The sequence below is a fragment of the Pocillopora verrucosa genome, chromosome 4 (genome assembly GCF_036669915.1).
Source record: "Pocillopora verrucosa isolate sample1 chromosome 4, ASM3666991v2, whole genome shotgun sequence".
NCBI classification, from domain to species: Eukaryota; Metazoa; Cnidaria; class Anthozoa; order Scleractinia; family Pocilloporidae; genus Pocillopora; species Pocillopora verrucosa.
The window spans coordinates 26,839,763-26,983,941 of NC_089315.1; the positions used below are offsets into that span (position 1 = coordinate 26,839,763).

The following is a 144,179-nucleotide window of genomic DNA, read 5'->3' on the forward strand; positions in this document are numbered from 1 at the left end:
AGCCTGCACAATTTCCAGACTCGAAATGGCATTCTTTTAATACTACAGCAGCTGTGAGAGTTTAAATCATCATTTAAGCAGTTATTATACTCGTTTGCTAAATTGCTTTTTCTCTTAGGGATGTTAACCAAAAACGGAGACAAGAATCAGCAGATAAATCCAAGAAAATATGGTTTTCATGAAAGTGCCTTTGCCTCGTATATATACACTTTTTCGCTGTTCCTGGTTTTGAAAGGAATCTCAATGATATTCTGAGTTATCTCCATTTTAACTTCACGGCCCAGCAAACTAATTTACAACCCAATCATTTGGTTGATTGATCGCCAAAATTTGGTTTTGTTCGAAAAAAGACAGAAAGTCTATAGATAATCGTTTTGCACCAACTCTTTTCAAGTTTGAATTCAGTTCTTATTTATTGTGAAGTCTTCTGAATCTCGTACAAGCTGACCCATCTACGTAATGCTTAACTGGTATAAAAGAGTGTAAGAATAATAAATCGTCAAACTCATAAAACGCAGTTACCTTTGAGATATACATTTCCCAGCACTCTCTCTTCAAGAATTTTTCCTGAATGGTCCACAAATGAATAGCTGATCTGATGCGAAATTTGAGTCTCGCATTATGAACATTTTGAAGTTTTTCAAGGTTATCAACTTCTTTTAAGAACATTTTAGGGAAAATTTAAAAGGGAAAAATTGAAAAAGGAAAAGAAATTTGATTCTAAGGTTATTAAGCGTTCGTTTTAGTTCTTGGTTCAATAGCTACATAAAAGCAAGAGCAAATTGTCCATAATCACATAGTGGCTATTAAACTGTCTATATTCTGGTGATAGGTAATCCTGAAATGGACTAACCTTCACTGTATAATTTCCAGGTTGTCTGTCTGTGTCAAAAAAAGTCTTGAATGGTGTATTTAAACAAGACATGTTTACCGCTGAGTTTATTGTTACATTTTGTCTTAGGGTTGAGAGGTTCAGTTGCAGTGGACAATCGGGGCAATATATGCCCTGACAACAGAAGCTGTAGGCACCTGTGGGTTTAAAAAAAAATTAGCATTTCGAATTTAAATTTGACGATGTAAGCCTTCAAGTGATATTTCACACCAATTCTCTGTCAAATGAAATAAGAAAGTTTGACGTGTTAAACTTCTTGTGTCAATACCAACCTGAAATGTGTAGATTTGACCCAACGATAGCAGTTATCGGCGTTCCAAGATCGTTGAGTGTAACCGCCAATTTCCTTGTCCCTGTTTAAGATTCAAGAATTTAAGCTTTTCCTTGAATTATCCTAGCTGACGCTGATCCAGTATTTTTTAAGATTTAAACCACGGCTTGAATTCAGCAAATACTCTAAGTTAACGCAATGAAGTTCATGAAATCAGTCTTCTTCGGAGAAAAAGAGTAGAGTGCGCACGCCAACTATTGCAATTCCTTTCTTATGTAGACTTTCTTTCCTCGCTGGTAACTGTTCACTTGCAAACTAGCTTTTTTAGTTTCTAGCTTTTTTCTAGTTGTCTGCATTATCCTTCCCCTATATATTTTTCTAGACACAAGTTTTCAAGAAAGGTGATGACGTTCCGAAGCCTCTTCGATAAAGAAAAAAACGGAACAAACAAAAACTCTACAAAAATACGAAAAGTAAAAAATATATATATATATATATACAATAATCGAAAACAAAATGAAATACAAAAAAAATTTGAAACAAAACAAACAAAAACAAATTACAAACAAAAAAAAAACCAAATCGAAATACCTGGTTTTGTCCAAAATAGTCCTTTCCCAAGAATGGGCCTTTCAAAATCTCCATTCGGCCTACGCATGCCCACTGATATATGGTCATTACTCTCTAAATCTTTTCCATACGCCTCCATACGATAAATACGACATTTTTCAAGGAAGATAGGCTGCGATGATTGCTCTTCGTACCTTCAAACGACAGGTTACGAAAAATTTAAGCATAAATCTGGTTGTCTTAAAATTCAAGAGAATTGGCCTTTTATCCTTCGAATGAATCGCTTACCTGTCCCATTGAAGATATCTGGTGCCTTTTTTAACAGATATGATTGGACTTCGGTTCTTTGCACTCTCGTCTGATTCGGCGTTATCTTTTGCAAATCCAAATTCTATGACATTATACTTCCACAACTCGCATGAATCGTCACATGCAGCGTAAAAGACGTAGCTACCGCTCTGAGGAACCTAAAATGGTGAGTAGGCGATTATAGTTTGTCTTAGGAGCTTGAAAATGAAAACCGATTGGGTGAGGCTAACAAATAACGACTACTTTTTCATTTTCTCTAAATAAAGACGAAACAAGGTTTAAATGAGCAGGAAGAACTCCACTTCAAATAGGGATATTTCATGTTTACCTGCAAGTAAGCTGTCAATCTTTGCGCGTATCTGTCTTCCAAATCGATAGGAGCATCAAAATCTGGCAAAACTATCCGGCTTCCAGGCGGACCTTGAATGAGTGGATGTTCGCGCATGGTTGATTTGCTCCTAGCTTCGTAATTTTTCATTCTATACCATGTCTCACGAAGCACTCCTTTTGCCTCCGTAAGCGACTCTATTGGGGATAGACACATTGCAACGCGTTAACTGCTACTTCCGGTAAGAGGGGAGGGGAAGGCATATAAGACCGCGCATGGGTATGAAAACTGAAAAAAAAACATGGGCTTTTCTTCCTATGCTTGTAAAGATTTATTAAAGGATGGGATAAGAATTTAATTTATGAAATCTGAGCTGTTTGCACTAATTCTATTAAAATGAACATGAATTTCTCGACCCAAATGCATAGAGTCGATGACCGCAGGAGTAGACAATGGTTCCTGAAAGGCTTCGGTAGCGCGGCCTTAGTTACGTGACCCCATGGAAGGCTCCAGGTACTTAAGGAACAAGGAATTTTTATATTAAAAGGAAACTACCAAAAACTAACCAATAGTTTCCACGACAACTTGGCACAGGACAAGAGTGACGTTATTGCCCGTCAACGTTATTTTCAGGTAATTTCCAAGCGCTGGTGGTGAGCAGTAAAATTTAAATTGCTGGGTTACTCCATCATATTCCATCGATTTGGAGCAGGTTGAGTCTGTATCGTGTGGACTGTTTAATACTCTTACGCTGATCATTCCGTTATCCCGTGGGCAGCAATCAACTTTATCGGTGATCACCACAGAGATTACGTACAAATGATTATCAAGGTCAACTTGCCACCAAGGGTTCGACTCCTAAATAAATGAACAAAACGAAGTAAATGTTATGTTAAAACTTTACGGAAAGCAAGCAAACAACACACCAAACATTAAGACACTGAAATAAGTATCACAATTAGTTTACCCAATCGTTACATACACAATTAATGTTTGGCCTCTTATTATGTGAAAGGAAATCCAGTGCATCTACAGTAGCGTTTTCCATTTGTTATGACAATTTCTTACCCTTCCCGAACGAAAGCAGGTGGTATAAGATTTATCAATGGCTAGAGAGGACTCATACGGCAGCAAAACACTGGAACAAGTGGTTTGACTTCGATTTGACAAAGAAGCTTCTGCATGACAAAAAAAAAAAAATTAAAGAACATCGCCATCACAGTTTGGAAGATGTTTGAATCATATTTAGCTTAAGCAGAGTAAAAAGCTTTGTAAATAGTTAAAATTAATGTATCATACCACGAATAATAATTGAAATTTGCTACGGTGGACATTTTTGGAACACTTGAAATTAGTAGAAGAGGGGAAAAGGGGAAGTAGTCATAACGAGGAAAAAAGAATGCTTCGAAAGAAGAAACCAAACCCAAACAAAATGGTACAACGTACTCTATGAAATAATAAAAATTACAACAAGAACCTTCTTAAGCCTAAATTCAACAGTGGCTCAATTTAATTGTAACTATTCAAATAGAAGAGAAAAATGGTTTAAAAAAGCGTTTTAAATTGAAAACATGTGTTACAACGAAAGCTTTCAGCTTTCAGTTTAAGTCCTCTTAAAGCTGAGATATCTGCGCGAGACAGAAATAAAGCAGTGTGCAGTGAAAGTAAAGCAAACTGCACCCATCTGAATAGAAGGGAAAACGTGGTTGATCATTATCTTGACATGATAAAAAGGTATTCTCCATTCAAAACATTGATTAGAACGCAAACGTTCAGTTTTAGGTCTAAAGCCTTTGAAAACTCTGATGTCATTGCCCGAAAAAGAAATTTAAATATGCCAAAAGAGAGTGTTGAAAAGTTGTTTTCCTTTAATTTCCCGTTATTGATTATGATACTGTTTTTTTCGTGTTTCTCAGAAGGTTTTAGACTTGACCAGAGAACGCCCGTCTCCTAGATCTGCTTATAACTTCTAAGCATAATGCAATTACCCGATCGTTTCTGGCACAAAGGGTATCTATGTGACTTGCAGACACCATTCTTTATTTTGGATGAACCAGCCGAAAGATAAGCACAGCCTAGATTGTCAACGTCCCTCGTTGGATATCCTGATACCCACAACGATTCGTTCAAAGAAGTGCCATCAAACCACATCCAGTCATCATAGTGGCCCCTCATACCAATGAAATAGTTATAAAGACTCGGTCGCTGGGATCTGAATCCTTCTAAAACAACGGAGAGAGCACGTCTCAACCCTTCCCTTGAAATCTTTGCCAGGGTACCTCCTTTAAAATTGCACCTTTCCAAGGCTTGCTTCCAGTTTACTCTGGTGAAGGTATCTAAGGAAAAGCAACCTCCATGAAATGGAAAAAAGCTGGGACTGCACCAAGAAGTAGACGCTACGAGAAAAAATAAAATTATCTGATTCATTTTGTTTCTTCGTTTTGCCTTTTTTGTTAATTCAAATATCAACGGCAACCTAGAGCTAGTAAAGTGAGAGTAACTGTACTATTATCATTCAATGATATCTTCAACCCTTTTGTAAAAACATTAGAGATCCCAGCGTCAAACAGGGAACCAAAGATTAAATGGTATCAGTATTGACATAAAACGTCAAAATACCTGATTATATCTCAACTAAGAAACTGAATGAAAATAAGTAAATAAATTCAGTGACAAACCTTGAAAAGCATAGACACGATTCGCCCAAGTTCCTCCTTTTCCATCACCTTCGCATTTATCGCTCTTGCCATATCTATCAAAAGTCTTTTCTGCTGTTGCACTGCCGTAACACTCCCCACCATACTGAACTGAAAACATGCGGAAGCCCCTTTTGCGAGCCACTATAGCGCATTTTTCGATAGAGTTCTTGCGTATTTTGTGCCATCCTGTCAATAGCGGATCTTTTCGTTCGAGTGATGCAATTGCACGCGAGTGGCGATCCTCGTAGCATCCAACATCAATATAATCTATTTAAAGTTTAAGCAATTTAACTATCACGCAAAGCCGTTAAAAAAAGGACATTTCTAAACGTGCACTCTATGGCAAATATGAGCTACAACTAACTAGTAATCGATCATAGGGGAAAAATCCAGCTGCATATCCAATACACCCAAAATGTTCAAACAAATGGAAAATGACTGAAGAGTTTCTATTCGACTACTCGAGAAAAATAAAAACATAACAAAAGCAAAAACAAACAATCCCTGCTCAGGCTAGACTGTACTTTTGAAATGAAATTTGATAAACCATAAATTCTATAATCATTTCAGGAGAAGTTGTTCTCTGAAAATTAATAACTACCGTGTTTTATGACTCACAAATTCCAAGCCAGTAAAAGTGTAAGTTCCAGCCACTAAAATATATATTACGCAAACGAACTCATGGAATTTTACCGTTACATCATTGAATCTCATTTCAATGTAAAATATGGTATCATTACAAACCTCGAATGATGTAAACATTGTTTGCCCATGATCCTCCTTTCCCATTTGCATTGCATTGATTACTCTCGCCATATCTATTAAAAGTTTGTTCTGCCGTTGCGCTGGTCATGCACTCCCCGCCATATTGTACAGCAAACATAGTGAATCCTCTTTTTCGAGCTGCAAGGGCGCACTTTTCAATCGATCTCGTACGCACGCGGAAGTTCTCGGCAGCGATAGGGTCTACTCCTTCAAGTGTTGGAATTGCTCGATGAGGCTTGTCTGCGTAGCATCCGACACTTCTGTATTCCACTGAAGGTGCAGATACTTCCATGCGTTGAAAAAAGAATGGAATTATCGAAACAAAAATTACGGATGAACCTTATAAAATAATGTAACGGCTAAAAAAGTTCTTAGATGAGGTTTACCGATGTTATAAGTGAGATACATTGTTGTCTTATCATTTATTTCTATTGAGAATCTTACGCTGCTGCGCTTTTCGATTTTAACTTTATTTTCTACAGGTCTGCGGGCATTGTGACTGACAAGTAAATTAAACCCACTTACCAGTTTTATTACATCGTATTTTAACCTTCATGATTTGATCCTCAGATAATGCTTGTTCATAAAACTGCAAGCAAGAAATCCTGCCACGGAATTGCATTTTTCTATTTTTGGAGGCTCCAACAATAATATTCCCATGAGTCGCTAACTCCATTTTAGCAAACAAAAGTTTTCGCATTACGATGTTCTCGTTAACCCACATAGTTGCAATACCGCTGAAGTAGTCATACGTAACGCCGATGAAATTCCAAGAGTTTGCTTTTAGAACGCCCCTCTTATGCAGGAGATAACTGTTAGAACTGTCCCGTTCCTTAAAAAGTGCTTCAACTCCGAGCGTTGAATGGAAGACCGTCATCGAGCAACCGTAATCTATTATTTGACCAGTGCTAGAATTACTGAGATGCACCCAAGCAAATACACTTATAGAAAACCTTGTATCAATTTCTCCGCGATTTTCCAATTCCATATGGCTATTGCTAGTTCCTAAAAACAAGGAACCATTTGGATTTCCAAAAGGACCCGGTGCCAAGGTGATGTCACTGAACACAGCATTGCTAGCTCCACCAGGGCTCAGGTCCACACTTTTGTTAATACCACCCATGAAGAAGAGAGCTACAGGGAGAGGAACATCTTGAACCAGAAGAAAAAAAATCACTTGGACACACTCTAAATACTGCGATAAACGACATAATTTAACACCCTTAAAGCTCAATCAAACGCATCTGAAACAAGATAAACTGCAGAGTAATCGCTTGAGTTCATCAATTGGATTTGTCGTCAGACAATGTCTGAGCAAAGCTTACCTGCAACGTCAACATAACAACTTGACTTGAAACAGAACCAATTACATCTAAAGCTTTAAAAAAAAGTTTAAAGGAAACGCAGTGGGGTTATGTTGAAGGTTTAATCTGTATGGCTGTTTTTGTCTTCGAAAATATCCTCAATTCAGGTACAATTCAAGTAAATTTAACTATTAGAAAATATCATCATAAGTTGTTGAGAAAAGTACCTAGTGGCTCCTCACAAATATATCTCCTGGGATCGGTGCAGGGCTCGTCATTCAAGCCCCATCCATACCCACGCCAAGTTGAATCCCAACTAACAAAACTCAGGAGAGATCCACAGTAACCATCACCACTCGGTTCGGTAGGCCTCCACAAAGCTTTTTGCGAATCTGACACCTTTTCGCCGTCTACCCAAGTCCAGCGTAACTTGCTCTTTAGCCCGAGAAAAAGATCGAGATCTTGGGATTGTAGATGTTTCCTCTGATTGGCAAGGACTTCCAGTACATCAACTCTTTTGGCAGTGGCCATTTCGCTATTTTGTTCGTGGCACAAAGTTCGCGCCAGGCGCCACTCCCGAGGTGATTCAAAATAAAACATGAAACAAGATTTTCCTACTCCGTACCAACCAGGCTGACATCCAGAAGTCAAACGATTATCTGCAAATGAACAAAACCCTCTTTTAAAGTTGCTCATCTACTTTACCAGCTATTATTTTTTTGGGTCTGTGCTTTTTGTTAAAATGAAGGTAGCATCAACGGGTCGAAACGATTTCCAAATTGCTTGCAACGCTTGGAGGCGAGAGAATTCAAGCAGTACTTTTACTGATAGATATACATAGTAATACAGAGTTGGGTTAGAAATGTTTTTTTTGACATATCAACCATTATCACCCACCATTAATTCTGCGCAGTTTTATCGGTCATGTTACGTCACGTGGTGCAAAATCACCGGACAGTTATCGCGTAATAACCGCCATTTTGCGTTGACTCAAAAGTTTCACCTGTTCATGTACATTACTCCATACGGAAGAGCAATTTTCTTTTGTAGAGTCGATGATGGTGATATTAAAAACCTAGTCGCAAATACTTATCGACAATTCGATCAACACTGGCCTTTTTACTAGTGTCTTAAAAACAGTTTGAAATATAAAAGGTGGGTTATAAAATAAATTGACCTCTATCCGCTAATATAACAGCCATATCCTTGGCTGTGAGATATTCTTCAAATATTTCTTTGAAAGATTCGCTTCTCGGCCAAATATTCATTTATCCGACAATCTCTTAGCTGTAAACGTTGTTAGACGACATTTATTATTTTATTAAATTATAAAATATTATATTGTTACCTCACTAATAACTAGAACTTTTACCATTTTCAGAACATGAGAAAATTAAAAATTGTTATAAACTTTTGTGTAATTTTTTATTTCTTTCTTTCTTAGTTACTTTCCTATTATTATCATTATTTCTTTTTTTTATAAGCCAAGTGAATGGAACCATCCAAGTGAAAGCCCTGCAAATCCTTGACTTACCTTAAAGGGACGCAAATTAATGCCAAAGAGTGCCCAGTATCAGCAGAGCGGTCAATAACGCGGGCGAAAATTTAAAAAATTCAGCGAAATTTGCGGGAAAAGAAGGAGCTGGCATTTAAAACCGAGGCATTTTGTCGCGTTGAATGTATTTTCCAATCTCCGGTTTTTTTTAAAGGAGAAATTGCATTTTCGAAAATGTTAAGGGGAGAACAATATTTTGGAGGTTGTTCTGAAAAAATAAAACGCCAAGGTTAAAAAACACCTCGAAGCAATAGTAGGAAAACCAAACATGCAAACGACTCAAAATCAGGTTTCCGCGCCAAAGCTTAACGCATGCGCAGACGTTACTCAGCTCTGCCCCTAGTAGACGTTACTCAGCTCTGCCCCTAGTATCTATTTTCATGCTACACATTATTTCAAGTTTTATAGAAAAAAAACTTGAGGAACAACATGGAACCTCACGCTGACGAGACGAGGTAGTCTTAAGCTTAAGCTTAGTGAATTACCCAGGCAAGCCTCTTTTGAGTCCCCATCACCGAAGGTAAAAAATGTATATGTAAAATCGTTTACAATGTACAACGCGCGGTTAATTTTCCTACCTGGTTGAGTAACATTGAAAGCACAAAGAGAGAATTTATTTTTTCCTTTGCAACAATCCACGGCGCTGTAATCGTCCAGGCTTATCATTGGTCCCATGTTATCCCTGTTGATGAAATAAATCGTCTTGCATTTTTGAGACGGTCCGTTGTCACCAAGGACAACCACGTCCAAGGGATAGTTATCATGGTCAGACAAATCTAGTTTCTCCCCAACGAAACCGTGTCTCCTGGATGCTTCAGAGTAGATAAAATACGAGGTTTCTGTTAGAAGTCCTCTTGGATGTTTGAGAGTAAAACGGAATTCTTCGGAGTAGAGACTGTGTTCAGAAGGTCGAGAGGATATTTTAAAATCTTTACCCATATACGACGAAACGTAATACGTAGTTTCATCTTAAATGAAAGATAAAAGCAGAACAGATCGTTAGATAGGTATCATCATTATCAACGTAGAGGTTTGTAGTTCAACATCTCATACTCATCTGACATTGGCAGAGTAATCATCTTGAGCCTCTTTAATTTTGACGGACGTTATCATTATTTCTTATGGATATTCAAAAAAACTTTAAAATTCGTTTGAAGAATAAGAGTAAGGGTCACTATTCTTGAAATAGGTTAACAGTCAGATTGAAATCATCATGTGGTAAAGGTTTGTCATCGAAGATACAAATATACTCTCTCTGCAGAACGTAATAGGAGGTCCCAATAAGATTAGGGATGTTATAAACGTCGTGTGATTCATCTTTGTATAAAAAAAATTTACAGCTATGGCGGAGCTCTTGGTAGTAACCCATCAAGCCGAAAAAATTTGAACTTGCGACCGTACGACCGACCGTACAAGGTACCACTTTTAGCATGCGTGGCCAACTGCATTGTGTGCACTATCTTAGCCATTACGTAATGGAAGGGCGAAGGAAAAGGTAATGCGCAGGCGCGATTGCGTGCGTAACTAGAATAATCCATTAGTGTGCGCCAGGAGACACCGGCAGATGACAATGAAGTACGCAGACTCGAGTGCCGAGCTTTCGTGCAGCGTACCGACTACACGGTTGTAGTTAAACAATAATTCTCAGAATCTCGCAATTTTTAATCAACTTGCAAAGCAACATTACCGATAAAGCTATAGCTTTGTCAACCGGAGGAAATTGTTGTAATTAAAGTTCGTGGAGAAAGGGTTTTGAGCGAATATAGGCTGGAAAGAAAGAGACAGAGCGACCGAAGAAAGCAAGAAGTAAAGGCATGAAGAGAGTCGAGAAAAACGCTCAAGAAAGTTCGAAGGAACGCTAAAATAGGCAGAATACGGCGAGAGGAACGAGAAAGAGAACAAGAAAAGGAATAAATAAAAGGAGAATATCTAGCGAAGAGCAACTTGAGAAGGAAATACAAAGAGCTCCAGAAAACAGACTGAAAAGAGCTCATCAACAAAGAGAAGCGAACCACAAAAGATCCGAGAAAGAAGAGGAGGTAAGTCGTGTTATCTGGGCTTTCTCTTACGCTAAGGCCCGGAACAATTCAAACATTTCTTTCCCAATCCTCGTTTGATTCAGGTGAGAACATTAGTATGCTAGTTTATGTCATATGCCTCTCCTGAATCTTTAATTTTATGCCCTGGTTTTCTTTTACAAAGCCTGTTATATATCTCTGTGTGTCAGTTGATGATTAAAATCTCATTGAATATATACGCCATATTTTAGTTTTTTTTTTTTTGTTAAATTTAATCTTTTTAATTTTTTTGGCATTTACAATTTTAAAACTCATAAACGGCATTCCTTTTTCATCCTTATAAAGAGATATTACACATTTCTTTGACTAAAATCTGAATCATGAAGTCATCTTAACTTCAATGAGCTTAAAACCTAATTCTCAATTTCATAGAACTATTTTTTTAGGTGACTGTTAAGAAAACGCGCAAGGAAATAAAATCGCCAAAAAAAAAAAAAACCTACTCATGGAGACCATTTCAGTGCTCGTGTCCCCAACTTTCTTTCCGGGTTTCTTTCCTACGTCTACTTCTATATTTGATTGCATTTGAATGTAACACATGCATCAGTGGTTGCGGTTTTTGTCAAAAGTTTTCATTGCGTTATATAATATGCGAAGCAATGCTTTCGCAGTATTTTTTATCGGGTAAACGTTTTTAGGTATTTGTTCTACAAGGCCTGTCCACAAAACGAATCAATTTTACTTTGCAGAAAGATTTTTTAAAAGCCCAAAAGCAATAATGATAGCGGAAAATTGATTGGTTTCTGATTGCCACTTTAAAATGATTGCAGAAAACCACGTCTGAAAAAATGTTTGGAATTGAACTTGTGTGTTCGATCAGGCTGCGGCAATTCACCGTATTCATAGGCCATTGCAAACGAAAAACATAAGAGAATATGGTGTCCAGCAACCGTAACATTACAGTTTTTTTTTTCCGTCCTGTTGGAGCGAGAAATTTGGATACCCAGGGCGATTCGGCAGACGCTGGGCAAACTGCGACAGTTTCTCATGTAGGCCAAGTTGAGAACGAGGAAGCAAACACACCACTCGCCTCAATATAATACAATATTCTTTATTTAGCGAAGGTAAAGTAATTAACCTAATGAGTTATCGCTTTGTCTCGTCCACACGGAGTGTTTAGCTTGTCATCATTTCAGACATTGGAGCGCTAAGTGATGATGAATTGAAGAATGAAAACATAAGAATTAAGTTGCTTCAAGAGGCATGGCCATATTGCCAACGGTTCCAGTTTGCAGCCAGATGCATTTGCAACATAGAAAGAAAGCTGCTGGATCACCAATGGCTTTTAAACAATGAATTATGCGGTACTCCATCTCTAATTACTCGGTAATGTGCGTTTATTGTGTGTTTGGCAAGCAGGAGAAAGTGTCTCAACAGGAAGGATCATTTGTTTCGACTGAGGGTGTGTCAGATTGGTCTAACATTGGGAGGCTAGTTAAGTTACACATCTACGAGTCGCCCCCCACATGACGCTGTTATTACGGGTGATCAAAAAGATATTTGTAGTTATCTCTCCTCACAAATGAATAAAACTGTTGAAAGAAGTTGGAACATCCTTCAAGCAATCGTTGATGTAATGGTGCTGTGTGGCAAACAAAATTTTGCGCTAAGAGGACGCAGGGAAAAAAACAGCAATGTTCTTATCTTCTTTCAGCTTAGACCCAAGACTGATCCTGTGCTTGCAGGCCCCTTGAATAGCAATGAAAGCAGAGCAATTCCAAAGTACACTCCACGGGATGTCCAGAATGAGCTCATTGAACTTTGTGGCGACTACATCTGTAACTTATTGTTACAAGACTGCAACAGTGTCCCCTCTTTTGCTCTCTTGGCAGGTTAAGCTACAGATTCTGGGACAAAGGAGCAGATCTCAATATGTGTACGATTCGTGCTCAGAAAGGAAGGACAAAACAAGGTAGAGGTGAGAGAGGACTTTCTATGGTTCGTAGAGGCAGAAAGCACGAAGGGAGTAGCACTTACTGAAACGTTCATGACACCCATACTGAGTTTGGAATTGACATCCATAAAATGCGAGCACAAGGATAAGACAGTGTTGTAAATATTTCAGGAGTACACAGGGGAGTACAGGTCGTCATACAGCAACAGGTACCAGAGGCAGTATACTGTCATTGTAAGGCGCACTCACAATTCAAGCACTCACAACTTCACATTGGAATTGGTTATATTTGTGGGGAGCCCTTGATACGCAATATGTTAAGCACTGTACAAACCATCGCGTTTGCGTTTGACTATTCAGCAAAGCGACCGCTGGCCTTTAAGGAGTCTCTTAATCAGAACGCCTGAGTCCGAGAAGAAATGGATAGGTGTGCAAAGCTACGAACTCTGTGTTAGACAAGATGGGCGAGTAGGACTGATGCTTTATACACCTTCCGTGCAGCGTTCCCAGTCGTCGTTCTAGATGCAGCTGAGCACGTCCTTTCCAACACAGTTGCCTTGTCAACTATGTTGCAAGACAATAGCGTATATCTCATCGAAGCAGCCCAAGAAGCGAGAATCGGGATAAATATCATGAAAGCTGAGAGAGGCGATCCGTCGATGTGGAAGGAAGTTATGAGCGGGGGAAACAGCTGAGTTTGACATTAGGCTATGCATGCCAAGAGCAACCGGAAGACAGCAACACAGAGTGAACGTCCCACCACAAAACCAGAATCCTACTGGTAAAGAGCTGTGTACCTCCCTCCTAATGATCATTTCATTCAAGAAATGAACGTCAGGCCCTTATCACATGAGGATCGCTTCCTATCCCAGTATCTTCTCCCGACAAAAGTGCAGAGATTAGGCAACGATGTCTAAGGTAAGACGAATGACGCGTATTCAAGCGGTCTGACTGACAAGAGAGAGTACGAGAACGAGATGTTGCGGAGGAAAACAAAGTAGCTGCATTCAACTGGAGAGCGACTAACAACTCTGGCTGACACTCTCGACTGCCTAAATCCAATTCTTTATCGAAACGTTAACACCATCCTCACGATCCTTCTCACGATGCCCGTGTAAACTGCAACTCTTGAGCGCAGTCCTAGCCTGATCCGTAGAGTCAAGACGTATCTAGGGGCAACCACAAGGACATAGCGACTCTCACCCCTTGCTGTAATGCACGTGTTCAAGAACATAGCCATCGACGGGGAGGCCGTGGCTCGTGTGTTTTGCGACGAGAAAAATAGGATGCTAAACCTTCCATAAAGCTTAACTAGAGATACTTAGTTAGGCATTCAGATCAGTAGTCCTGGGTTTTACATTACAATTCGTTATAGCTTCAAGTCAAATTTCGTTTAGTTTCTAAGAATTAAATAACAAAGTGCTTTATCTTATATATCAGCCACCTTTAGCGGAAATAAAGCATGAGTTGCATAAATCATAGGCCTACTTGACTCCCCCCACCTTCCACGGCTGCACTATACTTACGAGGCATGGAACAGGCTTACAAGCCAAAGTAGACTTGTTACGCCCTTGGCCATACAATTTATGAGACGTTAGTTTGGAGAATTTGGAACTGGATGAAACAATAATCCCCTAAATTATATTTTTCTCTATTCTCATTACACTCGGCGAAAAATTGTTTACTTGATATCATATTGATGGTGTAAGGAGAAATTCTGTCTAGGTCACTAGTGAGACTTAAAGGACTAAAATGGAAGATTTCATTATATTTGCATGATTAAAATATTCTTATGCTTTCAAACGTAACAAAAAATGTGATGCAAATCTGATGTTATTAAACACTTACAACGGAAAAACCTGTTGCCGGTAGCTTATGTCTTTAATGTTTTAATTTTCATGGGAAATGCTTTTCTTTGAAAGCTGAAATACAGAAGTTTTCAAAGCTGTTTGCGAGTAATGAAAGGCAAATTGACATCATACCTTAATGTTTGACATGCTTCATTCATATATGTCAGTTGTGTGTACCTACCATTGGAGAGGTGTCTTTTAAAATATGTTTTGGTGTGGCTGTTGTTCCTTGTCGATCTTTGTAACCAAAAAGCTACTAAAGGCACTGAAATTCAATTTTTTATGTGCGCAAGGCATCCTCCAAGGTGGAAGAGTAGAAGACCATAGAATGATGTTAACTAGGCACTTGCACTTACCGCAATCATATATTCAAGCAATACTCTATACATATAAAACTGATTAAATGATGTCTTAAACCCTTTACACCCTAACATCAGTATGCATATTCTCCAAACTGTTCTTTATACATTTCCTAATATGCTGGCAAGGAGTATTTGTTTAACAATCAAGAGTTTCTTCAACTGATTATCATTTCCTTAATTCTCATGACCTTAATGTTTGATTCAGAGGTAATATTGAAGGAGAAATTGTAAGCTAGTCACTCTTAGGGATTAAAGGGTTAATAACTAGAAACATTCTATATGCTTTTCGCAATAGTTGGCAACAATAGTTAAGATTGTCAGTAAAGCAGACAAACCAATGAACAGAAGACAATAAAATGAGGGAAACTGTAAAATTGATAAAAAAAAAAACAACAAAGAATATTTAGAAGGGAAATTGAATTGTGCTAGCTAATTTCCTCTATTGCCCCGGCTTCATGTTTTTGATCAATTAAAGTTTAATCAATTGTTAGGTTTGCCTACAAATGTGTCAAATTACCAGTGTGGACTTGATTCTTATCAGATGTCAGCTGGTAAAAGGTAGATACAAGAAATTACATATCCATAAGCCACAAAAGTACACATCATCAAAAAAATCACACTTAAGTGGTGTAGTGATTGATTTGTGATATTTAGAATGACAGAAGCAGGAAAAACACTTTGAGCCTTTTCCTATTCACCAGTGAATTAATTAGATTTTGGATTCTACATTCAAACTGAGTGAGATTCAATTTATTCATATCATGCTTCATTTTTGGGTTGTCTACGTGGAAAGGTAATTGTTATTATAGCTTCACGGATGTTTCGTTGCTGTCACATTTAACACTCATTATAAAGTTTCCTTCAACATAGAGTGTTTCAAGAAAGGGAAAAACGGCGGGGAAAGCACTCATACCTGGCAACTTCAAGAGAAGATATAAGAGAAGCCCATACGATTCTGGCGTATTGTTTTACTGATTTAACGCGAAGTAGTTTACCGTCGTTTCTTTCAATTTTGGCTCAATTTCCCAAACCGAAATTATAAATCACGCTCAATAGAATAAAATGTCAACTGATGCTGACACTGTACACTTTATCTGGAGAAGCAAACATTCCTTGTCTTCGAAAATTTGCTCAAGTCATTAGGAACAACAACGAAGGTCCTAAGCTGTTTGAAGATACCGCTGACTAGCATGCGTGTTGATCGCTTTGCAAGTTGTGAGAACATCTTCCCCAGGTTTCAGACCTCGTCAATTCTTCCCACCCTCCCCATCCCCCCGACTGGTCCTTGAAGAAAATCTTCTACAGCCAGCGCTGGGGAGTTTATTACAGTTTTTATTCAGAGTAATGAAGGGTTAGAAAATAAACTAACAAGAGCTCCGCTTTTAGGCTTGGCCAAATCTATATGTGAACTCAGTGTATATGGAACACACCAAAATTTGATAATGACACAAATAAATGTCTATTTTCAGGAATAATTTCTCTTTTGTACCTATTTGCCGGCAAGGTCCTCTTTGAAAGGTGAAGTCGTCCAGGGCTGCATCCCCTGAGTCACCACCTCCTCTGATGCCATCAATGATTATCTTTTAGAGCAAGGCACAAAATAGAGACTGATGATTCAAAACGTTGCAAAAAAAGGCACTTACCATTTTGACTACCAGATGATACATAAGCTGCCTTTTTTTGCGAATCAGTTTTGAATATGAGCTGCTGGGTTGTCGTGTGCTCAGCCTCTTTTATTCCTTAATTCAACCTGAATATGACATCACGGCTTCTTTACTAAAATAACATGTGGAATCGGGTTCATGAACCTGCCACTTTGTTATGGTTGGCCTAACGCGATACAGGAAAGGACAACAGAACAGAGAGCTAGAATGAAATGTCGAGACATTCATGTTACCTGATACGTTAGGTTGTTTTTAATGTTTAATTTCCCTTGTGTCCAACGGTCTCCTTGATCCTTCGACCGCAACCATATTGGTTGTAACTTCTCTGCAGCCTGGATTCTTATGTACAGAACAACACAACCCATGTTTGAACCAAACATATGGTAGAAGAAGGTCATACACTGTGGTCCCCGCATCCATGGACTTGTCAACCTCGCGGTGTCTCCAGGCTGGCGAGGACTTGAAGCATCAATATAAATGTACAAGCCAGTGCCTAGATAGAAAGGAAAGTAAACAGTCGCGCCTGAATCAAGCAACTCCAAATTATTATAATAATAAAATGTCATTATAATTATCATTATAATCATTATATATATATATATATATATATATATATATATATCATTATCATGATAAAATCATAATGCAAAATGAGTCCAAACATCAAAATCAAACCTAGAAGGTAACCGATGAGCCTGGACAACTCTTAAATAACTTTCCCCCCTTGTTTCATCTGATTTTTCCTCATTTAATTCCACTTTTGTCTACTAAAGCCATCTTAAAGGGTTGCAATTGAAAAATGCACTTTCAATAAGTTTCCACTAATGATACGTTCTATCCATTATGTATTCTCTACAAACAAGGCATCCTACTCTAATTTTTGTTGTTAAAAATAGCAAAAAAACTGATCCATACCTAGCTGGTCTGGCAAACAAAGTATCACTAATTGACAACTGAAGATTGGTTAATTCTTCAACTAAAAAAAACAATAAGTAAAATGCTAATGAATCGATGGTACCTGAAGTATGATCACCGCTGGGTCCGGTCTGATACTTGGGTGCTCTGTCTCCTCGAAGAGTCCATTTAAAAATGGAATTCAAATCATTCTTCCAAAAGCAAAAATTCTGGTCAAAGTTGCAGTTTCCTGCGGTATAAAGATATAACCAATGTTGTGAGCGTTGTCTGAAAAAAAAAAAGTACTCATGGAAAGCGGCCTAACGAGAAAAATTATGCTGAAAGATACCTAGAAAAGTAACGGTTAGGTTTCAAATACGAAAAAGGCCTAAAAACGGTGATCTGCATTTAGAACATCACATAGATATCAGAAGCTACAATTAATGTAGTTGAGATGTGTAAGCAGTAATGATCATATACGATAGATACGAGTTGAAAACCTTGTTGACTTCTGTCAAGTTCATTCTCATCGTCACACAGTCCATCAGCTAATATGAAGCTATCCAACGCTATACGGCTTGTGTAATTTTTGCCAGGAGTTGCTTTAAACACAATCTGTAACAATAGACATTGTTTCAGTCGAAACGGCAAACATATAGGCAGGGTTTAATTTAGTTTAGCGCCAAATTTATCATGGGTGAAAATTTTTGTCCATGGTTCGAGGTCTAGTCGACTCAATTACTCCTATGACGAACTATTCTGAGGATATTTCTTGTTAGCCATAGGTACAAATGCGTACCAATTAAATTTTTTTACCTGCAATGGACTTGCAAAGGAGTAAAAATAGATTCCTTCGTGTGTACCACAATGAAAGTTTAATGATTCCGGTAAAGAATAATTCTATGGCTGTGCAGGACTAAATCTCTTTTTTTCTGGCAATTTTCTTCCAGGTTTTTATTTTCTACCTGAAATTCTCCGGTGTAGCCGATACCAATGCCACCTTGTATCCACCCATTTCCCTGATCTCCTGTTTTCTTCCACATCAAGTAATCCCCTCGCTGCCTCCGGACTTGAAGCAAGATATCAAGTCTTCCAACATTCCACCCAGACATGTGATATGAGAAGCGAAAACACTTTGGTCCCAGCATAAGAGGACTCAATAAATGGGTGGACTGATTTTCTTTGAAAGGTCGAGAAGTGTAAATGAAGTTTCCTTTGAGTGAAATTGTAAACGAATGTTAAGAAAGTGTTATCACAGAGTTCAAGTTAAAAAGATGTTCACTTGCACCTTTCAAAATTTATCTCGAGCACTAACTGAATGGGAGGGGAATTGGTTACCTCGTGAACTCCGTTCAGCTCCAAAATCTCTTTGAGTTCAATAAGAAAATAGCTCCCTCCGAGAGGTTTTTCTTACCACCAAAATCTCCACTCTGTCCAGTTTTGTTGCCCGCTCTCTTCCAGCTGGCCTGATCCGATGACAACGACAAGCTACGCCACCCACAAAAGCCTCCATTGAAGGTGCAGTTCACTAGAGTAACCAAATTGAAACAAAGTTTAAGAAGTCCTGAATGAACTTAAGACTCGTCTTTCTACTTGTCAATTCTTCGATGCGAAAAACTCTTATGCTGTTAATCTGTGCACAGAAAATCTCATTACAAAATTATATTAGCGGTAAAACTTTCTTTAACATATGTTGTATTGCCTGTTAATTATTGCAGATTGTCATGGATTACCACGTTCTTTGCACAAAGGAGGCAAAAAAAACCTGTAGTACTCGTAGCTGTTTTCGACACTTTTGCTAGGTAAATTTCATACATTATTCATGCGATAGACTGGGTCTTTACCTTCAAATGTTTCTTCAGGTGTGATTTTGCCATCGGAAACGCAACTTAGGTTTTTGCTGAAGCTGACGTCATCAACGGCAATGTTTGAGGCATTCGATATACCTGCTACTCCTTCAATTATAACCTGAGAAAAATAAACATATGCAAATAATCAATATGGAATTAGTCTTCCGTACTATAATAAAAACAAAAGCTATATTTTTCGGGAGAAAATTTTCCGTTTCCATGCATGCCTTGTAATATTGACATCAAACATTTATTGGGTGCCTAGTTTTGCCACACTACTCGATAGTTTCATTAATCAAGCTTATCGACAAGTTTGAAAGTCAAGAAGATGACAATTAGTTTTATTAAAAGGAAAAAAAGTATATCGCATTCGGACTTGAATAACTATATTTGGCGATATACTTTCTACTGTTCGAAAATGCTCTTGCAAGCCAACTAAGATAACACAGATAACTTATCTTAATGAACCACCCCCCACCCCCCCCCCCAAAAAAAAAAAAAAAAAAAAAAAAAAGCAGCCACAGACAAAAAAAAACAAACACACAAACAAACCAACCAAAAAGAACAAAGAAGGGAAAAATGTTTTTACCTGATAATTTCCTCGGTAGTTTAAAGTCACACAGCCTTTGATCCAGTCGCTTGATAACTGGCTTCCATAGCGACTCCATACCCTATATTCGCTGCCGTTAATTTTTACATACACAGACAGGGTCTCGATAGTACTGCCATTCATAGAGTAGAAAAACTCCATCCTCTGGGGTCCTGTCTTCCAGGGACTGCTCAGCCTGGCTTTTTCACTATACATACGTGGAGATGACGTTTCGATGTAGATATATGCTTCTTTATCTTTGAAAAAAAATGGTACATTTTCTCATCGGCAAGTAAATACTTATATTCTAAATCAAAGGGTATTTCGACTTCACGTTGGAGAGTAGTCATTTAAATAGTTCATTCGATCACAGATTTAGCCAAAATGACTCGCGTTCCGGTGGTCTCGACCGATTATTATCGCAGATTTTTATACATCATATCGCACTCTTAATCGATATCAATCACTCCGCTGCGGGAATGAGACTTTTTTTGATGAGAAAACAAAATTTCTAGATATTTCTTAGGGCCTGGGTTAGAGTAACCTTTTTTTAAAATTGCAACGCTTTTGAAAACGGGAATATATATGTATATATATTTATTCATATTCTTCATGCGATCACAGTATATGAAAGGATTTATCCATCTACCTGTTCGACTTTTGGGAGAACTTCCTTGGCGGAAAGACCAATCAAAATGGTCGGTGTATCTTTCGTTATACCAGCTACAGAACGTATTCTCGTCGAAGGTACATTTTCCTGGAATGAAAATAGAGACGCAGGATTTAGAAACTAATTCTGGATTTTACGTAAAGGAAACACACCTACACAACACATCCCAACCAGTCACTTTTGGAAAAATTGGCTTTTTAATTTCCTTTTAAAATTTGTAAATGTTGGTATGTCTTGCTTTCATAATAGCTTGTTGCCCCGAAAGCTGGTTGAAAAGGAGGAGGGTCGAATGAACCTCGAGAAACTGAAGAAAATAGTACCCAAATAGAGACTGAAAATTAATGTACAGTGCAAGGTTAATTCTGGTTAATTGAGTGTTAGGGTGTCCGTCGTTCGGTGACTTTGAGTTAAGAGATGTTAGATGGAATGGCCAGGTGTTTAAAGTTCAAATCGGAAAAGAAGACAGCTGCACAAGCTAACTTATCTCAAAATGACTTGCTGCAAATTGGTGAAAAGGAGCCAAATTTAAATGTACATTAAGTCTAGCAGAAATCTGCTGATTTTGAAAATTTTCTCATCTTGATTTGTAAATATTCCTGAATTTATGTAGTCGAAGATCTCCAAAAAATACCTAAAATTAATTCTACAAATCTATCAAGTCGAAGTGGCAAATAGAGAAACCTAGGAAAATTAAGTTTGTTTTCCATATTACATTTGTGAAGTAGAAAAGCATAGAAACTCTCGATACTATAGATAAAATTAAATAACTTTTGCCCTTGTTTCTTTAAGCTGACAGTAAAAGACTCCAAGTTCAAATTATCTTGAAAATACATAAACCTGCTCGTTTAAAGAAACGGTGGGGATATTTTTTTCACGCTAATTTTGAGAAATATACTATTGGTCAAAGTATATGTCAAATATTTTATGTCCGTGCGAAAGTTCGAACATCAGATACACGGACTTAAAAAGAGAAATGAATAAAAACGGACACAGATACCTAAGAATTATTAGGAAATTCACAATAAAATATTTCAAAACTGAATCATTTTTGAGGAGGAAAAATCATTGTAGGTCATCTTACCTCTAAGGTATTGAGAAGCGCAGCCTTCTACGACAAGAAAGATAATTGCAAGCCGAAGAAGGCACTCCGACCTATGAAATAGCTCCATTTCTGGGCAGTTAATGCACTCGCTGAAAGAGAAATAGAGAGAAACTTTATACCCTCTGAAGTCTAGACCCAATGAAGTATTCTCACCACTTGTATGGCATTAATGGCCAACAATTTCCGATAACGTCTGGGAAGCAGAAAGTTTCGATAAATGTTACGGTTAAAGAGACCCAATGGCCCAACTAAGCAAAATGCAGTAAAAATATGAGTCGGCAGAGAAGTGGAGAAACAGAGATAAGATGCTGCGAATGATATGCAGGGGCGAGGTCTGAGCTGAGAATCAGCCTGTCAAAGTCTTAATGGAAATTAACCGCAGTATCTTTTGTTTAATTGAATGTGGGTGGATAATCACGCACTTTGGAGTCATGAAGCAGCAAGTATAGAAAAAAATTAAAATAGGGTGCTTAATGGCTTCAACAACTAGAACACCATCGATTTGCCCAGGATGTCTTCTGACCCTTGACTAGGTATTGACTACTACAATATTTAGGATAAGTTGTAAGAGGGGCGAATGATTGACGCTTCATGCACTAAAAGTTAAGTTGGAGGGCTAAGAGCACTTGAAGACGCATCAAAGGATACATCAGAATTGTGAAATTAAAAATAAAAATCAATTCGGCTTGACTGATAATAATTTGAATGTTTGCAGCTGCTCTTTCAAGTGACAAACTAGTCACGTTTGATCTTTTGCGCATTTGCATGAGAAAAATATCCTGAATTGCTTTTTGCACAAGCGAGAATCGTACCTTACGTAACATTTGCGAGCATCAATTGGAGTCTCAGAAAGCATCGATTGATAACATTTTAGTATTTGAATGTATCCTTTCATTTTATAAACTTAATTCTTCCACTCAATACTTCTTCGCTTCTCTTCGTCTTCTTTCTTATCCATGTGGGTTTTTTTATGCCAATTTTCCCCCAAATTTCTCAATTTAGCAGAATTGTTTAGCAGAAAACGTGCATATCGTAGGAAATAATTCCAAATTTGTCAGGCTCTTCATCTTGCAATATATTTTACTTTAACCGTACTGGGGTACCTCCTTCCTTTCAAGGCGATTCCATGCTTTTTCTGAGTTCTCCTACTTTAGGAGCTAACGTAGTTCCATATAAATGAAAAAGCGTCTAAAAATATCGCTACGAAGCTCTTCTGTAAGCACTAGGTATTTAAACAACGAGTAAGACTTCAAAAAACGGACGAGCGAGAAACTGGAAAGTTAACAGTATTTGGCGAGTATAAATAAAAAACAAAAACCGAAAAAAACAATAAGCATACCCACCGAAAAAAAAAAAAACACAAAAAAAAAATCGAAAAAGATAAGAAAGAAAAAAAAGTAATGGATAAGTCCAACAAAAAGCAATTGTCGTCCCGCAAAACGTAAAGCGGTACTTTCTGTCTTAAAGTAGCAAATTGGTAAAGCAATATTGTAGTTCTCTCAAAAATGCTTTCGAAAAGAAAGAAAGGGTCAAATTTTATAATTTTTCTTCATTCTGATACAATTGCAACCAAAAAATAATTTGCTTCATCGTGAGTCAAATGTTTTGCGCCTCTTTCTTCCTCTTGAGCCACAAGACGGCGAATTGTTGGAATTAAGTGTTGATACAACCGTGGTCTGAGACAGTATATGCCCATTTCGCGTATTGTAGTTTTTATTTTAACAGGCCTCATCTTCAAATCAGGCTCTTTCCATATTAAGAAAATGGTTTAACGACTGACTAGGGCCTGTAATCCTAGAATTCACATTTGAAAAAAGTCGAAAGGAAAAAATGAAAACCGAAGCAAAAAATCATGAATTTTCCATGAAATACAGGTTTTTAAGTTACAAAAAGGGTAAGTTTTAGTAGCTTCTACACGAAACAGCCAAGTTTCAGTCATGAAAAAAGCAGAGTGACCAACAACAACATCCGAAAAGAGCATCGTTTCAGCTTAGTTAAACATGAAGCTCGCTTGCATAAATTGTTCGACGACAAAAGCTCGATTTCACAACCTTTTGGCCTATAAACCTAGATGTGGATCGCTTCTGTTAGTGCTTACCTGGAACAGGTTCCGCTTATTAGAGATCAATTGCTCGTTCAAGCATTATGTGCAGCTCTAATTCTAGATCGTTCGCCGTAAAGCCATTTTCTAAACTAAGTATAATTAACCCACGACTGCCTTATGAATACCGCATAAGTTCCGTGCATTAAGGAGAGGCGTATTTCTAAAATATCTTTTCCGGTTTGGCCCAAGAAAGGCCAATTTACGGCAAAGATAAAGAATAACAAATTCCGAATAGTTCGGAAAGGTGAGACATATGATACTGTACCCCGTTTAATGAATCAAAGAGTCCTTAAATCGGTCACCTGTGAAACTAAGCTGGTCGTGCAAACAGTCATTATACTTTGAAGTCCCCTTTGGGAGCGCGATCGTATTCTATTCGATGCAATCTAGGCCAATATAACCTATTTGGAGATGCTGACTTTTTTTTCAATATTTTCATCAAGTAAAGTAAGTGTTTTCTATAAACTCCTGCAAAGCCATAGTTACCTTAGAAGTACATTTTTTCTTTCCTTTTCAATCCTCCTCAATATTTCATTCTGAAATTCAGTGCAGTGTCGGTTTAGTACCTAGAGCTTTGATCCAAATACCTTTTTGCACATGCTCAGCATTAGTCAAGGTTAAGTGTAGCTGAAAAGCACTCACCTGTCTTTATTAATGGTATTGGGCTGGGTGCGAATGTTTTATTTTTCATTTAATTTGCAGAGGTTAATTTTCTTGCCAGAGCTAAAAGTTTTTCATGTTTGATAGAAGTCTAATTTATCAAGAAGCTAAATATCTTTATGTGAATAAAAAATATATGTGAGTGTGTGTGTGTGTGAATGGAAAGAGAGAATATATTCTAAGAGACGTGATTTGAAAATAAAGTCAAACAAAAAAGTAGAAGTGAATAATTGATATGTTCAAAGTTTTTGGGGTTACTCCGGTAATGAACTTTGCAGGCAGCATAATTTTCAAGAGATGTAATTTCGAGTTAACAATGTCGAAAAGGACAGATAACTGTTTGCATGAGGCATTACTTACAAATTGAACATGATTACGGACTTTACTATTGGCAACTTATTTGTGAGTATTGTTAAGCAGAAGTGGTTCATAGCCTAACTGTATTGGTCCTGCTGTATTTAATTACACTAAGAAAATACAATCGAACTACCAGAATTTCTCCCGCCTCGAAAATATAATGTCTTTGCTACATGCTGTATACACTATTAATAATAACTTTTCACAAGGGCTGCTAACAAAATCGTCAAGGTAACCGTGTTTACCATCGAGATGAAAAGCGATATTACTTTTACTTGATGAATTTTAATGAGGTCAAATTGATCATCGTTATTGTATTAAATGACAGGAAAGGACCCTTTCAAGAGACATTTTCAGTCATTGTGTTCACAATATAGGCGCTCATCAAGATCGGTTCTTTTTTAACTTGTTTTACAATCGTATCCGACAACTATATTTTATGGAGATCGAGAAAAAAGAACGATTCGCACGAGGATACTAATTTTATGTTCGTGCCTTTGAGACATCAACACGAAGATTACCATTATTAATACTATCATATTTTTATCATTATCACTATGGTTATCATTATCATCATTGGTTTTACTATTTTCATTTTGACTCAAATTAATCATAGTTTATTTTTGTCAACTAATTGATTTATCGAAACTAATGAAGCTGAAACATAAGGGGGATCGACAATCCTCTTTGGAGGTCTTGGGTGTTTCACCTCTGAATTAATACTTACGAACTTCACATATACTGTCCAGCTTTTGTATAGATTATACTAAAATGAACCTCTGACCTTCTATCCGTTTACCGGTATTATAAACCACGCAGTAATGCGATGGTTGTATGATTCTGCAGCGATCTAAACATAATAGAAAACCCCAATGCAGCAAAGTTTTTCGATGTTATGCAAATCGTCGAAACTGTTTATTTTTAAATGCAAGTTAGAAAGAGAAAAAAAAAAAGCTGATTGAATACTCAGAAAAGTCGAAGATGCCATTTCAACCTCAGTACCAAATACGATTGAATAGGTAATTTCAATCTTTTCTTTAGTTTCCTCATAGGCATGTATCCCAAAACCCCTCGTTGCACCAGGTTTCTTCCAATATTTCGCGGATGTAAGAGGCTGTAGGCCTCTTCTTGTATCCTCGAAAACAGGATCATAATCTCTCTCAATGTGTGCAAAATCATCTAAGATAAAAATATTGTCCAGTAAATTCCACAGCATGAAACTTTTTTTGGCAGTTTTTTTTATAAGTAGCGACGTTTGACCAGAAAGATTCTGAATTTAGGATCATAGTCTTTACCGATTTAATTAAGATCTCTTTAATTTCAGCTCTATTATTAAACCACTATTTCCTTTGCGGAGTGGTTTGTTGCGTAATAATTTATTCCAAGGATTATTCTTTGTTAGCAGGAGAAGCAAGTCAAGTATAAAAAAAGATAATAATAACTGTTGTTCGCAGTACCACTCTTCTTTTTTATGAATGATTCTGGTTACTTAGGTATTTTGTAGATTTCTTATCAGGAAAGATCTTCCACTTGGAATTTTCACCCGAGGCTAGTTCAGTTTGACTTTGGACCGTCGAAAATTTCAGAACACAGGGAAGAAAGAGTAATCCTTTTTAAAATCTGACCGAGTGACTTCTCATGGAAAAAGGTAAAGATTCACACTAGAGCTATAGCCGGTATGGTTTACGAACGCGGCGTGACACTTACGCGTTGGCGGTCGTGTTACTCGTTGGTGGCGCTTTAGTGGCCTGCAGTATATATTCACCTACCCACAAGTACACTTTAACAGTCCGCTCTACCACATTTTCATTTACGCCAGCATTGGCGTTGTACCACAGAGTGGCTGAATGATGGTGAAGTACGAATAGGGCTTCCGGGAGCGTGTAGTTGCTAGAGAACGCAGAAATGCTATTCGTTTCAAATACATCCTGCCTGCGTTATTCAGACCGTGAGAGTCTCAAAACCGGTGACAATTAGTAGAGTTAACACAGTATGTTATGCTTTTTGACAAGGTTCGTTGAATTAGTTTAGCTGCGTGACGAAATAGATCGAACTATCTGATAAGCAGACAAGTCAGTTTATGTCATTAGCCTTAAAATCTGCACACCAACCTCTGCTCTTGGGTAAAATCCACCTCAACGTTTGAAAGGGTCAAAGGAAGAAGAAATATAGACCTGCCTTACAGAAATTTGAAGATCCCTGAGGAGCTATGGCATCTCACAAGACCACACAACTTCTGAATTTTATGGAATGTCTGATTTGATTTTAGTCAGCCTTCAAGTAGTATATAGCGGTGAAGTTTTCATAAGCTGGCTTTATTTTCATAGGTTCAAGCAAAGAGAAATTGAGAGCTAGAACTACTGGGACTTGAAGATCCTAGCTTCATGGTACGGTTGTCTAGAGGTGATGATATTGCGATCGACTCCGTTTGCATGACAACCGTTCGCTTATGGCGCGAGCGAGGAACGCTCTCCATACGAACAAAAATTGAATTTTATAGCTTTTAAAGTATTCCTGCGCTTACTGGAAAAAGCCATCAGAAAAAAAGAATTTCATGCCACAGTCACAATGAACTCAAAAATTCCTTCCACTTCTTAACTGAAATATTTTTCAAGTAAAGAAACCGAATTCAGCTATGAACGCCAAAATAGTTGCCATACGAGTTGAAATTACCTAAAAAATATTTTTTTCCAGGAGTTTCCGATTAAACTGTAAAGCAATAACTGTAAACAAGCAAGCAATTTGTACCGGATCCCTTCTCGTGGAGTAAAATTAGCATCATCCGAAACAATAACAGCCGAGTAGTGCATTCGATTAATTACGCTTCTCATAACTGCTACACCTTGTGGTTAAATTTGCCTTTTTGACCATTTACTTAGGGATCTGCCGTTAAACCACTGCAATTGTGGTAAATAAAGTTTGGTTTTATTCGCTGGGGAAAGGGAGAAAAATTTTGAATCGGATTACAGAGTGACATCAAAGGGGCAGAACAAGGGCATAATGTATTCCTTTGTTCTCGACGTGTGAAGAAAATCTAAAGAATAATTGTGGACATTAAAGGCATTGAAGGCTTTTACTAAATATCTTTTTAACTTTGCCTCAATGGAAACATTATAACAGCTGAAAATTGGACATTGTGGGTCTTGTTCATCTGTATTGAAGTTAAGGAATATTCAGGAGAAGCCCTGAGAATACACAGACGCCACGTGAAAGTAACGATCTGGGGTGTAAATACGTCTAAGGGAATTATTCTGCTCTCAAAATAAGAAATTATTACGTGCTGTCCAGTTCACCTTATTTCTGTGAGTCATAAAGAAGTGTTACCGTAGTTTCAGCAGTCTTTTACACCACTTGAAGATTTATGTTATAATCAAAAGTTGAATACATTTAGGTGTTATATTCACTTGGAGGAATGTAGAAGGCAATGTGGTTTCTTTGAACTGAATCAGCTGTGCAAGAGCTACTTTTATCTACCAATCTGATTCCACAAGAACGATGAAAAGTAACGCTACGGAGCAATGCCAATAATAGTAATAATAACAATTATTATGGTTAAAACCAATATCACCATACGAAATGGCTCTTCGCCTGATACAACAATTTAATGTAAAATAAAATCACATAATTATCTACAAAGGTATGTAATATGTATTTATTTGAACTAAAGACTGAGTCTAAAAGATTATTGCGCGCCGGTCTGGCAGCGCTCTCCAAGAGTAGCTAACGTTCGCCTGCTTAAAGACTTAAAATTACAACAAGATTTAACATTTGCTAGTAAAGAGTTGAAAAGAACTGACGCGCTATCCTGGAAAGTATTAGAGGCCAACAGAATGACTAAATTGATGGAAATGGATGAGCGCAAGTTCTTGTTATGCCTTACTTGCTCAAGCTGGAGCTTTCTTGGCTAATTTTGGCAGTATTTAGCTATGTGCGTGACCTTAAAACGTGCAGTTGCCCACGTTCTTCCATAGGTAACAGCCTAATTTGAGAACAGTGTCAATACTGTTTACATACTGTCCGCAGACAAAACTAGCTGCCGCAAACTGAATGCGTTGTAGTCTTTTAAAAGACAGTCGGTAATTGGATAAAATATGGCTCTTAGGCAAATTACATTATGGCTTTTAAGCAAATGAGTATTTTCAGACTTCCTTTTTTTTCACTGACAGATGTCAGTGATACATCTCGTACCAATATACTCTACACAAGGTTTAACAACTTACAAAGCATAATTGCTAATGCACTTTGTTGTAGTGCATTCTTCCGTTATTGACAAGATAGACATGGCTTTTCTTTATGGATTGTACCCTACGTACTGCAGGGATGGACAAACATTTTTGGATTATTTTAAAAGCTCAACCAATATATGTATTTTACACTTGTGAAGTGTTTTACTCCGTATGTTAGATCAAACAAATGAATCACCCTTTGTGCTCCAGACTTCTTCCAAGAGTTGTCGGAGGCAAGACGCCGTAGGCCTCTTCTCTGGTGTTTCCTCAACGCACAGGTTCATCATTTCATGTAGCTATTTGAGAAAAGAAGATGTATGTACCAAGGTCACTATGTATCTTTTTCACTATCCAAGCAGAAATATTTTACTAAAGTTAATGGAACATTTGTTTACCTTGAACTGTTTACTAGAGCCGTGACAGTGTCCTAGTAGTGTGATCAACAACTGTCCAAACTGCTCAACATGGCTGCCAAAACAAATCTGTTCATCAATAGCTTGGTTTGTGAAAGCGCTTTCTCCATTCACCTTGGATGCACGGGAGAATTCCGAGGGCTCTCCCTCGATTAAGGTACATGTTGCTAAACTCCCACGGAGGGTGTTTGCCAACTAGCGAAAAATATGCAGCATGAGATCGGTTCTTGCAATGGCCTCTCCGAAAGTGGGCGGGATCTAAAGATAGCTTGAGTGGAACTAGGGCCTACTGAAGATTAAGACTCTTAACTTGACAAAGCGCCATTTTATTTGACAAGGAAATACTTACTATGGATTGTTTTCCAGCAGTATCATCTTTGAAGATATTTACTTCTTCAATCAGCTTCAGATTAGCGTGCAGGACAACAACCTCCAGCTGCGGCTTTTTCAATACCCTTGCTTTTGGCTGGGGGCTGGAAATGGAAAGGACTTTGGAGAGCAACGTTTTTCCAGAGATGTTCGAGGAACAGGACATTCGATCTTTTCATGATAGAGGTACGTTTCAAGAAGGAAAAGAAAAGGAGGGTTTTTTGAAGGCGACTGGAACACTGAACACTAAGAATAAACTTTCATATAAATTTAATCTATGTTTATCTCCCGAAATCAACGTTAGTAGTATTTGTGTGCGAGTCGTTGTAGGCTAAATGATCAGTTATGTCATAATATGACGCGTATCGTTTCACAATACTCCTGATCTGTGGAACCTGTAATAGGTCGACCTGTATAAAGCGCCATTCACCCAAGATGACCGCTAAATACAGGTTCGACTGTAATTGACTAACTCCAATACTGTAGTAATATCAATAATGGATGAAAAAACCCGAAAGTGATGAAACGAACACAATTGAGGGGTTCAATAAAATCGATTTTGTGTCTAGTGAGGGATTCATTTAAATCGTTTCTGTGTCTACTACTTTAGAAAGCAATAGATACTGTAGTCATCGAAAAGAACCGAGCACGATTTAATGTCACCAGTATTAAACTTAAGGGAAATCTGCGCTGAGTTTTTATTGTTACCTGTTTATGTTTCTTTGTCTCGGCTTTCTTCCAGCCTAGCAAGTTTTTAATAAATTTTCATCTTTATTTCTCTCAAGATACACTCAACTTGACTTGTAAGTTGTTAATGTTGCCTAACGTAATATTTATTAAACCAGAAAAAAAAAACTTATTTTCAGTGCAACGTTTTTGTGGTCAACTAAGGTTAAACCGCTAAGATAAGATTGTCTGCATGTCCTTCAGTGTCAATGATGTTAGACTGCAGAGACAATGTGCAGCTGAATAAAAGAGTCTTACAAATAAATCACTAATTAGAATTAAAGAAAAATCCAATTCATCATTGATAAGACAACTTGCTGCGACCTGACCAATTCAAGATACCGTTTTAAATTTGGTTTTTAAAACTCCCTTAAACATTCCAACTGATCACGCAATTATCACAGGCACAAGCAGGCAATTTGTACCGAACCACTTCTCGTGGAGTAAAATTAGCATAATCCCAATCAATAACAGACAAGTAATGCATACGCTCAATAACGGTGAAACAAGTGGGCCTTCTTCCCTAAAACTGCTTCATCTTGTGGTTGAATCTGCTTCTATTTTTACTTGGGAATCTACTGTAAAACCACCGAAATTGTGGTGAATAAAGTTCGGTTATATTCGCTGGGGAAAGGGAGAAAACTTTTGAATCGGACCACAAAGCAACTTCAAAGGGGCAGAACAAGGCCATAATTAAGCAACCACGAGTAATGTGTTCCTTTGTTCTTGGTGTGTGAACAAACTGTTAAGAATGGTTGCGTACATTAAAAGCATTCAAAGCTTCCGCTGGATGTTTTTGTTAACTAAGTGTCGATGGGAGCATTACGAGAGCTGAAAATTGGACATTGTGGGTCTTTTTCGTTTGTATTGGAGTTGACGAATGTTCAGTAGAGGCCCTGAGAATACTCAGACGCCACGTGAAAGTAACAATCTTGGTTGTAAATATGTCTAAGGGAATTATTTTGCTCTCAAAATATGAAAGTATTACGTACCGTCCAATTAACCTAAATTAGAAACGCATTACCATAGTTTCAGCAATCTTTCAAACTTTTTTAAGGTTCACTGCATAATCAAAAGTTAATACATAGAGGTGTTAAATTCATTTGGAGGAATGTAGAAGGCAGTGTGTTTTCTTTGAACTAAATCAGGTGTGCAAGTGCTAGTTTTATTCACCAATCTTATTCAACAAGAACAATTAAAAGTAACACCGTGGGTGCAGATTACAATATGGTTCTTGAGAAAATGAGCATTTTCAGAATACTTTTTTTTTCACTAACAGAATATACATTCCGTACCAATATGCTCTACAAAGGTTTAACTATTTACAAAGCAGAATTACTAATGCGCTTTATTGTAGTGCATTCTACCGTTATTGACGAGATAAACATGCCTTTTGGATAAGGCTTGTACCCTTCATGCTGCAGGGATGGGCAAAAATTGTTTGATTTTTCAAAAGCTCAGCCAATATATGTATTATATAGCTATTTAGTGTTTTTGTCCGTATGGTAGATCAAACAAATGAATCACTGAAACCCTTTGTGCACCAGACCTCTTCCAAGAGTTCTCGCAGGCTAGACGCTGTAGGCCTCTTCTCTGGTGTTTCCTCAAAGCAGAGATTCATAATTTCATGTAGCTATTGGAAAAAAGATAATATATATGCCAGAGTCACTGTGTATCTTTATCACTGTCCAAGGAGTAAAAATTTAACTTAATAAAACTTATCGATGTTCACCTTTAACTGTTCACAAGAGCCGTGACAGTGTCCTAGTAGCGTGGCCAACAACTGTCCAAACTGCTCAAGATGGCTACCAAAACAACTCTGTTCATCAAGAGCTTGGTTTGTGAACGCGCTTTCTCCATTCACCTTGGATGCACGAGAGAATCCACCTAAGACTGCTTTGATTGGAGGAATCTATGAAAAGAAAATGCATGGAGGTAATAACCATAACTTATCTCCAACTCAAAACAACAACAATAAATGGGCGTAGAAGGGTGGCAGAGTTATGACTGACTCAGTGGTTTTCTTTACGTCTCTGTAATTAAACATGCGTTCAAATATCAAAAAACTTATAATAGACATCACAAGGAATTTGATGGAAAACCTCAACGGGCAGAAGGCAAATCAGTTGGCAATTTACAACCCTGGTCTAAGTGTAGAACAAGGGACTATCCGGAAACACGAAACCCATTTACTGATCAGGGAAGGACTCGACCTAGGAACAACGCACGCTCCATTGTATTATTCTAACTCTTTGTTAAAACCAAAAACATATTCCGCACTGGACCATTTCAGGTCGATTTCTATTCAATCAGAGATATGCCATATAGTACTGCGAAAAAGCAATGCAAGTGAAATGTGCTTTGTTCTCACGAAATATCCCCAAAAGCTCGAAGAAACGTTTGTGTTAAACTATGAGGACTTTCAAAGTGAAGCAACCTTTGAATAAGGAACAATATAATTGTCGACTTTTCGATGAAGGACAAAGTCTGCAGTAGCAAACATATAAGAGGATATATGTACATATGCGAACTGCCGGTCACGCAACACGCTAGTAGGTTATTTTTTTTAACTGATTCCTTAACTAAGAGATTGAGAGTAGTGAATAATTTAACCACTTCACTTACCCTAGGGCACTGGCTGATCAGAATGTTGCGTGTTGTGATGTTATTATGAAGTATTCCAAGTCCCTGTAGTCCTTCTATTGCACCTAAGATGTCACAAGCTACCGCACAAATTGACTCGAAGTCGATGACAGTTTCTTTCTTACAAATCAAATCTTCCAGAGTTGAACTCGACACATAGTCGAAACATATCAGGCTTTTAGAAAAAATGGAAACGCAGGATTCAAAATCCGTAATTTTACTTGTTATCAAATGTATGGTGATTTCAATATGTTTGGTAATAAAGCTCTAATTCATTAACAACTTACAAACTTTTTCCTCGTAAAGCATTGATCTTCGTCTTGCCTTGCTCGATATTTAGGTCGCTAGCTAAAGAAATAAACGAAAAAATAGCTTCAGAGGCTCAGCACAGCACCTATGAAATCGATAAAAAAGGTCCCTACTGTGGCATTGTGAATGTCACAGATCCTGATTTTCCAACAACAACAAATTTAAAGTGAAAAACTACTTCTATGGAATATAGAGCAGTAAGTAACCTAGGATTTAAAAATGGTACAACGAATTTATGGCAATTCTAAAAACTGATGGTTAAATTGAAAAAACTGATTAGGGTCACTTACTTTTGTTGTGCCATCGATAGTGTAACACATTGGACAGAGGCTGCTCGTCACAGGAGAGGCTCTGCACTACACTCACTTCCCGATTCCAGTCCTCCTTCATTTCTTTTCCAAAGTACTTTAGCAACACCACATTGAGAACACCTCCTTCCTCGCACCAAGCTGTAACATAACCCTGTAACAGCGAGAGGTGACGTGAAGCTTATACTCATTTGTACATGTCATACATTGCAATTGTAAGTCCAAGGTAAGTGACACAGGGTGTACTACTTGCCAATTTTTGTAAGACATTCAAAATCCTTGCGCAAGATTGGTTGATAGAAAAAGTAATCAGAACAAGATTAATTTCACACTTTAAGAAAAGTTCAAGAAATAAGCATGAGAAAGGTCTTTATGTAGAGCATCCTGTAATATATGAAGGGAGAAATAATGTATTCGTCAAATAAGCCTCACTCCAAGGGCTCTCCCTTGATCGAGGTAAATGTTCCTAAACGCCCACGGAGAGTGATTGCTAGCTATTAATAAATATATAGCACATGATTATTTCTTGCAATTGCCTCTCTGAAAATGGATGCGATCTTAAGATAGCTTGAGCGGAACAAAGACCTACATGAGGGATCAAGTCTCGTAACTTTATCTTCACTGGTCGGTAGCCACGAAAGCGCCATTTTGGTTTTCACAAAGAAGTACTTACCATGGATTTTCTTGCAGCAGTATCATCTTTGAAGATATTTACTCTTTCAATCAGCTTTAGATTAGCGTGAACGACAACACGCCCGACCTCCGGCTTTTTCAATACCCTTGCTTTTGGCTTGGGGCTGGAAATTGAAAGGACTTTAGAGAGCAACGTTTTTCCAGATATGTTCGAGGAACAGGACAATCGATCTTCAGAAGAAAAGATAAAAGGATACTGATCATGAACAAAGGTACGTTTCAAGGTGGAAAAGAAAAAGGGGATTTTTGAAGGTGATTGGAACACACCATATAAATTGACAGTTTAGAATAATTTTTGAACAATCACTAAAAAATTTAGTTAGGTTGGCTCTGATGTGTCGTGTAACGTTGTGTGAGAAGGCTTCAATTGAAAATGCTTCCAGATGGTTTGTCCCACACTTATTTTTGCTTTCGCTGTTTTTGGAGCAGTCTTTTGAGAGTGAATACGATGAAATAGTAGCACACTTAAATTACGGCTGAATAAGATAATTTCTACGGCTTCAAATCTTTAAGATGAAGACAGCATTCAGAATAGGATCACCAAACTATTCCTTAACAGAAATACCCACCTTCTGTAGGTCTGTTCAAGGTCTTCATAACGAAACCAGTGACATTTTTCCCCTTCTGGCCAAAGCTACGTTTTACTCTATCGGTGGAAAACGTGTAAAGGATTGGATTGAGGGAAGAGTTGAGGGGAAGAACAAACACTGCAATCCACACGTAAGCAATTTTGTCTGGATCATTAAAATTTTTTGTCAGAGACAAAATGCTGATGATTATTATGGGCATCCAGCAGCAGAAGTCTGTCATGACTATGAAAACAAGTCTCTTGGCCATAGCGGATTCTCTGTTTAAATTCGTCGATCGAATAGAATGGGTTACCCGTTTCACCGTCAAAAACATTGAGATATAAGCCACCAGGATAAAGGTAAAAGAAACAGAATTCATCCCAATGAAGAAGGAGGCAGAGTATTGCCAAGCGGCCGGAGTTCCCTCAGACAGTTGAAGAGGAAGGCAAACTGCTGAACGACTGTAAAAACCGAAATCACCGTTTTGATCGTAAAAATAGTTTATTCCGGTTATGGGAATCACTGAGATAACTATTCCAAATATCCACGCTCCTGTGCAGGTGAATACAGCGGATCTGATGGTCAGGCGTTTGAATTTGAAAGGGAAGACGATTGCAATAAATCTTTCCGTGGTGATGATTGTTAGAATTAGTACAGATACCTCACTGGAAAGCATCGATAAAACTCCAATGATTCGACAACCCCAACCAGATCTCCATTCATGGTCATGCTTGAAATATTCACCTTGCCACCTTGCGTCCATTATGGCAATTGCCAGCAAGTAGACACCCATGAACATGTCGGCAAATGCTAGATTTGTCAATAAGAACGAGTGGACTCTGTTCTCCTCTTTATCGATGATTCGCCATATTATGACAAACAGGTTACCAAAGAAGGCGAAGATTCCCAGAATCCAGATACAAGTTTGAAGAGTTTTGTTTTTCATGAGGTCATCGCAGCTCGAGAATTCATTGACTGGGGAATCGCATACAACTCCTTCAATTGACTTCTTGGCGTAACAACAGAGTATGAAGTGATCTAGTCTCCTGTTGAAATTGCAAAATAGGGAAACCTCACCTTTATTTCTTTAATAATTTAATCTTGCTTTCTTATACGGACAATTAACAAAATTCTGAATGCGTCATTTTACAACGGGGGAACGGTCGAACGTCTGGATATTAAAAAGGGCCTTAAAAATGAATTAATTTCAAAAGAGCAGTGACTTTAACCCATAATCCTAAAGTGGGAAATATATAGTTGATTCAGAAAATTTTCCTTTATTAAGTAAAAAAAATCATGATCAAGTTTTTGTTTGTTGGTACAATGAGCTGCCTTTAGATTTTACGCAACTTAGACTGATGAAGATTGAAAAGCAAATCACTCACAAATATCTGAGCTTCTTGAGGTCATTGAATACGTCTGGAGGTACTCTGGTAAGTTTGTTGCCACCCAGGTACCTGAATTAATGCACAACAAAGTAAACAAGAATAACTGATTCACTTTCCGTTGTGTCCCAATATCGACTCAACTGATGCATAAGAAATTCACATCAAACTGAATTATGCGTTTAATTATTCAATCACAACATGAAAATAACGAATTTCGCTGATCTCAAATTTTTATAAAATAATACTCTCTCTCTTTTCTCTCTTAAATCATTGTGCAACTTGATTGATGGTGGAAAAAATCATTTCGCGCAGTGTATCATTGATCTTCCTTTATGACTGAGTTGAAAAGTGATCAACCATTCATCAACTGCAGTAAATACTTGAATAGTTGTGGTAGAAGGGTTTTCAATATAATTTAACTTTAAATTTTCATTACTATTTTGCTGAAAATCAAATCATTAAGTAACTAACAAAATGTGAATACAGCTCTCCTGTAAGGTACAAACGAAAGGGAAATGGATAATTTACTTTTTCTCAGCAACATTGTACACTTACAAATACTCGAGTGACTTCAACCCTTGAAAGGTTTCCTTCGAAACAGTTGTTAATTTGTTCCTGCTAAGATTTCTGGAGATTTCAAACAGATCATGGTAAGAAAAAGCACATAATTAAGAAAATTAAGGAAATGTCTCGCCAGTGATTAATAAAAACAACAATAATAACGACAACAACAAAAGATTAGCTATGTCAGCTGAAAGATAATATCATCATGTCTCGAGGTCTGATAAAAAAATATATATATTATATATGTATAATTATTATTATTATATTTTTTCTATGGAAACCTGACTTAAATTTGATATCCTTCGAAAATGAGGGATAAAAGCAATTTATAATTCATTAAGATAAAAAATTCAAAACATGTAATTTACGACGTCCTTGTGTTTTAAATAGAACAACCATATAACAAATACAGCAATATACTCATACTATTGTCTCTTTCCATAGGATTTGTGCTGACTATGATATCAAAATTCACTCACAATACTTTCAAATTCATAAGGTCTTTGAACATCCCATTTGACACTTCTTTGAGCTTGTTATGTTGTAGGTACCTAAATGTACACAAGAATAATATTGTTTGAAAATGAAAAATTAAAAAAAAAATTAAAAGAAAGAAACATGTATCTGCTGATTGGCAGAAACAATAGAGCCTAGCTTTTCAAAGGGCGGATAACGCTATCCAATAGATAAATAGCTGTCCAGCGTATAAGCGTTGACAAAACATACTGTGCTATCCACCAGATATAAATTTATCAATTGTATAGAGCTACCCACTCTTAAGGAAATCAGGCCCATGGTTCTATTGGCCGGTCACATGTTTTCCATTGATTTTTTTCCGATGACATTCAAAATCAACTGGTGTTAGTAAATACTGAGTGATCAAGTGTGACCTGAGTGAGCTGGAGACCATTTTAGTGCACTTACAGATGAGTTATATTGCTTTTGTTCTTAAAAGCACCGTATTCCAGCAGCTCGATCTGGTTAGAGCGAAAACTCCTGCAAACAAAACAGAGAAGTGAGGTGATTAAGCTAATTATCATAGACTTAAAACTATCAGAATAGTGAAAATAAGTACATACAAAACTTCCAAATTCGAAAGTCCATCGAGCATCTCGCCGAATACAACCCGTAGAAGGTTCCGTCCTAAGTCACTGAAATAAAACAATCAATCTCTTTTATTCACTTTAAAAGAGGTCATAACATAAAACCCCTTTCCCCGTACTCTCGCTCTTTCTTTCCAAAGTGCAAAGTTCGACCTAAGCACATTTATGTCCCAAGGAGAACACATAGGACAATAATAACATTGTTCACATGAAACTCACAGTACGCGTAAATTGGGTAGTCCCTTCAAGGCCCCAACAGGAAGAGCTCGAAGAAAGTTAAAATCAAGTCTCCTGCGACAAAAGGAAAAGAAATATCGATTGCTAAGACAAATGTGATCATCGACTTTGCACCAGACTACGTGACAGAAAAGTTGCTCTGCCACTATGAAATAAATGACTATTAATTGATACTTACAGTGTCTTGACGGATGTCACATTTTGAAAGCTGTCTTCATCCACGTGAAGCAGGGAATTGAAGCTTAAATCGCTGAGGAAGAGGAAGAGAGAGATGAGAACTGTTACAAATCGGTGACACAACAGCTTTAAGCTCAAATTAAGGACATTGAGTTTTAAACTGAGAAATTTGTTTTCATCTCAGTCCAGAAGGTACTGGGAAAACTTCTTTCGCCCAAAATTTGTCAATCAAGGCGTTGGTTAAGGAAATCGAGTGGTTTTCTCAACCATAATCCTCATTAGCTACAGAAAAATGTTTAAGATTAATACAGTCGCTGCAATAAAGTAATGAACAATCTTAAACAAAAGTAATAGGTTTACTTACATATATTCTAATTTCAAGAGGTTTATGAAGTCCTCCTCGCGCAATTGGGAGATCCGATTTTGGCCAAAAAACCTTTTTGAACATATAGAAATAATATCAGTTATTTAGCAAAACAGGAGGAAAGAACTAGCAATCTCGTTGTTCGGAAAGAAAAGACGATAAAACAAAGAGGCCATTAAATATAAAAAGGACCCCAAATATCACATACACTGCTCCAACGTTTGTTGGAAGGTGATTCGGTACATTAAGTAAGTCTTCTCCGGTCACCAGTATCTTCTTATCTTCTTGTCCACCAAACTCTTCACATTTGCAGCTTGCTGGGCATTCTGGGACGCATTGTAAGACGCAGGTCATTGGCATTGATTGATAGGCGAGTAAGTTAAGATCATCATTTGCAAGTTGAAGTAAAACAGAAGCACCGAAATACTTTTAGTTTTGGAACAAAAGGCTGAAGAAAGACTAAAGTAGTTAGCTCCTTTTCATTAATTTTTATACAGCTAACAAAACTTGACTTAAATAGGAGTTATTAGCGACCGTGAGGTATATGAGATAATAATTCATACAGTCTCACAAAACGTAGGTACAAATTCAAAGGGAGAAAAAAGGGAACGGAAATTAGCTGAAGATTCTTTGTATACCTTGTTGTAGTGAGCAGGACGACTCTAAACTCTTGTGAGCTAAAGAATTGAAAAGTAAACAATAACATGAAGTTATGACGTGACATGTGCATGCCATTACTTTATCTCATTTTTCATAAGAGCTCTGAAAGTGGAAGGTCAAAAAAAATGCTTGGTTGCAATAAAAAGTCAAAGAGATGTAGCGTTTCATACCAGCCGTGGAGTTATACAAAATCTTGAATCTTGCTGTGTAGGGATTGGCAGCACAACGCAGAACAATCCTGAGATTATTTGATGAAGAAATGAAAATAGGAGGATACATATATCCACAGAATCGACCTATCGCAGGAGCAGACGTTTCACTTCCATCGAAAATTTGAAGATCACAGCCCTTACATGTGGGATGGTCTGGAAGACGGAACTCTCGGAATTCCAAGCGAATATTGTTATTGCGTGGAACGGTAATGTACCACGTGCAGGCGATATCATCAAGAACATCACCGGAATAGGCCGGTGAAAAGAGATATCCTGATGGATCAGTTAAATCCTCATTACAAGCTGTGAATAGAAATATATAGGAAGATGATATATGCACAAACGAATGGTCAACCTAGTTCCGATGGAATTATAAAGAAAAGATCCTTGGAAAGCGGGCTAAAAGTAATGCAGTCTTTCCTCCGTTGAAATTTTAAGCCAATTTTATCAGCTACTATAAAAAGATCATATAACATAAGGTAATAATGCAAGGCAGGGTACATGTAAACGAGTTACCTTGTTTTGCCGACAGCGGCCTAAGTTTGCAATCGAGTCCCTCTTTGACATATATCCCTGTTAAAGCAATCAAGTCTTTCTCCCTACTTTTTTGAGCTTTGATCAAAATCTAAAAAAAGGAAAAAGAAGTTTGTTAATTTACCTTTAGGTATTGTGGAAGACGTTTTTCACCTTCACAGTAATACCATTAAATGACCAGAGTAAATTAATGGTTTGCATTGATCATGGTAGTGCGAGGACACCAAAAGGCTCTGTGGTAGCCATGGTAAATTAAAGTAAGTTCCGCAGTTTTGATATTACCTTAAACTTCGTAGTAGAGGTCAGCGGAACTTCACCATAAATCCAGTCCCAGCCAGAGTCGCCTTTCCAAGTCCAGATGGGTATTTCACGATAAATTCCTGTTTTCTGGAAAATTGTCAACGTTTTATCTCCAGATCCCCGCAGCATATAGCGAAACCTCAAGCATCTGCTTTTCCCGTCACTTGATCTATTGTATGTCTGGCTCACAAGAACTGCGGTCCCATTTGGCTCCAAATCGACGGTATCTACCACAAGCCTGGCACCTGTTGGTCATACAATCACAATGTTTGTGATCCTGATTATAAATTTTGAGTGTGGCAAATGATACACGCATGTGATAAAAAGGATCGCGCATTCCTTCAAATTTCATTTAAAAGACCAAAGCAACGCTGATGAAAAACTTTTGACCCACAACATATTAGAGACTTGTAGTATTCTGCGCTGATCATGCTGCAATTTCATTAGAGCCCAGAATCACCTCCTGCCAGCCGAAGATTGAGGCAATCCTGTCTTAAAAGAACTCCTTGTCGTCATTAGTTTGAATAGGTCATGACAGAGAACTAGACTAACTGAATAGAGATGATTTTTGTTCGACTACTGGTTGACACTAGTGATTTACCTTCGAGGAGATATCACCATTAAAGAGAATAAAGAACGGAAAGGGAAATAATGTCAATAACCACAAGGAAAACAAAATAAGAAAAGACAAATCATAAAATTAAGCAACAGACATGAAGATGGCTCTTGTATCAAACTATCCTTTTATATTGATGGAATGAAACACGTTTATAAAGAGATTATTATTAAAACCAAAACCAAAACAACAACAAAAGTGATCTTAGTGTTTGGCTTACAACGATGACAATGATGAAGTTATTAAAGTATGCCTTACGTTTTCCATCGTTGCAAGTTGGACGTGATTTCATCTCCACTTCCCCAATCAGCCCATTTCTAACTTTTCCCCAGGACATCGCATTGCCAGCTTCCGTGCCACATCCGTATGACATGCGCAGTATCTCCTCTGTTGTGACCAAGGTACTCCAAATATTGAAGCCACTCAGTTTACCAAGAACAGTAGAAGCAGTTCCATTTATATTCCTAAAACCAATCGTCACGATTCCTGTATTTGCAAATTAAAACACATTTTTCTCTGGGTAAATTCGTTTAAGCGGATCAAAAGATGCAAAGCATGTTGTTCACGGGTCGATAGGAGCAAAGGGTGAAAGTGACTGAGTTATTTGATTTAATAGCTCCTCTTTTATCATGGGCCTCTCATGTTTTAACCGCAAACAATAAGTTAACTTCGCAAAATGATTGCCATTATCAAACCTAACTCAAACTAAGCCTTTCGGCTGAATTTGTCAACTAAAATTAAATATCATCCAGCATTAATTCCCTCGTTGAACCCGTTCATATCCGGAAAAAAAAAAAAGATTGCACCAAAGGTCCCTCACCCATAGCCCCGAAGAAAAATAGAATATGTCTTCTACTTACCTTCATTCGGCTTCTGAAGTAGGGGCCCCATAAAGTCATTTAACTTGAAATTTATATGACCATCCTTGAAAACTGCAAGTAGCCCAACTCTCCCATCCCAGGAGACACAAACGTGGTGCCAGGTGGAGTCCATAACGTCCATTGACTGCTCGCTGTGCAGGAAGATGGAAGGACACTGTTCATATTCACCCAAAGAAAACTCCCCATTTCTTCCCTATTCGATTTGTTTGAAGACTTATTTGATTATGTTTTAAGTTTTGTTTGATTCAAATGAAAATTTTTAGTTGAGTGGAAAATGTTTAGCTTTTGCTTATTTATAATTTCTCTTCATTTTTTTTTTTGCAACATTCGGTAAATGGTAATTACAGATAGCATATCACACTCAATACTGACTGACACCATTTCATAAGCTTTGAATGAAGAAACAGAGAGAACGAGGTTCTGCGGTTCTAGGCAGTTAACTTGCCAACGAGTTATAATTTTCAGGCTTCATCTCTGTTAGGGTAATTGCAATGGTTGTGAATCAAATGTAAGACAAGAAGCAACCCTGCACTGATTCCACTTTGATACCTTCTCTTGCTCCCGCTTTGAAGGGAAAATGTGTTGTTTCCACAATAGATTCCAAAAACTAGAGTCTTGTTCTCTTTGGCCGATCCTGCATTATTGTATTCTATATAGAAGCCGCTGCTAGCGGTTTTCAACCAGAAGCAAATGGTAAAACAGCATTGATCCAGTATCACATCAGATAATGATATGTAACCATATTCGCTGTCAGGGAGAAGGACCTCGAAGTTGTTGTTGTCACTAAAACCTTGGACGGAAAAAGCATAGCGGAAGCAAAATAATACATAATGTAGCGCTATCGTTATCTCTTTTTCGATGTCTTTTACAAATACTAAAATATTTTGTTATCAAAACAAAAGACATCTAATTCTTATAAAGCTTCTGAAGAAGTAATCACGAACCTTTACCACCGCCACCTTCATTCTGATAGACCTGATCAAGATCTTTATGTTTGATACTTTTCCAGCCACGTTCGTTTTTCCATCCACACCAGTCTACTGATGTGTCACAGGGACGGTCATCTAAAGGGTGGAAAAGACACTTTGAGATGCTATATCCTTATACTACCAAGCAAGTACCAAAATACATATGCTTCCTTGCAATGCCTCGATATCAAGACTTACTCGGCAAAAAGACAATCTCGGATTTACTTCGCACCCTTTGCTATAGGTGGAGGTATCATAGACATCCTGAACCAAACCTAACAAGTCTGAATTCGATTATTTGGTCGCTTGATAAATTGAATGAGAGTCTTTAGGAAGGAAACACATCATAAATTACCTTGACATCCATAAAGTTCTACTCTCATTGATATATGACCATACCAGTCAACGGGCCAAAAACGGATGAAACGTGCTTTGATAGGCGGGACAAGTTCATTATAAACAACGGCGTGTTGCTCAACGTTTCCATCAAAAATCTACAGATTGAAAATAGTATGGAGTGCCGTCTCAGCTAAAAATTGTACTCTTGATAATCTCGATAATCGTGATATTTAGGGTTAAAGTATACATTTTTAAGAAAAAAGCGTACTACTTTGTTACCGAACTCACGTGGAATCCTAATTTTACCACAATTAGCAGTAACATCGCAATCTCATCAGCCAATTTGCCGTTGTCGATAAGAGTACAGAGCTCAGCATTACAGAAGCTCGTGTCAAAGTGTCACGCAATGGTCACGCACTGAAAGAATCGTTTTGTTTGACGTCGATATGTGGTAAGAAAACAAATCAACAGTCAAGCATCGACAATCAGCATTTTGACCCCTGGGATGACGAATATCGTCGTCGATGAGAGTACACACCACGCTAAACCACTGTCCATATATTAAATGTGAAGTAGTCTCACCTCTTTCCTTATAACAAAGTGTAACTTGTTTCTTTCTACCTATCTAATAGACAATTCATCTTTGTAATCAGTATGCTAAGGTGTTACGAAACTTAGCATTGACTGTAGGGCATCATAACTACAGGTTAAAAGCGAAAAAATACACTAATGCGACGGAAATTCGGTGTTTGGCAAATAAAGACGATTAAAGGGAATTTGAAAAGGAAACTGAAGTAAACTTGTCTGTGAACAAATAAGTGCCACCTTATGCGCAGTTTCCATTGGCTCTTTGTAATATTGGAAGTTTACACCATCTTTACTGTACTGCAGCTTGTACTTCGTCACCCACTGACTGGAATCATGTCTTCCTTGAGTGGCTACACGGGTCACATTGATGTTCTGACTGACCAGATCAATCTCAAGCCATTGGTTGCGGTTGTTCGAAGCAGCGGACCAGGATCCTCCTTTGTCCTCAGTTGGCCTGGAGTTGAGTCTTCCTTGCACAGCGGCATGAGCATCGTCCAGTTGGGAGGAAGAACTCATTTGCCTTTCAAATATTGCACCACTACCCACGCCGAGAGGTTTCGTACATTCTGAGGGTTTCAAGAAATCTATGAAAATTCTTGGTACTAACATTTATCCTCAAATTCCATGGTAAAAAAAAACCAAACAAACAATCAAAAACAGACTAAAAAGCAACAACAACAACAAACAAGCACAGATTGTTGTTAAATCACAACTGGTGAGGCAATCCTGACCCGGAGTTACAAACATTGACAGCAATCGAGCACATGCAAAAAATGCTAGTGCACTGCAGGAGGTGTGGTAGGAGGAATTAAAGAACAATATAGGGGACTAAATAAAAGTTGAAAGATTATGAAAATAATGCGTAAAGTCGTATGTTTTTTGCATTTTTTTCATTATTCAGAACATTAATACTTCCTCACCTTGACATCCATAGACCTCTACCCTCATAGCTATGTGGCCAAACCAATGTTGTGGTCGAAAGCGGATAAAACGTGCATAGATTGGCGGGTTTAGTTCATTAAAAACGACAGTGTCTCGATCAGAGTTTCCAATAAAATCCTAGGTTAAAAAAAGTATAGGAACCGTTAATGGTTTATCAGTGTTCATCGTTGCAATTGCTTAAATAAATTTATATCTCTCATTTGAAGCATTCTGCGAGAAGTTTGCAGTTTCTGAAGGCAAGTGACCCACCTTCTTCTTCCTCTCGCGACTTTTGATTCTTTCGAACGGAAATAATCATTAATTATAAAAGTGGTATGTTCTGAATTCGTATTTTTTAGACATATTATTTTGCATTTAACATACGGTTAGATAAGTTATTGTGATATCCATGGGGAAAGGACCATTATTATTTAATGAAAAATATTAAACAAATCGAGAGTTATGACCTATGGAATTTGTTCTCGTACCTTAAAAGTATTAAAGTTTTGGGTCTCTAGATCGGAATTAAGGCTGAAAGTTAAGGATTGAAGAATGAAATACCAGTGAGTACAGTAGATCCATTAATTACATTACCTTGACTGAAATTTCTCCGGATCCCCTATAGTAATGAAATTTTTCTCCGTCATTGCCATACTGTAGCTTATACCTTGTCACCCAGTTGCTATCATCATGCCTTCCTTGCGTTGCGACTCGCATTACTCTCGTGTACTGACTTCCTAGATCCACTTGCAACCATTGATTTAAATCATTTCTCCCTGCTGACCAAGACCCAGCCTTGTCTGCGGTTATTGGTGCATGGTGTAGCCTAGCTAGGATTGCAGCATGTTCGATACTATATTCCGAAGAGGCACTGATTTGTCCATCTGATATCATACCGTCTTGCATACCAAGGGCTTGTCGACATTTGGATACATTCATGGAAACTATATGGAGTAAATGCGAGTAAAGACCATGTCAAACATTTTATTTGCAAGAATAGCTACTATACCTAACTGCGTCAGGTGGTACTCGTGGGCGGCGTATCAGGCAAGTTCGGTCAAGCCGTAACTCGTATCTTGGAGAAAGGCAGTCAAGGCCAGAATATCCGAGGTAAGACCTAACAAATCCAATGTGCCGGCAGAATTCACTGATAAAGTAGGATTATGTGTTAACCAAGCCCAAAATTAGCTCAAACCCTATGTTATAACTTGTCGTACTGACACTGTCCGCTAGTCAATCAGCTACTCTGTCGGGTAACTAGTCTGTTGATCCGTCAGTTTATTAGTCAGTTAGCCATTCAGTCAATAAGTGAGCTTTTATATGAATAACTAAAGAAGAAATAGAGCTGACACTTGACGTTGTCTACATAAAACTACTTTGTGATGAGAAGCTGCACTGTGCTATTGATACATTTACAGGACTCGTCGAATAATTTTCGTTCGCTGTTTTCATAAAGAGATGTTCCTATTTTAAGTCCAACCTGCATTCCTCACCTTTATTATTATATTCCAGACATCCATAGAGCTCCACCCTCATCGATATATAGCCATACCAAGCTTGTGGGATAAAGCGGATGTAACGAGCTCTGATCGGTGGGTTTAAGTCATTATGAAAAACGGTATTGCTGTCGCTGTTGCCACTAAAATCCTAAATTGAGAGAACAGCAATTTGCTTGTCTAAATATCTATCATTGTAACAGAACACGCCGCTAACATTTCCGTAAAAAAATTGTATTACCTTTGCCGTTGATTTCCCTTGTTCCTTGAAGAAAATAAAGCTTTCTCCGTCATCACTGAACTGCAGCATGTAATGTGTTACCCACTGCCAGTACTTGTCCCAGCCGGTTCGACCCTGCGTCGCCACTCGGGTTACTTTGATGTAGATACTTCGAAGATCAATTTGGAGCCATTGACTTTTATCGATGCTGCGCGATGACCAGGCTGACGATCTCCACCTTTCACCCTCATAGTCCAGTCTTCCTTGAGATGCGGCATGGTTATGATCCAGCTGCGATGAAGCACTTAACTGTGCATCAGGAATAGTTCTCTTTCTTAAGCCAAGATCCGTTTGACATTCTGTTTGTTTCATTGAAATCGAATCAGGTAAATGAATATCCCAAATCACAATCTATACCGAAACTTTCTTGAGTTATACTGGCTTATGATATCTTCCAAGTTTAAATACCCTCTAAACAATTCTTCCCTCGTAGGTGTCCTCAGTCATATAACAAATAAATTTGAAAAGAAAAAGGAAAGAGTATGCAACTGTATGCAATAGGGTTAGAACCTTTTTTTTAAGGTAGTGGACCTGTATCGGGTAAAGATATCGTAGAAAAATGAAACTCCTTTTCACTTAGAAGCTGATACTTCGACTACCTTCTGAACAGCCATACAATTCCATCCTCATAGATATCCAGTTATGCCAAGAAAGAGGTTGAAGGCGGATGTAACGGGTTTTGATGGCTGGGTAAAGTTCATAACGAACAATGCTGTCACGGTCCACATTTCCAGTAAATTCCTATATAAGACGAATGTAAAATAAGACTTGTTGATTAGTTACAATAGAGGGCTTCTTTAAAACGCAGATAACTTCAGTAGATATGGGATATCCGCATAGGATGTGGTAACAAGTGCGCGGCTAAGAAGGTCCCGACACGAGAACTGGTGAATAAGACTTCATAGAATATCAAAATATTAGACTCGTCTAACTTTTCAACTCATTAATGAGAAAAACAAAAGACGATGAGCACCGGCGATATTAACTGACCGGGGATTTTTCTGACAAACTGGTTATCGATTGCCTCTTAACTGATTAGCTTAGAGAGTTTTAACGCTTGACCTCTAAGATGGATGATAACATTATCAGAAGTTGAAATTAACAATTTCATGACATTGATTATTTTTTTGCTAAAACATATCTGCATGATAAACATTTAATTGGCTATTTTTATACTCACTTTGTCCTCGAGATCCCTTTCTTCCTTGAAGCTCTGGAAGCTCTCTCCGTCATTCCCGTACCGCAGTTTGTAACTGGTTACCCACTCATCGTGGTCTTGCCTGCCTTGTGTTGCTACACCTGTGACTTTAACATACTGACCTCCCAGATCAACTTGAAACCATTGCTTTGCATTCTTTTTGCCAGCTGACCATCCTCCCTGTTTCCTCTCTGTCGCTTGAAAGAATAATCTTCCCTGGCTTGCAGCGGAATATCCATCCCATTGTGAAGAGGCAAGAATTTGTCCACTCGAGATTTCGCTGTTTTCCATTCCCAGAGCTTTATTACACTCTAACGGTAATGAAGCAGATCATTGTAAGGAAAAATACCTCATCGATGTTACTGATCATTGTCAATCCTTATTAATGAATTACCAACTTTTGGGGTAAGTTATTGACTTCAAGCACTGTTCAAGCTAACAAACCGAGATCTCATATCTGTGCGCGATGGTCTTGAAAACAGCTATCTTTATGAGAATTAAAACATTTCCATAGACTTGTAAATAACATTCTTCTAGACAGCGATTATTATGAAAGCTCCCTTGGAAATACATACATCATTATTCTAGCCAACGGTGTCTATAATTTGTACACACAAAAAGACACTGACACTAGTTTGCATTTTTTTTGCGAAGTGATACCAAATATTTTATCTTATTCCAAGCGTTTTCGCAGAAAAGAAAAGATAGAAGAACTAAACGTCTATAAGTAATTGACTTGCCTTCCACACCCTGATACAGTTCAACTCTCATTGAAGCTGCTTTGTTCCAAGCCACAGGTCGAAAGCGGATGTAACGTGCTCTGATTGGTGGATTAAGTTCATGAAAAACAACAGCATCCTGGTCAGCGTTTCCAGCAAAGTGCTGTATCGACAAAAGATCGCATTATGTTAATTTTGTGTTGTAAATACCAAAAATTAGTTCTACGATGCTAATCAACACACATTTTAGCCCCTTAACAAGCGCTCGGAAAGATATGACTTATCTGTGCTAAGCCTTGTTCATGTACAAAATTCTTACGGGATAATGTTCGTTAGATAAATGGCCTTATTTGGGAATTGTCATGTGAGGATAATTGATGTAAAAAAATCATGTGTGCAAATAAGCGCTTGGTCATGAAGAAAGACATCATCTACTTTTCGCGAGCGTGTGGAACTGTTCCCAAGAAACACACATTTGACAAATGAATTGCATGTTCTCCATCTGACAACCGAACCTTATATCAACAGCGGTCTTTCTCGCCTCTTTAAACCAGCTTCGTCAATGCTCAGAATTTTACATACTGCAAAGATTTTGAATTTTCCTGGACATCCATTTGTGATGAACGTCTTATTAAATCTCGTACATACCTTTTCTGAGGTTTTTCCGGGTTCCCTGTAGTATTTGAAGCTTACCCCATCATTGCTATACTGGAGCTTATATTCCGTAACCCACTGAGCGAAGGGTCCGTTTCTCCCTTGCGTCGCAACGCCAGTAACTCTTGTGTTCCGAATATTCAGATCAACTTGAAGCCATGGTGTTAAGTCCTCTGAACCAGCCGACCAAGACCCTGCTTTGCCTGGGGTTGCTTGGAAGTGAAGTCTTCCTTGGATGGCGGCATGAACCCCATCAACTTGTGAAGATGAGGTGATCTTCTTATCGAGGATTTCATTGTTTTCCATTCCAAGAGGTTTATGCTGATGCAAATCTAAAGATCACATGATGATAAAATACGAAAAAAATCGGTTTCAAGCAGGCCCTTCCAGGGCGTATTTAGCAATTATGTCTTTCGACTCTATTAATGCAAATTCAATAACTTATACGCCGTGTAAATTGATATTGTATTATTCGACATTGAATATTTGAGTCTTTTTATACGAAAGTGGTTATCCTTTAAGCTCTGTTTATAGCTGTTAGTGTCTTTATAAAGATAATAGTCATGATATACTTTCAATAAAGTGGTACAGAGGGGGTGAGCCAAACAATTAGGAAACCTTCGTTGTTATTGACATTTAGAGCTACATAGTCGTTATTCGAAACGCAACAATCGGAACAATATGCGCGTGAATAGACGCCATCAATCGTGATGGAGACTTACCATTTCTTGGCCTAGGAATATGCTCACAAGAATCTTTGGAAAAGGATACTTGTCTGATAGCCAGAAGTTTCAATTCATTCGTTCCCACTATTTCGATCTACGGAATGATATGAGATGATGTCATTGTCAATAGCAGACTAGCACCACTTGAGTGTGAAACATTAGTTTTAAGCTAAAAGCTTCTCCAATTCAATATCAAATTCATCTAAAATAAATCTAATTCATAAGAAACTTGTAAAGCTTATGAAAGATCTACGGCTACAACACGACTGTATTTTGTAAATACCTGAGCATCTGTGAAATTTTGTGGTAACGGTGTTTGTGTGTATGTTGCCTCAGATGTGGCCTTGTCCGCGAAGAAAAGTAAACTCGTTAGGTTTGATTTTAACATATTTAATAGCACTGTTATCGACCCTTCATAACCGTAGTTGCCTCCGATGAAATACCAAAGATGAAAACACTTCCATTCGTTGGTATTTATGTTCGGTGGCGAAAATAGAGAATGACGCACCGCGTATGCTTCAGGGCGAAGAAAAATAGAGGAACCATCTGATAAGAGATAATTATAGAGAATAATTATCAGAGTCCGGAAATTGTTAAAGACATGCAATAACCGTTCAAATCGACTCCCAAATAAAGAGTGCTCCACGGTAAATCATGGCACACCTTTTGAAAGGGTCCACCTTCCTTGAGCCTCCCAGTCGCATGTGTCTCCTTTGAAGTCACAGTCCAAACTCTCTAAAAGTGCAAAGAGGTCGTAAGACCTCATTATCGTTACATGCCAACCAAGAAAAAAAACTGCCCTGTAAATCATTTATATTCACTGTGCTATAACCAAGGCGTATGTTTATCTCCTGCAACTCTCTCTTTGCGTTTGGCCTTTCTATTGCGCTGGTACAACGAAATTTCCAACAAGTTAACGGAAAAACTTGAGTCGTAATTTTTAGTCGAAAGATTGTTTGTTGCAAGGAATTATCTAGCAACATATAAATTTACAATTACGGATCATGAGAAACATCAATTTGCAATATTTCTAATTCACTCTTCCTACAGCAACAACAAAAAGAAAACAAAAATCATAAATAACCACTAGCTTCTAGACATCTTACTTTGCAGAAGATCACTTACTCTGTGTAATAATTGTCTTACAGTTACCATCAAGCAATGTCAGATCATCCAGAGCTATATCACCGCTGCTTCCATAGCCAACTGTTCCTTCAATGATAAACTTGTGAAAAACAATAATGACGATGGAAAAAAGGATGACCATAGCATTAACGATATGAGTAGTGATAACAGCGATAACGATAGTTATGTACCTCAAAAGTACCTTCATACATTTGATTTCATGAACTATAGATGTCGATAAACAAAACTTAAAGTTTGCAGTCGTAAGTACTCGGTAACGATAAATACAGGGAGACGTACCTTATAGGCATCTCGACTGTTTAAAGCTGTTTGTCCGAACTTCCACTGGTCCCCCTGATTTCCCGAAAGTGTCCAAAAAACTGTTTCTGACTGGTTAGTTTTTAAGTAGATGCTCAGATTACCAATGTCTGACCCGTGCATGTGATACCAAAACTGAATACAAACTACTTCATTGGGTTCCATCCAGTCACTAAACAGCCTTGCTGCGTCTCCAGGTATTTGTGGAGAGGCTTCGATGTAGATATACGACCCTGTTATAGAATAAGAACTATATATGCTTATGTTTCTTTTAAAGTTTAGGCTATGCAAAAAAAAAATAGTAGGAAGACGAAAACATTAATAGCAAATTCTGCTTTTTTCAGAGTTATAATGTTATTATAGAACTTCGAGGAGGCTGACCCTAGAAAATTTTAATCAACTAATTTGCCTTGGTAACATTGCAAAATTGTTTTCATAACTACATTTTTTGCAATGACGGAGTTACAAATATTGCATCTATGAAACTATAAATCCTTAAGAAAAGACTAATTAGAAACGTAAAATCAAAAACAAGAAAACAAAATCAGAAGCTTAATAAATCAGAGTGACGGGTAGAAATCGTTCTGCCAATAAATAGACGAAATTTTCAGGATTCTTTCCTTATTTAGTCGAGTATGTCCTCCAAATAGTTCTTGGATAGATTACAATCATTGCTTGGTGTATTTCATAACTTTATATTTCACTGGGATTTCCAACTCGACATTTTTGTAAAAAATAGTTTGAACGAGGGGAGAAAAAATGATCTCAAGAAGTGTAAGTCCTGAAGGCACTCCTTACCATCCTTACTAAACGTGGTGTGATCATATGTTGGACCAGTATTTTCCGTTGGTGTCTTTCCTGACGTTTTAGTCCACTGGAACGTGGCATTCCAGTCATATTTCAATGTGCAAAAATCATCGTCGAAACTGCAATGGCCTGTTTGAATGGAAAAATTAGCTAGTTACCGAAACCCGAAAGGATAACAATGCTTTGGATATTCATTCCCTCCATGCATACGGAGTCGCTTTCCAATATTGAATTGCAAGGGTACACGAGGTTATTGTTCACGAACAACAACGGCATTTTGGTACGATTATTTGCAACGTGTCAAATGAACCAGAGATATTTCACCATTGAGACTGACTGTTCCAATTTTCCATAATGAAGACTGCAAATGACCTGGTATTTTTTTCATAGAGTGGAATTACTGTGGGTATCTTAGTCTTCGTAATTATAATTAGTAATTCGCGAGTATCAAAATTAACTACGTTTGTTTCATCTGAACCCTTTTTTTTATCAAACAAGCCTACCAAATCAGTCCTCAAATGAACCAGACGCTCTGACACCGTATTGTAAACATAGAGGCAGGAGAGGATGAAGACAAAGATAATTGACCGGAAAAAGAGTGGTCTTTTAAGGTATAGTAGCATCTCAGTAATTTGACATAAATGTTACCTCTGAAAGATGATTTACACTGCAAGAGATCTTCCGACGTGACTGATAAACACGATAAATCACTGAGAAGGCAGTCTCCCGACCCTGAAATGCAGACATTTTGAGGGAAAAGCACTGTTTCTTAAATTGCAATTTCTAGAGTATAGCAGGATATTTTCGATATCATAATGATTGGTTTCATGAGTTATAGGTCACGAAAAGGAATGGTGGAGAGTTTTTGTGAATTAACACGAATTACGCTGAATTAGAACTAGGTATACATTAGGCCGCTATGTCCTACTTACCACATACAGACGGTGTGTTAGTCCCGTCCCCACAGAACGGTATTTCCCTACAGGTATCAGACCAGGAAATGCACGATCCATCAAGACAATGAAATTTTAAGGGACATGGAACACCTGAAAAGCAAATCTTTGAATTAAGTGATGCGAATACAAATACTGCGGAAAAACAGACTAAAGAAAAACATTTATCATCGCTGGCCAGACTTAACGACTTTCTTAGCTAAACCGATCAGAAAAAAAATCACTCTTTAGCCTGAGATGACCATAAAAGCTAAGAGAAAACTACCGTGATGTCCTTATCATTGTGCAGTCATGAACTTACGACAATTATTTTCATCATCTCCGTCTGAGCAATCGTTGCTACCGTCGCACACAGCTGCAGCAGGAATACATTTTCCATCCTGGCAAGCAAACTTATTGGAGGGACAGCCACAGTTCTCCTCGTCCGATTCATCTTTACACGCGAGATCACCATCACATGTTAAATCGTTTTTGACACATTCCCCATTGTAACAATGAAACTCTTTTTCGCCACATTGAAAGCCTAAAAAAACTCGGCAAAATAAGTTTCTATTTCATTTTCCTGTCTTTAAAAGTGAAAAGCCATAGAGAGAAAGAACTAATGGCGGAAACTTTGTTACACTTCTATGAGAGAATCTGACAAACAATGCATTATTATCCAACACTAATGACTTAAAAAATGGTCGGAACTGAACCTTGCATGAAATTAGGAGATCCTCGCAGCTAAGAACACTGCTGAAACGGGTAGTTGTAAATAGCACCTGAAAAAAATTCAGGCCCGTACGGGATTTGAACCAATGACCTCTGCGATACCGGTGCAGCGCTTTACCAATTGAGCCAACAAGCCAACTGGGAGCTGGTAAATGAATTGGGTCCAAATAAACATCCAAGTGAATGATGATTTTAGATGTACGAAAATTCATATATTTGCACTGCGGCGGAGAGATGAAATTAAGAGATCCTCGCAGCTTAGAACACTACTGAAACGAGTAGTTGTAAATAGGACCTGAAAAGCTCCCAGCTCCCAGTTGGCTTGTTAGCTCAATTGGTAGAGCGCTGCACCGGTATCGCATAGGTCATGGGTTCAAATCCCGTACGGGCCTGAATTTTTTTCAGGTCCTATTTACAACTACTTGTTTCAGTAGTGTTCTTAGTTGCGAGGATCTCCTAATTTCATCTCTCCACCGCAGTGCAAATATATGAATTTTCATATACAGCTATTTCAATTTACGTTCTCGGATCAAAGCTTCAAGGGTACGGGACAAGACCGAAAGGCGGTATGGGTAGATTAGAATTAATTTTAGGCTTTCAAGCACTGCCTCCATAATCAAAAATTCCACGTGCTGATGCATTACCACACTGTTTGCTGGTCTTCCAATAATTCTTGCTTTGACGTCTCCAGAATTTAAAACTTTTGAAACATAACGTTCGATAGTTCTTGGTGACATCCATAAAGCAGCTGCAACCTCATCCACTTGAAACCCCAACATTTCTTTCATCCAAATGGCTCGCTATCGGAGATCTTCGCTGTATGGACGAGCCATTGTTAATTTTGCTGATAATTATTCATTAAGATCCCATATTCCCCTTCGGTCTTGTCTTGTAGGCTTGAGGCTTTGATCCGACAACGTAAATTGAAATAGCTGTATCTAAAATCGTGAACCTTACATGTTTGCTTTGGTAACTATTGTCATAACCAGCCTACCAATAATTTTGGAAAATTCAAATGATCGGTAAGCTCCTTATTCATAAGTATAGAGACGAAAAGGGAGAGCGGAAAGAAAAAGTCACCTGGCTTCGCAAAGTAAGGTAGTAAAATACAGTTCTCAGTCGTTACGCTGATGTCATCAATTGCCACATTCACTGGGTCATCAACAAAGCCTTCTCCCTCAAATATAACCTGTCACAAAACATGAACATGATGTTATCAACCACTAAATAAAACGACGATTAAGGCTAACACATGCATAGATATAAACCTCACCAACAAATGCAAGTAAAAAGAGATTTCCCTCAAGTGAATTGGAAGCTTCACTTACTTGAATAGCCACAGAGCTTGGCAAAACCACCTGAGCAACTGACCATCCTGAACCGTGGTATCCAAGCAGCTGCCAAACTAATATCTCCCTTTCTTCTATTGCTTCCCAAAGCAGAACTTTTAAGTATGACTTTGATTTAGTTGGCATGAGGTATTTAAACCGTAAGCACAAACTAACTATCACATTAGCTGGTTTCCATGATAACAAAGGACTTTTAAGCCGTCCCCTGGAAGATCTCCCGATGTGGGCAAAATGACCTGAGACATGTAATATTGAGTCAGTAATAATAAATTTATATAGAAAAGGACCAACCTACTTTAGGTCAATCCTTTCCATAAGTATGGAGATTGACCGGGACAGTTGTAAAAAAGATTAAGACGAAGAGATCTTTACAACGCACATTTTCTTTACAAAAACTAGGGAGGCAGAAACATCCTTCTTCCTACCTGGGGAAAACTTCCACTTTTCCTGGCTTTCAAGGTTAGTCCAGCCTGCACAATTTCCAGACTCGAAATGGCATTCTTTTAATACTACAGCAGCTGCGAGAGTTTAAATCATCATTTAAGCAGTTATTATACTTGTTTGCTAACTTGCTTTTTCTCTTAGGGATGTTAACCAAAAACGGAGACAAGAATCAGCGGATAAATCCAAGAAAATATGGTTTTCATGAAAGTGCTTTTGCCTCGTATATATACACTTTTTTGCTGTTCCTGGTTTTGAAAGGAATCTCAATGATATTCTGAGTTATCTCCATTTCAACTTCACGGCCCAGCAAACTAATTTACAACCCATTCATTTGGTTGATTGATCGCCAAAATTTGCCAAAATTTGGTTTTGTTCGTAAAAAGACAGAAAGTCTATAGATAATCGTTTTACACCAACTCTTTTCAAGTTTGAATTCAGTTCGTATTTATTGTGAAGTCTTCTGAATCTCATACAAGCTGACCCATCTACGTAATACTTAACTGGTGTAAAAGAGTGTAAGAATAATAAATCGTCAAACTCATAAAACGCAGTTACCTTTGAGATAAACATTTCCCAGCACTCTCTCTTCAAGAATTTTTCTTGAATGGTCCACAAATGAATAGCTGATCTGATGCGAAATTTGAGTCTCGCATTATGAACATTTTGAAGTTTTTCAAGGTTATCAACTTCTTTTAAGAAAATTTTAGGGAAAATTAAAAAAGGGAAAAATTGAAAAAGGAGAAGAAATTTGATTCTAAGGTTATTAAGCGTTCGTTTTAGTTCTTGGTGCAATAGCGGCATAAAAGCAAGAGCAAATTGTCCATAATCACATAATGGCTATTAAACTGTCTATATTCTGGTGATAGGTAATCCTAAAATGGACTTACCTTCACTGTATAATTTCCCGGCTGTCTGTCTGTGTCAAAAAAAGTCTCGAATGGTGTATTTAAACAAGACATGTTTACCGCTGAGTTTATTGTTACATTTTGTCTTAGGGTTGAGAGGTTCAGTTGCAGTGGACAATCAGGGCAATATATGCCCTGACAACAGAAGCTGTAGGCACCTGTGGGTTTTAAAAAAAATTAGCATTTCGAATTTAAATTTGACGATGTAAGCCTTCAAGTGATATTTTACACCAATTCTCTGTCAAATGAAATAAGAAAGTTTGACGTGTTAAACTTCTTATGTCAATACCAACCTGAAATGTGTAGATTTGACCCAACGATAGCAGTTATCGGCGTTCCAAGATCGTTGAGTGTAACCGCCAATTTTCGAGTCCCTGTTTAAGATTCAAGAATTTAAGCTTTTCCTTGAATTATCCTAGCTGACGCTGATCCACTATTTTTTAAGATTTAAACCACGGTTTGAATTCAGCAAATACTCTAAGTTAATGAAATGAAGTTCATGAAATCAGTCTTCTTCGGAGAAAAAGAGTAGAGTGCACACGCCAACTATAGCAAGTCCTTTCTTATCTAGACTTTCTTTCCCCGCTGGTAACCGTTCACTTGCAAACAAGCTTTTTTAGTTTCTAGCTGTCTGCATTATCCTTCCCCTACATATTTTTCTAGACACAAGTTATTTTTCAAGAAAAGTGATGACGTTCCGAAGCCTCTTCGATAAAGAAAAAAACGGAACAAACAAAAACTCTACAAAAATGCAAAAAGTAAAAATATATATATATATATATATATACAATAATCGAAAACAAAATGAAATACAAAAAAAATTGAAACAAAACAAACAAAAACAAAAACAAATTACAAACAAAAAAAAACCAAATCGAAATACCTGGTTTTGTCCAGAATAGTCCTTTCCCAAGAATGGGCCTTTCAAAATCTCCATTCGGCCTACGCATGCCCACTGATATATGGTCATTGTTCTCTAAATCTTTTCCATACGCCTCCATACGATAAATACGGCATTTTTCAAGGAAGATAGGCTGCGATGATTGCTCTTCGTACCTTCAAACGACAGGTTACGAAAAATTTAAGCATAAATCTGGTTGTCTTAAAATTCAAGAGAATTGGCCTTTTATCCTTCGAATGAATCGCCTACCTGTCCCATTGAAGATATCTGATGACTTTTTTAACAGATATGATTGGACTTCGGTTCTTTGCACTCTCGTCTGATTCGGCGTTATCTTTTGCAAATCCAAATTCTATGACATTATACTTCCACAACTCGCATGAATCGTCACATGCAGCGTAAAAGACGTAGCTACCGCTCTGAGGAACCTAAAATGGTGAGTAGGCGATTATAGTTTGTCTTAGGAACTTGAAAATGAAAACCGATTGGGTGAGACTAACAAATAACGACTAATTTTTCATTTTCTCCAAATAAAGACGAAGCAAGGTTTAAATGAGCAGGAAGAACTCCACTTCAAATAGGAATATTTGATGTTTACCTGCAAGTAAGCTGTCAATCTTTGCGCGTATCTGTCTTCCAAATCGATAGGAGCATCAAAATCTGGCAAAACTATCCGGCTTCCAGGCGGACCTTGAATGAGTGGATGTTCGCGCATGGTTGATTTGCTCCTAGCTTCGTAGTTTTTTATTCTATACCATGTCTCACGAAGCACTCCCTTTGCCTCCGTAAGCGACTCTATTGGGAATAGACACATTGCAACGTGTTAACTGCTACTTCCGGTAAGAGGGGAGGGGAAGGCATATAAGACCGCGCATGGGTATGAAAACTGAAAAAAAAACATGGGCTTTTCTTCCTATGCTCGTAAAGATTTGTTAAAGGATGGGATAAGAATTTGGCATAGCTTTGCACTAATTCTGATGAATTTCTCGACCCAAATGCATCGAGTCGATGACCGCCGGAGTAGACAAAGGTTCCTGAAAGGCTTCGGTAACGCGGCCTTAGTTACGTGACCCTCTAGGTACTTAAAGGCTCCAACAACTGAAGGAGTTTTTATATTAAAAGGAAACTACCAAAAACTTACCAATAGTTTCCACGACAACTTGGCACAGGACAAGAGTGACGTTATTGCCCGTCAACGTTATTTTCAGGTAATTTCCTAGCGCTGGTGGTGAGCAGTAAAATTTAAATTGCTGGGTTACTCCATCATATTCCATCGATTTGGAGCAGGTTGAGTCTGTGTCGTGTGGACTGTTTAATACTCTTACGTTGATCATTCCGTTATCCCGTGGGCAGCAATCAACTTTATCGGTGATTACCACAGAGATTACGTACAAATGTTTATCAAGGTCAACTTGCCACCAAGGGTTCGACTCCTAAATAAATGAAGAAATGAAATAAGTGTTATGTTAAAACTTTACGGAAAGCAAGCAAGCAACATACCTAACAGCAAGACACTGAAATAAGTATCACAATTAGTTTACCCAATCGTTACATACACATTTAATGTTTGGCCTCTTATTGTATGAAAGGAAATCCAGTGCATCTACAGTAGAATTTTCCATTTGTAATGACAATTTCTTACCCTTCCCGAACGAAAGCAGGTTGTATATGATTTATCAATGGCTAGAGAGGACTCATACGGCAGCAAAACACTGGAACAAGTGGTTTGACTTCGAATTGACAAAGAAGCTTCTGCATGACAAAAAACAATTAAAGAACATCTGGAACAGTTTGGAAGATGTTTGAATCATATTTAGCTTAAGCAGAGTAAAAAGCTTTGTAAATAGTTAAACTTAATGTATCATATCACGAATAATAATTGAAATTTGCTACGTGGACAACGTGTTTGAATTTTACCTTAACATTTTTGGAACACTTGAAATTAGTAGAAGAGGGGAAAAAGGGGAAGTAGTCATAACGAGGAAAAAAGAATGCGTCGAAAGAGGAAACCAAACCCAAACAAAATGGTACAACGTACTCTATGAAATAGTAAAAATAACAACAAGAACCTTCTTAAGCCTGAATTCAACAATGGCTCAATTTAATTGAAACTATTCAAATAGAAGAGGAAAATGGTTTAAAAAGGCGTTCTATATTGAAAACATGTGTTACAACGAAAGCTTTCAGCTTTCAGTTTAAGTCCTTTTAAAGCTGAGATATCTGCGCGAGACAGAAATAAAGCAGTGTGCTGTGAAAGTAAAGCAAACTGCACCCATCTGAACAGAAGGGAAAACATGGTTGAACATTATCTTGACATGATAAAAAGGTATTATCCATTCAAAACATTGATTAGAACGCAAGCGTTCAGTTTTAGGTCTAAAACCTTTGAAAACTCTGATGTCATTGCCCGAAAAAGAAATTTAAATATACCAAAAGAGAGTGTTGAAAAGTTGTTTTCCTTTAATTTCCCGTTATTGATTATGACACTGTTTTTTTCGTGTTTCTCAGAAGGTTTTAGACTTTACCAGAGAACGCCCGTCTCCTAGATCTGCTTATACCTGCTAAGCATAATGCAATTTACCCGATCGTTTCTGGCACAAAGGGTATCTATGTGACTTGCAGACACCATTCTTTATTTTGGATGAACCAGCCGAAAGATAAGCACAGCCTAGATTGTCAACGTCCCTCGTTGGATATCCTGACACCCACAACGATTCATTCAAAGAAGTGCCATCAAACCACATCCAGTCATCATAGTGGCCCCTCATACCAATGAAATAGTTATAAAGACTCGGTCGCTGGGATCTGAATCCTTCTAAAACAACAGAGAGAGCACGTCTCAACCCTTCCCTAGAAATCTTTGCCAGGGTACCTCCTTTAAAATTGCACCTTTCCAAGGCTTGCTTCCAGTTTACTCTGGTGTAGGTATCTAAGGAAAAGCAACCTCCATGAAATGGAAAAAAGCTGGGACTGCACCAAGAAGTAGACGCTACGAGAAAAAATAAAATTACATGATTCGCTTTGTTTCTTCGTTTTGCCTTTTTTGTTAATTCAAATATCAACGGCAACCTAAAGCTAATAAAGTAAGAGTAATTGTACTATTATCATTCAATGATATCTTCAACCCTTTTGTAAAAACATTAGAGATCCCAGCGAAGATTTAAGCGTCAAACAGGGAACCAAAGATTAAGTGGTATCAGTCTTGACATGAAACGTCAAATTACTTGATTATATCTCAACTAAGATATTGAATGAAAATAAGTAAATAAATTCAGTGACAAACCTTGAAAAGCATAGACACGATTCGCCCAAGTTCCTCCTTTTCCATCACCTTCGCATTTATCGCTCTTGCCATATCTATCAAAAGTCTTTTCTGCTGTTGCACTGCCGTAACACTCCCCACCATACTGAACTGAAAACATGCGGAAGCCCCTTTTGCGAGCCACTATAGCGCATTTTTCGATAGAGTTCTTGCGTATTTTGTGCCATCCTGTCAATAGCGGATCTTTTCGTTCGAGTGATGCAATTGCACGCGAGTGGCGATCCTCGTAGCATCCAACATCAATATAATCTATTTAAAGTTTAAGCAATTTAACTATCACGCAAAACCGTTAAAAAGAGACATTTCTAAACGTGCACTCTATGACAAACATGAGCTACAACTAACTAGTAATCGATCATAGGGGAAAAATCCAGCTGCATATCCAATACACCCAAAATGTTCGAACAAATGGAAAATGACTGAAGAGTTTCTATTCAACTACTCAAGAAAAATAAAAACATAACAAAAGCAAAAACAAACGATCACTGCTCAGGCTAGACTGTACTTTTGAAATGAAATTTGATAAACCATAAATTCTATAATCATTTCAGGAGAAGTTGTTTTCCGAAAATTAATAACTACCGTGTTTTATGACTCACAAATTCCAAGCCAGTAAAAGTGTAAGTTCCAGCCACTAAAATATATATTACGCAAACGAACTCATGGAATTTTACCGTTACATCATTGACTCCCATTTCAATGTAAAATATGGTATCATTACAAACCTCGAATGATGTAAACATTGTTTGCCCATGATCCTCCTTTTCCATTTGCATTGCATTGATTACTCTCGCCATATCTATTAAAAGTTTGTTCTGCCGTTGCACTGGTCATGCACTCCCCGCCATATTGTACAGCAAACATAGTGAATCCTCTTTTTCGAGCTGCAAGGGCGCACTTTTCAATCGATCTCGTACGCACGCGGAAGTTCTCGGCAGCGATAGGGTCTACTCCTTCAAGTGTTGGAATTGCTCGATGAGGCTTGTCTGCGTAGCATCCGACACTTCTGTATTCCACTGAAGGTGCAGATACTTCCATGCGTTGAAAAAAGAATGGAATTATCGAAACAAAAATTACGGATGAACCTTATAAAATAATGTCACGGCTAAAAAAGTTCTTAGATGAGGTTTACCGATGTTATAAGCGAGATACATTGTTGTCTTATCATTTATTTCTATTGAGAATCTTACGCTGCTGCGCTTTTCGATTTTAACTTTATTTTCTACAGGTCTGCGGGCATTGTGACTGACAAGTAAATTAAACCCACTTACCAGTTTTATTACATCGTATTTTAACCTTCATGATTTGATCCTCAGATAATGCTTGTTCATAAAACTGCAAGCAAGAAATCCTGCCACGGAATTGCATTTTTCTATTTTTGGAGGCTCCAACAATAATATTCCCATGAGTCGCTAACTCCATTTTAGCAAACAAAAGTTTTCGCATTACGATGTTCTCGTTAACCCACATAGTTGCAATACCGCTGAAGTAGTCATACGTAACGCCGATGAAATTCCAAGAGTTTGCTTTTAGAACGCCCCTCTTATGCAGGAGATAACTGTTAGAACTGTCCCGTTCCTTAAAAAGTGCTTCAACTCCGAGCGTTGAATGGAAGACCGTCATCGAGCAACCGTAATCTATTATTTGACCAGTGCTAGAATTACTGAGATGCACCCAAGCAAATACACTTATAGAAAACCTTGTATCAATTTCTCCGCGATTTTCCAATTCCATATGGCTATTGCTAGTTCCTAAAAACAAGGAACCATTTGGATTTCCAAAAGGACCCGGTGCCAAGGTGATGTCACTGTACACAGCATTGCTAGCTCCACCAGGGCTTAGGTCCACACTTTTGTTAATACCACCCATGAAGAAGAGAGCTACAGGGAGGGGAACATCTTGAACCAGAAGAAAAAAAAATTACTCGGACACACTCTAAATACTGCGATAAACGACATAATTTAACACCCTTAAAGCTCAATTAAACACATCTGAAACAAGATAAACTGCGGAGTAATCGCTTGAGTTCATCAATTGGATTTGTCGTGAGACAATGTCTGAGCAAAGCTTACCGGCAACGTCAATATAACAACTTGACTTGAAACAGAACCAATTATATCTAAAGCTTTAAAAAAAAGTTTAAAGGAAACGCAGTGGGGTTATGTTGAAGGTTTAATCTGTATGGCTGTTTTTGTCTTTGAAAATATCCTCAATTCAGGTACAACTCAAGTAAATTTAACCATTAGAAAATATCATGATAAGTTGTTGAGAAACGTACCTAGTGGCTCCTCACAAATATATCTCCTGGGACCGGTGCAGGGGTCGTCATTCAAGCCCCATCCATACCCACGCCAAGTTGAATCCCAACTAACAAAACTCAGGAGAGATCCACAGTAACCATCACCACTAGGTTCGGTAGGCCTCCACAGAGCTTTTTGCGAATCTGACACCTTTTCGCCGTCTACCCAACTCCAGCGTAACTTGCTCTTTAGCCCAAGAAAAAGATCGAGATCTTGGGATTGTAGATGTTTCCTCTGATTGGCAAGGACTTCCAGTACATCAACGCTTTTGGCAGTGGCCATTTCGCTATTTTGTTCGTGGCACAAAGTTCGCGCCAGGCGCCACTCCCGAGGTGATTCAAAATAAAACATGAAACAAGATTTTCCTACTCCGTACCAACCAGGCCGACATCCAGAAGTCAAACGATTATCTGCAAATGAACCAAACCCTCTTTCAAGGTTGCTCATCTACTTTACCAGCTATTATTTCTTTGGGTCTGTGCTTTTTGTTAAAATGAAGGTAGCATCAACGGGTCGAAACAATTTCCCAGTTGCTTACAACGCTTGGAGGCGAGAGAATTCAAGCAGTAATTTTACTGATAGATATACATAGTAATACAGAGTTGGGTTAGAAATTTATTTTTTGACATATCAACCATTATCACCCACCATTAGTTCTGCGCGGTTTTATCGGCCATGTTACGTCACGTGGTGCAAAATCACCGGACAGCTATCGCGTAATAACCGCCGTTTTGCGTTGACTCAAAAGTTTCACCTGTTCATGTGCATTACTCCATACGGAAGAAGAGCAATTTTGTTTTGTAGAGTCGATGATGGTGATATTAAAAACCTAGTCGCAAACATTTATCGACAATTCGATCAACACTGGCCTTTTCACCAGTGTCTTTAAAACAGTTTGAAATATAAAAGGAGGGTTATAAAATAAATTGACCTCTATCCGCTAATATAAAAGCCATATCCTTGGCTGTGAGATATTCTTCAAATATTTCTTTCGAAGATTCGCTTCGCGGCCAAATATTCATTTATCTGACAATCTCTAAGCTGTAAACGTTGTTAGACGACATTTATTATTTTATTAAATTATAAAATATTAAATTGTTGCCTCAATAATACCTTGAACTTTTACCATTTTCAGAACATGAGAAAATTAAAAATGTTATAAACTTTTGTGTATTTTTTTTTATTTCTTTCTTTCTTAGTTACTTTCCTATTATTATCATTATTTCTTTTTTTGATAAGCCAAGTGAATGGAACCATCCGAGTGAAAGCCCTGCAAATCCTTGACTTACCTTAAAGGGACGCAAATTAATGCCAAAGAGTGCCCAGTATCAGCAGAGCGGTCAATAACGCGGGCGAAAATTAAAAAAATTCAGCGAAATTTGCGGGAAAAGAAGGAGCTGGCATTTAAAACCGAGGCATTTTGTCGCGTTGAATGCATTTTCCAATCTCCGGTTTTTTTTTAAAGGAGAAATTGTTTTTTCGAAAATGTTAAGGGGTGAACAATTTTTTGGAGGTTGTTCTGAAAAAATAAAACGACTAGGTTAAAAAACACCTCGAAGCAAGAGCAGGAAAACCAAACATGCAAACGACTCAAAATCAGGTTTCCGCGCCAAAGCTTAACTCATGCGCAGACGTTACTCAGCTCTACCCCTAGTATCTATTTTCATGCTACACGCACGGTTAATTTTCCTACCTGGTTGAGTAACATTGAAAGCACAAAGAGAGAATTTAATTTTTCCTTTGCAACAATCCACGGCGCTGTAATCGTCCAGGCTTATCATTGGTCCCATGTTATCCCTGTTGATGAAATAAATCGTCCTACATTTTTGAGACGGTCCGTTGTCACTAAGGACAACCACGTCCAAGGGATAGTTACCATGGTCAGACAAATCTAGTTTTTCCCCAACGAAACCGTGTCTCCTGGATGCTTCAGAGTAGATAAAATACGAGGTTTCTGTTACAAGTCCTCTTGGATGTTTGAGAGTAAAACGGAATTCTTCGGAGTAGAGACTGTGTTCAGGAGGTCCAGAGGATATTTTAAAATCTTTACCCATATACGACGAAACGTAATACGTAGTTTCATCTTAAATGAAAGATAAAAGCAAAACAGATCGTTAGATAGGTATCATCATTATCAACGTAGAGGTTTGTAGTTCAACCACTCATACTCATCTGACATTGGCAGAGTAATCATCTTGAGCCTCTGTAATTTTGACGGACGTTATCGTTATTTCTTATGGATATTCAAAAAAACTTTAAAATTCGTTTGAAGAATAAGAGTAAGGGTCACTATTCTTGAAATAGGTTAACAGTCAGATTGAAATCATCATGTGGTAAAGGTTTGTCATCGAAGATACAAATATACCCTCTCTGCAGAACGTAATAGGAGGTCCCAATAAGACTAGGGATGTTATAAACGTCGTGTGATTCATCTTTGTATAAAAAAAAATTTAAAGCTATGGCGGAGCTCTTGGTAGTAACCCATCAAGCCGAAAAAATTTGAACTTGCGACCGTATGACCGACCGTACAAGGTACCACTTTTAGCATGCGTGGCCAACTGCATTGCGTGCACTATCTTAGCCATTACGTAATGGAAGGGCGAAGGAAAAGGTAATGCGCAGGCGCGATTGCGTGCGTAACTAGAATAACCCATTAGTGTGCGCCAGGAGACACCGGCAGATGACAATGAAGTACGCAGACTCGAGTGCCGAGCTTTCGTGCAGCGTACCGCGGGCACACGGTTAGGCATTACACGAGGGCTTCACGTGGGCTAGTAGAAGCGAAGCCGCATAAGCAAATAATTTGCAACACGCGTTTTGAGCGGGAAATCAAACTGGTGAGGTTGTAGTTAAACAATAATTCTCAGTATCTCGTAATTTTTAATCAACTTGCAAAGCAACAATACCGATAAAGCTATAGCATTGTCAACCGGAGGAAATTGTTATAATTTAAGTTCGTGGAGAAAGGGTTTTGAGCGGATATAGGCTGGAAAGAAAGAGACAGAGCGGCCAAAGAAAGCAAGGAGTAAAGGCATGAAGAGAGTCGAAAAAAACGCTTAAGAAAGTTCGAAGGAACGCTAAAATAGGCAGAATACGGCGAGAGGAACGAGAAAGAGAACAAGAAAAGGAATAAATAAAAGGAGAATATCTAGCGAAGAGCAACTTGAGAAGGAAATACAAAGAGCTCCAGAAAACAGACTGAAAAGAGCTCATCAACAAAGAGAAGCGAACCACAAAAGATGCGAGAAAGAAGAGGAGGTAAGTCGTGTTATCTGAGCTTTCTCTGACGCTAAGGCCCGGAAAAATTCAAACATTTCTTTCCCAATCCTCGTTTGATTCAGGTGAGAACATAAGTATGCTAGTTAATGTCATATGCCTCTCCTGAATCTTCAATTTTATGCTCTAGTTTTCTTTTACAAAGCCTGTTATATATCTCTGTGTGTCAGTTGATGATTAAAATCTCATTGAATATATACACCATATTTTAGTTTTTTTTTTTTGTTATATTTAATCTTTTTAATTTTTTTGGCATTTACTATTTTAAAACTCATAAACAGCATTCCTTTTTCATCCTTATAAAGAGATATTACACATTTCTTTGACTAAAATCTGAATCATGAAGTCATCTTAACTTCAATGAGCTTAAAACTTAATTCTCAATTTCATAAAACTATTTTTTTAGGTTACTGTTAAGAAAACGCGCAAGGAAAGAAAATCGCCAAAAAAAGAAAAAAAACCTACTCGTGGAGATTATTTCAGTGCTCGTGTCCCCAACTTTCTTTCCGGGTTTCTTTCCTACGTCTACTTCTATATTTGATTACATTTGAATGTAACGCATGCATCAGTGGTTGCGGTTTTTGTCAAAAGTTTTCATTGCGTTATATAATATGCGAAGCAATGCTTTCGCAGTATTTTTTATCGGGTAAACGTTTTTAGTTATTTGTTCTACAAGGCCTGTCCACCAAACGAATCAATTTTACTTTGCAGAAAGATTTTTTAAAAGCCCAAAAGCAATAATGATAGCGAAAAATTGATTGGTTTCTGATTGCCACTTTAAAATGATTGCAGAAAACCACGTCTGAAAAAATGTTTGGAATTGAACTTGTGTGTTCGATAAGGCTGCGGTAACTCACCGTATTCATAGGCCATTGCAAACGAAAAACATAAGAGAATATGGCGTCCAACAACCGTAACATTACAGATTTTTTTTTCCTTCCTGTTGGAGCGAGAAATTCGGATACCCAGGGCGATTCGGCGGACGCTGGGCAAACTGCGACAGTTCCTCATGTAGGCCAAGTTGAGAACGAGGAAGCAAACACACCACTCGCTTCAATATAATACAATATTCTTTATTTAGCGAAGGTAAAGTAATTAACCTAATGCGTATCGCTTTGTCTCGTCCACATGGAGTGTTTAACTTGTCATCATTTCAGACATTGGAGCGCTAAGTGATGATGAATTGAAGAATGAAAACATAAGAATTAAGTTGCTTCAAGAGGCATGGCCAGATTGCCAACGGTTCCAGTTTGCAGCCAGATGCATTTGCAACATAGAAAGAAAGCTGCTGAATCACCAATGGCTTTTAAACAATGAATGTATGCGGTGCTCCATCTCTAATTACTCGGTAATGTGCGTTTATTGTGTGTTTGGCAAGCAGGAGAAAGTGTCTCAACAGGAAGGATCATTTGTTTCGACTGAGGGTGTGTCAGATTGGTCTAACATTGGGAGGCTAGTTAAGTTACACATCTGCGAGTCGCCCCCCCACATGACGCTGTTATTACGGGTGATAATTTTGTACAAATTTCAAGCGGAAATCAAAAAAATATTTGCAGTTATGTCTCCTTACAAATGAATAAAACTGTTAAAAGAAGTTGGAACATCCTTCAAGCAATCGTTGATGTAATAGTGCTGTGTGAGACGTTAGTTTGGAGAATTTGGAATTGGATGAAACAATAATCCCCTAAATTATATTTTTCTCTATTCTCATTACACTCGGCGAAAAATTACTTGTTTACTTGATATCATATTGATAATGTAAGGAGAAATTCTGTCTAGGTCACTGGTGGGACTTAAAGGACTAAAATGGAGGATTTCATTATATTTGGATGATTAAAATATTCTTATGCTTTCAAACGTAACAAAAAATGTGATGAAAATCTAATGTTATTAAACACTTGCAACGGAAAAACCTGTTACCGGTAGCTTATGTCTTTAATGTTTTAATTTTCATGGGAAATGCTTTTCTTTGAAAGCTGAAATACAGAAGTTTTCAAAGCTGTTTGCGAGTAATGAAAGGCAAATTGACATCATACCTTAATGCTTGACATGCTTCATTCATACATGTCAGTTGTGTGTACCTACCATTGGAGAGGTGTCTTTTAAAATATGTTTTGGTGTGGCTGTTGTTACTTGTCGATCTTTGTAACCAAAAAGCTACTTAAGGCACTGAAATTCAATTTTTTATGTGCGCAAGGCATCCTCCAAGGTGGAAGAGTAGAAGACCATAGAATGATGTTAACTAGGCACTTGCACTAACCGCAATCATATATTCAAGCAATACTCTATACATATAAAACTGATTAAATGATGTCTTAAACCCTTTACACCCTAACATCAGTATGCATATTCTCCAAACTGTTCTCTATACATTTCCTAATATCCTGGCAAGGAGCATTTGTTTAACAAATAGAGTTTCTTCGACTGATTATCATTTCCTTAATTCTCATGACCTTAATGTTTGGTTCAGAGGTAATATTGAAAGGAGAAATTGTAGGCTAGTCACTCTTAGGGATTAAAGGGTTAATAACTATAAACATTCTATATGCTTTTCGCAATAGTTGGCAACAATAGTTAAGATTGTCAGTAAAGCAGACAAACCAATGAACAGAAGACAATAAAATGAGGGAAACTGTAAAATTGATAAAAAAAAACAACAACAACAAAGAATATTTAGAAGGGAAATTGAATTGTGCTAGCTAATTTCCTCTATTGCCCCGGCTTCATGTTTTTGATCAATTAAAGTTTAATCAATTGGTGGGTTTGCCTACAAATGTGTCAAATTAGCAGTGTGGACTTGATTCTTATCAGATGTCCGCTGGTAAAAGGTAGATACAAGAAATTACCAAGAAATTATCCATAAGCCGCAAAAGTACACATCATCAAAAAAATCACACTTAAGTGGTGTAGTGATTGATTTGTGATATTTAGAATGACAGAAGCAGGAAAAACACATTGAGCCTTTTCCTATACACCAGTGAATTAATTAGATTTTGGATTCTACATTTAAACTGAGTGAGATTCAATTTATTCATATCATGCTTCATTTTTGGGTTGTTTACGTGGAAAGCTAACTGTTATTATAGCTTCACGGATGTTTTCGTTGCTGTCACAATTAACACTCATTATAAAGTTTCCTTCAACATAGAGTGTTTCAAGAAAGGGAAAAACGGCGGGGCAAGCACTCATACCTGGCAACTTCAAGAGAAGATATGAGAGAAGCCCATACGATTCTGGCGTATTGTTTTACTGATTTAACGCGAAGTAGTTTACCGTCGTTTCTTTCAATTTTGGCTCAATTTCCCAAACCGAAATTATAAGTCACGCTCAATAGAATAAAATGTCAACTGATGCTGAAACTGTACACTTTATCTGGAGAAGCAAACATTCCTTGTCTTCGAAAATTTGCTCAAGACATTAGGAACAACAACTAAGGTCCTAAGCTGTTTGAAGATACCGCTGACTAGCATGCGTGTTGATCGCTTTGCAAGTTGTGAGAACATCTTCCCCAGGTTCCAGACCTCGTCAATTCTTCCCACCCTCCCCATCCCCCCGACTGGTCCTTGAAGAAAATCTTCTACAGCCAGCGCTGGGGAGTTTATTTCAGTGTTTATTCAGAGTAATGAAGGGTTAGAAAATAAACTAACAAGAGCTCCGCTTTTAGGCTTGGCCAAATCTATATGTGAACTCAGTGTATATGGAACACACCAAAATTTGATAATGACACAAATAAATGTCTATTTTCAGGAATAATTTCTCTTTTGTACCTATTTGCCGGCAAGGTCCTCTTTGAAAGGTGAAGTCGTCCAGGGCTGCATCCCCTGAGTCACCACCTCCTCTGATGCCATCAATGATTATCTTTTAGAGCAAGGCACAAAATAGAGACTGATGATACAATACGTTGCAAAAAAAGGCACTTACCATTTTGAATACCAAATGATACATAAGCTGCCTTTTTTTGCGAATCAGTTTTGAATATGAGCTGCTGGGTTGTCGTGTGCTCAGCCTCTTTTATTCCTTAATTCAACCTGAATATGACATCACGGCTTCTTTACTAAAATAATATGGGGAATCGGGTTCATGAACCTGCCACTTTGTTATGGTTGGCCGAACTCGATACAGGAAAGGACAACAGAACAGAGAGCTAGAATGAAATGTCGAGACATTCATGTTACCTGATACGTTAGGTTGCTTTTAATGTTTAATTTCCCTTGTGTCCAACGGTCTCCTTGATCCTTCGACCGCAACCATATTGGTTGTAACTTCTCTGCAGCCTGGATTCTTATGTACATAACAACACAACCCATGTTTGAACCAAACATATGGTAGAAGAAGGTCATACACTGTGGTCCCCGCATCCATGGACTTGTCAACCTCGCGGTGTCTCCAGGCTGGCGAGGACTTGAAGCATCAATATAAATGTACAAGCCAGTGCCTAGATAGAAAGGAAAGTAAACAGTCGCGCCTGAATCAAGCAACTCCAAATTATTATAATAATAAAATATCATTATAATTATCATTATAATCATTATATATATATATATAATTATCATGATAAAATCATAATGCAAAATGAGTCCAAACATCAAAATCAAACCTAGAAGGTAACCGATGAGCCTGGACAACTCTTAAATAACTTTCCCCCTTGTTTCATCTGATTTTTCCTCATTTAATTCCACTTTTGTCTACTAAAGCCATCTTAAAGGGTTGCGATTGAAAAATGCACTTTCAATAAGTTTCCACTAATGATACGTTCTATCCATTATGTATTCTCTACAAACAAGGCATCCTAGTCTAATTTTTGTTGTTAAAAATTACAAAAAAACTAATCCATACCTAGGTGGTCTGGCAAACAAAGTATCACTAATTGACAACTGAAGATTGGTTAATTCTTCAACTAAAAAAAACAATAAGTAAAATGTTAATGAATCAATCGTACCTGAAGTATGATCACCGCTGGGTCCGGTCTGATACTTGGGTGCTCTGTCTCCTCGAAGAGTCCATTTGAAAATGGAATTCAAATCATTCTTCCAAAAGCAAAAATTCTGGTCAAAGTTGCAGTCTCCTGCGGTATAAAGATATAACCAATGTTGTGAGCGTTGTCTGAAAAGAAAAAAAATACTCATGGAAAGCGGCCTAACAAGAAAAATTATGCTGAAAGATACCTAGAAAAGTAACGGTTAGGTTTCAAATACGAAGAAGGCCTAAAAACGGTGATCTGCATTTAGAACATCACATAGATATCAGAAGCTACAATTAATGTAGTTGAGATGTGTAAGCAGTAATGATCATATACGATAAATACGAGTTGAAAACCTTGTTGACTGCTGTCAAGTTCATTCTCATCGTCACACAGTCCATCAGCTAATATGAAGCTATCCAACGCTATACGGCTTGTGTAATTTTTGCTAGGAGTTGCTTTAAACACAATCTGTAACAATAGACATTGTTTCAGTCGAAACGGCAAACATATAGGCAGGGTTTAATTTAGTTTAGCGCCAAATTTATCATGGGTGAAAATTTTTTGTCCATGGTTCGAGGTCTAGTCGACTCAATTACTCCTATGACGAACTATTCTGAGGATATTTCTTGTTAGCCATAGGTACAAATGAGTACCAATTAAATTTGTTTATCTGCAATGGACTTGCAAAGGAGTAAAAATAGATTCCTTCGTGTGTACCACAATGAAAGTTTAATGATTCCGGTAAAGAATAATTCTATGGCTGTGCAGGACTAAATCTCTTTTTTTCTGGCAATTTTCTTCCAGGTTTTTATTTTCTACCTGAAATTCGCCGGTGTAGCCGATACCAATGCCACCTTGTATCCACCTATTTCCCTGATCTCCTGTTTTCTTCCACATCAAGTAATCCCCTTGCTGCCTCCGGACTTGAAGCAAGATATCAAGTCTTCCAACATTCCACCCAGACATGTGATATGAGAAGCGAAAACACTTTGGTCCCAGCATAAGAGGACTCAATAAATGGGTGGACTGATTTTCTTTGAAAGGTCGAGAAGTGTAAATGAAGTTTCCTTTGAGTGAAATTGTAAACGATTGTCAAGAAAGTGTTATCACAGAGTTCAAGTTAAAAAGATGTTCACCTGCACCTTTCAAAATTTATCTCGAGCACTAACTGAATGGGGGGGGGAGGGGGGGTGGGAATTGGCTAACTCGTGAACTCCGTTCAGCTCCAAAATCTCTTTGAGTTCAATAAGAAAATAGCTCCCTCCGAGGGTTTTTCTTACCACCAAAATCTCCACTCTGTCCAGTTTTGTTGCCCGCTTTCTTCCAGCTGACCTGATCCGGTGACAGCGACAAGGTACGCCACCCACAAAAGCCTCCATTGAAGGTGCAGTTCACTGGAGTAACCAAATTGAAACACAGTTAAAGCAGTCCTGAATGAACTTAAGAATCGTCTTTCTACTTGTCAATTCTTCGATTCGAAAAACTTTTATACTGTTAATCTGTGCACAGAAAATCTCATTACAAAAGTATATTACCGGTAAAACTTTCTTTAACATATGTTGTATTGCCTGTTAATTATTGCAGATTGTCATGGATTACCACGTTCTTTGCACAAAGGAGACAAAATAAAACCTGTAGTACTCGTAGCTGTTTTCGACACTTTTTTTCGGTAAATGTTACACATTATTCATGCGATAGACTGGGTCTTTACCTTCAAATGTTTCCTCAGGTGTGATTTTGCCATCGGAAACGCAACTTAGGTTTTTGCTGAAGCTGAAGTCATCAACGGCAATGTTTGAGGCATTCGATATACCTGCTACTCCTTCAAATATAACCTGAGAAAAATAAACATATGCAAATAATCAAAATGTAATTAGTCTTCCGTATAATAAAAACAAAAGCTATGTTTTTCGGGAGAAAATTTTCCGTTTCCATACATGCCTTGTAATATTGACATCAAACACTTATTGGATGCCTGGTTTTGCCACACTACTCGATAGTTTCATTAATAGGAGGGGGGGGGGGAGATTATTACGGAAAGAGGAGGTCTCAAGCTTATCAACAAGTTTGAAAGTCAAGAAGATGGCAATTAGTTTTATTCAGAGGAAAAAAAGTATATTGCATTCGAACTTGAATCACTATATTTGGCGATATACTTTATACAGTTCGAAAATGCTCTTGCAAGCCAACTAAGATAACACAGATAACTTATCTTAAGAAACCACCCCCTCCCCCCCCAAAAAAGAAGCAGCCACAAACAAAAACAAACAAACACACAAACAAACCAACAAAAAACAACTAAGAAGAAAAAGAAGTTTTTACCTGATAAGTTCCTCGGTAGTTTAAAGTCACACAGCCTTTGATCCAGTCGCTTGATAACTGGCTTCCATAGCGACTCCATACCCTATATTCGCTGCCGTTAATTTTTACATACACAGACAGGGTCTCGATTGTACTGCCATACATAAAGTAGAAAAACTCCATCCTCTGGGGTCCTGTCTTCCAGGGACTGTTCAGCCTGGCTTTTTCACTATACATACGTGGAGATGACGTTTCGATGTAGATATATGCTTCTGTATCTTTGAAAAAAAAATGGTACATTTTCCCATCGGCAAGTAAATACTTATATTCTAATTCAAAGGGGATTTCGAGGGAGTTTTCCACATTACGTTGGAGAGTAGTCATTTAAATAGTTCATTTGATCACAGAGTTAGCCAAAATGACTTGCGTTCCAGTGGTCTCGACCGATTATTATCGCAGATTTCTATATATCATATCGCACCCTTAATCGATATCAGTCACTCCGCTGCGGGAATGAGACACTTTCTGATGAGAAAACAAAATTTTTTGGATATTTCTTAGGGCCTGGGTTAGGGTAACTTTTTTTAAAATTGCAACGCTTTTGAAAACGGGAATATATATGTATATATGTTTATTCATATTCTTCATGCGATCACAGTATATGAAAGGATTTATCCATCTACCTGTTCGACTTTTGGGAGAACTTCCTTGGCGGAGAGACCAATCAAAATGGTCGGTGTATCTTTCGTTATACCAGCTACAGAACGTATTCTCGTCGAAGGTACATTTTCCTGGAATGAAAATAGAGACCCAGGATGTAGAAACTAATTCTGGATTTTACGTAAAGGAAACACACCTACACAGCACATCCCAATCAGTCACTTTTGGACAAATTGGCTTTTTAATTTCCTCTTAAATTTGTAAATGTCGGTATGTCTTGTTTTCATAATAGCTTGTTGCCCCAAAAGCTGGTTGAAATGGAGGAGGGTCGAATGAACCTCGAGAAACTGAAGACAATAGTTTTTACCCAAATAGAGACTGAAAGTTAATGTACAGTGTAAGGTTATTTCTGGTTAATTGAGTGTTAGGGTGTCCGTCGCTCGGTGACTTAGAGTTAAGAGATGTTAGATGGAATGGCCAGGTGTTTAAAGTTAAAATCGGAAAAGAAGACAGCTGCACAAGCTAACTAATCTCAAAATGACTTACTGCAAATTGGTGAAAAGAGAACAAATTTCAAATGTACATTAAGTCTAGCAGAAATCTGATGATTTTGAAAATTTTCTTATCTTGTTTTGTAAATATTCCTGCATTTATGTAGTCGAAGATCTCCAAAAATACCTAAAAATTAATTCTACAAATCTATCAAGTCGAAGTGGCAATTAGAGCAACCTAGGAAAATTAAGTTTGTTTTCCATATTACATTTGTGAAGTAGAAAAGCATAGAAACTCTCGATACTATAGATAAAATTAAATAACTTTAGCCCTTGTTTCTTTAAGCTGACAGTAAAAGACTCCAAGTTCAAATTATCTTGAAAATAAATAAACCTGCTCGTTTAAAGAAACGGTGGGGATATTTTTTTTCACGCTAATTTTGAGAAATATACTATTGGTCAAAGTGTATGTCAAATTTTTTATGTCCGTGCGAAAGTTCGAACATCAGATACACGGACTTAAAAAGAGAAATGAATAAAAACGGACATAGATACCTAAGAATTATTAGGAAATTCACCATAAAATATTTCAAAACCGAATCATTTTCGGGGGGAAAAATCATTGTACGTCATCTTACCTCTAAGGTATTGAGAAGCGCAGCCTTCTACGACAAGAAAGACAATTGCAAGCCGAAGAAGGCACTCCGACCTATGAAATAGCTCCATTTCTGGGCAGTTAATGCACTTGCTGAAAGAGAAATAGAGGGAAACTTTATACTCTCTGAAGTCTAAACCCAATGAAGTATTCTCACCACTTGTATGGCATTAATGGCCAACAATTTCCGATAACGTCTGGGAAGCAGAAAGTTTCGATAAATGTGCCGGTTAAAGAGACCCAATGGCCCAACTAAGCAAAATGCAGTAAAAATATGAGTCGGCAGAGAAGTGGAGAAACAGAGATAAGATGCTACGATTGATATGCAGGGGCGAGGTCTGAGCTGAGAGTCAGCCTGTCAGAGTCTTAATGGAAATTAACCGCAGTATCTTTTGTTTAATTGAATGTGGGTGGATAATCACGCACTTTGGAGTCATGAAGCTGTAAGTAAAGAAAAAAATTAAAATAGGGTGCTTAATGGCTTCGACAACTGGAACACCATCGATTTTCCCAGGATGTCTTCTGACCCTTGACTAGGTATTGACTACTACAATCTTTAGGATAAGTTGTAAGAGGGGCGAATGATTGACGCTTCATGCACTAAAAGTTAAGTTGGAGGGCTAAGAGCACCTGAAGACGCATCAAAGGATACATCAGAATTGTGAAATTAAAAATAAAAATCAATTCGGCTTGACTGATAATAATTTGAATGTTTGCAGCTGCTCTTTCAAGTGACAAACTAGTCACGTTTGATCTTTTGCGCATTTGCATAAGAAAAAATATCCTGAATTGCTTTTTGCACAAGCGAGAATCGTACCTTACGTAACATTTGCGAGCATCAATTGGAGTCTCAGAAGGCATCGATTGATAACATTTTAGTATTTGAATGTATCCTTTCATAAAAAATAAGATATATATTCAAATAATAAATTCAAGCGTTCCACCGTGATTTTTTTAAACTTAATTCTTCCACTCAAAACTTCTTCGCTTCTCTTCGTCTTCTTTCTTATCCATGTGGGTTTTTTTAAGCCAATTTTCCCCCAAATTTCTCAATTTAGCAGAATTTTTTAGCAGAAAACATGCTCATCGTAGGGAATGATTCCAAATTTGACAGGCTCTTCATCTTGTAATATATTTTACTTTAACCGTACTGGGATACCTCCTTCCTTTCAAGGCGATTCCATGCTTTTTCTGAGTTCTCCTACTTTAGGAGCTAACGTAGTTCCATATAAATGAAAAAGCGTCTAAAAATATTGCTACGGAGCTCTTCTGTAAGCACTAGGTATTTAAACAACAAGGCGACACGACCGGCAGTAAGACTTCAAAAAGTAGACGAGCGAGAAACTGGAAAGTTAACAGTATTTGGCGAGTATAAATAAAAAACAAAAATCGAAAAAAACAATAAGCATACCCACCGAAAAAAAAAAATTGGAAAAAAAAAAAAACCAAAAAGAAAGAAAAAAAAAATGGATAAGACCAACACGAAGCAGTTGTTGTGTTCCCGCAAAACGTAAAGCAGTGTTTTCTGTCTTAAAGTAGCAAATTGGTAAAGCAATATTGTAGTTCTCTCAAAAATGCTTTTACTGCAAAAAATCATGAATTTTCCATGAAATACAGGTTTTTAAGTTACAAAAAGGGTAAGTTTTAGTGTAGTGAGAACGTTTCGCTTCTACAAGAAACAGCAAAGTTTCAGTCATGAAAAAAGCAGAGTGACCAACAACAACATCCGAAAAGAGCATCGTTTCAGCTTAGTTAAACATGAAGCTCGCTTGCATAAATTGTTAGACGACAAAAGCTCGATTTCACAACCTTTTGGCCTCTAAACCTAGATGTGGATCGCTTCCGTTAGTGCTTACCTGGAACAGGTTCCGCTTATTAGAGATCAATTGCTCGTTCAAGCATTATGTGCAGCTCTAATTCTAGATCGTTCGCCGAAAAGCCATTTTCTAAACTAAGTATAATTAACCCACGACTGCCTTATGAATACCGCATAAGTTCCGTGCATTAAGGAGAGGCATATTTCTGAAATATCTTTTCCGGATTGGCCCAAGCAAGGCCAATTTACGGCAAAGATAAAGAATAACAAATTCCGAATCGTTCGGAATGGTGAGACATATGATACTGTTCCCCGTTTAATGAATCAAAGAGTCCTGAAATCGGTCATTTGTGAAGTTAAGCTGGTCGTGCAAACGGTCATTATACTTTGAAGTCCCCTTTGGGAGCGCGATCGTATTCTATTCGATGAATCTAGGCCAATATAACCTATTTGGAGATGCTGACTTTTTTGTCAATATTTTCATCGCGTAAACCAAGTGTTTTCTATAAACTCCTGCAAAGCCATAGTTACCTTAGAAGTACATTTTTCTTTACTATTCAATCCTCCTCAATGTTTCATTCTGAAATTCAGTGCAGGGTCGGTTTAGTACCTAGAGCTTTGATCCAAATACCTTTTTGCACATGCTCAGCATTAGTCAAGGATAAGTGTGGCTGAAAAGGACTCACCTGTCTTTCTTAATGGTATTGGGCTGGGTGCGAATGTTTTATTTTTCATTTAATTTGCAGAGGTTAATTTTTTTGCCAGAGCTAAAAGTTTTTCATGTTTGATAGAAGTCTAATTTATCAAGAAACGAAATATCTTTATGTGAATAAAAAATATATGTGTGTGTATGTGAATGGAAAGAGAGAATATATTCTAAGGGACGTGATTTGAAAATAAAGTCAAACGAAAAAGTAGAAGTGAATAATTGATATGTTCAAAGTTTTTGGGGTTACTCCGGTAATGAACTTTGCAAGCAGCATAATTTTCAAGAGATGTAATTTCGAGTTAACAATATCGAAAAGGACAGATAACTGTTTGCATGAGGCATTACTTACAAATTGAACATGATTACGGACTTTACTATTGGCAACTAGTTTGTGAGAATTGTTAAGCAGAAGTGGTTCATAGCCTAACTGCATTGGTCCTGCTGTATTTAATTACACTAGGAAAATACAATCGAACTACCAGAATTTCTCCCGCCTCGAAAATATAATGTCTTTGCTACATGCTGTATACACTATTATTAATAACTTTTCACACGGGCTGCTAACAAAATCGCCAAGGTAACCGTGTTTACTAACAACATGAAAAGCGATATTTACTTTTACTTGATTAATTTTAATGAGGTCAAACTGATCATCGTTATTGTATTAAATGACAGGAAAGGACCCTTTCAAGAGACATTTTCAGTCATTGGGTTCACAATATAGGCGCTCATCAAGATCGGTTCTTTTTGAAATTGTTTTACAATCGTATCCGACTACTATATTTTATGGAGATCGAGAAAAAGGAACGATTCGCACGAGGATACTAATTTTATGTTCGTGCCTTTAAGATATCAACACCAAGTTTACCACTATTAATACTATCATATTTTTATCATTACTACTATCGTTATCATTATCATCATTGGTTTTACTATTTTCATTTTGACTCAAATTAATCATAGTTGAAGTTGAAACATAAGGGGGATCGACAATCCTCTTTGAAGGCCTAGGGTGTTTCACCTCTGAATTAATACTTACGAACTTCATATACACTGTCCAGCTTTTGTATAGATTGTATTAAAATGAACCTCTGACCTTCTATCCGTTTACCGGTATTATAAACCACGCAGTAATGCGATGGTTGTATGATTCTGCAGCGATCTAAACATAATAGAATACCCCAATGCAGCAAAGTTTTTCGATGTTATGCAAATCGTCGAAAATGGTTTATTTTTAAATGCAAGTTAGAAAGAGTTGGCGGTCGTGAAGATCCTAGCTTCATGGTACGGTTGTCTAAAGGTGATGATATTGCGATCGACTCCGTTTGCATGACAACCATTCGCTTATGGCGCATGCGAGGAACGCTCTCCATACGAACAAAAATTGAATTTTACAGCTTTTAAAGTATTCCTGCACTTACTGAAAAAGCCATCAGAAAAAAGGATTTCATGCCACAGTCACAATGAACTCAAAAATTCCTTCCACATCTTAACTGAAATGTTTTTCAAGTAAAGAAACTGATTCAGCTATGAACGCCAAAATAGTTGCCATACGAGTTGAAATTACCTAAAAAATATTTTTTTCCAGGAGTTTCCGATTAAACTGTAAAGCAATAACTGTAAACAAGCAAGCAATTTGTACCGGATCCCTTCTCGTGGAGTATAATTAGCATCATCCGAAACAATAACAGCCGAGTAGTGCATTCGATTAATTACGCTTCTCATAACTGCTACACCTTGTGGTTAAATTTGCCTTTTTGGCTATTTACTTGGGGATCTGCCGTTAAACCACTGCAATTGATGTAAATAAAGTTCGGTTTTATTCGCTGGGGAAAGGGAGAAAAATTTTAATTGGATTACAGAGTGACATCAAAGGGGCAGAACAAGGGCATAATCAAGCAACCACGAGGAATGTATTCCTTTGTTCTCGACGTGTGAACAAAATCTAAAGAATGATTGTGGACATTAAAGGCATTAAGGCTTTTGCTGAATATCTTTTTAACTTTGCGTCAATGGAAGCATTATAACAGCTGAAAATTGGACATTGTGGGTCTTGTTCATCTGTATTGAAGTTAAGGAATATTCAGGAGAAGCCCTGAGAATACACAGACGCCACGTGAAAGTAACGATCTGGGGTGTAAATACGTCTAAGGGAATTATTCTGCTCTCAAAATAAGAAATTATTACGTGCTGTCCAGTTCACCTTATTTCTGTGAGTCATAAAGAAGTGTTACCGTAGTTTCAGCAATCTTTTACACTACTTGAAGATTTATGTTATAATCAAAAGTTGAATACATTTAGGTGTTATATTCACTTGGAGGAATGTAGAAGGCAATGTGGTTTCTTTGAACTGAATCAGCTGTGCAAGAGCTACTTTTATGGACCAATCTGATTCCACAAGAACGATGAAAAGTAACGCTACGGAGCAATGCCAATAACAGTAATAATAACAATTATTATGGTTAAAACCAAGATCTCCATACGAAATGGCTCTTCGCCTGATAGAACAATTTAATGTAAAATAAAATCACATAATTATCTACAAAGGCATGTAATATGTATTTATTTGAACTAAACACTGAGTCTAAAAGATTATTGCGCGCCGGTCTGGCAGCGCTCTCCAAGAGTAGCTAACGTTCGCCTGCTAAAAGACTTAAAATTGCAACAAGATTTAACATTTGCTGGTAAAGAGTTGAAAAGAACTGACGCGCTATCCTGGAAAGTGTTAAAGGCCAACAGAATGATTAAAGTGATGGAAATGGATGAGCGCAAGTTCTCGTTATGCCTTACTTTCTCAAGTATTTAGCATATAGCAGTATTTAGCTATGTGCGTGGCCTTCAAAACGTGCAGTTGCCCATGTTCTTCCATAGGTAACAGCCTAATTTGAGAATAGTGTCAATACTATTTACATACTGTCCGCAGACAAAACTAGCTGCCGCAAACTGAATGCGTTGTAGTCTTTTAAAAGACAGTCGGTAATTGGATAAAATATGGCTCTTAGGCAAATTACATTATGGCTTTTAAGCAAATGAGTATTTTCAGACTTCCTTTTTTTTTCACTGACAGATGTCAGTGATACATCTCGTACCAATATACTCTACACAAGGTTTAACTACTTACAAAGCATAATTGCTAATGCACTTTGTTGTAGTGTATTCTTCCGTTATTGACAAGATAAACATGGCTTTTCTTTATGGATTGTACCCTACGTACTGCAGGGATGGACAAACATTTTTGGATTATTTTAAAAGCTCAACCAATATATGTATTTTACACTTGTGAAGTGTTTTACTCCGTATGTTAGATCAAACAAATGAATCACCCTTTGTGCTCCAGACTTCTTCCAAGAGTTGTCGGAGGCAAGACGCCGTAGGCCTCTTCTCTGGTGTTTCCTCAACGCACAGGTTCATAATTTCATGTAGCTATTGGAGAAAGGAAGATGTATGTACCGAGGTCACTATGTATCTTTTTCACTATCCAAGGGGAAATATTTTACTTAAGTAAATGGAACATTTGTTTACCTTGAACTGTTTACTAGAGCCGTGACAGTGTCCTAGTAGTGTGATCAACAACTGTCCAAACTGCTCAACATGGCTGCCAAAACAAATCTGTTCATCAATAGCTTGGTTTGTGAACGCGCTTTCTCCATTCACCTTGGATGCACGGGAGAATCCACCCAAGACTGCTTTGATTGGAGGAATCTTCAAAAGAAAATGCATAGAGGCAATAAACATAACTTCTCTCCAACCCAAAACAACAATAAAAAAAACCGTATAAGGGTGGCAGAATTGTGGGTGACTCAGTGGTTTTCTTTGTGTCTCTGTAATGAAAAAAGCGCTCAAATATCTAAAAACTTGTATAATACATCAAAAGGAACTTGATTATAAACCTCAACAAGGAGGAGCCAAACCAGTTGACAATTTACAGCGCTGGTCTACGTGTCGAACAAGGGACCATCCAGAAATACGAAACCCATTTACTGATCAGGGAGAGATTCGACCAAGGAATCTCCGGTTTAAGTGTATAGTGCACGCTCAATTGGATTGTTCAAAATCTTTGTCCAAACCAAAAACGCTTTTCCCCACTGGACCATTTCGGGTCGATATCTAAGCAATCAAAGATATGCCATACAGTATTGTGAAAATGCGAGTGAAACGTTCTCTGTTCTCACGAAATTTCCATAGAAGCTCGTGAAACGTTTGTGTAAAACTACAAGGACTTTCAAAGCAAAGTAACACTTGAATAAAGGATTATATAATTGTCAACTTTTCGGTGATAGACAAACTTTGCAGTAGCAAACATTTAAGAACATAGATGTACATATGCGACCTACGGGTCACTTAACACGCTAGTACAGTTTTTCAAATTTATTCCCTAACTTGGAAAATGAGAATGACTGAGAAATAGTTAATGGTTTTACCACTTGACTTACCCTAGGGCACTGGCTTATCAGAATGTTGCTTGTTGTGATGTTGTTATGAAGTATTCCAAGTTCCTGTAGTCCTTCTATTGCACCTAGGACGTCACAAGCTACCGCACAAATTGATTCGAAGTCGATGACAGTTCCTTTCTCACAAATAAAATCTTCCAGAGTTGAGCTCGACACAAAGTCGAAACATATCAGGCTTAAAAAAAAAGAAACTTATCGTTCAAAATCTGTTATATTACTTGTTATCAAATTTATGGAGATTTCAATATGTTTGATAATAAAGTTCTCGTTCGTCAACAACTTACAAACTGTTTCCTTGTAAATCATTGATCTTCGTTTTGCCTTGCTCAATATTCAGGTCGCTAGCTACAAAAAGAAACAACAACAACAACAACAACAAAAACTTCAAAAGTTCAGCACTACACCTTTAAATTCCCTAAAAAGGGTTCAAATGTCGACCCCCACCCCCCCCCCTCATTTTCCAACAAAAGGGAAAAATCATCTGTATGGAACAGAGAGCGGTGAAATCATCTGGGATTCCAAAAATGATGCGAAAAATTAATGGCAATTCTAAACCGGTAGTTGCATTGAAAAAAGTAGGGTCACTTACTTTTGCAGTGCCATCGATAATGTAACACATTGGATAGGAGCTGCTCGTCACAAGATAGGCTCTGTACGACACCCACTTCCCGATTCCAGTCCTCCTTCATTTCTTTTCGAAAGTACTTTAGCAACACCATGTTTAGAACACCTCCTTCCTCACACCAAGCTGTAACATAACCCTGTAAGAGCGAAAGGTAATGTGGTGCTCATACTAGTTTGTACACGTCATACATGGCAATGCTTAATCTGAAGCACGTGACAGAGGGGGTGCTTTTCGCCAATTTTTGTGAGATAACCAAAATCCTTGCACAAGATTAGTTGGTAGTAAAAAAAATAAATAAACAGAACAAGGTTGATTCCACCTTTTGAGAAAAGTTCTTGAGCATCCTGTAACGTATGAAGGCAAAAAATAATATATTCGACATGTAAGCCTTATTCCGAGGGCTCTCCCTCGATTAAGGTACATGTTGCTAAACTCCCACGGAGGGTGTTTGCCAACTAGCGAAAAATATGCAGCATGAGATCGGTTCTTGCAATGGCCTCTCCGAAAGTGGGGGGGATCTAAACATAGCTTGAGTGGAACTAGGGCCTACTGAAGATTAAGACTCTTAACTTGACAAAGCGCCATTCTGTTTAACAAGGAAATACTTACTATGGATTGTTTTCCAGCAGTATCATCTTTGAAGATATTTACTTCTTCAATCAGCTTCAGATTAGCGTGCAGGACAACAACCTCCAGCTGCGGCTTTTTCAATACCTTTGCTTTTGGCTGGGGGCTGGAAATGGAAAGGACTTTGGAGAGCAACGTTTTTCCAGAGATGTTCGAGGAACAGGACATTCGATCTTTAAAAGTAAAAATAATAGGATACTTGTCATGAATAGAGGTACGTTTCAAGAAGGAAAAGAAAAGGAGGGTTTTTTGAAGGCGACTGGAAGACTCAACACCATGCATATTGTTAGTTTTAGAATAATTTGTGTACAATTATTGAATCCATTTGATTACGTTAGCTTTGATGTGCCGTGTGGCCTTATGTGATCAGGATTGATTACAAAAATCTTCCAATTGGTTTTGTTTACTTTTTTGTTCGCATTAGCTTGTTTTTTGTTTTGTTTTGTTTTTTTAATCATGTTTGGCTTTTCTTCTGGCAGCTACTTGAGAGTGAAGACGATGAGTTACGAGAACGCTTAAAAAGCTGAATAAGATAATTTCTACGGCTTCTTCGAATCTTTAAGATGAAAATAGCATTCAGAATATGATCACCAAACTATTCCTTAACAGGAATACCCACCTTCCGTTCGTCTGTTCCAGGTCTTCATAACGAAACCAGTGACATTTTTCCCCTTCTGGCTAAAGCTACGTTTGGCTCTATCGGTGGAAAACGTGTAAAGGATTGGATTAAGGGAAGAGTTGAGGGGAAGAACAAACACTGCAATCCACACGTAAGCAATTTTGTCTGGGTCATTGAAATTTCCTGTCAGAGACAAAATGCTGATGATTATTATGGGCATCCAACAGCAAAAATCTGTCATGACTATGAAAACAAGTCTCTTGGCCATAGCGGATTCCCTGTTTAAATTCGTCGATCGAACAGAGTGGGTTACACGCTTTACCGTCAAAAACATTGAGATATACGCAACCAGGATAAAGGTAAAAGAAACAGAATTCATCCCAATGAAGAAGGAGGCGGAATACTGCCAACCGGCCGGTGTTCCTTCGGACAGTTGAAGAGGAAGGCAAACTGCTGAGCGACTGTAAAAACCGGAATCATCGTTTTGATTGTAAAAATAGTTTATTCCGGTGATTGGAATCACTGAGATAACTATTCCAAATATCCACACTCCTGTGCAGGTGAATACGGCAGATCTGATGGTCAGGCGTTTGAATTTGAACGGGAAGACGATTGCAATAAATCTGTCCATGGTGATGATTGTTAGGATTAGTACAGATACCTCACTGGAAAGCATCGATAAGACTCCAATAATTCGACAACCCCAACCAGATCTCCACTCATGGTCATGCTTGAAATATTCACCTTGCCACCTCGCGTCCATGATGGCGATTGCCAACAGGTAGACACCCATGAACATGTCGGCAAATGCTAAATTTGTCAGTAAGAACGAGTGGACTCTGTTCTCCTCGTTATCAATGATTCGCCATATTATGACAACCAGGTTACCAAAGAAGGCGAAGATTCCCAGAATCCAGATACAGGTTTGAAGAGTTTTGTTTTTCATGAGGTCATCGCAGCTCGAGAATTCATCGACTGGGGAATCGCAAGAAACTCCTTCGATGGACTTCTTGGCGTAGCAACAAAGTATGAAGCGATCTAGTCTCCTTTTAAACATTGCAAAATAGAAAAACTTCACTTCAACTCTTTTCATGTTTTTATCTTAATTTCTTAAACTAACAATTAACAAAATTCGGGAAACCGAAATTCTGTAGGGCGATCCTATCGATGTTTAATGGCTGAATGTCTGAATATTTGAAAAGGGCCTTTAAAATAAGCTGATTTTAAAAGAGCAGTGCCTTTTACCCATAATCCTAACGTGGGAAATGGATAGTTGATTTACTACATTTTCCTTTATCAAGTAAAAAAACCATCAACAAGATTTTCTTTGTAGGTAACACTGAGCTAACTTTAGATTTAACGCAATTTAGACTGATGAAATTTGAAAAGCTTTGAAATCACTTACAAATATCTGAGGTTTCTGAGGTCATTGAATGCGTCTGGAGGAACTTTGATGAGTTTGTTGCTATCCAGGTATCTGAATTGATGCAAAACCAAATAAACAAAAATAACTGATTCACCTTTCTTCGTTTCCCAATATCGACTTTGCTGATGCGTATCATATTCAAATAAAACAGAATTATGCGTTTACTAATTCATCATGGACATGAAATAAAAAAGGAGAAAAAGTATTGTGCTTATCTTTACTCTAGATCAAGTTAAATTCTCTCTCTTGTCTCTCCCAAATTAGTGCACAACTTGGTTGCATTCCACGCAGTGGATCTTCCTTTATAACTGAGTTGAAAACATTTTGATCAACTATTCAACTATTCATATTATTTTTACTATAGGAAATTCTTGAACAGTTGTGGTAGAAAGGTTTTTTAATGTAATTCAGCTGTGAGTTTCGAATACACTTTTGTTAAAAATTAAATCATTAAGTGACTAGAAAATGCGAATATAGCTCCACATTAAGGTGCGAATTCTGAAGAGGGGAAAGAATAATTTACTTTTTCTAAACAGCGTTGTATACTTACAAATACTCAAGTGACTTCAACCCTTGAAAGGTTTCCTTTGAAACAGTTGTTAATTCGTTCCTGCTAAGATTTCTGGAGTTTTCAAATACATCGAGGTTAAAAAGGAATAATTGGTAGGGGAATGTCTCACTAATTATCAATGTAAATATCAATAAAAACAACAACAATAATAACAACAACAGATTATTATTGTCAGCAACTATAGTTCATTAAAGAAAAAAAAAATCGAAAAAACTAATAGATGACTTCTTTGCATTTGCCATAGAACAATCGTGTGGCAAATACAGCAATATTCACTTATTATTTTCCATTCTGTAAGTTTTGTTCTAAGCATGATTCAAGATGCCCTCGAAATCATTCAAGATTCACTCACAATACTTTTAATTTCATAAGGTCTTTAAAAATCCCATTTGACACTTCCTTGAGCTTGTTATCTTGTAGGTACCTAGTAGGCAACAAGAATGCTATTGGTAAAAAACACAAGCAAACAAACAAACAAATAAAAAGAAAGCAATATCTACCTACTGACTTGGCTTAAAGAACAGAGCCCAGTTGTTGAAAGGGTGGAGAACGCTATCCAATTGAAAAATGACTATCCAGCGGATAAGTGTCAACAACAAAACATACTTCCAGGCCCCGGTTGTTTCAAGTTTGGATTGCGCTATCCACTGGATAAAACTCTGTCCGACAGATAACGCTGTGCGTTTTCCTATCACTTATCCGCTGGATGGCGATTTATCCGTTGGATAGCATTATCCGTCCTTTATATAGCTGGGCCCAGATAGAGGTTTGTTTATTGGATGGAACTGCCCACAAGTATGGAAACTAGGGCTAGGATTCTGTTTGCCGATCACATGTTCTTCCTTTGATTTTTTCCGATGACATTCAAATCAGTTTTTTATAACGCTAGTGAATACTGAATGACCAAGTGTGCCTGGGTGAACTGGAGACCACTTTAGTGCACTTACAAATGAGTCATATTGCTTTTGTTCTTAAAAGCACCATATTCCAGCTGCTCGATTTGGTTAGAGCGAAAACTCCTGCAAACAAAACCAGGAGGAGAAATGATTCAGCTGATTATCATAGAATTAAAAGTGTCAGATTATTTTCAACTTGAAATAAGTACATACAAAACTTCCAAATTCGAAACTCCATCGAGCATCTCGCTGAATACAACCCGAAGAAGGTTCTGTCCTAAGTCACTGAAAAAAAAAAAAACAATTTCTTTTATTCACTTAGCAAAAGGTGATATCCTAATTCTCTCTTCTCCGTACTTTCTTTCTATTTCTAGTGCTATTTTCCATCTGAGCACATTTAAATCCTGTGGAGAACACATTGGACGAAAATAAGACTATTAAAACAAAACACTCACAGTACGCGTAAATTGGGTAGTCCATTGAAGGCCCCAACAGGAAGGGCTCGAAGAAAGTTAAAATTAAGTCTCCTGCGACGAAAAGGAAAAATATCAATTGCTACGACAAATGTGATAATCGACCTTGCACCAGACTCTAGAGCGAAAAAATTACTCAGTCACCATGAAATAAATCTCTATTTATGGATACTTACATTGTCTTGACGGATGTCACATTTTGAAAGCTGTCTTCATCCACGCGAAGCAGTTTATTGAAGCTCAGATCACTGAGGGAGAGGAAAAGAAATGAGAACTCTTTTAAAACAGTGACATAACAGCTTTAAGCATTGAATGGAAAAAATTTGTGGTCATCTTAGTCCAGAAGGTACAGGAAAAGCTTCTTTCGACAAAAATCTGTCAATCAAGGCATTGGTTAAGGAAATCAAATGGTCTTCTCAACCATAATAATAAAGTAATAAACAATCTTAAGCAGAAGAAATAGGTTTACTCACATATATTCTAATTTAAAGAGGTTTATGAAGTCCTCCTTGCGCAATCGGGATATCCGATTTTGGCCGAGAAACCTATTTAAACACAAGAATATCAGTTGTTTAGAGAAACACGAGGAAGGAACGATCAATTTTATTGTTTCAAAAGAAAAGACGATTAAAGAAAAAAGTTTGAATAATTCAAGGTCAAAAGGACCCCAAATGTCACATACACTGCTCCAACATTTGTTGGAAGGTGATTCGGTACATTTAGTAAATCTTCTCCTGTCACCAGTGTCCTCTTGTTTACTTGTCCACCAAACTCTTTACATTTGCAGCTTGATGGGCATTCTGGGGCGAATTGTAAGACACATGCTCATTGGCATTGATCGATAGGCTAGTAATTCAAGATCATCATATGCAAGTTGAAACGAAAAGAAGCACCGAAACACTTTTAGTTGTGGGGCAAAAGCCCGAAGAAAGAATATATTAGGTAGCTTCTTTTTAATTAATTTTACACAGCAAACAAAACTTGAATGGGAGTCTAAATGTGTGGCATTACGCGATAGTGAGATATAAGAGATGAATTCGTTCGTTTAAATTTATGCAGTTTTGCAAAACGTTACATCAAATTCAAAGGGAATAAATGGAAAGAAATTAGCTCAAGAATCTCTGTACCTTGCTGAAGTGAACATGACGACTCTAAATCCTTGTGAGCTGAAAAATTGAAAAATAAAAACAATGACATTAAATTATGACGTGACTTATTATTACTACATCTCCCTTTTTATTAGAGTCCTGAAAGTGAAATGCCTAGAAAACTGCTTGGTTGCAATAAAAATTCAAAGAGATGTACTGCTTGATACCTGCTTTGGAGTTATAAAAAATCTTGAATCTTGCCGTGTAGGGATTGGCAGCACAACGCAGAGCAATCTTGAGATGATTTGATGAAGAAATAACAATAGGAGGATACATATATCCGCAAAATCGACCCAACGCTGGAGCAGACTTTTCACTTCCATCAAAAATTTGGAGATAACAGCCTTTGCACGTGGGATGGTCCGGAAGGTGAAAATCTTGGAATTCCAAGCGAATATTGTTATTGCGTGAAACGGCAATATACCACGTGCACGCGATTTCATCAAGAGAATCTCCGGAATAGGCCGGTGAAAAGATGTATCCTGACGGATCGGTTATGTCCATATTGCAGGCTGTAAATAGAAATATATAGATACATAAGTGAACGCATAGGAAGAAAAAAAAATAAAACAAAACAAACCGAAAAAAAAAAACAGGTTACAAAATAGAACAGGAAAAAGAGCAAAATATAGATGAAGAAATAAAGAAATGTAAACCAGCAAAGTGCATGAACTACCATCTATTACTCCCCATAGATGAAGAAGACAGCATAGCAAGGAATAGAGAAGTGTGATTAATGGCATTTTTACAAAGGTGAGTCATTAAAGTATGTTACTCTCTCGAAGAAAATGATGCCTCGCATGTTAAACGAATGATCAACTTCGTTGCAAAGAAGTCATAAAGGAGGAGATCCACAGAAAGCGTGTTAAAAGTAATGCAGTCTTCCCTCCTTTGAAATTCCAAGCTAATTTTATTAGAAACTATAAAAACGATGTAACATAGGACTATTTATAAAGTAACAATGCAAGGCAAGATACTGGTAAGTGAGTTACCTCGTTTTGCCGACAGCGGTCTAAGTTTGCATTCGAGTTCCTCTTTGACATATATCCCCGTCAAGGCAATCAAGTCTTTCTCCCTGCTTTTTTGGGCTTTAATCAAAATCTGAAAGAGGGAAACGAAGTTTGTTAACTTACTTTTAGGTACTGCAGAAGACGTTTCGCACCTTATCAGCAATACCATCAACTGACAATAATGAATTGATGGCCTGCATTGTTCATTTAGTACGAGGATACCAAATGTAGCCATGGAAAAGAAAATTCCATAGTTTTGATATTACCTTAAACTTCGTAATAGAGGTCAGCGGAACTTGACCATAAATCCAATCCTGGCCAGAGTTGCGTTTCCAAGTCCAGAGGGGTATTTCACGATAACCCCCTGTTTTCTGGAAAATTGTCAACGTTTTATCTCCAGACCCCTGCAGCATATAGCGAAACCTCAAGCATCTGCTTTTCCCGTCGCTTGATCTATTATATGTGGGGCTCACAAGAACAGCGGTCCCATTTGGCTTGAAATCGACGGTATCTACAACAAGCCTGGCACCTGGCAGTCATACAAACAATGTTAATGAATTGGTGTTTGTAAACCTGATTTTGAATTTTGAGTCTGGCAAATGATACAAGTGTGACAATCAAGGATCATGCATTCCTTCAAATTTCCTTTACATGACCAAAGGAAAGCTAATGAAAGACATCTGACCTATAACATATTAGAGACCTGCGATAGACTCCGCTGATCATGCTGTAATTTCATCAAAACCCAAGACAACCTCTTGTCAGTCGAAGAGTGAGGCACTACTGTATCAAAAGAGGTCCTAGTCAGCATTAGTTTGAATAGGTCATGCCAGAAAACTAGACCAACTAACAAGAGGTATTTTTTTGGACTATCGGTTGACACTTGTTATTTAACTTTGAGAAGATATCACCATTAAAGAGAGTCAAGAACGGGAAAGGAAATGAAGTGATCAACTACAAGCAAAAAAAATAAGAGAAAAAAATCCTTGAATCAAATTATAGACGTGAAGATGGTTCATGTTTCAAACTATCCTTTATGTTAATGAATGAAACACGTTTTTAAAGAGATAACTATTAAAACGAAAACCACAACAAAATAAATTGTTTTGAATGTTTGGCCTAAAACGATAACAATAATAAAGTTATCGAGGTATGACTTACGTTTTCCATCGTTGCAAGTTGGATGTGATTGTATCTCTACTTCCCCAATAAGCCCATTTCTAACTTTTCCCCAGGCCATTGCATTGCCAACTTCCTTTCCACAACCGTAAGACATGCGCAGTATTTCTTCTGCCGTGACTAAGGTGCTCCAAATATTAAAGCCACTCAGTTTACCAAAAATAACAGACGCAGTTCCATTTATAGTCCTAAAACCAATCGTCACAACCCCTGCATATGCAAATTAAAACAAATTTTTCACAGGGTAAATTGGTTTAAACGGTTCAAAGATGCAAAGCAAAAGGGGGAAAGTGACCGAATTATTTGATTGTATAGCTTCCTTCATCAAAGTCTTTCCATGTTGTGGCCGCAAACAATAAGTCAACTTCGCAAAACTGTCGGCGTTATCAAACCTAACTTAAAAGTGTTCACCTTTAGGTTAAATTTGTCAATTTGCTGAACCTCTTTGCATCCAGGTGCAACTCAGAAGAAGATCACCAATTCCTTAAATGAGAGATCCCTAATCCCCAGCTTCTTCTACCTACCTTTATTCGGCTTCGGAAGTAGGGGCGCCATGAAGTTATTTAATTTGACATTTCTTTGACCATCCTTGAAAACTGCAAGCATTCCAACTTTCCCATCCCAGAAGACACACACGTGGTGCCAGGTGGAGTCCATCACGTCCATTGAATGCTCTCTGTATAGAAAGAGCGAAAGACACTGTCTTTCAATAACTTATAATTACTGATAATATATCACGCTCAATACTGACTGACACAAATTTGTAGGCTTTGAATGAAGGGACAGAGAGAGCGAGGTCTCTCTGGATGAACCATAGTTAAAGGCAGTTAACTTCCCAACAATTGATAATTCTCAGGTGTTATCTCTGCTAAGGCAATGTCAAAGATTGTGAGTAAGATATATGATAAGAAACAACCCTATACAAATCCCACCGTGATACCTTCTTTCGCTGCCGCTTTGAAGAGAAAATGTGTTGTTTCCACAATAGATTCCGAAAATTAGAATCTCATTTTCTTCGGCTGATCCCTCATTTTTGTATTCCATAAAGAAGCCACTGTCAGCAGTATTCAACCAAAAGCAAATGGTAAAACAGCATTCATCCAGTACCACATCTGATAATGATATGTAACCGTACTCGCTGTCAGGGAGATGGACCTCGAAGTTGCTGTCGACACTAAAACCTTAAACGGAAAAAGTAAAAACGAAACCAAAATAATTCTTATTGTGACGCTATTGTCATCCTTTTTTCAATGTCTGTTGCAAATACTAAAGTTTTTTTTTTATCGATACAGACGACATTTAATTATTATCAAGCTTTTTTTTCAAGTCATCACGAACCTTCTTGTCCGCCACCTTCGCTCTGAGAGATCTGATCAAGATTTTTATGTTTGATTCTTTTCCAGCCACGTTCGTTTTTCCATCCACACCAGTCTACTGATGTGTCACAGGGACGGTCATCTGAAAGGGTGCAACAAGACACTAGAAATACCAGATCCTCATAGTATAAAATTCCAGTGTTGCACGAAAATATTTTATCATTTAGCAAGTACCAAAAAACGATTCCCTTTAAATGTGCTTCCTTGGAATGCCTCGACACCTGAACAAATCTGAATTCAATTATTTGATCGCTTGATGAACTGAATGAAAATTATTAGGAAGGACACACATCCCAAATTACCTGGACATCCATAAAGTTCTACTCTCATTGATATATGACCATACCAGTCAACAGGCCAAAAACGGATGAAACGTGCTGTGATAGGCGGGACAAGTTCATTATAAACAACGGCGTGTTGCTCAACGTTTCCATCAAAAATCTACAGATTGAAAATTGTACATCCTTTATGTTAATGAATGAAACACGTTTTTAAAGAGATAACGATTAACGCACTCTTAATAATCTCAATAATCGTAATATTTAGGGTTAAAAGATAAAATTTTGAGAACAAAGCGTCTTGCTTAGTTATAGAGCTCGTGTGCAATGCTAGTTTTACGACAACTGGCAGTAACATCACAATCTCATTGGCCAACTTGCGATTGTCGATAAGAGTACAAAGTTCAGCCGTAAAAAGCTCGTGTAAACGTGTCATGCAATAGTCACGCTCTGAAAGAATCGTTTTATATGACGTCGGTATGTGGTTAAAAACCAATTGACAGTCGATCACCGACAATCAACATTTTTACCGCTGTGGTGATGATTATGGTTATCGATAAGAGTAAAGACCACGCCAAACCATTGTTAAACGAAAAGTAATCTCACCTCCTTACTTACAACTAAGTGTAATTTGTTTCTTTCTGCCTATCCAATAGACAATTCAACTTTGTAATCAGTATGCCAAGGTTTGACGAAACTTAGCATTGATTATAGGGCATAATAACTTCAGGTTAAAGATACAATAACTACACCGAAGCTACGGAAATTCTGTGTTTGGCAAATAAATATTATTCATCGTAAGATGACTAGAGGGAATTGGAAAAGGAAACTGAAGTATAGTTGTCCGTGAAAAAATATGCGCCACCTTATGTGCATTTTTCATCGGTTCTTTGTAATATTGGAAGTTAACACCATCTTTACTGTATTGCAGCTTGTACTTCGTCACCCACTGGCTGGAATCATGTCTTCCTTGAGTGGCTACACGGGTCACATTGATGTTCTGACTACGGAGATCTATCTCAAGCCATTGGCTGCGGTTGTTCGAGGCGGCGGACCAGGATCCTCCTTTATCCTTAGCTGCCTTGGAGTTGAGTCTTCCTCGCATAGCCGCATGAGCATCGTCCAGTTGGGAAGAAGAACTCATTTGTCTTTCAGATATTGCACCGTTGCCCACACCGAGGGGTTTCGTACATTCTGAGGGTTTTAATAACTCTATGAGAATTCTTGATACTTACGTGTATCCTCAAATTGCATGGTAAAAAAAAAATGAAACAAAACAAACACCAAAAACAAACAACAAACAACTAATAAAAAAAAACCAGCATGGATTGTTGGTAAATCACAACTGGCGACTCAATCCTGACTAGTTATTACAAACGTTGACAGCAATCAAGCGCACGTAAAAAATACACGTGCACAGCAGGAGGTATGGTAGACTGAATTGAAGGACAATATATGGGACTAGATGAGAGTTGAAAGATTGTGAAAATAATGCGAAAAGTCGTATTTTTTTTGCATTTTTTAATGATTTAGAGGATTAATACTTCCTCACCTCGACAGCCATAGACCTCTACCCTCATGGCTATGTGGCCAAACCAATGTTGTGGTCGAAAGCGGATAAAACGTGCATAGATTGGCGGGTTTAGTTCACTAAAAACGACAGTGTCTCGATCAGAGTTTCCAACAAAAGTCTAGGTTAGGAGAAATAAAACAAACGTTTATAGTAAATAGGTTAACTTATCGCATTTAGAGCACTCTTAAAAAGTTTGCAGTTTCTGAAAGGGAGTGATCCAGCTTCCTCTTCCTCCCAATACGGTTCGATATGTTATTGGGATATCTACGGGGAAAGGATAATTTTTTTTCTTTTTTTGCAGGAAAAAAATTGAGCAGGCCTAGAGTTATGACCAATAGAATTTGTTCCCGTGCCAGATATTGATTGAGGTTTTGGGTCCCTGAATCGGCGTTAAAGCTGAAAGTCAAGGAATGAAGAATGAAATACCGTTGATTGCAGTGCATCATTTAATTACAGTACCTTATCTGAAAATTTTCCGGAACCCCTGTAGTAATGTAATTTTTGTTCGTCATTTCCATATTGTAACTTATATCTTGTCACCCAGTGGCTATCATCATGTCTTCCTTGCGTTGCAACTCGTATTACTCTGGTGTACTGGCTTCCTAGATCCACTTGCAACCATTGATGTAAATCATTTCTCTCCGCAGTCCAGGAACCAGCCTTTTTTGCGGTGATCGGTGCAATGTGCAGCCTAGCAAAGATTGCAGCATGAAAGTCATTATATTCCGAAGAGGCGCTGATTTGTCCGTCTGATATTAAACCGTCTTGCATACCAAGAGCTTGTCGACATTCAGATCCATTCATGGTAACTAAAGGGTGTAAACACGATGAGGACCATGTCAGACATTTTATTTGCAAGAATAGCTACAATACCTAATCGCGTCAGGTGGTACTCTTGGGCGGCGCAACAGGCAATTTCGGTCGAGCCATAATTCGTATGTTGGAGAAAGGTAGTAAAGCCAAAATACCCAAGGTAAGACCGAAGAAGCCCGATGTGCTGGCAAAATTCACCAATTAGGTGGGATTATGTGTTTACCGAGCTAACGTTTAGTCCAAACCCAAAGTTATAACGTGTCATACTGACATTGTCCGTTAGTCAGTTACCCACTCTGGCAACCAGTCCGTTGATCAATCAGCATATTAGTCACTCACTCATTCAGTCAATAAGTGATCGTTGATATGAATGAATACATAACAAATAGATCTGACACTTGAGTAAATTAGAAGTCGACGTCGTCTACATAAAGCTGCTAATTAATGAGAAAGCTGCACTGTGCTATTGATGCATTTACAGCATTCTTAGAACAACTTTCTCTCGCTATTTTCGTAGAGATACATTCCTATTTTAAGTCCGAGCTGCACTCCTCACCTTTACTACTATACTCCAGACATCCATACAGCTCCACCGTCATCGATATATGGCCATACCAGGCTTGTGGGATAAAGCGGATATAGCGAGCTCTGATCGGTGGGTTTAAGTCATTATAAACAACAGTACTGATGTCGCTGTTTCCACTAAAATTCTAAATTGAAAGAACGGCAATTTGTTGTCTCTAAATATCTATCATTGTAACAGAACACAACGTTAACAAGTCCGTTAAAAAAATGTACAATACCTTTGCCGCTGACTGTCCTAGTTCCTTAAAGAAAGTAAAGTTTTCTCCATCATCACTGAACTGCACCATATAATGTGTTACCCACTGCCAGTTCTTGCGCCCTGTGCCAGTTCGACCTTGTGTAGCCACCCGGGTTACTTTAATGTATATACTTCGAAGATCAATTTGGAGCCATTGGCTTTTATCTTTAGTGCGAGATGACCAGGCTGATGCTCTCCAACGTTCACCTTCATAGTCCAGTCTTGCTTGAGATGCGGCATGGTTATGATCCAGTTGCGATGATGCACTTAGCTGTGCATCAGGAATAGCTTTATCTCTTAAGCCAAGATCCCTTTGACATTCTGTTTGTTGTATGGAAATCGAACCAAGTAAATAAATATCCCGGATCATAATATATACCGAAGCTTTCTTAACCTAAATTAACTGATGATATATTCTAACAAAATACCCTCTAAACAATTATTTCCTGGTGATTTTCCTCAGTCAGACAATGAATAAATTTGAAAAAAATAAAAATAAAAAAAAGGAAAGAAAAGAAAGCGAACAACTGTCTCCAAAGGGTAAAAAAGTTCTTGAGCTAAAGGACCTGTAACGGATACAGGTATCGTAGAAACTGAAAATGAGAATTATTTTCTCTTAGAAGGAAATGCTTCGCCTACCATCTGAACATCCATACAATTCAACCCTCATAGATATCCAGTTATGCCAAGACAGGGGCTGAAGGCGAATGAAACGGGCTTTGATGGCTGGGTAAAGTTCGTGATGAACAATGGTGCCACGGTCCATATTTCCAGTAAATCCCTAAGTAAGACGAATGTAAAGTAAGATTTGTTGATTAGATTTAAGGAAGGGCAACTCTAAAATGCAGATAATTTCAGTGGATACCGCATAGGATATGGTAACGAGTACGCGGCAAAGAACGTCCCAACACGAGAGCTAGTGATTAAGGCTTTATAGCATATCAATTCATTACATTCGTCTAACTTCTCAGTTCATAAAAGAGAAAAACATAAGACGACGAGCACTGGTGATAATAACTGACTAAGGCGGAGATTTATCTGACCACCTGGTTATCCATTGCCTATTAACTGAATAGCTGATATGGAGTTTTATCGCTTGACCTCGAATTGCCATTTTTCAACTTCTGATAATGTCATCGTCCGTTGACATTATCAGAGGTTAAAAAATGGCAATTGAATGATATTGATTACTGTTTGCTAAACATTATCTGCATGATAAACATTTAATTGACTATTTTTTTATTTACCTTGTCCTCGACTTTCCCTTCTTCCTTGAAGTACTGGAAGCTCTCTCCGTCATTCCCGTAGCGCAGTTTGTAACTGGTTACCCACTCATCGTGTTCTTGCCTGCCTTGTGTTGCTACACCTGTGATTTTAACGTACTGACTTCCCAGATCAACTTGGAACCACTGCCATGCATTCCTTTTGCCAGCTGACCATCCACCTTGTGTCCTCCCTGTCGCTTGAAAGAATAATCTTCCTTGGCTTGCGGCGGAATATCCATCCCATTGTGAAGAGGCAAGAATTTGTCCACTCGAGATTTCGCTGTTTTCCATTCCCAGAGCTTTATTACACTCTAACGGTAATGAAGCAGATCATTGTAAGGAAAAATACCTTATCAATGTTCATGATAATTGTCAAACCTTATCAACGAACTACAAATTTCTGAGGTAGGCTGTTGACTGTAAACACTTGTTCAAGCTAACTAACCGAAATCTAATGGCTGTGCACGATGATCCCGAAAACAGGACTCAATGAGAATTAAAACATTTCCGTAAACTATTATATAATATTCTTCTAGACAGCGATTACTATGAAAGTTTCCTTGGAAATACAGACATCATTATTCTAGCCAACGGTATCTGTAATTTTTACATACAAAATGGCACCTACACTGTTTTACATTTTTCTTTTTGCCAAGTAATACCGAATATTTTGTCTTATCTACGCGTTTTCGCAGAAAAGAAAAGATAGAACCAAACGTCCGTAAGTAGTTGACTTGCCTTCTACATCCTGATACAGTTCAACTCTCATTGAAGCTGCTTTATACCAAGCCACAGGTCGAAAGCGGATGTAACGTGCTCTGATGGGTGGATTAAGTTCATTAAAAACGACAGCATCCTGGTCAGCGTTTCCAGCAAAGTGCTGTATCGACAAAACGTCGCGTTATGATAGTTTTGCTTTGTAAATACCAATAATTAGATCTACGATGTTAAGTAACTCACATTTTAGCCCATGAACAATCTCTCGAAGCGATATTACTTATCTGTAGTAAGCCCTGTTCATACAGAGAATGCTTACGGGATGATATCCGTCAGAAAAACTGCCTTTGTAGGGGATTGTTATGTGAGGATAAGTGATGTAAAAAATCATGAGTGGAAATAGATCAGCGTTTGGTCTTGAAGCGTCATCCATTTTTCACGAGCGTGTGGTGCTGTTCCCAAGAAACACACATTTGAGAAATGAATTGTATATTTCTCCATCTGACAACCGCACCTAGAATCAATAACCTTTCTTGCCTCTTTAAACCATCTTCCTTAATACTCAGAATTTTGCTTACTACAAAAATGTTTAATTGTCCTGGCCGGACTTGCATCTGTGATAGACTTCTTTCTACATTTCGTACGTACCCTTTCTATGGTTTGTCCCGGTTCCTTGTAGTATTTGAAGCTTACTCCATCGTTGCTGCACTGCAGCTTATATTCCGTGACCCACTGAGCAAAGGGTCCGTTTTCTCCCTTGCGTCGCAACCCCTGTGACTCTTGTGTTCTGAATATTCAGATCAACTTGGAGCCATGGACTTGAGTCCTCTGAACCAGCGGACCAAGACCCTGCTTTGCCTGGGGTTGCTTGGAAGTGAAGTCTTCCTTGGATGGCGGCATGAATCACATCCACTTGTGAAGATGAGGTGATCTTCTTGTCAAGAATCTCACCGTTTTCCATTCCAAGGGGTTTATGCTGATGCAAATCTAAAGATTACATATATAACAAAGTATGACAAAAATCGGTTTCAAATAGGCCCTTTCAAGGTGTATTCAGCAACTACCTCTTTGGAATCTATAAATGTAAATTAGATACACTTATACGCTGTGTAAATTGAAATTGCATTATTCTACTGTTTATAGCTGCGTGCCTTTTACTAAAGATACTGAGAGCAAGAGCCAAACTATTAGGAAACCTTCATTGTTTGTGGTATCTAGAGATACATAGCCATAATTCGACAAGCAACAATCGGAACAATATACACGTGAATAAAGGCCATGAATTGTGATGGAGACTTACCATTTCTTCGCTTGGGAATATGCTCACAAGAGTCTTTAGAAAAGGATACTTGTCTGATAGCCAGAATTTTCCATTCATTCGTTCCCACTATTTCGATCTACATAATGATATGAAATAACGTCTTTTTGAATAACGAAAGTAACACCACTTGAGTGTGTAGCATAACTTTCTAACTAAAAAGGTTCTCGAATTCAACATCAAATTTATTTAAAATAACTCTAATTCGCAGGAAGCTTAAAAAGCTTATGAAATATCTAAGTCTACAATACGAGCATGTTTGGTAAATACCTGAGCATCTGTGAAATTTTTTGGTAACGGTGTTTGTGTGTATGTTGTCCCAGATGTAGTCTGGTCCGCGAAGAGAAGCAAAGTCGTTAGGTTTGATGGTAACATCTTTAATAACACTGTTATGGACGCTTCATACTCGTCGTTGCCTCTGATGAAATACCAGAGATGTAAACACTTCCATTCGTTGTATTTTATGTTCGGAGGCGAAAATAGAGAGTGACGCACCGCATGTGCTCCAGGGCGAAGAAAAATAGAGGAATCGTCTGATAAGAGATTGTTACAGAAAAGAATTATCAAAAGCCGAAAATGTTTAAAACATGCAATAACTGTTCAAATCGACTCTCAACTGAAGAGTGCGCTAAGGTAAATTTCAATCATGACACACCTTTTGAAGTGTCCACCCTCCTTGAGCCTCCCAATCGCATGTGTCTTCTTTGAAATCACAGTTCAAACTCTCTAAAAGTGCAAAGAGGTCAGAGGACCTCATTGTCGTTACATGCCACATAAGAAACTGCCCAGTAAATTATTTCTACTCACTATGCTATAACCGAGTGCAAATGTATGCCTCCTTTAACTCTCACTTTATGTCTGGCTTTTCTATTGCGCTGGTACAACGAAATTTCCAATAAGTTAACGGCAACGGCTTGAGTCGTTATTTTAGTTTAAAGACTGTTTGTTGCGAGGAATTATCTAGAAACGTACAAATTTACAATTATGGAACACGAGAAACAAAATTTGCTTGTACATTTAAATGCAATATTTACAAATCATTCTTCCTACTACAACGAAAATGAAACAAAAATCATGCATAACCATTGGCTTATGGACATCTAACTTTGTTAAATATCTTATTTCACTTACTCTGTGTAATAATTGTCTTACAGTTTCCATCAAGCAATGTCAGATCATCCAGAGCTATATCACCGCTGCTTCCATAGCCTACCATTCCTTCAATGATAAACTTGTAAAAAACAATAATGACGATGACGTTGACGATAACATTAACAATAAGAGTAGCTATGATAGTGATGCTGACGGTTATGATATCACTCAATGATCACGAAAGTCCTTCATACATTTGATTTCATGAATTATAGATGTCGATGAACAAACCTTACATTTTGCAGCCGTAAGTACTCGGTAACCATAAATACAAGGAGGCCTACCTTATAAGCATCTCCACTATTCAAAGTTGTTTGTGCGAACTTCCACTGGTCCCCCTGATTTCCCGAAAGTGTCCAAACAATTGTCTCTGATTGGTTAGTTTTAAGTAGATGCTCAAATTGCCGATTTCTGACCCGTACATATGATACCAAAACTGAATACACACTACTATCATTGGTTCCATCCAGTCACTTAACAGCCTTGCTCTGTCCTCCAGGCAATTGTGGAGAGGCTTCGATTTAGATATACGACCCTGTTATAGAATAACAGCTATTTCTTTTAAAGTTCAGGCTATGCCAAAAAAATGGTAGGAAGACGTAAACATCAAGAGAAGATTCTGCATTTTGCAACCGTCTCATATTTATAACGTTAATATAGAACGTCGAAGAGGATAACCCTGGAAAATTTTAATTAGCTTATTTGCCTTGTTAACAACCCAGAATCACTTTCAGAACTACATTTCTTACAATGATGGAGTTACACATATTGCACACATAAAATTATAAATCCCTGAGAAGAGAACAATTAGACACGTTAAAACAAAAACAAGAAAACAACATCAGAAACTTAATAAATTAGAGTAACCGATATAAATAGTTCTGTAAATAAATAAACGAAATTTTAGGATTCTTTCCTTATTCAGTCGAGTATGTCCTCCAAATATTTCTAGGATAGAGTACAAATATACTGGGTGTATTTCACAACTTAATATCCCACTGGCATTTCCTACGCGACATTTTCGTTTAAAAAATGTCTGAACGGCGGCAGAAAATTGATCTCAAGAAGTGTTAGTCCTGAACGTAGTCCTTAACCATCCTTGCTAAAAGTAGTGTGATCATATCTTGGACCAGTATTCTCCGTTGGTGTCTTGCCCGACGTTATGGTCCACTGGAACGTGGCATTCCAGTCACATTCAATGAGCAAAAATTATCGTCGAAACTACAATGGCCTGTTTGAAAGGAAAAAATCAGCTAGTACCGAAACACAGAAGAATAACAAAGCTTTGGATTAAGATCCCTCCATGCATACGGAGTCGCTTTTCAATATTGAGTTGCAAGGATACACAAGGTTATTGTTCACGAACGACTTCATTTTGATACGGTCATTTTCAATGTGTAAAATGAACCAAAGGAATTTTACAACTAAAACTGACTGTTCCAATTTTCCACAATGAAAAACTGTAAATGACCCCGTAACTGTTTCACCGAGTCGAATTTTGCCTTTCTGTAGGAATTTGAGTCTTCGTAATTATAATCAGTAATTCGCGAATATCAAAATTAACTACGTTTGTTTCATCTGAACCCTGTCTTTTTATCAAACAAGCCCACCAAATCAGTCCCCAAATGAACCAGACGTTATGTCTCCATATCGTAAACATAAAGGCAAGGAAGAGGATAAAAATGGAAAATAACTGACCGGAAAGAGTGGATTTTAAGATATGGCAGCATCTTAGTAATTTGATATGAATGTTACCTCTGAAAGATGATTTACAACTGCAAGAGCTCTTCCGACGTGTCAGATGAACACGATAAATCACTGAGAAGGCAATCTCCTGCTCCTGAAATGCAGAAATATCAAGGGAAGGGCAAGATCGAAACCTTCTCACTGTTTCTTAAACAGCATTTCTAAAGCATACCATGATACTTTAAGACATCATTAGGATTAGTTTCATGAGTTACAGGTAAAAAAAAAGGCATGGTCTAGAGTTTTTGTGAATTAACACGAAATACGCTTAATTAGAATTAGGTATACATTAGGCTGCTGTGTTATGCTTACCACATACAGACGGTGTGTTAGTACCGTCCTCACAGAACGGTATTTCCGTACAGGTATTAGACCAGGAAATGCAAGTACCATCAAGACAATGATATTTGAAAGGACATGGACTACCTGAAAAGCAAATCTTTAATTTGAGTCAAGCGAATACAAATACTGCGGATAAAATTTTCATCACCGCTGGCCAGACTTAACGACTGTCTTATTGAAACGTATCGGAAAAAAAATCACTCTTTAGTCCGAGATGACCACAAGAGTTAAAAGAAAACTCCCTTGGTGTCCTACGCAATCATGAACTTACGACAGTTTATGTCATCATCTCCGTCTGAGCAATCGTTGCTACCATCGCACACAGCTGCCGCGGGGATACATTTTCCATCCTGACAAGAAAACTCACTGGAAGGGCAGCCAGTTCTCCTCGTCCGATTCATCTTTCCACGCGAGGTCACCATCACATGTTAAATCATTTTTGACACATTCCCCATTGTCACATCGAAACTCTTTTTCGCCACAGTGAAAACCTAAAAAAAATCGGCGAAATAAGTTTCCTACTTCATTTTTCTTTATAATGAAAAGCCATAAAGAGAAAGAAATAATGACCGAAACTGTGCCACATTTCTGTGAAAGAAGTTTACAAAGCGGAATAACATTATTATCGCAGACAAATGAGTTAAAAATAGGACAGAACTGAACCTTAAGTCTCTGCTCTGGTTGCTACTGTCATGACCAGCCTACTAGTGGCCATGAGCTGTTGGCAAACCAAGTGTCCGCCTCAAACGTAACCGGTAAGGATTTTGGAAGATTAAAATGACCGTTAAGTTCCTTATTCGAAAGTATAGGAATGAAAAGAGGGAGCAGAAAGAAAGATCACCTGGCTTTGCATAGTAAGGTAGTAAAACACAGTTCTCAGTCGTTATGCTGACGTCATCAATTGCCACATTCACTGGGTCATCAACAAAGCCTTCTCCCTCAAACATAAACCTGTCATCAACACACACAGAACAGATAGAAAGAAATAAGAAAACTGATGTTATCAATAATTAAATACATGTTTCAAGGCTGTAACATGGCATGAGATATAAACCTCACCCATGAATACAAATAAAAGAGGATTTCCCTCAAATTGAAATGGAAGCTCACTTACCTGAATAGATACAGAGCTTGGTAAAACACCTGTGAGCCCCTGAACATCCTGGACCATGGTATCCAAGCAGCTGCCAAACTAAATAACTCCTTGACTACCCCTTTCTTCTTTTGCTTCCCAAAGTGTAGAACTTTCAAATACGAACTTTGATTTAGTTGGCATGAGGTATCTGAACCGTATGCACAAACCCATCTATCTCATGTAGCTGGTTTCCCTGATAACAAAGGACTCTTAAGCTGTCCCTCTGGAATATTCTTCCGATGTAGGCAAAATGGACCTGGGAGATGTAATATTGAGGTCAAGTATATAACACATTTATATAGAAAAGGACCAAGCTACTTCTAGCCAATCCGTCACATAAGTAGGGAATTGACCGGGACAGTTTCAAAGATTATGACGCAGAGATCCCTAGCAACGTATTTGTCTTTAAAAAAAAAAAAAAAAAAAAAAAAGTAAGCAGGTAGAAAATATCCTCTTGCTTACCTTGGGAGAACTTCCCATTTCCTTGCCTCCAAGGTTAGTCCAGCCTGCACAATTTCCAGACATACGAAATGGCATTCTTTTAAATACTAGAGCAGCTGTGAGAGTTCAAATCATCGTTTTTGAAAAGTAATTATTATACTTGCTCTGCTTAAAGTACTTTTTCCTCTTAGGGATGTTAACCAAAAACGGAGGACAAGAATGGGCGGATAAATCCAAGAAACATATGGTTTTTTCAAGAGAAAGTACTTTTGCCAGCGTACATTGTAAGCGATTTTGCAGTTCATGGTTTTTGAAAGCTCAATCTCAATGATATTCCGAAGCTATCTCCAGTTTAAGCCTCACGACCCAGCAAAACCGAATCTACAACCCATTCATTTGTTGATTGCTCGCCAAAATATGCCCAAATTTTCGTTTTGTCCGAAAAACGCGCAGAATGTCGCTATATAATTGGTTGTTCCACGTACCCTTTCAAAGTTTTTGAATTTTAGTCCGTATTTATTGTGAAGTCTTTTGAACCTTTACAACTGACCTTAATTTAACGCGTAACTGATACTTAACTTATAATAAGCGAGGGGGGAAGAAAAATAAACCATCAACTTCATAAAAAGCAGTTTCCACACCACTTTAAGATGAAACATTTCCAAGCAACTCTCTCTTCAAGAATTTGCCCTGACTGGTCCAGGATGAATAGCTTATCTGATGGAAAATTTTGGTCTCAAATTCTGAACCATTTTGAAGAAGGGTGACACGGTTTATCAACTTTCTCATAAGAACCATGTTTGAAAATTTGCAGAAGTTCATCCTAAGTTTAGCAAGTGTTTCGTTTTAGATTTTGGTGGTATTTTTGTTCATCATCGTATTATATCATACCTGTCAACTGTCTATAGAACAAGTGATAGGTACGCTAAAATAGACGACCTTCACTGAATAATTTCCCGGCTGTCTCTCCGTGTCAAAGAAAGTCTCGAAGGCTGTATTTAAAACAAGACATATTTAAACCGCTGAGTTCCTATTGTTACATTTTGCATCAGGGTTGAGATGTTCAGGTTCCTTGGACAATCAGGGCAATATCGCCCGGACAACAGAAGCTGGAGGTACCTTAGGGTTAAAAAGAATTAGATCTAAATTTGAAAGTTTTAAGCGTTCATTTTAGATTTCACATCAATTCCCCATATTCCCTAAATGAAATATGAAAGCTTGACGTGTTATTTAAGCATTGTTACACTTCTTATATCAATACCAACCTGAAATGCGTAGACTTGACCCAACGATGGCAGCTATCGACGTTCAAGATCGTTGATTGTCACCAGCCAATTTTCGTGTCCCTGTTTAAGAGAAGTGATTTAGAGAAGCATTTAATTATTAAAAATTGCAATAGAAAGCATTTCTTAAAACATATTTATTGCGTAAAAAAATGACTGACGTTTTCGATTTTGGCTAAACGTCATTATCAAGTCAAAAAATATTTAGAATTTGCATTCTACATAATTATATGCACAATACCATCGGTGATAAAAAAGCGTCCACCGTAAGAAGACAAGCGTAATTAAACAAAAAGTTGGCACGTATGGATTCCGTCTGGATATTTAAAGTATGCTTGAAATTCTTGATGAACAGCCATTTCAATAGACTAAACAATCAAATTTTCTAGCATTTCCTAATACTTCTACACAACTTGGTTTTCTTTAAAGAGGTGGTTGCTAAGGCGAGTTTCCACGAAATGTCTACCGCTTGCCGGGGGGGGGGGGAAGACTTGCTCTGCAATGCACTGATGAATGTGTCGGGCTGGTGTACCCGACATAATCTGCCTAGCACAGATCACATAAAAAAAGATAAAGAACGCATCAGTCGATTCAACACTTGAAGGCTTGATTTCTTTGGGATTTAATAACTTGTCCCAGTTTCTTTCTCCAAAACCAGGCTGCAATGTAGGGAGAATCTTATGCTACGATCGCGCTACTGCTAATCCGAACCGCTTAGCGGCCACGTGCTCTTTAATGGAAGACTAATTCTTACTGTGTCCGTCATCGGTGTTTCTTTTCCGTTACACCGGTATATCACCGGCCTATGCTTTTCGTCTACCACGGAGGCTTTTTAATGCAGAATGTGTCCAAATTTGCACTCTATTTTCTGTCGTCCCTCGACTACTGTATGGTCCGTATTGATTCCGCTATCAGTTTCATAATTTCCTTTTTATAAATTTTTCGGCATGCATAGCGGAAAGAACACCGATGATAACAACACAATAAGAATTATTCACGTCCATCCAAAAGATCTTTCTTACGGTTTAGCTTTTCATCATCCCTTTTCATTTTGGTATATATAGACCTGGCACTCAAAAAAATTTTTTGACTTTAAATGACGTTTAGCAACTTCGAAACTTCGTCTTGGTTTCTAGTCACTCTTACTATGTTTAATAAATGTTTTAGCGCATTTTTTTTATGGTTAAATGGGCTGTTTAAGATTTAAAAATTTACGCCGTTTCCTTCAATAATCCGTGCTGACACTGGGATCCACTATTTTTTTTAAGAATTCCCACGATTTGAATTCAGTAAGTACTCTGGGTTACGAAGTGAAGTTCATGAAATCAGGCTTTTCCGGATGAAAAGAGTAGAACGCGAATTATAGCAAGTCCTCTCTTATCTAAACTTTCTTTCCCCGCTGGTAACCGTTCACTTGCAAACTAGCTTTTTTAGTCTCTAGCTTTTTTCTAGTTTTATGCATTATCCTTCCCCTTTTTTTTTTCTTTTTTTAACATAATTTACCTTTCAAAAAAGTTGACGACGTTCCGAAGCAGCTTCGATTAAGAAAAAAGCCAACCAAACAAAAAATCAACAAAAATAGAAAAATTCAAAAAGGTGAAAAAACAAAAAAAAAATTAAATAAATAAATAAGAATGAAAACAACAACAACAAAAAAGATACAAAACAACATTACAAAACACACACACACACACGCAAAAATTAAAACAAAAATAAAAACCAAACCGAAATACCTGGTTTCGTCCAGAATAGTCTTTTCCCAGGAATGGGCCTTTCAAAATCTCCATTCGGCCTACGCATGCCAACTGATATATGATCGTTGCCGTCTACATCCATTCCATACACCTCCATACGATAGAAGCGACATTTTTCAAGGAAGATTGGCTGCGATGATTGCTCTTCGTACCTTCAAACGACAGGTCACGAAAAATTTAAACATAACTCTGACTGTCTTAAAAATTCAAGAGAATCGGCTTTCTATCCTTCGAATGAATCGCTTACCTGTCCCATTGAAGATGTCTAGTGAATTTGTTTACAGATATAATTGGACTTCGGTTCTTTACACTCTTGTTTGATTTGGTGTTAACTTTTACAAATCCGAATTCCACGACATTATACTTCCACAACTCGCATGAATCGTCGCACGCAGCGTAAAAGACGTAGGTACCGCTCTGAGGAACCTAAAAATGGTAAGTAGGCGATTAAACTTTGTCTTAGAAGCTGGAAGATGAAAGCAGACTGTGTGAGACTAACAAAGAATGACTAATTTTTCATTTTCTCCGAAAGAAAACGAAGCAAAGTTTTAATGAGCAGGAAGAACTCCACTTTCATGTTTACCAGCAAGTAAGCTGTCAATCTTTGCGCGTATCTGTCTTCCAAATTGATAGGAGCATCAAAATCTGGCAAAACTATCCGGCTTCCAGGCGGACCTTGAATGAGTGGATGTTCGCGCATGATTGATTTACTCCCGGCTTCGTAATTTTTCATTTGATACCATGTCTCTCGTAGCACTCCCTTTGCCTCGGTAAGCGAATCTGACGTGGATAGACACATTGCAACGTGTTAACTGCTACTTAGGGTAAAAGAGAAGGAGGGGGGTGGGGGGGGGGGGGGATATAAGACCGCCTAAGAATATGAATACTAAAAAAAATGGGATTTTCTTCCTTCGCTCATAAGATTGTTTAAAGGATGGGAAAGAGTTTGTAAAAGTTGTAATTTATGCAATCTCAGCCGTTTACACTTATTCTATTAAAATGAGCATGAATTTCTCGACCCCGACGAATCAAGTCGATGACTGTAGGAACTGAAATAGTTCCTAAAAGGCTTCGAATACGCAGCCTTAGTTATGTGATCCAAAGGAAGGCTCTAAAAAGGAACTTTTATGTAGAAAGAGAACTAATGGCAACTTACCAATAGTTTCCACGACAACTTGGCACAGGACAAGAGAGACATTATTACCCGTCAACGTTATTTTCAGGTAATTTCCTAGCGCTGGTGGTGAGCAGTAAAATTTAAATTGTTGGGTTACTCCATCATATTTCACCAATTTGGAGCAGGTTGAGTCTCTGCCGTGTGGACTGTTTAATACTCTTACGTTGATCATCCCGTTATCCCGTAGGCAGCAATCAACTTTATTAGTGATTACCACAGACATTACGTACAAATGTTTATCAAGGTTAACTTGCCACCAAGGGTTCGACTCCTAAATAAATAAAAAAATGAAATAAGTGTTGCGTTAGAACTTAACAGAAAGCAAATGAGAAACAAACACACACACAAAACAACACTGAAATAAATGTCACAATTAGTTAACCCAATCTAACCATACGCAATGAATATTTGGCTTTTAATTATGTGAAAGGAAATCCAATGCATTGACAGTGGATTCTTCCCTTTGTTATGACAATTCCTTACCCTTCCTGAACGAAAGCAGGTGGTGTAAGATTTATCAATAGCCAAAGAGGACTCATAGGGCAGCAAAACACTGGAACAAGTGGTTTGACTTCGGTTTGACAAAGAAGCTTCTGCATGACGAAGAAAAAAACATAGGCACTATAGTTTGGAAGATGCTTGAATTGCATTTAGCTTGAGTAGAGTGAAAGACTCTGTAAATAGTAAGACCTAATGTATCAAAATACAAATAGTATTTGAAATTTGCCACCGTTACGGTGACCAACGCGTTTCAATTACCTTGAAGGAAGAAAAAGAGGGATGTTAGGTAGCAAGGAAAAAATAATGCATCGAAAGAGGAGACCAAAACCAAAGAAAGCGGTACAACGTACTCTTAGAAATTATGAAAATAACAGCAAGAACCCTCATAAGCCTTAATGTAACAGTAACCATCTAAATTTAATTGCAACTTTTCAAATAGATGAGGGAAATGGTTTAGAAAGGCGTTCTCTATTCATAAAAAATGTGTTACAACGAAAGCTTTCAGTTTTTAGTTTAAAGCCTTTTAAAGCTGAGATATCTGCTCGAGACAGAAATGAAGCAATGTGCAGTGAAAGTAAAGCAAGTTTGAACATTATCTTGACATGATAAAAGGCGTTCTCCATTCAAAACATTTCTTAAAACGCAAGCGTCCAGCTTTATGTTTATAAAGTCTTATTGAAAACTCTGAAGTCATTGCCCAAAAAATAAATGTAAATATGCCAAATGAAAGTGTTAAAATCTATTTTCCCTTTAGTTTCCCTTTATTGATTTTGACACTTAGTTTCTTTCGTGTTTCTCAGAAGTTTTTAGACTTTAGGCCACAAAGTTACTTTTTAAGAAGTGTTTTACCGCAGAACGCCCTTCTCTTGCATAAATATGCATATTAGTGCTAAGCATATTACAATTTACCCGATCTTTTCTGACACAATGGGTATCTATGTGATTTGCAAGCACCATTCTTTATTCTGGATAAACCAGCCGGAAGATAAGCACAGGCTAGGTCATCAACGTCCCTAGTTGGATGTCCTGACATCCACAACGAGTCATTCAAAGAAGTGCCATCAAACCACGTCCAGTCATCATATTGACCTCTCATACCAATGAAATAGTTGTTATGACTTGAACGGTAGGATCTGATTCCTTCTAACACAACAGAGAAAGCACGTCTTAACCCTTCCGTTGAAATCTTTGCCAGAGTACCTCCTTCGAAATTGCACCTTTCCAAGGCTTGCTTCCAGTTTACTTTGTTGTCGGTATCTAAGGAAAAGCAACCCCCATGGAATGGAAAAAAGCTGGGACTGCACCAAGAAGAAGAAACTACGAGAAAAAACAAAACAATCCGATTCATTTTTTTTTTTTTTACTTTTTAGTTAATTTAGATATCAACGGCAGCCTAGAGATAATAAACTGAGGATGAGGTTATTTTAATATCATCATTCAATAATATCTTTAACCTTTTATAAAAACATGTAGAGATCCCAGTAAAGATTTAAGTGTCAAACAGGGAACCAAAAATTAAGTGATATCAGTCTTGACATAAAACATCAAACTACCTGATTATGTCTTAAATAAGGAATTGAATGGAAATAAGTTCAGTCACAAACCTTGAAAGGCGTAGACGCGATTCGCCCAAGCTCCTCCTTTTCCGTCACCTTCGCAATTATCACTCTTGCCATATCTATCAAAAGTCCTATCGGCTGTTGCACTGCCGTAACACTCCCCGCCATACTGAACTGAAAACATGCGGAAGCCCCTTTTGCGAGCCACTATAGCGCATTTTTCGATAGAGTTCTTACGTTTTTTGTGCCATCCTGTCAATAGCGAATCTTTTCCTTCGAGTGATGCAATTGCACGCGAGCGGCGATCTCTGTAGCATCCAATATCGATATAATCTATTTGAAATGTAAGCAATTTAATTATTACGCAAAACCGTTAATTAGAGACATTTCTAGACGTGCAAACGTGAGCTACAACTGACTAGTAAGCGATGATAGGCCAAAAATAAAGTTGCATATCCGACACACCCAAAATTTTCGAACAAATGGAAAATGACTGAAAAGTTTCGATTCGAGAATCTAAAACAAAACAAAACAAGAAAAAAAATAAATTGATCAGACTGAATTGTACTATTTAAATGAACTTGATAAAAAATAAATTCTAGAGTCATTTCGGGACATTTATTTTCCGGAAACTAAAAACTCAAGTGTTTTACGGTTCACAAATATCAAGACACTAAAACTGTACGTTCCAACCGCTGAAAAGTATATTACGGAAACAAACTCGTGGAATTTATTAGCAACATCATTGACTCCTATTCAAGTGTAAAACATGGTATCATTACATCCATTAACGAACCTCGAATGATGTAAACATTGTTTGCCCATGTTCCTCCTTTTCCATTAGCTTTGCAATCGTTACTCTCATTATATCTGTTGAAAGTATGTTCTGCCTTTGCGCCGGTCATGCACTGCCCACCATATTGAACAGCAAACATGGTGAATCCTCTTTTTCGAGCTGCAAGGGCACACTTTTCAATCGCTCTCGTACGCACATCGAACTTCTCGGCAGAGATGGGGTCTGCTCCTTCAAGTATTGGAATTGCTCGATGAGGCTTGTCTGCGTAGCATCCGACACTTCTATATTCCACTGAAGGTGCAGATACTTCCAAACGTTTAAAAAAATGAAATTATTGCGACAAATCTTACGGATCAGCCATATAAAATAGGTTAACAGCTAAAGAAATTCATGGGTGAGGTCTACCGATGTTGAAGGCATGATGTATCATTGGCATATCTTATGTTAGGTTGCTGTGGAGTATCTTATTACGCTGCAGCACTTTTCGATTTTAACTGGATTTTGTACAGCTCTGTGGGCATCATAACTGACAAGTAAATTAAACCCACTTACCAGTTTTATTACATCGTATTTTAGCCTTCATGATTTGATCCACAGATAATGCTTGATCATAAAACTGCAAGCAAGAAATCCTGCCGCGGAATTGCATTTTCCTATTTTTTGAGGCTCCAACAAGAACATTCTCATGCGTCGCTAACTCCATTTTAGCTAAAACAATTTTTCGCATGACGATGTTATCGTTTACCCATATAGTTGCCATACCGCTGTAGTACTCATACGTAACACCGATGAAATTCCAAGAGTTTGCTTTAAGAACGCCCTTTTTATGTATGAGATAACTCCTAGAACTTTCCCGTTCCTTAAAAAGCACTTCGACTCCGAGGGTTGAATGGAAGACCGTCATCGAGCAACCGTGATCTATTATTTGACCAGTGCTAGAATTACTAAGATGCACCCAAGCAAATACACTCATCGAAAACCTTGTATCGATTTCTCCGCGATTTTCCAATTCCACATGGCTATTGCTAGTTCCTAGAAACAAGGAGCCACTTGGATTTCCAAAAGGACCTGGTTGTAAGGTGATGTCACTGAGCACAGCCATATTGGCTCCACTTGGACTGAGGTCCACAGTTTTGTTAATACCACCCACGAAGAAGAGAGCCACAGGGAGGGGAACATCTAGAAGCAGAAGTAAAAACATAAATTATTCGGACAGATTCTGAATAATGCGATAAACGACGTAATGTTTTTGAAAATTTTAACACCCTTAAAGTGCAATAAAACATCTGAAACACGATCAACTACGGAGTAAATCACTTGAGTTTATCAATCGGATTTGTGGAACTATGTCTGAACAAAGCGTATACCAGTCAGCAAAACAACTTCACTTAAAATGGGGTTATGTTGAGCGGTTAATCTGTTAGGCTGTTTTGCCTTCGAAATTATCTTTAAAGCAGATGCCATTCAAATATTTACATTGATTACAGTTGTTATTACAAGTTGTTAAGAAACGTACCCAGTGGTTCTTCACAAATGTATCTCCTAAGACTGGTGCAAGGATCGTCATTCCAGCCCCATCCATACCCACGCCAATTTGAATCCCAACTAACAAAACTTTGGAGAGATCCACACTTGCCATCACCACTTGGTTCGGTAGGCTTCCACAAAGCTTTGTGTACGTTTGACACCTTTTCGCCGTCTACCCAAGTCCAGCGTACCTTGCTCTTTAGCCCAAGAAAAAGATCCAGGTCTTCAGAATTTAGATGTTTTCTCAGATTGGCAAGGGCTTCCAGTATATCAACGCTTTTGGCAATGGCCATTTCGCTATTTTGTTTGTGGCACAAAGTTCGCGCCAAGCGCCACTCCCGTGGTGATTCAAAATAAAACATGAAACAAGATTTTCCTACTCCGTACCAACCGGGCTGACATCCAGAAGTCAAACGATTATCTGCAAATTAACAAAACCTTATTTTAAGCTTACTTAAACACTAACCGATGTAAGGTAAATGTATCTACCTTACCAACTATAATTTCCTTGGATCTGTGCTTTTTGTTAAAACGAAGGTAGCATCAACGGGTCGAAACAATTTTCCAATTGATTACAACGTTGTGAGCCGAGCGAGTCCCAGCAGTAATTTTATTTCTTAATTAATAGACATATTATTTTTTTAAATACAGAGCTGGGTTTGAAAGTTTTTATTTGAGATATCAACCATTATCACCCACAACTAAATTCGCGCGATTTAATTGGCCATTTTACCTCACGTGGTGCGAAATCACTGGACAGTTATTGCGCAATGGCCAAAGATTTAAAAAATGTTTCTCTTTAAAAATCGTTCAAAATGAACAACGCGCGGTTAATTTTCCTACCTGGCTCAGTTACATTGAGAGCACAAAGAGAAAATTTAATTTTTCCTTTGCAACAATCCACGGCACTGTAGTCGTCCAGACTTATCATGGGTCCACTGTTATCCCTTTTGATAAAATAAATCTTCCTGCAAATTCGAGACGGTCCGTTGTCATTAAGGACAACCACATCCAACGGATAGTTATCATAGTCAGACAGATCTAGTTTTTCCCTAACGAAACTGTGTCTCCTGGATGCTTCAGAGTAGATAAAATAAGAGGTTTCTGTGGGAAGTCCTCGTGGATGTTTGAGAGTAAAACGGAATTCTTCGGAGTAGAGACTGTGTTCAGAAGGTCGAGAGGATATTTTATAATCTTTACCCATATAAGACGAAACGTAATACGTGGTTTCATCTTAAATGAAAGATAAAAGAAAAACAGATTGTTAGGTAGCATCACTATCAGCGTAGAGGTTTGTAGTTCAACCATTTATACTCATGCAACATTGGCAGAGTAATCATTTTGAGCCTCTTTAATTTGAATATTCAAATATCCTCTAAAATTTCGTATCAAGAATAACAATAAGGGTCACCATTTTTGAAATAGGTTAACACTCAGATGGAAATCATAATGTGATAAAGGTTTGCTATCAAATATACTCTCTCTAAAGAAAGTAATAGGAGGTCCCAACCCGATAAGGGATGTTAGAAACATCATTTGATTCATCTTTTTGTTAAAAATTTCCAGTTATAACAGTATATAGAACATGCTGAAGTTTGATAATGAAACAAATAAATGTCTATTTTCAGGAAAAAGAAATCAGACATAAAAGAGGGAGCCGTTTAACACCAGCGTAAAGGAAATCAAAATAGTTTCTGTACCTGTTTCCCGGCAAGGTCCTCTTTGAAAGGTGAAGTCGTCCAGGGCTGCATCCCCTGAATCACCACCTCCTCTGATGCCATCAATGATTATCTTTTAGAGCAAGGGACAAAATAGAGGCTGATGATACGATACATTGTAAAAAAGGGGCACTGCCATTTTGACTGCCAGATGACACATAAGCTGCCTTTTTTCGAGAATGCTCTGCCTCTTTTATTCCCTATTCAAACCTGAATACGATATCACGTCTGCTTCTTTATTCAAATAATATGCGGAATCAGGTTCAAGAACCTGCCATTTTGCTATGGTTGGCCTGATGCGATATAGGAAAGGACAACAGAGCAGGGAGCTAGAATCAAGTGTCGAGACATTCATGTTACCTGATACGTAAAGTTGCTGTAGATACTTAATTGCCCTTGTCTCCAACGGTCTCCTTGATCTTTCGACCGCAACCATATTGGTTGTAACTTCTCTCCAGCCTTGATTCTAATATACATAACCACACAACCCATGTGTGAACCAAACATATGGTAGAAGAAGGTCATACATTGTGGACCCCGCATCCATGGACTTGTCAACCTCGCGGTGTCTCCAGGCTGGCGAGGACTTGAAGCATCAATATAAATGTACGAGCCAATGCCTTGATAAAAGGAAAGTAAACAGTCGAGCCTGTATCAAGCAGCAACTAATTAAGTGATCACCCTTTGTTAAGCGGTCACTTGAACTATTTGGATGAAATCATTATCCAAATAAGTCCAAACACCAAAATCAAACCGAGGAAGGCAAATGGTGAGACTGGAGAATTTTTAAATAGCTTTCCCTATTTCCATCTGATTTTTCCTCACTTAATTCCTCTTTTGTCAACCAAAACCATCTTTTTTAAAAAAGGGTTACGATTGGAAACTGTACTCTCAATGAGTTTTCCATAAAGAAGAAAAAAAGCGAACTTACGATAAAAGAGAGGAGTCAATTTGATGAACATTACGACTCGTTCTACCCATTATGTATTCCCTACAAAAAGTGCATCACCATCTAAGTTTTTGGTAAAAAATATAAGCGAAAAACTAAATACATTCCATGCTGGTTTCGCAAACAAAGTATGGCTAATCGACAATTAAAGATTAGTTAATTCTTCAACTGACCAATAGGAATGGTATTAAATCGACCGTACCTGAAGTATGATCACCGCTGGGTCCGGTCTGATACTTGGGTGCTCTGTCTCCTTGAGGAGTCCACTTGAAAATGAAATTTAAATCATTCTTCCAAAAGCAAAAATTCTTGTCGAAGTTACAGTTTCCTGCAGTATAAAAATTGTTGTGAGCATTGTTTGGAAGGAAAAAATTACTAATGGAAAGCGGCTTAACGAGAAAAATACGCTGAAATATATCTAGAAAAGTAACGATTAAGTTACAATTACGAAGAAGACCTAAAAACGGTGATCTGCATTTGGAACCGACATGGCATAAATATCAGAAGCTACAATTATGTTGGTTCAGACGTGCAAGCAGTAATAATCGAATATGACAGATACGAGTGAAAAACCTTGTTGAATGCTGTCAAGTTCACTTTCGTCGTCACACAGCCCATCAGTTAAAATGAAGCTATCCAAAGCTATACGGCTTGTGTAATTTTTGCCAGGAGTTGCTTTCAGCGCAATCTGTAACAACAGAAATTATTTCAGTCGAAACAAATAGTGAGGAGGGTTCAGTTTAGATTAGCACCAAACTTATCATGGATGATAATTTTTGTGCATGGCTAGAGGTCTAGCCGATTCATTAAATCCTTTTACGAACCATCCTGAGGATGTTCCTTGTAAGCCAAATCGCAAATCGGTTGTAATCAAATTTTGAGTGAATCTTGTTATATACACGGTAGTTTTGTTTACCTGCAATAGGCTAACAAAAGGAGTAAAAATAGATTGCTCCGAGTGTAACATAACAACTTAATGATGCAGGAAAAGAAGACATCTGTAACTGAGTAGGACTAAATCTAATTTTCTGACAATTTCCTCTCACATTTTATTTTCTACCTGGAATTCGCCGGTGTAGCCGATACCAATGCTACCTTGTATCCACCTATTTCCCTCATCTCCAGTTTTCTGCCATATCAAGTAATCCTCTTGCTGCCTCCGGACTTGAAGCAGGATATCAAGTTTTCCAACTTTCTTCCCGGACATGTGATATGAGAAGCGAAAACACTTTGGTCCCAGCATAAGAGGACTCAATAGATGGATGGACCGATTTTCTTTTATAGGTTGAGAAGTGTAAATGAAGTTTCCTTTGTGTGAAATTGTAAAATAATGTTACGAAAGTGTTATCACAGAGTTCAATTTAAAAAAGATGTTCATCTGCACTTTTTAAAATTGATATCTAGCACTAATTGAATGGGAGGGAATTGGTTAACTCGTGAACTCCATTCAACTCCAAAATCTCTTTGAATTCAATAAAAAAAATAGCTCCTTTCGAGAGGCTCTTCTCACCAGCAAAATCTCCATTCTGTCCAGTTTTGTTGCCCGCTTTCTTCCAGCTGACCTGATCCGGTGACAGGGACAAGCTACGCCACCCACAAAAGTTTCCATTGAAAGTGCAGTTTACTAGAGTAACCAAATCGAAGCATAATTTAACTAGTTCTGAATGAACTTAAGACTTGTCTTTCCACTTGTCTATTCTTGTATACGGTAAACTTTTATGCTGTTTATTTGTGCCCACATAACCCAATTACAGAATTATATCAGCGGTAAAACTTTCTTTAACATTTGTTGTATTACCTCCCAGCTAGTTGAACCACTTAATTAATGCAGATTGTGATGAATTACCACGTTCTTTGTACGAAGGAGGAAAAATAAAACCTATAATACATGTAACTGTTTCCGACAGTCAGGTTAGGTAAATGTCAGACATAACTCATGCGATAGCTTGGGCCTTTACCTTCAAATATTTCCTCAGGTGTGGTTTTGCCATTAGAAACGCAACTCAGGTTTTTACTGAAGCTGACGTTATCAACGGCAATGTTTGAGGCATTCGAAATGCCTGCTACTCCTTCAATTATAATCTGAGATAAATGAACATATGCAAATAATCAAAATGGAATTCGTCCTCTGTACTATAATAGAAACAAAAGCGATGTTTCTCTTGGGGAAATTTTCCGTTTCAACACATGCCTTGTAATATTGACATCAATTACTTATTGGATGCCTGATTTTGCCATACTACCCGATACTTTCATGAAATTTCGAAGATTACTATGGAAAGAGGAGGTCTCAAGCCAATCAACAAGTTTGAAAGACAAGAAAATGGCAATTAGTTTTCTTTCGAGGAAGAAAAAAAAAAGTATATTACATTCGATCTTGAATCACTATATTTGGCGAAACACTTTCTAAGGTTCAAAAATGCATTTGCAAGCCAACTAGGGTAACACAGAGAAGTTATCTTAAGGAGCCCACTAGAACAACAAAAAAAAGCATCTACACACAAAAACAAACAAACAAACAAACACACGAACAAACCAACAAAAAAAACAACTGAGAAAGAAAAGAAGTTTTTACCTGATAAGTTCCTCGGTAGTTTAAAGTCACACAGCCTTTGATCCAGTCGCTCGATAACTGGCTTCCATAGCGACTCCATACCCTGTATTCGCTGCCGTTAATTTTGACATACACCGACAGAGTCTCGATAGTACTGCCGTACATGTAGTAAAAAAACTCCATTCTCTGTGGGCCTGTCTTCCATATACTGTTCAACCTGGCTTTTTCACTATACATACGTGGAGATGACGTTTCGATGTAGATATATGCTTCTTTATCTTTAGAAAAAAATGGCACATTTTCCCATCAGCAGGTATATACTTATGAATTTACAGCTCAGTTTAGTTTTATCCAAAGGGGATTCTGATGGAGTTTATATATATATATATATATATATATATATATATATATAAGTGAAAGAATCAAAGAGGACGCATCGATTCTCTGTTACTCTGAGTTTCGCGCCTAAGCGACGAGCGCTTAGGCGCGAAACTCAGAGTAACAGAGAATCGATGCGTCCTATTTGATTCTTTCAGCTATATATACTCAGCTCTGCTACCACAACATTTAGCACTTTATGCTAAGGCAGACTCTACCCCCACATTTATATATATATATATATATATATATATATATATATATATATTTATTTATTTATGGGAAGTCTTTTATAGTCTGTTACAACAGCTCAAGTAGAAGATGTAATCTCTGCCTTAAAGAAAAATTCTTTATTATCTGCCGCCCCGAACTATCAACACTAAACAAACGTAATAAACTCGTGTCTTCCTTCCGCCACAGAAACAAAGCCCTCCTACGCCACAACTAACTGTTAAATTCCGTACTGCATAAATTAGATCATATTGTATATAAGCGATGGTAAAGATCTATTCTCATTAAATCCTCTGATGAGTGGGCAACCACGAAACAGGTCTTTAGGGATGAACTGGTAGTTTATTTGTCTTTTTCCTCCCCCAATATTTATATATATGTATTTTTTTTTTTCCATGTGATGATCTAGATGAAAAGATTTGACTATATACCTGTTCGATTGTTGGGAGAACTTCCTTGACGAAGAGACCAATCAAAATGGTCGCTGTGTCTTTCGTTATACCAGCTACAGAATGTATTCTCGTCGAAGGTACATTTCCCTGGAATGAAAATAGAGACCCTGGATTTAGAAACTAATTCTGGATTTTACATTTCTGAAAAGAACCAGACTACACAACACATTCCAATCAGTCACTTTCGGACAAATTGGCTTATTCATTTTGTCTTAAATTTGTAAATTTCGGTATGTCTTGTTTACATAATAGCTTGTTACCCCGAAAGCTGGCTGGAAAAGAGGAGGGTCGATTGAAATTCAAGAAACTGAAGACAATAGTTTTTACCCAAATAGAGATTGAAAATTGATGTACTGTGTCAGGTTAATTCTGGTTTATTGAGTGTTAGGGTCTCAGTCGCTCGGTGGCTTTGAGTTAGGAGATGTTAGATGTGATGGCCAGGTGTTTTAAAAAGCTTAAAGCGGAAAAGAAGAAAGCTGTACAAGCTAACTAATCTCAAAATGACTTGCTGCAAATTGGTGAAAAGGGAACAAATTTCAAATGTTCATTAAGTCTAGCAGATGTCTGCTGATTTTGGCATTTTTCTCATATAATTTTTTTTTTTTTGAAAATATCACTGCATTTATGTAGTCGAAGATCTCCAAAAATACGTAAACTTAATTTTATAAGTCTGTCAAGTCGAAGTGACATATACGGAAACCTAAGAAAATTAAGTTTGTTTTCTATATTGCATTTTTTAAGTAGAAAAGCTTTGAAACCATTGATATTTTTGATAGAATTAAATAACTTTTTCCTTTGTTTATTTAAGCTGACAGCAAATGATTTCAAATTCAAACTATCTTGAAAATATATACACTTGCTCTTTTAAAAAAAATGGTTTGGTTTTTTTTTTTCACGCTAATTTTGAGAAATATAGAAGGAGTCAAAATTTATGTCAAATTTTTTATGTCCATGAGGAAGTTCGAAAATTCGATAAACTGACTTAAAAAGAGAAATGGATAAAAACGGACATAGATATATAAGAAATATTGGGAAGTTAACCTAAAAATGTTTCAAAACTGAATCATTTTAAGGGAGTAAGAATCATATTAGCACATCCTACCTCTAAGGTGTTGAGAAGCGCAGCCTTTCATGACAGGAAAGATAATTGCAAGCCGAAGAAACCCAACGAGACGAAAGCGCTTCGACCTAAGAAATAGCTCCATTTCTTGGCAGCTAATGCACTCTCTGAAAGAGAAATAGAGGGGACTTTATCCTCTCTAAAGTCTAGATTCAATTAAGCAATCTCACCAGGTGTATGACACTAATGGCCAACAATTTCCGATAACTGGCGCGTATGGGAAGCAGAAAGTTTTGATAAATGTGACAGTTCAATAAAAATTAAACCAGGGTGCTTAGTGGAACACCATCGATTTGCCCAGGATGTCTCTTGACTCTTAACTAGGCATTAACTTCTACAAGCTTTAAGATAAGTTGTAAGAAGGGGGAATGATTGACGCTTCATGCACTAAAAGTTAAGTTGGAAGACTAAGAGCACTTGAAGACGTATGAGAGGACACATCAGAGTAGTGAAATTAAAAATTATAATCAATCCGCACTAGCTGGGAATAATTTGAATGTTAGCAGCTGCTCTTTCAAGTGACAAACGAGTCACGATTGGTCTTTTGCGCTTTTGCACGTGAAACCTATTGCTTTTTGCACAAGCGAGAATCTTATATTACGCAACATTTAGGAGCATCAATTTGAGTCTCAGAAAGCACCGATTGATAACATTTTAGTAATTGAATACATCATTTCATAAAAATATGATATATGTTCAAAAATTAAATCGAGCGTTCCACCGTGATTATTTTAACTTAATTTTTTTCAGTCAAAATGTCTTCACTTCTCCTTCTTTCTTATCCATGTGGGTTATTTGAGCAATTTATTCCCAATATTTCTGAATTCACGAGAAAGAAGCAGTTTGAAGGACTCGCACCTTATAAAGATATCAGTGGGCTACTATGGGGAAGAAAAAAGGGAAGGGAAAGCCTGCTCCTGTAATAGAAACCGGACTCCAACGGAAACTGCAAGCAGAAAACGTGCTCAATGTTAGAAATGATTCCAAATTTGTCAGGCTCGTCAATCTTGCAGTCAATTTTATTTATACTTCTTGTGGTACCTCCTACCTTTAAAGGCGATACCATGCTTTTTCTACTTTCTACCATTTTTCGGAGCTAACGTGGTTAGTTCACAAAATGAAAAAGAGCTTCTTAAATTATTGCTACGGAGCTCTTCTGTAAGCATTAGGCATATAAATAACCAAGCGACATGACCGGCAGTAAGAGTTCGAAAAGCGAACTAGTGAGAAACTGGAAAGTTAAGAGATTTTGGCGATTTTAAATAAAATACAGAAACAAAAACGAAAAAAAGCAATAAGCAACCCACCAAAAAAAAAAGATAGAAAAGAAAAACAAAAGTATTGAAGAACTCCGAAACCAAGCAGTTGTTGTCTTCCCGCATTACGTAAAGCGGTATTTTCTGTTTGAAATTAGCAATAGTGGTAAAGCAATATTGTAGTTTCCCCAAGAAATATTTTCAAAATGAAAAATGAAGGGTCAATTTTATGATTTTTCCTCCGTCTGATACAATTTCAACCAAATATGTTATTGGCTTCTCCGTCGAGTCGAATGTTTTGGGTCTCTTTCTTCCTCTTGAACTATAAGATTTTGAAAAAGGGAAACTAAAGCAAAACATCATGAATTTTCCATATAATTAAGGTTTTAAGTTACAAAGAGACTACATTTTAGAGTCATAAGAACGTTCCTGTTTCTTCATGAAACGGCAAAGTTTTCATGAAAAAGTGTTCTTTTAGCTTATTCAACCATGAAGCTCCCTTGCATAAATTGTTAGACAACAAAAGCTCGATGATGTATCGTGTCCGTTAGTACTTACCTGAAACAAGGTCCGCTGATTAGATATCAATAGCTCCTTCAAGCAATATGTGCAGCTCTAATTCTAGATCGTTCACTGAAAAGCCATTTTCTTAGTTTAAGCATAATTAACTCAGGACTGCCTTATGAATACGGCATAAGTTCTGTGCATTAAGGAAAGGGAAAGACATGAAATATTTTTTCCGGAATGTCCTTAGCAAGGCCAATTTACGGCAAAAGTAAGAAACAACAATTTCCGAATCGTTCGAGAAGATGAGACAAATGATGTACCCCGTTAAATGAATCAAATAGTCTTTAAATCGGTCCACTTTTGAAACAAATAATGTCCTGCAAACATAAATCACTAAACTTTGAAGTCGTCTTTGGGAGCACGATCGTATTCTATTCGACGTAATCTAGACCAATATAACCTATTTGGAGATGCTGACGTTTTGCCAATATTTTTATAAAGTAACCCAAGTGTTTTCTATAAACTCTTGCAAGGCTATAGTTACCTTAGATGGACTTTTTTTTCCAGTTCAATCCTTCTCAATGTTTGATCCTGAAATTCGGTTTAGTACCAAGAACTTTATTAGGCGAGCATCAGTGTAGCGGAAAAGCACTCACCTGTCTTTATTTATGTTATTGGACTGGGTGCGAATGTTTTATATTTCATTTAATTTGCAGAGCGAAAAGATATTCATGTTTGAAAAGAAGTTCAATTAATCAAGAATCTAAATATCTCCGTGTGAATTATATGTAAATATATATATATATATATATATATATATATAGGTATATATAGTCTTAAAAAAATCAAAAAGTGAAAAATCGACATTTCTTTTTTTTTTGAGGGTTTAAAGATATTCATGTTTGATGGAAGGGCAATTAATCAAGAATCTAAATATCTTTATGTGAATAATGTATATATGTGTGGGTGTTTGTGTGTGTGAATGGAAAGAGATAATCTAAGAAACATAATTTGAAAATAAAATAAAATGAAAAAATTAAAGTGAATAATCAAACTTTTTGAGGTTACTTTGATGGTGAACTTTGCTGGCAGCATAATTTTTTGAAAGGTGTTATTTCAAGTGAACAATATCGAAAAATACAGATAATTGTTTGCATGGGGTAATACTTGAACATGATTACGGACTTTTTATGATTGGCAACTCATTTTTGAGTATTGTTAAGTAGATGTGGTTCATAGCTTAACTGTATTGGTTCTACTGTATTTAATTACATATAAAAATGTAGTCGAACTACCAGATTTTCTTCTGCTTCTTAAACATAGACTGCTAGCAATATTATCATGGTAGCCGTGTTTACCGATAAGATGACAACCGATTTTACTTTTACTTAACTGATTTTAGTGAGGTTAAAGAAATTATTATAACTGTATTTAATGACAGGAAAGGACCCTTTCAAGAGACATTTCCGCCTTTTGAGGTCACAATATAAGCGCTCTTCGAAGTCGGTTCTTTTTGAAATTGTTTTACAATCGTATCCGACTGAGATATTTCACGGAGAGCCAGAAAAAGAACAATTCGCATGGGGATGCGAATTCTATGTCCGTGTCTCTTATATATCAACACGAAGTCCACTATCATAGATAATAGTTTGTGACGAAGCTTGAGACGAAATCATTCAAAATGGCGGCCACTCAGACAAATCCAAGATGGCGCCCAAACCGGTTTTGGGAACTGGAAAATGTGCGGGGATATAATGAGATGCAAGCTGTACTGGTCCTTGTGCGAATTTCAGGTAAGCCACGAAACAAAAGGGGCTTTGAGAACGTGCCCTGGCAAGTCCGGAAAAGACACACAATCACACTAGGATCTTTTTTTTTATGTGACAAATAGTTTATTTCGTTGACACAAATATGTGCCCGTATAACTATTATGAATTAAAAATTACATTGAAGTTATGATGGGGTTTCATAAACTGTAATAAATTAAACATGACATCAGTATATTCGTCAACTTGTTCAGTTAAGGGCATAAAGGTTTCTTAATTGTTCCGTGTTCATTTAAGGGCATAAAGTCTCTTTCGGCAAAAGGTTTTTTAATAGTTCCGTCTATGATAGCGTTTTTTCTTTGCAGCTTGGGTCGAAAAGATCGCGCAAATGCAGTAAACCACGAAACAAATAAATAATTTATTTCTATAGCGCATTTTCCTACCGCCCAAATACGCTTTACAGTGTCAAATTATCATAACCTATGATTAAATAAAAATCTAAAGTCTAAAAATATGTTTGTCGAAAAAAATAGGTCTTCAGCTTAGCTTTAAATATAGAGACAGGTGCGCTTCTTTTAATCTCAAATGGAACCGAGTTCCATGGGTAAGGCGCGCACACTGAGAAAGTCCTCAGGCCAGTCAATTTGAGCTTGTGTGTTGGTTCCTCCAATTGAAGCTGGTCAGCAGACCTGAGAGCTCGCTTAGGAACATAAGTTCTGATGAGCTCAGTTAAATACGTTGGAGCCGCACCATGGAGTGCCTTGAAGGTGTACAGTAAAATCTTAAAAATAATACGCTGACGGACGGGGAGCCAGTGTAGCTCAATAAGTAGTGGTGTGACATGATCAAGCTTTTGCTTGCAAGTGATCACTTTTGCCGCTGCGTTCATAACATATCGTAGTCTCTGGATAAGATAATCAGGTAGGCCATAAAGAAGCGAATTACAATGATCTCAGCGAGACATTACTAATACATGCACCAGTGTTTTGGTTGAGTCAATACTAAGGCATGGACGTGTGCGACTAATGTTTCTAATGTGATAAAAAGCAGTCTTACGTAGATCATTGGGGGGCTTTGAGAACGTGCCATGGCAAGCCCTCAAAATCTTTGTTACATTAACAGCTATGGATCAATTAAGTATAAATCGGGCTTTGAAAAACTTGCCTGGGAAACCCGAAAAACCTTTGTTCCATAAATAGTTTTGGATTAATAAAAAGTTAATTAAGGTTTGGGAACATGTGTGGGTAAGCCTGCAAACTGTCATCAGATACTTTACGGAACTTGACTGAAAAAATGGTTCACTAAATGTAAGGTGAAGAAGGATTCCATTTTTCCGCATTGTAGACGTATTGTGCCACCACATTTTATTTTTAATTCTTTTTATATATTTTCCGATCAGTGGAGTGGAGCATTACAACGCGAAGATGTGGCTCGAATGTGGGATGAACCCACAAGCGTGTGGGGCGACCCCGAGTTTGGAGAGAATCTGCGTCGATATATATTAGCAAACGTTTCGTATTTTCGTGATCCTCAGGATCGATTTTTTAAACTTTCTATCCTGATCTGTTTACCAGACGAGAAATCGCTGTATATCTAACTTCTACTAAACTGATGTCAGTAAGAAATGTGAGTATTACTGCAAACATGTTACCTGTGCATTAAACATGCGCTCTCCGCTAAGGAGAGCGCATGTCCCACTTGTAACTCTAGGAACGTGATTTATTAAAGTTCCCTTTTTTAAAGGAAATTAATAATATTGATTTTGGGCTGGAATAAGGGCTGCCAATGAGAAAAGTCCTCCTTTCTGTTTCTGGTTCGTTTTTTGCCTCGACTGGGTCGTTTTCTCTTCAATTTGTTTCTCTTCTTCTTCTTGATCAGCGCAATGGAATGATGAGTTTTGAATAAAACCCTGAGCGAACCTAGTTCTCCTTATATACATTACATGGGTTATAAGAAAAATTGATTGAACAATGAATCTAATGCAAGGTGCATCCTAAAAAGTGGTTCTTTAAACCCTACATATCAAATTGCGTATCAAACCAAGAACGGTAAAACAGTCGGTAAAGTCCGAGGGTTTACTCTTTATCATCGCGGATTAAAGAAAATTAACTTTGACGCCATGTGCAATCAAGTCTGTAGGCCGTGTGGCGAACCCAATTGTGTAGAAATACCAAACTTTATCAAACGTGATCCAAAGACAAAAACTCTGCATAGAACACGGATTAAAAAGCAATATAACTTAGTTTATGACTAGAGGGTCATTTAAAGATTCCAAACTTTTCCTTATGGTTTCCACCGAACTGTTTGATCACATAAATATAGTTTCCCCATTATTCATCAGATTAGGGATTCTTCTATAGTTATTTGTAACAGTTGTTCATCATATCATAAAAGTTGTGCAAATAAGGCCTTCTTGTCATTTCAAACCTTAAACTGTTCAATCACTTCATCGTCGTGTAAATCAACTTTAAATAATAATCATTTTCGTTTCCTTATTCATTAGAATATGCGTAACTGTTTTAATGTTGATATGCAAACGTTGATGCTCGGATAATGAAAGCTGTGTAAATGAATATTCCATGTCATTTCAATATTGTTGAGTACTTCAGTAATACCATACCAAGTACTCCTACTTCCTCGCACTAGCACAATTTTCCATAGTTGCTTACTTGACGTGTACGAGGGCATTTTTTCAAAATATTGGATGTACTCCCTAGCGAATATTTGAGTATAGCGCCCTTTGAACAAAATGTCTGAGCATTTCTATATTGTAGCACCGAACGCACAAGCAAAGCCAACTCTATTTCGTACCAGTCTACTAAATTCATCGGACTAGAACAGAGCAAAAATAAACCGCTTTAAGATAAACCTCACTCTGGCAAAATGACCAGCTCATACAGTCGAACCTCCACTAATAGTTGGATTCTAACAAAAGCCTCTAAAGCTCGTCAGCGACCAAAACAGTCGCCAGGTTTCACTGAATTGATAGAACTTGGTGATCAATGCCAGCATGTGAGTCACCTGATAACTTATGGAGGGGTAGGTGCATAGTTGCTCAGATATTGACCTTGATTCGCAGTTGTCCAAGAGTTAAAAAAAAAACATGAAACAGACGTAACATTATGTATTGATAACACGTAAATCTGCACAGATGCTTCTTTCCTCTGTCCGCGAGGGGATATTATGGAGAGTTTTGACAGTACTGTGAACCACAGCACAACTAACCAACAGCGACGATCGAAATGAGTTATTTGGAAAAGAGAAAAAGTGGAAAAACAATTGTTTCTTTTTTTTTATTATTTCTTTTTTTCCCTTTGTTTTGGTTTTATAGCGCTAGTTTTCAAGACACTGTAACCATTAGTAGTATTGCGAGTAATGTGTTCTGAGAAGTGTTATATTGTAACCTAGCCACTTGAATCCGGTTAATAAAGTAGTGCTTTGTATATTAAGTAGATAAGAGCATTACGCAAAATCTGTTTATATACAGTATTAAACCGATTTCGTATATAGTACCAAGATTGTTAATAGGGTATAGTGTTGCAATAGTGTAGTTTGCTGTAAATAGCGCATAACTGTATCGTTGTTAGTGTAACGCAAATGTCAAAGTAGTCTAGTTACACCCATTTATAGTTGCTATTGAGTGAACATGGTATAAAAAAAGAAAAGGAAAGTAAACTTATGAGGAAAAAAACATGTATGCTTACATACACAACCGTAGACAACCGATATTTTTTTCTCCGCCCACTTTAACCCTCTTTTTGCGTGTTGTTAGGAATAACACACCAAAGATTCATGTAACATGTAAACTGTACATTGCTACTTCGTAGAAGGGCTTTGTTTAATACTTCAAAGCACACTGTAAAAGGCCGTGGAAAATAGCAGCTGATTTGCCAAGCTTATATTACAGTTCGTTCAAAGTAATCTTGCGCAATAATGCACTACTTAGGATTATTTTACAGCCTTTGTCAGGCGCTACTCCACTATTTTCTCAGGGGCTTCCTTTTGACATAACTCTGATTTGGAAAAAATATGGAGAAACATATCACACAGATTAGGGAAAAATATGTCCATTCTCCGCCAGTCACCTCAGTTACGCAGATTCTAACAATAAACATCAATTATTTCGTTTCACATCACAGAATCAAATTTCCCGAACGTAACAGCTACACTTTTCTACCTAGAAAAACCCTTTGGAAGTTTCGATCAATGTCACCATCTAGACAACTGCGCACCTATCCCTCAAGTAACCCATGTCAAACCAAAACTTAGGTGCAAGGTTGCTCTTGCATTGGCTCTGATCTGGGAGTTCTAGTCCCTCTTGTAGACGCTTATCGGGTGTTCGAAAAAGCGGCAGAGCCAGGCGAGAAATGAAAAAACAGAATAACGCAGCCGTACTTTTATAACCAAAACTGGCAACAAACCATGTACACCATCCACTTTGCAAGCAATGGTTGTTTGTTGTCAGTTTTTTTTTTATCTTTCTTTCTTATCGATTTGAACACTGGTCTTTTTCTTCCCTCGAGCATATACGGGTGGTTGATACTAAGTGGTTCAGACTCCTTGCAAATATGCAGTCGAATCTGTGTTAAGCGGATACCCTGTATTAAGCGGTAGGTTTCCAAAGTCCAGAAACTGTTTCCCCTTAATACCTGTAATATTCACCTCTCTTTAGTGGTCACATTTATGAAGCGGTCGTGGTCGCCCTCTACTGAGTTCCACGGCCTGTTTATATTGTCTATAACCTGTATTGAACGGTCACTTAAAGTGGGACTACTCGGATAAAACAAAGAATAATCTTTCGAATATATTTGAATCTATGTTTATCTCCCGGAAGCAATGTTAGTGATATTTTTGTGCGAGTCTTTGTACGTTGAGTGATCAATTTCGCACAAGATGACGTTTATCGTTTTATAATACTCCTAATCTGTGGAACCTGTATGAATAGGACAACCTGTATCAAGAGGTCACCAAGTCACTCTTTCCAAGGATTTCCGCTAACTACAGGTTGGACTGTAATTGAATAACTGCAAACTACAGTAATATCTATAAACTTAGACGAGGAAGTCCGTAGTCGATGGAACGAACACATAAAAATCAAATCGTTTTTGTGTCTACTGAGGGATTCATTCAAATCATTTCATCGAAAATATCCGAGCACGTAAGTTCATCGGGTATTAGTCATGAACCAATCAGTCTGATAGGTGAACTATTTACAAGCAGAATTAGTAATGCGCTTTGTTCTAATCATTCTGCCGTTATTGAAGAGATAAACATCGCTTTTGCCCATGGCTTGTACCCCACGTACTGCAGGGATGGACAACATTTTTTGATATTTCAAAAGCTCAACCAGTTGTATTTTACACTTGTTAAGTGTTTTTGTACCCCACGTACTGCAGGGATGGACAACATTTTTTGATATTTCAAAAGCTCAACCAGTTGTATTTTACACTTGTTAAGTGTTTTTGTACCCCACGTACTGCAGGGATGGACAACATTTTTTGATATTTCAAAAGCTCAACCAGTTGTATTTTACACTTGTTAAGTGTTTTTGTACCCCACGTACTGCAGGGATGGACAACATTTTTTGATATTTCAAAAGCTCAACCAGTTGTATTTTACACTTGTTAAGTGTTTTTGTACCCCACGTACTGCAGGGATGGACAACATTTTTTGATATTTCAAAAGCTCAACCAGTTGTATTTTACACTTGTTAAGTGTTTTTGTCCGTATGTTAAATCAGACAAATGAATCACTAAGACCCTTTGTGCACCAGACCTCTTCCAAGAGTTCTCGAAGGAAAGACGCTGTAGGCCTCTTCTCTGGTGTTTCCTCAAAGCAGAGGTTCATAATTTCATGTAGCTATTGGAGAAAAGAAAATGTATGTGCGAAAGTCACTGTGTGTCTTTGTCACCGTCCGAGCGGTAAAATTTTACTTAAGTTAATATAAATTGTCGATGTTTACCTTGACCTGTTCACTAGAGCCGTGACAGTGTCCCAGTAGTGTGGCCAACAAATGTCCAAACTGCTTAACTTGGCTGCCAAAACAACTCTGTTTATCGATAGCTTCATTTGTAAACGCGCTTTCTTCCTTCAACTTGGATGCACGAGAGAATCCACCCAAGACTGCTTTGATTGGAGGAATCTGTGAAAGGAAAATACATGGAGGCAATAACCATAACCTCTCTCCAACCCAAAACAACAACAAAAAATTAATGTCTAAGGGTGGCAGAATTATGGGTGAATTAGTGGTTTTCTTTGTGTCTCTCTTATTAAAAATGCGCTCAAATATCTTAAAACTTATAATAGACATTAAAAGGAACTTTATTTAAACCTCAACGGGTAGAAGGCCAACCAGTTAGCAATTTACAACCCTGGACTGAGTGTAGAACAAGGGACAATCAAGAGAAGCGAAACCCATTTACTGATCAGAGAGGGACTCCACCTACGAACCTCAGGTTTAAGCGTGCAGCGCACGCTCCATTGGATTATTCTAACTCTCTGTCAAAACCAAACTGGACTATTTTAGGTCGATTTCTGAGTAACAAAAGATATGCCATACGGCATTGCAAAAAAGGGATGCAGGTAGAATGTTTTCTGTTTCTATGAAATTTCCTCAAAAGCTCAAAGAAACATTTGTGTGAAACTAAGAGGAATTTTTTAAAGCACAGTAACCTTTGAATAAAGAACTATATAATTGTCGACTTTTCGGTGAAAGAGAAAGTCTGTGGTAGCAAACATATAAGAAGATACATGTACATATGCTAACTACACTACCACTTTACTTACCCTTGGGTACTGGCTGATCAGAATGTTTTGTGTTGTGATGTTATTATGAAGTATTCCAAGTTCCTGTAGCCCTTCTATAGCGACTAGGACGTCACAAGCTACCGCACAGATTGACTCAAAGTCGATGACAGTTCCTTCCTCACAAATCAAATCTTCTAGAGTTGAACTCGACACAAAGTCGAAACATATCAGGCTTTTAGAAAAAAAAAAAGAAAACACTTCATTTTAAAAACCGTTATATCACCTGTTATCAATAGTATGGAAATTTCCATAAATAAGCTTGATAATAAAGCTCGTATTCATTAAAAACTTACAAACTTTTTCCTTGTAAAGCATTGATCATCGTTCTGCCTTGCTCGATATTTAGGTCGCTAGCTAAAGAAATTAACAGAAAAAAAAAAACTTCAGAGGTCCAGTACAGCACCTATGAAATCCTTAAAAAAGGCTCTGCTGCGGCTCTGTGAACTTCACAGATCCTGATTTTCCAACAACAACAACAAAAAAAGGGAAAAAAAAAAATATATATATATATATGGAATAGAAGCAGTAAGTAAACTAGGATTTCAAATTGGTACGAACAATTTATGGCAATTCTAAAAATTGGTGTTTACATTGAAAAAAAAACTAGGTTCACTTACTTTTGCAGTGCCATCGATAATGTAACACATTGGACTGAGGCTGCTCCTCACAAGAGAGGCTCTGCACTACACCCACTTCCCGATTCCAGTCCTCCTTCATTTCTTCTCCAAAGTACTTTAGCAACACCATATTGAAAACACCTCCTTCCTCACACGAAGCTGTAACATAACCCTGTAACAGCGAGAGGTGACGTGAAGCTTATACTCATTTGCACATGTCATACATGGCAATGGTAAATCTAAGGTAGACGACACAGGGAGTACTAATTGCCAATTTTTTTATAAGACATGCAAGATCCTTGCGCAAGATTGGTGGATGGAAAAATATTCAGAACAAGATTAATTTCACACTTTAAGGGAAGTTCAAGAAAAAAACATGAGAAAGGTCTTTATGTAGAGCATCCTGTAACATATTAACGGAAAAATAGTGTATTAGTCAAACAAGCCTTACTCCAAGGGCTCTCCCTTGATTAAGGTACAGGTCCCTAAACGCTTACAGAGAGAGTTGCCAACTAGCGACAAATATATAGCATAGGATTGGCTTTTGACTTAATCTTCTCTGGTCTGTAGCCACATAAGCGCCATTTTTATTATCGCAAAGAGGTACTTACTATGGATTTTCTTCCAGCAGTATCATCTTTGAAGATATTAACTTCTTCAATCAGCTTCAGATTAGCGTGCACGACAACGCTCTCGAGCTGCAGCTTTTTCAATACCCTTACTTTTCGCTGGGGGCTGCAAATGGAAAGGACTTTAGACAGAAACGGTTTTCTGGAGATGTTCGAGGAACAGGAGGACAATCGATCTTCAAAAGAAAAAAATAATAGCGTACTGATCATGAATAAAGGTACGTTTCAGGATGGAAAAACAAAAGGGGATTTTTGAAGACGAATAGAACACCTAACACCATATATATTGATAGTTTTACAAAAATTGTGAACAATTACAGAACAATTTAGTTAGGTTGGTTCTGACGTGTAATGCGACCTTGTGTGATTAGGTTGATAACGCTTGCACGTGGTTTTTTCCACTTTTATGTTTGCTTTCCCTTGTTTTTTTTTCTGTTTTCGTAGCAATTTGTTGTAAGTGAAGACGATGAGATAGAAGCACACTTAAACTTCAACTGAATAAGGTAATTTCTTACGCTTCTTCGTATCTTTGAGATGAGAATAGTATTCAGAGTTTGAGAACCAAAGTATTCCTCAACAGACATACCCACCTTCTGTACGTCTGTTCAAGGTCTTCATAACGAAACCAGTGACATTTTTCCCCTCCCGGCGAAAGCTACGTTTTGCTCTATCGGTGGAAAACGTGTAAAGGATTGGATTAATGGAGGAGTTGAGGGGAAGAACAAACACTGCAATCCACACGTAAGCAATTTTGTCTGGATCACTGAAATTTCGTGTCAGAGACAAAATGCTGATGATTATTATGGGCATCCAGCAGCAGAAGTCTGTCATCACTATAAAAACAAGTCTCTTAGCCATGGCGGATTCTCTGTTTAAATTCGTCGATCGAACAGAGTGGGTTACACGCTTCACCGTCAAAAAAATTGCGATATACGCCACCAGGATAAAGGTAAAAGAAATGGAATTCATCCCAATAAAGAAAGAGGCGGAGTATTGCCAAGCGGCCGGGGTTCCTTCAGACAGCTGAAGAGGAAGGCAAACTGCTGAACGACTATAAAAACCAAAATCACCGTTCTGATCGTAAAAATAGTCTATTCCGGTGATGGGAATCACTGAAATAACTATTCCAAATATCCACACTCCTGTGCAGGTGAATACGGCAGATCTGATGGTCAGGCGTTTGAATTTGAATGGGAAGACGATTGCAATAAATCGTTCCATGGTGATGATTGTTAGAATTAGTACAGATACCTCACTGGAAAGCATCGATAAAATTCCAATAGTTCGACAACCCCAGCCAGACCTCCATTCATGGTCATGCTTGAAATATTCACCTTGCCACCTCGCGTCCATAATGGCGATTGCCAACAGATACACACCCATGAACATGTCGGCAAATGCTAGATTTGTCAGTAGGAACGATTGGACTCTGTTCTCCTCTTTATCAATTATCCGCCATATTATGACAGCGAGGTTGCCAAAGAAGGCAAGGATTCCCAGTATCCAGATACAAATTTGAAGAGTTTTGTTTTTCATGAGATCATCGCAGCTTGAGAATTCATCGACTGGGGAATCGCAAGCAACTCCTTCAATTGACTTCTTGGCATAGCAACAGAATATGAAGCGATCTAGTCTCCTATTATAATTGAAAAATAAGTAAACTTCACTTTCATTTCTTTCATGATTTTATCTTGCTTTCTTAACAAAATTCTGAATGCGTCAAACAAAAATGTTGTACGGTGATTTTATCGATGTTCAAAGATTGAATGTCTGAATATTAGCAAAGGGCCTTACATGAGTTGATTTCAAAAGAGCAGTGGCTTTTACCCATAATTGTAACGTGTGGAATGGATTATTGTTGATTTACAAAACATCCTGTGTAAAGTAAAAAAACCGTCATCAAGATTTTCTTTTTGGGAAAAAACTGAGCTAGCTTTAGATTTTACCAATTTAGACTGATGGAGATTAAAAAGAAGATTACTCACAGATATTTGAGGTTCTTGAGGTCATTGAATGCGTCTGGAGGTACTTTAGTAAGTTTGTTGCTGTCCAGGTACCTGAATTGATGCATAAAAAAAAGTAAGCAAGAATAACTGATTTACCTTACGTCGTGTACCAATGTCAACTTTGCTGATGCGTAAGACATTCACATTAAACTCTCTTTTTCACCATTCCCAAAGTGAAAAAACGAATCGTGTTGATGTCTACTCTTGATAAAATCAAATTCTCTCTCTTATATCTCCGAAATTATTGTGTAACTTGGTTGAGGTGGGCAAAAGCATTTCGTGCAGTGAATCTTCGACCTTTTTGACTGAGTTGAAAAACGTTCTGATAAACTATTCATCAACTGTTGCAAATTCTTGAGTAGTTGTGAAAGAAGGTTTTTTTATATCTAATTTAACTTTGAATTTCGAATACCCTTTTGATAAAAATCAAATAAAAGTGACTAACAAAATGAGAATACAGCTTTACAGCAAGGTGCAATCTCTGAATAGAGAAATTAATAGTCTACTTTTACTCAGCAACATTGTATACTTACAGATACTCAAGTGATTTCAACCCTTTAAAGGTTTCCTTCGATACAGCTGTTAATTCGTTCCTACTAAGATTTCTGGAGATTTCAAATAGATCAAGATAAAAAAGTAGCAGGTAGCTAATAAGATATTTTTATGGAAATTTAACACAATCCTTCGATAAATATGGGACAAAAGCAATTTATAGTTCATTAAAGAGAAAAATTTAAAAATACTAATCCATGACTTCCTTGCATTTGCCATAAAACAGTCACTTGACAAATGTAGGAGTATCCTCTTATCATTGTCCCTTTCCGTAGGTTTTGCTCTAAATATGATATCAATGCACTCACAATACTTTTAATTTCATAAGGTCTTTGAACATCCTATTTGGCACTTCTTTCAGTTTATTATCCTGTAGGTACCTAAATGGAAACAAGAATGATATTAAATAAACAACTACAAAAAATAAAAAGAAAGAAATATCTATCTACTGACTTGGCTTAAATAACAGAACCCAGTTGTTCTAAGGGTGCATAACGATATCCGATGCACAAATAGCTATCCAGCGGATGAGTGCTGACAAAATGTACAGCGCTATCCAAAAGATAGTGATTTATCCATTGGATGGAGCCACGCCCCCTATTTGCTCATCAAGTGTTCTTCCATTGATTTTTCCAATGACAGTCAAAATCAGTTTTTACTAGTGACCAATTTAATGCACTTACAAATGCGTCATATTGCTTTGGTTCTTAAAAGCACCATATTCCAGCAGCTCGATTTGGTTAGAGCGAAAACTCCTGCAAACAAAACCAAGAGGAGAGATGGTTTACCTGATTATCATAGACTTAAAAAAAAAAGATTATTTTTTAACTAAAAATAAGTACATACAGTACTTCCAAATTTGAGAGTCCATCAAGCATCTCGCTGAATACAACCCGAAGAAGGTTCCTTCCTAGGTCACTGAAACAAAACAATCAATTTATTTTATTAACTTAAAAAGAGGTAAAAACTTAAATCCCCCTTCCCCGTACTAGGGGGTTTAAGAAACGACGACGGCGACGCCGAGGACAACATCGGTTAAAAATTAAACTTATATTTTACCAACGAATCTCGCAGTACTCTTAAGTCATTAAGTTTATTTCTCGCTGTCGAAACTGAATATGGAACACAGCGTTAAGTTAGAGATAGAAGTTTAAAAAATTAGCCGTCGTCGTTCACGTTCTCCAGTCAATGCAAAGTTTGGTCATTTCATGTTGTTGTTTTGCAGAGTTCTCTACTCTCTTTTCAAAATGCAATTTTAGATCTAAGCACATTCATGTCCTTTGGAGAACACAAAGGACAAGAATATGAATTTCATATATCTAAAATCATTAAGAATAATGTTATTCTTATGAAATACTCACAGCACGCGTAAATTGGATAGTCTTCTCAAGGCCCCAACAGGAAGAGCTCGAATAAAGTTAAAATCAAGTCTCCTACGACAAAAAGGAAAAATATACCGATTGCTACGACAAATGTCATTATCGATCTCGCAACAGACTTCAAGGCGGAAGAGTTACTCAGTCACTATGAAATAAATCACTGTTTAATTGATACTTACAGTGTCTTGACGGATGTCACATTTTGAAAGCTGTCTTCATCCACGCGAAGCAGGGTATTGAAACTCACATCACTGAGGAAGAGGAAGAAAGAAATGAGAACGCTTTTAAAAAGGTGATCAACAACTTTAAGCTCAGGTCAAAGGCACTGAGTTTTAAAGGGAGAAATTTGTTTTAATTTTTTCCAGAACGTACAGGGAAAGCTTCTTTCGCCCAAAATTTGTCAATCAAGGCATAGGCTAAGGAGATCAATTGGTTTTCTTAACCATAATCTCGATTAATTACAGAAAAATGTTTAAGATTCGCACAGTCGCTGCAATGAGAATTGACCAATCTTAAACAAAAGTTACAGGTTTACTCACATATATTCTAATTTTAAGAGATTTATGAAGTCCTCCTCGCGCAATTGGGAGATCCGGTTTTGCCCGAAAAACCTTTTTAAACACAAAGAAAGAATATCAATTGTTTTGAGAAACACGAGGAACGAACTTTCAACTTTCTTGTTGGAAAGAAATCACAATAGAGCAAAAGGCGATTACAGTGTGAATAAACCAAGATCAAAAGGACCGCAAATGTCACATACACTGCTCCGACGTTGGTTGGAAGGTCATGTGGTACATTTAGTAAATCTTCTCCTGTCACCAGTATCCTCTTGTCTACTTCTCCACCAAACTCTTCACATTTGCAGCTTGATGGACATTCTGAGACGGATTGTAAGACACAAGCTCATTAGCATTGATTGAAAGGCAAGAAATTTAAGACCATCATTTATAAGTTGATACGTAAAGAAGCATCGAAACACTGACAGTTTTGGGACAAAAGCCTGAAGAAAGACCAAATTAGATAGCTCCTTTTCAATTAAATCTACACAGCTCAAAAAACCTAACTTGAATAGGAGTCTAGATGTGTGGCAATAGCGACAGTGACGTATATGAGATAGAAACTCGTTCGTTTAAATTAATGCTGTCTTACAAAATGTTAGTCCGAAATCAAATGAAAAAAAGAAAGCAAATTAGCTCAAGATTCTTGGTGCACCTTGCTGTAGCGAACAGGACGACTCTAAATCCTTGTGAGCTGAAAAATTGAAAAATAAACAATAACATGAAATTATGACTTGACATTTGCATTCCATTACAATATCTCCTTTTTTTATTAGAGCTCCAAAAGTAGAAAACATAAAAACTGCTTACTTGCAATAAAAAGTCAGAGATGTAGCGTTTCATACCTGCCGTGGAGTTATAGAAAATACTGAATCTGGGTGTGTAGGAACTGGCAGCACAACGGAGAGCAATTCTGAGATGATTTGATGAAGAAATGACAATAGGAGGATACATATATCCGCAGAATCGACCAATCGCAGGAGCAGACGTTTCACTTCCATCAAAAATTTGAAGATAACAGTCCTTGCACGTGGGATGGTCCGGAAGGTGGAAATCTTGGAATTCCAAGCGAATCTTGTTATTTCGTGGGACAGTAATGTACCACGTACAAGCGATATCATTAAGAACATCGCCGGAATAGGCCGGCGAAAAGAGATATCCTGACGGATCAGTTAAGTCCTCATTGCAGGCTGGAAATAGAAATATGCAGATAGATATGTGAATACATAAACAAACAAAACAAAACAGAAGGAAACAAAATAGCCAAAAGGGCAAAACACAGATTAATGAAGAACTGTAAAGCAGCAAAGTTTATGAACTGCTAGGTATTACTTTCCATAGATGAAGAGAACAGCACAACAAGGACTTCAGAAGAGTGATTGATAGCATTTTACCAAAAAGTAGACTAAGTTACTTTCTCGAAGAAAATGATGCCTCGGATCTAAAACGAATGGTCAACTTCGTTTCATAGGATTTGAAAAGGAGGAGATCCTCAGAAAGGGTTTAAAAAAGTAATGCAATCTTTCCTTCCTTTGAAACTACATGCTAATTTTATTAGCCGCTATAAAAAATTATGTAACATGGGACGATAGATAAGGTAACAATGCAAGGCAAGGTAAAAGGTAAAAGGTAAAAATAAGTAAGTTACCCTGTTTTGCCGACAGGGGCCAAAGTTTGCAATCAAGTCCCTCCTTGACATATACTCCTGTTAAAGCAATCAAGTCTTCCTTCTTGCTTTTTTGAGCTTTAATCAAAATCTAAAGAGAAAACGAAGTTTTTTAATTTACCTTTAGGTTGTGCAGAAGACTTTATGCAACTTATCAGTAATACCATTAACTGACCACAGTAAATTGATGGAAAAGTAAATTTCACAGTTTTGATATCACCTTAAACTTCGTAGTAGAGGTCAGCGGAACTTGACCATAAATCCAACCGCGGCCAGAATTGCGTTTCCACGTCCAGATGGGTATTTCATAAAAACCTCCTGTTTTCTGTAAAATTGTCAACGTTTTATCTCCAGACCCCCGCAGCACATAGCGAAACCTCAAGCATCTGCTTTCCCCGTCATTTGATCTATTGTATGTCTGGCTCACAAGAACAGCGGTCCCATTTGGCTCCAAATCGACGGTATCTACCACAAGCCTGGCACCTAGTGGTCATAGAAACACAATACTAGCTGCTAGTAGATATCACCTTTAAAGTTCGTCGAAAACGGAAAAGGAAATAATGTTAATGACCACAAGAAAAACGAAATAAGGGAACATAAATCCTTAAATCAAACAACAGATGTAAGGATAGCCCATGTATCAAACTATCCTTTCTGTTAATCGAATGAAACAGGTATTCAAAGAGATTATTATTAAAACCACAACAGAAAGTTTGCTCTTAATGTTTGGCTTACAACGATAACAACAATGAAGTTATCACGGTACGCCTTACGTTTTCCATCGTTGCAAGTTGCACGTGACTGCATCTCCACTTTCCCAATCAGCCCATTTCTAACTTTTCCCCAGGCCATCGCATTGCCAACTTCTGTTCCACAACCGTATGACATGCGCAGTATCTCCTCTGTTGTGACCAAAGTGCTCCAAATATTGACGCCACTCAGTTTACCAAGAATAGCTGAGGCAGTTCCATTTTTATTCCTAAAACCAATTGTCACGACTCCTGTATTTGCATATTAAAAAAAAATCTTTCTCAGGGTAAATTCGTTTAAGCGGATCAAAAGGTGCAAAGCATGTTGTTCACGGGTCGATAGAAGCAAAGGGTGAAAATGACCGACCTTCCATGTTCTGACCGCAAACAATAAGTTAACTTTGTAAAACGGTCTCCATTATCATACCTTACTCAAAGTTAACCTTTCGGCTAAATTTTACAACTAAACTTGAATATCATCCAGCATCAATTCCTTCGTTGAACCTGTTCACATCCAGGTACAGCTCAGAAAAAGATTACAACAGAGGTCCCTAACCCCCTGCCCCCCCCCCCCCTTTCCCATCCCCAAAATAGTTTATGTCTTTTTTCCTACCTTCATTCGGCTTCTGAAGTAGGGACGCCATGAACTCATTTAGCTTGAAATTTCTATGACCATCCTTGAAAACTGCAAGCAGTCCAACTTTCCCATCCCATGAGACACACACGTGGTGCCAGGTGGAGTCCATCACATCCATAGGTTGCTCGCTGTGCAGAAAGAGCAAAAGACACTGTTCATGCTCAAATGAGTAAAAATCCCCAATTTTTTTTCTCTATTTGATTTGTTTGAGGACTTAGTTGATTATGTTTTAAGTTCTGTTTGATACAATTAAAAAATTTATTTGAGTGGAAATTTTTGAGCTTTTGCTTGATTTTAATTGCTCTTAATTTCGTTTTGTTGCAATATTTGGTAATTAGCAACTGCAGATAAAAATATCACGCTCAACACTGGCTGAAACAATTTTACAAGCTTTGAATGAAGGGAAAGAGAGAGCGAGGTCTCTACGCATGATTCACGGTTCCAGGCAGTTAACCTGCCAGCAATTAATAATTTTGAGGCGTCCTCTCTGTTAAGGCAATCTCCAAAGGTTGTGAATCAAATATAAGACAAGAAAAAACCCTACAACGATCCTACTTTAATACCTTCTCTCGCTGCCGCTTTGAAGAAGAAATGTGTTTTTCCCACAGTAGATTCCGAAAACAAGAGTCTCGTTTTCTTCGGCTGATCCCGCATTTTTGTATTCCATAAAGAAGCCACTGTCAGCAGTATTCAACCAAAAGCAAATGGTAAAACAGCATTCATCCAGTACCACATTAGATAATGATATGTAACCGTATTCGCTGTCAGGGAGGTGGACCTCGAAGTTTTTGTTGTCACTGAAACCTAAGGCGGAAAAAGCAAAAACAGAAGTAAAACAAATTTTATGGTAGCGCTATCATCATCTTTATTTCAATGCCTATTACAAATGCTGAAATATTTTTTTTTTATTATCGAAACAAATGACATCTAATTCTTATCAAGCTTTTTGAAGAAGTCATCACGAACCTTTACCACCGCCACCTTCACTCTGATAGACCTGATCAAGATCTTTATGTCTGATTCTTTTCCAGCCACGTTCGTTTTTCCACCCACACCAGTCTACCGATGTGTCACAGGGACGATCATCTAAAAGGGTGGAACAAGACACCTTGAGATACGACATCCTCATTCAAGAAAATTCCGGTATTACACGAAAATGTTTGATATTCTTCCTTGGAATACCTCGATATCAATACTTACTCAGCAAAAAACAACTAAAGTGTTACTTCACGTCCTTTGCTACGGGTGTGAGTGTCATACGCATCCTAAACAAAACCTAACAAATCCGACTTCGATTATTTGGTCGCTTGATGAACTGAATGAAAGTTTTCAGGAAGGCAACAAATCATAAATTACCTTGACATCCATAAAGTTCTACTCTCATTGACATATGACCATACCAGTCAACGGGCCGAAAACGGATGAAACGTGCTGTGATAGGCGGGACAAGTTCATTATAAACAACAGCGTGTTGCTCAACGTTCCCATCAAAAATCTACAGATAGAAAATTGGATAGAATACCGTCTCAGATAAAATTTACTCCTGATGATCGTAATATTTAGGTTCAAAGGATGCATTTTTGAGAAAAAAGTGTAATGCTTTGTTATAGAACTCATGTGGAATCCTAACTTTTCCACAATTGGCAGGAACATCGCAATCCCATTGGCCAATTTGCCGTTGTCGATAAGGGTGCAGAGCTCAGCAGTACAGAGGCTCGCGTCCACGTGTGAATCGTTTTATTTGACGTCGATATGTGGTAAAAACAAATCGACTGTCAATCATCGACAATCAACGTTTTGACCACTGTCATGACAAATATCGGTGACGATAAGAGTATAGACCACGCTAAACCACTGCCGATCTGTTAAATGTAAAGTAATCTGACCTGTTTCCTTATAGCAAGGTGTAATTTGTTTCTTTCTACCTATCTAGTAGACAATTCATCTTTGTAATCAGTATGCCAAGGTGTAAAGAAACTTGGCATAGATTATAGGGCATCATATTAACAGGTTAAAGGCGAAAAAATACACCGATGCTACGGAAATTCTGTGTTCGGCAATAAAGATAATTCATCGCAGGACGACCAGAGGGAATTGGAAAGGGAAAGCGAAGTAAAGTTGTCTGTGAACAAATAAGCGCCACCTTATGTGCAGTTTTCATTGGCTCTGTGTAATATTGGAAGTTTACACCATCTTTACTGTACTGCAGCTTATACTTCGTCACCCATTGTCTGGAATCATGTCTTCCCTGGGTGGCTACACGGGTCACATTAATGTTCTGACTACGCAGATCAATCTCAAGCCATTCGCGGCGGTTGTTCGAGGCAGCAGACCAGGATCCTCCTTTATCCTCAGTTGCCATGGAGTTGAGTCTTCCTTGCACAGCGGCATGAGCATCATCCAGTTGGGAAGAAGAACTCATTTGTGTTTCAGATATTGCACCACTGCTTACACCGAGAGGTTTCGTACATTCTGAGGGTTTTAAGAAATCTATGAGACTTCTTCGTATTTACATGCATCCTTAAATTCCATGTTAGAAAAAACAAACCACAAACAAAAAAAAAAACCAACAAAATACAAGCATGAATTGTTGGTAGATCACAACTGGTGACCCAATTCTGACTCGCATTTATAAACATTGACAGTAATCAAGTGCATGCAAAAAATGAAGGTGCACAGCAGAGGGTGTGGTAGATGGAATGGAAGAACAGTCTAGGGGACTAAATGAGTTGAAAGATTATGAAAGTAATGCGAAAAGCCATATGTCTTTTGCATTTTTTAAATGATTCAGAAGACTGAAACTTCCTCACCTTGACATCCATAGACCCCTACCCTCATGGCTATGTGGCCAAACCAATGTTGTGGTCGAAAGCGGATAAAACGTGCATAGATTGGTGGGTTTAGTTCACTAAAAACGATAGTGTCTCGATCATAGTTTCCAACAAAAACCTTGGTTAAAAAAGTAGGACAACCGTCAATGGTATATGGTTATTCATCATTGCAATTGCTTAAATACATTAATTTCTCTCATTTAGAGCATTCTTCGAAAAGTTCGCAGTTTCTGAAGGCGAGTGACCCAGCCTCTTCTTCCTCTCGTGACTTTTGATTCTTTCGATTACGAATAATCATTAATTATAATAGTGGTATGTTCTAATTTCGTCTTTTTTAGAGGTATTTTTCGTATTTATGATAAGTCATAGTGATATCAACGGGAAAAGGACCAGTCTTTTTGAAGGAAAAATTAAAAAAGACCAGACTTATGACCTGTAGATATTTGTTCCCGTGCCAGAAATTGATTGAGGTTTTGGGTCCCTGAATCGGAATTGAGGCTGAAAGTTAAGGATTGAGGAACGAAATACCAATTAGTGTAGAAGATGTATCAATTACATTACCTTATCTGAAATTTTTCCGGATCCCCTGTAGTAATGAAATTTTTCTCCGTCATTTCCATACTCTAACTTATACTTTGTCACCCAGTGGCTATCATCATGCCTTCCTTGCGTTGCAACTCGGATAACTCTAAAGTAATGACTTCCTAGATCCACTTGCAACCATTGATGTAAATCATTTCTCTCCGCTGACCAAGACCCAGCCTTGTGTGCGATTATTCGTGCAAAGTGCAGCCTAGCTTGGATTGCAGCATATCCGCCCATATATTCCGAGGAGGCAGTGATTTGTCCATCTGATATTATACCGTCTTGCATACCAAGGGCTTGTCGGCATTCGGATACATTCATGGAAACTATTGGGAGTAAATACGGGTGAAGACCATTTCCAAACCCTTTATCTGCAAGGATAGCTACTATACCTATTCGCGTCAGGTGGTACTTTTGGACCGCATAGAAGGCAAGCTCGGTCGAGGCATAATTCGTATTTTGGAGCAAGGCAGTCAAGCCAAAATATCCAAAGTCAAGCCAAGGTAAGACTAATTAAAAAAGTGCCGTCAAAATGTACCAATAAAGTAGGATTATATGTTAACCATACCCAAATTTAGCCCAAATCCGATGCTAATACTAACATTGTCCGCTAGTCAGTCAGCCACTTTTTCAATTGACCAGTCGGTTGATCAGTCATTATATTAGTCAGTCAGTCATTCATCACTGCTTCGTGAAGAGAAAGCTGCACTGTATTATCGACACATTCTCTGGTCTTGTCGAATAATTTCCGCTCGCTATTTTCCTAAAGAGATGATCCTATTTTAAGTCCAAGCTGCATTCCTCACCTTTGCTACTATATTCCAGACAACCGTAGAGCTCCACCCTCATCGATATATGGCGATACCAAGCTAGTGGGATAAAGCGGATGTAACGAGCTCTGATCGGTGGGTTTAAGTCATTATGAACAACAGTATTGCTGTCACTGTTTCCACTAAAATTCTAAATTGAAAGAACGGCAATTTGTTCATCTAAATATCTATCATTGTAACAGAACACACCGCTAACACGTCCGTAACAAAACATGTATGCTACCTTTGCCGCTGATTTTCCTAGTTCCTTGAAGAAAGTAAAGTTTTCTCCATCATCACTGAACTGCAGCATGTAATGTGTTACCCACTGCCAGATCATGTGCCAACCGGTTCGACCTTGTGTCGCCACCCGAGTTACTTTAATGTAGATACTTCGAAGATCAATTTGGAGCCATTGGCTTTTATCGCTAGTGAGAGTTGACCAGGCTGACGATCTCCACTCTTCACCTTCATATTCCAGTCTTCCTTGAGATGCGGCATGGTAATGATCCACCTGCGATGAAGCGCTTAATTGTGCATCAGGAATAGCTCTATTTTTTAGGCCAAGATCCGTTTGACATTCTGTTTGTGTTATTGAAATCGAATCAAGTAAATAAATACCCTAAATCATAATCTATACCGCAACTTTTCTAAGTTATACAAACTGAGTATATATTCCAACTTTAAATACCTTCTAAACAATTGCTTCCTCGTTGTTGTCCTCAGTCAGACAACAAAGAAATTGAAAAAGAAAAAAAGAACAAGCATGCAGCTGTATGCAATAGGGTAAGAACGTCTTTGAGCTAAAGGACTGTATCAGATAAAGATATTGTAGAAAAAAATGAAAATCATTTTCACTTAGAGGATGAG

General features: G+C 37.7%; 4 protein-coding genes across 4 annotated transcripts in view; all 4 read right to left on the bottom strand.

The window, feature by feature from the left end:
* LOC136280251 (uncharacterized) overlaps positions 1-20,105 on the bottom strand; it is a 43,915-nt gene extending 23,810 nt beyond the window's left edge. Inside the window, exons 1-23 of the mRNA XM_066165209.1 lie at positions 19,875-20,105; positions 19,280-19,403; positions 18,850-18,963; positions 18,401-18,648; positions 17,936-18,050; positions 17,560-17,685; positions 16,775-17,034; positions 16,367-16,457; positions 9,272-9,661; positions 7,366-7,797; positions 6,360-6,986; positions 5,814-6,119; positions 5,049-5,336; positions 4,359-4,766; positions 3,439-3,548; positions 2,937-3,228; positions 2,371-2,567; positions 2,022-2,200; positions 1,755-1,927; positions 1,165-1,245; positions 854-1,029; positions 523-595; positions 1-51 (exon numbers count right to left, since the gene is read on the bottom strand). The exon at positions 1-51 is cut by the window's left edge and continues 42 nt beyond it. Of these exons, the coding sequence (XP_066021306.1) occupies positions 1-51; positions 523-595; positions 854-1,029; positions 1,165-1,245; positions 1,755-1,927; positions 2,022-2,200; positions 2,371-2,567; positions 2,937-3,228; positions 3,439-3,548; positions 4,359-4,766; positions 5,049-5,336; positions 5,814-6,119; positions 6,360-6,986; positions 7,366-7,797; positions 9,272-9,661; positions 16,367-16,457; positions 16,775-17,034; positions 17,560-17,685; positions 17,936-18,050; positions 18,401-18,648; positions 18,850-18,963; positions 19,280-19,403; positions 19,875-20,090 (5,077 nt within the window). The 5' untranslated portion in view covers positions 20,091-20,105. The remainder of the gene's footprint in view (positions 52-522; positions 596-853; positions 1,030-1,164; positions 1,246-1,754; positions 1,928-2,021; positions 2,201-2,370; positions 2,568-2,936; positions 3,229-3,438; positions 3,549-4,358; positions 4,767-5,048; positions 5,337-5,813; positions 6,120-6,359; positions 6,987-7,365; positions 7,798-9,271; positions 9,662-16,366; positions 16,458-16,774; positions 17,035-17,559; positions 17,686-17,935; positions 18,051-18,400; positions 18,649-18,849; positions 18,964-19,279; positions 19,404-19,874) is intronic.
* Positions 20,106-31,873: 11,768 nt separating this feature from the next.
* LOC131773441 (uncharacterized) lies at positions 31,874-75,499 on the bottom strand. Its single transcript, XM_059089416.2, has 70 exons — positions 75,412-75,499; positions 74,306-74,413; positions 73,644-73,900; positions 73,033-73,156; positions 72,602-72,715; positions 72,141-72,388; positions 71,675-71,789; positions 71,298-71,423; positions 70,534-70,793; positions 70,126-70,216; positions 64,776-65,165; positions 63,061-63,492; positions 62,054-62,680; positions 61,508-61,813; positions 60,744-61,031; positions 60,042-60,449; positions 59,103-59,212; positions 58,602-58,893; positions 58,059-58,255; positions 57,710-57,888; positions 57,443-57,615; positions 56,853-56,933; positions 56,542-56,717; positions 56,210-56,282; positions 55,636-55,728; positions 55,190-55,446; positions 54,942-55,050; positions 53,452-53,673; positions 53,130-53,243; positions 52,846-52,929; positions 52,189-52,326; positions 51,373-51,623; positions 51,073-51,172; positions 50,611-50,682; positions 50,231-50,493; positions 49,945-50,041; positions 49,217-49,554; positions 48,590-48,731; positions 47,832-48,160; positions 47,251-47,392; positions 46,613-46,950; positions 46,369-46,522; positions 45,470-45,819; positions 44,875-45,013; positions 44,192-44,520; positions 43,383-43,521; positions 43,019-43,123; positions 42,609-42,849; positions 42,039-42,190; positions 41,437-41,664; positions 40,545-40,807; positions 40,245-40,353; positions 39,687-40,031; positions 39,495-39,533; positions 39,065-39,182; positions 38,857-38,928; positions 38,494-38,565; positions 38,298-38,369; positions 38,055-38,126; positions 37,900-37,971; positions 37,455-37,526; positions 36,967-37,038; positions 36,409-36,480; positions 35,024-36,069; positions 34,435-34,625; positions 33,740-33,915; positions 33,432-33,488; positions 33,127-33,319; positions 32,234-32,413; positions 31,874-32,134 (listed from the first exon to the last, which is right to left on the bottom strand). Exons 1-70 carry the CDS (start codon positions 75,497-75,499, stop codon positions 32,012-32,014), a joined length of 13,605 nt encoding a protein of 4,534 aa, XP_058945399.2. The 3' UTR covers positions 31,874-32,011.
* A 5,020-nt stretch (positions 75,500-80,519) lies between these two features.
* Positions 80,520-120,073, bottom strand: LOC131773440 (uncharacterized). Its single transcript, XM_066165426.1, is given in 73 exon segments — positions 80,520-81,376; positions 81,476-81,655; positions 82,387-82,579; positions 82,689-82,749; positions 82,994-83,165; positions 83,639-83,829; positions 84,276-85,321; positions 85,681-85,752; positions 86,252-86,323; positions 86,625-86,696; positions 87,220-87,291; positions 87,382-87,453; positions 87,624-87,695; positions 87,818-87,889; positions 88,115-88,186; positions 88,324-88,441; positions 88,769-88,807; positions 88,957-89,301; positions 89,782-89,890; positions 90,066-90,328; positions 90,961-91,188; positions 91,503-91,654; positions 91,919-92,159; positions 92,317-92,436; positions 92,657-92,795; positions 93,498-93,826; positions 94,185-94,323; positions 94,665-95,014; positions 95,575-95,728; positions 95,822-96,162; positions 96,481-96,622; positions 97,089-97,417; positions 97,845-97,986; positions 98,472-98,573; positions 98,575-98,810; positions 99,124-99,220; positions 99,412-99,674; positions 99,793-99,867; positions 100,273-100,372; positions 100,578-100,681; positions 100,684-100,786; positions 100,788-100,828; positions 101,388-101,486; positions 101,489-101,524; positions 102,049-102,067; positions 102,069-102,133; positions 102,352-102,465; positions 102,653-102,762; positions 102,764-102,872; positions 103,223-103,332; positions 103,684-103,772; positions 103,979-104,073; positions 106,974-107,146; positions 107,242-107,420; positions 107,578-107,774; positions 108,151-108,442; positions 108,655-108,764; positions 109,582-109,989; positions 110,277-110,564; positions 111,028-111,333; positions 111,580-112,206; positions 112,544-112,975; positions 113,398-113,787; positions 114,255-114,345; positions 114,633-114,892; positions 115,424-115,549; positions 115,795-115,909; positions 116,282-116,529; positions 116,732-116,845; positions 117,180-117,303; positions 117,797-118,053; positions 118,816-118,923; positions 119,939-120,073. Coding segments are annotated over 73 exon segments (13,131 nt in total). The 5' UTR covers positions 120,042-120,073; the 3' UTR covers positions 80,520-81,259.
* Positions 120,074-129,184: 9,111 nt separating this feature from the next.
* The window catches only part of LOC131773442 (uncharacterized), a 45,216-nt gene continuing 30,221 nt past the window's right edge, over positions 129,185-144,179 (bottom strand). Inside the window, exons 42-71 of the mRNA XM_059089417.2 lie at positions 143,554-143,891; positions 143,307-143,460; positions 142,477-142,826; positions 141,895-142,033; positions 141,228-141,556; positions 140,441-140,579; positions 140,072-140,170; positions 139,648-139,888; positions 139,061-139,212; positions 138,472-138,699; positions 137,919-138,181; positions 137,681-137,789; positions 136,878-137,222; positions 136,688-136,726; positions 136,236-136,353; positions 136,015-136,086; positions 135,655-135,726; positions 135,458-135,529; positions 134,943-135,014; positions 134,780-134,851; positions 134,405-134,476; positions 134,078-134,149; positions 133,524-133,595; positions 132,129-133,174; positions 131,521-131,714; positions 130,906-131,081; positions 130,586-130,642; positions 130,272-130,464; positions 129,448-129,627; positions 129,185-129,344 (exon numbers count right to left, since the gene is read on the bottom strand). Coding sequence (XP_058945400.2) covers positions 129,222-129,344; positions 129,448-129,627; positions 130,272-130,464; positions 130,586-130,642; positions 130,906-131,081; positions 131,521-131,714; positions 132,129-133,174; positions 133,524-133,595; positions 134,078-134,149; positions 134,405-134,476; positions 134,780-134,851; positions 134,943-135,014; positions 135,458-135,529; positions 135,655-135,726; positions 136,015-136,086; positions 136,236-136,353; positions 136,688-136,726; positions 136,878-137,222; positions 137,681-137,789; positions 137,919-138,181; positions 138,472-138,699; positions 139,061-139,212; positions 139,648-139,888; positions 140,072-140,170; positions 140,441-140,579; positions 141,228-141,556; positions 141,895-142,033; positions 142,477-142,826; positions 143,307-143,460; positions 143,554-143,891 — 5,588 coding nt within the window. The 3' untranslated portion in view covers positions 129,185-129,221. The remainder of the gene's footprint in view (positions 129,345-129,447; positions 129,628-130,271; positions 130,465-130,585; positions 130,643-130,905; positions 131,082-131,520; positions 131,715-132,128; positions 133,175-133,523; positions 133,596-134,077; positions 134,150-134,404; positions 134,477-134,779; positions 134,852-134,942; positions 135,015-135,457; positions 135,530-135,654; positions 135,727-136,014; positions 136,087-136,235; positions 136,354-136,687; positions 136,727-136,877; positions 137,223-137,680; positions 137,790-137,918; positions 138,182-138,471; positions 138,700-139,060; positions 139,213-139,647; positions 139,889-140,071; positions 140,171-140,440; positions 140,580-141,227; positions 141,557-141,894; positions 142,034-142,476; positions 142,827-143,306; positions 143,461-143,553; positions 143,892-144,179) is intronic.

What these genes read in the sequence shown, in the direction of transcription:
- LOC131773441 (XM_059089416.2), bottom strand. Translation starts at nt 75,499, where the DNA reads ATGGAGCTATTTCATAGGTCGGAGTGCCTTCTTCGGCTTGCAATTGTC. An exon ending in ACTTGACAGCAGTCAACAAG is followed by an intron (nt 71,424 to 71,674) that starts GTTTTCAACTCG and finishes TTTATACCGCAG; the next exon opens with GAGACTGCAACTTTGACCAG. An exon ending in ATTGTATGGCTGTTCAGAAG is followed by an intron (nt 46,951 to 47,250) that starts GTAGTCGAAGTA and finishes TGAAACAAACAG; the next exon opens with AATGTCAAACGGATCTTGGC.